Source organism: Schistocerca americana, chromosome 1 (genome assembly GCF_021461395.2).
Source record: "Schistocerca americana isolate TAMUIC-IGC-003095 chromosome 1, iqSchAmer2.1, whole genome shotgun sequence".
Lineage (NCBI taxonomy): Eukaryota > Metazoa > Arthropoda > Insecta > Orthoptera > Acrididae > Schistocerca > Schistocerca americana.
In genome coordinates this window covers 113,944,307-114,088,485 of record NC_060119.1, presented here as the reverse complement: position 1 = coordinate 114,088,485, position 144,179 = coordinate 113,944,307, and positions in this window count along the sequence as shown.

The following is a 144,179-nucleotide window of genomic DNA, read 5'->3' as shown; positions in this document are numbered from 1 at the left end:
GATCCTCTGCTGTCTTTACTATTTCATCTCTCAAAGCCACCCATTCTTCATCTAATGTATTTCCTTCCCACATTCTTATCAATCGTTCTTTAATGCTCTCCCTGAAACTCTCTACTAGTTCTTTCAGTTTATCCAGGTCCCATCTCCTTAAATTCCCACCTTTTTGCAGTCTCTTCATATTTAATCTACCGTTCATAACAAATAGATTGTGCTCAGAGTTCACATCTGCCCCTGGAAATGTCTTATAATTTCAAAGCTGGTTCCTGAACCCCTTCTTACCATTATATAATCTATCTGAACCTTCCAGTATCTCCAGGCCTCTTCCATGTATACGACCTTCTTTCTTGATTCTTGAACCAAGTGTTAGCTATGATTAAGTTATGCTCTGTGTAAAATTCTACCAGGCGGCTTCCTCTTTCATTCCTTACCCCCATTCCATAGTCAGATACTACGTTTCCTTCTCTTCCTTTTCCTACCATCGAAATCCAGTCCCCAATGACTTTTAAATTTTCGTCTCCCTTCATGATCTGAATAATTTCTTTTATCTCAGCATACATTTCATCAATCTCTTCGTCATGTGCAGAGCTAGTTGGCATAGAAATTTGTACTACGTTTGTAGGCGTGGGCTTCGTGTCTATCTTTGCCACAATAATGCATTCACTATGCTGTTTATAGTAGCTTACCCGTGGTCCTATTTTTTTATTCATTATTAAACCTACTCCTACATTACCCCTACTTGATTTTGTGTTTATAACTGTGTAGTCACCTGACCAGAAATCTTGTTCCTGCTGTCACCGAATTTCACTAATTCCCATCACATCTAACGAACCTATCCATTTCCGTTTTTAAATTTTCTAGCCTACCCGCCCGATTAAGGGATCTGACATTCCACGCTCCGATCCGTAGAACGCCAGTTTTCTTTCCCTGATAACGACATCCTCCTGAGTAGTCACTGCCCGGAGATCCGAATGGGGGACTATTTTACCTCCGGAATATTTTACCCAAGTGGATGTTATCATCATTTAACCATACAGTAAAGCTGAATGCCCTGGGAAAAATTACGGCTGTAGTTTCCCCTTGCTTTCAGCCGTTCGCGGCACCAGCACAAGGCCAGATCAGTCAGTCATCCAGACTGTTGCCCCTGAAACTACTGAAAAGGCTGCTGCCCCTCTTCAGGAACCACGCGTTTGTCTGGCCTCTCAACAGATACCGCTATACGGCTATCTGTATCGCTGAGGCACGCAATCCTCATCCTCCCCACCAACTGCAAGGTTCATGGTTCACGGAGGGGGGAGGGGGGAGGGGGGGAGGGGGGGAAAGGGGGGGGCAGGTCTCAAGTCTCGTGCACAAAGAATAGCAACACCTACAGTGTCAAATGAATAAGTTGATGTTTTGCAGAATTTAACTTATTTTCTTACCACTGCTTTTCTCTCCCTATCTTTACATCTGTCTTGGGTTTGAATCTGCATGCATGACAGGAATTTGTCCTAAAGTAGTTCAAGAACCCCAAGTGTATGAAAAGGCTTTTCATGTTGATCCTCATGTGAATTTTTTGTACACCTCCTTCTCACGGATACATAACGGACCAGAGCAAGTGAATGTTGTTTGTAAGGATGTTTCCCTCATGTATGACCTTGTGTTAAATTCTGTAATACACAACCAAATTTTAATACTAATTACCTATGATCACTCAGATCCCTTACTTAGAAAACACTCATGCTTTCCAGAATAAATTCCAGAAATATGCACTAAATGTAAATAAAATTTCGTCTGCACCATGTGATCGTAACGGATCGGATGCGTTGCCATCGCGTTTCAGTTTGTCAGACAGATTATGAAGATCAAGGCTCAGGTCTTCATTAACAAGTCACATTTCAGTATGACCCTTGCACTTGGGATGTGCGATATGCGGCGAACCACGGCGAGTAATAATTTATCCTGGTAGCTAAGATTAACCCCCCCCCCCCCCCAAAGAAACATTCATTATTAAGACGTAGGACAAGTGAGATAGCCCCGTATCAAGGGCCCATGCTGACATAGCCTTCCACTTATTTCCCAAGCACTTCACACTGCTGTGTGGCTGCTTTGGTTGGTTGGTTGATTTGGGAGGGGGAGGGGGGAGAGAGGTCATCAGTGCCATCGGGTTAGGGAAGGATGGGGAAGGAAGTCAGCCATACCCTTTCAAAGGAACCATCCCGGAATTTGCCTGACGCATTTTAGGGAAATCACGGGAAACCTAAATCAGGATGACCGGACGTGGATTTTAACCATCGTCCTCCCGAATGCAGTGTGTTTGCGTATTACTCTTTACACATAACTAGTTTGAAGAAATAAAGAATTTTTTCCAGCAGCGTTTCTCTCTACATTTTCCTAGTTTTATTTCGTGTTTGAGGAGGTAAGACAGGTGCAGAAACGGTCAACTTACGTGGAACTACGCTAGATACAGCTGTGCGGTTTGTTGCAGATGGTAAATCAACTCCCAAAGTTTTTTTTTTTAAGTATACATTTCCACATGTGTTCTCTTTGTTGTCCGTAGAACGTCTAGCCGATTCAGTTTCTCTCCGTGTCTCTGCCTACATCTCTTCCACTACCACCTCTACAACATCTCGTATTCGAGCCGTAGTAGTTTGTACGTCAACAACTGGAGAACTGAACACTTTAACTTTAACAAAACCCGACAAATAAAAGTCAAGATTGGTTATGTGTGGCGAACATTCTGGCGATGATGTTGACTCTCCCTGCCGATCCATCAGGACAGAAACGTTTCATCTAACACCTGGAAAATAAATATAGTGTGGCGGAGCACCATCTTGTTAAAACACTACTTGGCTGAACACTTGCTGAAACCAGATGTAAACAGTAATGAAATTATAAACTCAGATCGGAATGTATACCGCAGAGACAGGCTGGACAGTGAAGGGGGAGACGTCATTAACAGTTGTGAGACGGCGATCCGCTAAGGGCTGCTCGTACAAGTGGCTCGCCATCTCACAACTGTTTATGACGTCGTCTTTCCGGCTTAGGTCTTTTTTAATATGTGACTTGTAAGTACTGCATCTTTTCGAGTCAGTACATACTTTAATTTTATTAATGTACTATATACCTAATATGGTTTAGAACAGTTAGTCTAATTCTGAAGACAACGCTCATAGTAGCGTCGAAACCAGGTCAGTTTTGACTTAATATTTGTGACCGAGGGCTTATTTGTTCCAATATAATTCACTTTTTTACTTTCTTTACCAGCTGTACCACAAAATGTAGGTTTTTCCAACCCCTAGATCCTGATATTACGCCTGTTTACTTTCCCAGAGATCTCAAAAGCCGCTTCATCTGAAAAAGAAAGTTTATTAAAGCACTCATTGTCTGATTCGATTCGTACCAGTATGTTCGTGGCAAACTCAGGAACCTGGATCTATCATTTGGCTGTAGAGCTTTTCATATGAATGCATAGTAACGCAGCCGTTTGTGTAAAACAATGGTCGGCGAACGTTTTTGCTCAAAAGCCAATACTGAAAATGGGGGGCCGCACCTAGAGCCGCTAATATACCGTGCTGATTATTCACTGGTAACTTACACAAATTAGTAAGTTACTCTCAGGGGGCCGCGTCTAGGGCGCTGCAGTCATGGACTGTGCGGCTGGTCCCGGCCGAGGTTCGAGTCCTCCCTTGGGCATGGGTGTTGTGTTTGTCCTTAGGATAATTTAGGTTAAGTAGTGTGTAAGCTTAGGGTCTGATGACCTTAGCAGTTGGGTCCCATAAGATTTTCACACACATTTGAACATTTTTTTAAGATGGCCGCAGGGCCCCATGCATTCATCGTTAAAAGCCGGCAACATTCTGAACACTTGGTGTCGACTGTTCTGTTTCAGATTTAGCCACTCTCTGCGATCCCACTGTGTTTTGGCACTGGTATAATGTGCCACTGTTACTGTCTAAGAGCTGTTGTGTTGTCTGTGTGAGCGAATGATTAACTGCTAAGATTTTGCTTCCGTGGGGATTTACGGTATCTAAGTGTTCAATAAGAGAGCATATTGTCCGTTGTAGGCCGTACTGTGCTTAATTAAAATCGAGCCATTAGCTAATTTCGGCCGTGAGCCATTACTAAGCACATTTTCAATGTCATATGTTACATATTGTACTCATCACAATGTTTTATGTCACATACATAAAACTAGAAGTCGTGCTACATCGTATCCTATCCTAAGCGCCTATTAAGTATTTAATAACAGTAATTTTACTTGTATTAAATGCACTATGTAACTGAGACGCAAACACAAAATTTTATTAAATGTTTCGAATGTCACTTTTCTTCTGCTCACTGCATTGTATTACAACAGCCTTTATTTATTAATTAATTTCGTTACAGCCATCTATAGTCTACGTTTTCAGAACTTCCCTTACTTTCTAAAGTTCTCTTCCTTCCTCTTTCGCCAGTACTCCTTCATCCGATGACTCATTCGTGCACGTTCTTCTGCCGAGAATACTCTGTTCTTCCTCGTTTTCTCCTCGAAGAAATCCTTCACCTCCGCAACCTTTTTCCTAAAGATCTGCCTGTTCACGATTTCTTCTGCCGTGATCCCGTATTTTTCTAGATCCCGGTGCACTTCTTTCACCCATGGAATTTGTGTCTTCCTGTTCTCCTGGAGGAGAAGAATCTTGTTGGCGAGCCTATCTGATTCCATTCTTTTAATACGTCCATAGAAAGATAGTCTTCTTTTCTTCATTGAGGTGGTGATATTTTCAAATCGTTGATGAAGTTCTTGATTTGATCTGAACTTCATTCATTGGATGTTTTTCTGGGTCCAAGAATCTTTCTAAGGAATTTCCTTTGTTTCTGGCTATTGTCTCAGATGCATGTAAACATTCATGCTTGACGACTGTGCTATAGTGTTGGAATTTGACCTAGTATGAGAGTGATTTAGATTTGTATGTTTTCTGACACAATCTGAATGCAATTTCCGTTTTTCTGGGCCGTTCTTCGTATGCTGCCTTTTCATTGTCGTCTGGAGTCAAAATCTCTCCTAGGTTCTTCACCTGAACTCTCTTGATGTCGCCGTACTTGGTCGTCATTGTCAGACTGGATCAGCGGCATCTATGTTCACATATTGCGTCTTCTCAAAAGACATTTGCAATGCTGCTTTCGCTGCTGTTTCCTTGAGGACTTCAATCTGTTTAGCTGCAATTGTTAGATTCTCTACAAAAAAAACTCTATCATCTGCAAACGCGAGGCATTCAAATGTAAGCCCAGACTGTTCGCGGCCTAGCCTGATTCCATTTGGAAAGTTGAACCGACTCATTTCTTTTCGCTATTCCCTGGTAACATTTTTGTAAAACACAGTTGAACAAGATCGGAGGGAGACTGTCTCCTTGTCGAAACCTGATTTGAGTTCAAAGGGTTGTATTTTTTATTTATTTAATTACGTATATCTTACTACAGATAAGTACACTATTCGAAGATGACCGTCTCTGTAATGTGCATGCACGAATCCAACTCACTTCCTTGTCAAAATTTATATCAGTTGATCGACACGAGTCGTGACTCACGTGAGGTGTCAGCACTGGAAGACAAACGATGAAACATTCATCCTCTCACGCCCTCTAATACGCAGTGGTCACGCTACTCGCTTCTCTGCCGCTGAGGTAAGCGGCTAACTTTACTTGGCTCACAACCGAAGTCACCAAAGTCAACTAAAATACAGTACACGTTTTCTGTGGAAACACGACAGGATGATTTCCGCGCACTGCGCCGTAATTCCGTAAGCCAGTCTCAGCGGTGTCATCAGCCACGCAGGTCTTGCGTAGTTACCAACGCTGTCAGTCTTTTCATACCATGCTCTGATGCTCTGCACAGCTGGCGGATCTCGACCAAAGGCACTTGGGAACTGTCCTGAACGGCAATAGGCGACCGTGTTTCATGAAACCACAAAACACACTGGCCTTTCGCCTACTCAGCAATTTCGATAGCAGCACTCCTAAATTACGTTACCTGTAACAAGAGAGAGAGAGAGAGAGAGAGAGAGAGAGAGAGAGAGAGAGAAGAGGTTCGATGCTATCAGAGAGCATGTGAAAGTGTATTCATAAAACCTGCGTCTGTTCATACAGCCTTTTTTGTTTACCTATTTCTTACTACAGCATTCGCCGATGACCTTCTCTGTAATGTACATCCACGAATCCACCTTACTTCTTTGTCAAAATTTATACCGATTTAAGAAGAAGAACTCATAGACATGTAGTAGTGGATCCACAAAAAAACTTCATGAGTTCAGCCACTGTTTGCAACAAACCACATAGCTGTACTTGGCATAATTCCTTAGAAATAAACTTTTGTGTTAAGGAAAGTGTGGTACAACGATGCCACAACGTAGGTGCGCTCTGCTAGGTTGGCACTACGACAGACACCGACAACAGCGCCCTCTAGCAGGCGCTGTTGAGGCCTACGAGCGCCGTTGGAGATTCAACCCATTTCATCAAGAGCAGACGGCCGGGAGACTTCGCTTCAGCTTCCCTTCATATACTTTGCTCTACTTACGACGGGTTGAAGGCTTGTTCATCATTACAAAGTTATGTATTCAGTTAATATTGTGATACAGTAAAACCATTTCTAAGAGCAGTACAGAGAATCTTACCTCACCTGCTCCTACTAACTTCCTACATTCGGCCCACCCATTCAGGTTACAGGAGCCGACCCACGCGCCGTCTTCCAGGCGGGATACAAAAGAAAGGGTTTATGTTCATCCTGCATATCAAGATGAAATTTTCACGAAGTTATCGTCAAGCCCACAACTCGGACGTGGCGTAATTCCTTCCAGCCACATCGACGGGACGAGGACCTCCTTACTCGTCTTAGCATCAACGACAGCACTACGACGCATGGCTTTTTACTCCGGCGAGAGGACCCTCCGATGTGTGGCGCTTGTGGCGTGCAGATCACGGTGCACCACACTTTACTGGACTGCATTTTATTTGCTGACCAGCGGACTGCAGCGGATTTGCCGGCGGATCTGCGGTCTGTTTCATGCAATGATCAAACGAATATGGTTCGCGTTTTAAAGTTTTGTGGATTGTCCCACGTTTTTAACAAGATTTTGGGGAGATGTTTTAAATGTGTCAACAGGGTGCCTGGCTCACTGAAGTTTTTTGTGAGTGATCAGCCAGTCACATCTCCCTGTGCTGTTCTTTTAGCTCTTTCGGCTTTTGATTTCCCTCTGTTTTAATTTCTTGATTGGCTATCTTGCCTCCTCATCGGTTTTAATGCATATGGGAGTGCCTGTGCGATATTGTAATTGTGTCGTCATTTCGTGTGCATGGGTGTAAGACAGTTTTCGTTCTTATCCACATTCGTTTACTTTAATCATTGTTATGGCGCTGATAACATCGCCCTTGGGCGCCCATAAGATCCCCAAACCACACACACTCACATATAACAGACGATGGGGCGAATTTATTGACGTACGCAAGTAATTTATAACGTTTATAGCTGCAGAATTAGGCACTGCCTTTTTTTAAAAAATAGACCAATGTACGCTGCCCAAAGGAATTAGGAGAACATGACTTTCATCGTCTGCCATACTCCATTCCGCAATAACTGAGGACTGCGTATGTTACGAAACTATATTTTCTTCTTTTCACAACTGAAGTATACTCTATCGTTTGCATGAAAAAGACTGAAATGTTCGATAGGTGTGAAAAACAAAATGGAAACGATCATTAATCCCGTCATCCTGGGTGCTTTTCATTACGCTTGGAAAACTTCAGTAATGTGTGTGCCCTCCGTGAGCGTTTGTCACCGCCTGACACATACGTGGTATGTTTCGTATAAGTCTACGGAGATCAGTGTGTGGTATCCGTTCCCAAAATTCAATGAGAGCCCATGAGAGTTCTAAGAGAGTCACGGGCTGCATAGGACGACCACGAACATATCTGTCGAGCATATTCCACATATGCAAGATAGTGTTTAGGTTAGGACTCACCGCCGACAACTCTAGCAGGTCTATATCCTGGCTTCTCAAGACATCCCTGATGACGCCCGCCACTTCGGCACTGGCATTACAAGGAGTTCAGGGCCACCAGCGTATGCAGCAGCCACCACTTAGTCCAACAGGATCTGTTCGATGTGCTGCCTGGCGGTAGGGCGACCATGGACAACGACACGACCCGTATGACTGTCTGTACTGCAGCTTCCCCACAACCTGAGAGAGCCTTGCAAATCTGTTGATTTCCTGGACAACATTTGGCAGGTACCGCTCACCACGGGTCTCCGCTCACGATCACCTTGCGTCATAGGATATCTGTACTCGCCTATGAATAATACGTTTGGCCAGTGAAGAAATTGTCAGTTGACCTGAGAACGGCAGAAGTGAAGGTGAGCTGCAAGATGTTGTAGGGCCAAGCGGAGTACTCGAACAGGAAATCTGGGTCGTAAGGTCTTTTCTTGTAACCTATCCTTTACAGTCTGATCGGACACAGGGGTTCCAATACCCTTCTGAGATGGTCTTGCGGAATCCGTGCGATGGCTGAAATTAGAGAAAGCCAGATATCAGTCTGTACGTGAGGTTGTAAGGCGTCGGCGGTCTTGTCCAACTCACCATGTGTAATGACCTGTCTCCCTGTAGTGTAGCCACAACCTATCGATGACATATGGAGAGTTATTGGCTCCTACAACAACACGAGCGAAGGTCCGTCCTTTTTGGAACAAACAGACCGCGCTAGCAACTCGCACTGCATTAAGATGTCGCATTACATGTGCTTGGTTGAATAATACAACATCTACAAATGACTACTGCCATCTGTGTGGAATCGATAGCTACGATACCACAACATAGGTGCGCTCTACTAGGTTGGCACTACGACATCGACGTAGACGACAGCGCACTCTAGCCGGCACTGTGCAGCTTTACGAGCACCGCTCCAGATTCAGCCCATTCGATTCCAGGCCGGCGACCAAGCAAATTATTTTCTACTTCATAGGGGGCTAGCCATTACAGACTTTGTTACTTTAGTTTCTTCAGTGATAGTTTGTCCAACTACTAGTAGCTGTCAGCGTTGATGCCTGTGCGGCTTCGCACCTATGTGCTCATCTCAGCCAAAGTCAAGTAATATTATTTGTACATGTTCATACACCAGTAAAAGATCACCCTCGACCGTCGCCTCTCCTGGACTCCCCACCTCCGGACAATCCAAGCCAAAGCACGCTCCCGACTCAGTCCCCTCAAGCTCCTCTCTGGACGTACGTTGGGTCTGGACCCCTCCACAGTCCTCCACACCTATAAATCCCTCATCCGCCCTATCCTTTGTTATGCCCATCCGGCTTGGATCTCCGCCCCCCCTACCTTTTACAAATCCCTCCAAATCCTTGAACGCCATACTCTCCGCCTCGCCTATTGCATCCGTCTCCCCTCTCCCACGCGGATCCTGTACGCTCTCATCCCCTTCCCCCACCTTTCCCTTTTCCTTGAAAGGATACGGATCCTGTACACCTCCCGTAAACTCGATCCTCCTCACCCGCTAGTCTCCCCAATCCTCTCCCACCCCCGCCCACTGCCGCGCCTGTACTCCCACGTCCCACCCAGTCTCCATCTCTCCACCCTCCTTACCCTCTCCCAAGGTGGCTTCCACCAGCTCCCCCTCCCTGATGATGTCCTCCTCCTCTCCATCTACCACTCCTATCAACTCTGACCCTGCCCCACCCCCCACTTCTGGTGTCCTTTCCTTTAGGCACCCTCCCTCCCTTTTCTTCCCTTCTCTTTCCTTTTCCCCCATCCCCTCCCTCCGCCCCTCTTCCCCCGGTTCCCCTCCTCCTTCCTCCCTCCCCCTATCTCCCCTGCCCGTGGCATCTCTGCTCTCCCCTCTCGCTCTCTCACTCCCCTTCCTCCTCCTCCTCTCTTGCCAGGTCCCCGGACTCGCACAGTGAACATTCGCGCGCCGGAGGTCATTGCCATCAGTGTCTCGTGTGTGTGCCTTCGTTTGTGTTTAGTGTATGTTCGCCGTCACGCCGCCACTGTTCACGTGTACCGTCGCCGTCATCCATGTTTTGTGCGCCATGTCAACTAGTGTCAGTGATGTTTTCTCGTCCAGCGTGAACGGCTCCGTGTTTTTTGTTTTTTAGTGTCTACATTGTTTTGCCCGCCGTTTTGATTGTATTCTCTGTGCCCCCTCTATTTATTACTTATTGTAAACCTCAAGGCTGAAGAGCGGCGTACTCAGCTGCTGACAGCCCGCCTTGTGTAAGGTGATTAAAATCACAATAAAGAAAAAAAAACCAGTAAAAGAGTTTTAACTTACACACAGTACCGCAGTACTTCACCTTTTCCTGCTCCTATTCGTTTCCTACATTCGGCCTACCCCTCAGTTTATAGGAGCAGACCCACGCGCCTCCTACCAGGCGGGATACAAAAATCTGTGTACCTCACAAGAAAACGCTGGGACACTTGTACTCACTTCCTTCTAGGGGTCACCTGACGTTGTAGTGCATAACACATGATCTTACAGGGTGTTTCAAAAATGACCGGTATATTTGAAACGGCAATAAAAACTAAACGAGCAGTGATAGAAATACACCGTTTGTTGCAATATGCTTGGGACAACAGTACGTTTTCAGGCGGACAAACTTTCGAAATTACAGTAGTTACAATTTTCAACAACAGATGGCGCTGCAAGTGATGTGAAAGATATAGAAGACAACGCAGTCTGTGGGTGCGCCATTCTGTACGTCGTCTTTCTGCTGTAAGCGTGTGCTGTTCACAACGTGCAAGTGTGCTGTAGACAACATGGTTTATTCCTTAGAACAGAGGATTTTTCTGGTGTTGGAATTCCACCGCCTAGAACACAGTGTTGTTGCAACAAGACGAAGTTTTCAACGGAGGTTTAATGTAACCAAAGGACCGAAAAGCGATACAATAAAGGATCTGTTTGAAAAATTTCAACGGACTGGGAACGTGACGGATGAACGTGCTGGAAAGGTAGGGCGACCGCGTACGGCAACCACAGAGGGCAACGCGCAGCTAGTACAGCAGGTGATCCGACAGCGGCCTCGAGTTTCCGTTCGCCGTGTTGCAGCTGCGGTCCAAATGACGCCAACATCCACGTATCGTCTCATGCGACAGAGTTTACACCTCGATCCATACAAAATTCAAACGCGGCAACCCCTCAGCGCCGCTGCCATTGCTGCACGAGAGACATTCGCTAACGATATAGTGCACAGGATTGATGACGGCGATATGCATGTGGGCAGCATTTGGTTTACTGACGAAGCTTATTTTTACCTGGACGGCTTCGTCAATAAACAGAACTGGCGCATATGGGGAACCAAAAAGCCCCATGTTGCAGTCCCATCGTCCCTGCATCCTCAAAAAGTACTGGTCTGGGCCGCCATTTCTTCCAAAGGAATCATTGGCCCATTTTTCAGATCCGAAACGATTACTGCATCACGCTATTTGAACATTCTTCGTGAATTTGTGGCGGTACAAACTGCCTTAGACGACACTGCGAACACCTCGTGGTTTATGCAAGATGGTGCCCGGCCACATCGCACGGCCGACGTCTTTAATTTCCTGAATGAATATTTCGATGATCGTGTGATTGCTTTGGGCTATCCGAAGCATACAGGAGGCGGCGTGGATTGGCCTCCCTATTCGCCAGACATGAACCCCTGTGACTTCTTTCTGTGGGGACACTTGAAAGACCAGGTGTACCGCCAGAATCCAGAAACAATTGAACAGCTGAAGCAGTACATCTCATCTGCATGTGAAGCCATTCCGCCAGACACGTTGTCAAAGGTTTCGGGTAATTTCATTCTGAGACTACGCCATATTATTGCTACGCATGGTGGATATGTGGAAAATATCGTACTATAGAGTTTCCCAGACCGCAGCGCCATCTGTTGTTGAAAATTGTAACTACTGTAATTTCGAAAGTTTGTCTGCCTGAAAATGTACTGTTGTCCCAAGCATATTGCAACAAACGGTGTATTTCTATCGCTGCTCGTTTAGTTTTTATTGCCGTTTCAAATATACCGGTCATTTTTGAAACACCCTGTACCTGTTGCCTGCACTGAAACTAAGTACCTCAGGTCATACAATAAGTCCACAGCTACCCCATATTGGAAGAGATATAACATACCAGACGTTGACTCAGGTCTTCGCCCAATTTTTTTCAACAGTATACTTCTTTGTGTTCACCGCAAAAAACTTACGAATGTAACGTACCGTGCGTAGAACTTCGTCACATTGTAGAAACGGTACTGTAAACTGCCATACCCCTATGAGGAGAAGGACTCACACAACCGTCTCCCTGCTGCATTCAAGATAAGCTAATATGAACGTCACATAAAAATAATAATGAGGCAGTTTTTGGAACATGAAGATCGGAAACTATAAGAAATACTTACGGATCACATAAATTACTTTTTCTTTTAGCTCATCTAGACCGGTGTAAGTCATCGCTACAATACGCTGAAGTTCTAGAAAATGGAAACTGCAGACCCCGTCCAAAGTTTTTCAACGCATCAGGTTTCAAACGAGTGTAGGCATTACGTAAGACACGCTCGGCAAAATATATGACGTGGTCGCCTTCATAACTTGACAGGTTCTCCCGAGTAGTGCCAGCTATCAAATGTCGCTCTTTCCGAGGTCTTCTCCTGCCTCTGGCACCGCTCCTGTAATTAAAAGAGTTTCGTCATCAGTGAAAACATGAAATCACGGCTTGTTCGTCAGCACTGCGCTGGGCCAATCTCTTGTGCAACACACATACTGGCCAAAAGTCATGGGTAGTTGTTGGCTGTGATACCGTTCAGTGGTCGCTGAACGGGACCATATATTCCGTTAGCCAAGACTAGACGGCCGCCTGGGGAGCCAAAAAGTTTAGAGACGTCAAAAGGCGGAAGAAATTAATTTAAAATCAAGCAGCGAAAAAACTGAACAAATGAGAAAAAATGAAAATGGGAAAAAATTAAAATACCGAATGGTTTTCAAAAGCATACACAATAGTTAGCCTACTATCAATAACTATTCTGCATGCTTCCAGAATGAGAATTTCACTCTGCAGCGGAGTGTGCGCTGATATGAAACTTCCTGGCAGATTAAAACTGTGTGCCCGACCGAGACTCGAACTCGGGACCCGAGTTCGAGTCTCGGTCGGGCACACAGTTTTAATCTGCCAGGAAGTTTCATATTCTGCATGCTTTTGAAAACAATTCGGTGTTTTAATTTTTTCTCTTTCCGTATGCCCTTACTGACTTTAACTAAATCTAACACACTGCCTTTTCGAACCTCAAAACGAAAGCAGTCTCTACGGAGTACGCAACGGAAACAAACATGATCTTACCTAGCGAAGTGGTTAGCACACTGGACTCGCATTCGGGAAGTCGACGGTTCAAACCCGCGCCCAGCCGTCCAGATTTAGGCTTTTCCTGATTTCCCTAAATCGCTTCAGGCAAATGCCGGGTTGGTTCCTTTGAAAGGGCACGGGCAGCTTCCTTCCCCATCGTTCCCTTATCCGATGCGACCGCTGACCCCGAATCAACCAACCAAACATGACGTTGATTCATCTCCGTCGAGCGCTGGAGAGGGGCAGGTGCGCTGGCCAGCGATAATGTTGCGACTTGATACCATACCTCCCCTAGTCCTTCTTTTCGTTTTTATCTTTGCAGATCATTAGTCAAGCGTCAGTTGCATTGAATGATTCTGTTCGTGTTTTTATTTCTGAAATTATTTCCTGTGGATAATCGATGACGGATTCACGTGCTAGGTTTTGTACTTCTCTTTCAACATATCTAAATGGAGTACAAGGTATGTGCAGTTCATCATGCCCACACATAAAAAGGATCTGGTGTCCGTCTATAAGTGTATCTCTTAATGTCTGAGACTCACAGCTCGAGAAAGGAAGTACATCGTCTTTTCTCAGACAAATTAATTGTTTTCTTGAAATTTGACGTATACGTAAATAATAACCAGGGAGAGAGTGTAATGATGTGTTTATCGACGGGATACAATTATGGAAATTGTGTGTCTTGTGCCTGCAAGCTGTTATCTCATTATAATTTACACGATAGTTCATACTGCAATCTTTGTGTTACCTAGTGCACTTTGCTGACCGTTACGTTCACACAAGTACCCTGTGAAAGGACATTTTCTGCTAAAGCGTATAGGGACAAGGCTTCTAGCACTGTTGGTATAATAACTCGACAAACATTCGTAATCTTCAACACTGAAACAGATACTATTAATAAAACTGATGTGTTTCATAATAAAGTTTTAAACATGGTTGCTTGGTTCAGTGACCGTTTCTAAATTAAAACTGAAACAAATGAGCCCTCGGTCACTATTATTTTTAGTCTTATTGACCAGGTTTCAACACTTCTAAGACTGCCTTCATCAAAACTAAAACAAAATGGCGTATAATATAGTTAGAAATTTATGGGAAAAGACATTTTTTATATAAAATGTAAGTACTGTCTAACAATAAAAGACAGAAGCAGTACTTGCATGTGACATACAAAATAATTAACAGGCCACAAGACTTTTAGTCACAATATATATAAAAAGAAATGCGTGAAGGCGAGACACTACGGGCTGCTCGTCCCGGTACAGCCACAGGTCGGAGAGATCGACGGTAGTAAAATGAGGGGACGTCATTTTTCAATTCTCGCCTATGGCGGCAAAACATCTGACAATGGCACTGCCGCTAAAACCTATGCGGCGCATCTGGATCCGTACTGTCGCGGTATCAACGCGTTCCTGACACCAAGCATACAAATCGGCGTCGATCTCAGTCACAGTAGCTCTGTGGAGATGACGTCACGGCCGTTCATCAAACACCTCTGGTCGTTCTATGCGATAGTGAGTATCCACCGCCTAAACACTATCGACCTTGAAAACGAATTCTTGTGCAATCTTCGATAGGCTATGGCTCACACGTCTTACAACGTTAATCATTCCATGTTCAATGTCGGTTAACTCGCTATTTGCTACCATCATCGCTACACATCTGCCTGCTTCAGACTGCTCAGATGTCGTGCTTATACACTTCTGGAAATTGAAATAAGAACACAGTGAACTCATTGTCCCAGGAAGGGGAAACTTTATTGACACATTCCTGGGGTCAGATACATCACATGATCACACTGACAGAACCACAGGCACATAGACACAGGCAACAGAGCATGCACAATGTCGGCACTAGTACAGTGTATATCCACCTTTTGCAGCAATTCAGGCTGCTATTCTCCCATGGAGACGATCGTAGAGATGCTGGATGTAGTCCTGTGGAACGGCTTGCCATGCCATTTCCACCTGGCGCCTCAGTTGGACCAGCGTTCGTGCTGGACGTGCAGACCGCGTGAGACGACGCTTCATCCAGTCCCAAACATGCTCAATGGGGGACAGATCCGGAGATCTTGCTGGCCAGGGTAGTTGACTTACACCTTCTAGAGCACGTTGGGTGGCACGGGATACATGCGGACGTGCATTGTCCTGTTGGAACAGCAAGTTCCCTTGCCGGTCTAGGAATGGTAGAACGATGGGTTCGATGACGGTTTGGATGTACCGTGCACTATTCAGTGTCCCCTCGACGATCACCAGTGGTGTACGGCCAGTGTAGGAGATCGCTCCCCACACCATGATGCCGGGTGTTGGCCCTGTGTGCCTCGGTCGTATGCAGTCCTGATTGTGGCGCTCACCTGCACGGCGCCAAACACGCATACGACCATCATTGGCACCAAGGTAGAAGCGACTCTCATCGCTGAAGACGACACGTCTCCATTCGTCCCTCCATTCACGCCTGTCGCGACACCACTGGAGGCGGGCTGCACGATGTTGGGGCGTGAGCGGAAGACGGCCTAACGGTGTGCGGCACCGTAGCCCAGCTTCATGGAGACGGTTGCGAATGGTCCTCGCCGATACCCCAGGAGCAACAGTGTCCCTAATTTGCTGGGAAGTGGCGGTGCGGTCCCCTACGGCACTGCGTAGGATCCTACGGTCTTGGCGTGCATCCGTGCGTCGCTGCGGTCCGGTCCCAGGTCGACGGGCACGTGCACCTTCCGCCGACCACTGGCGACAACATCGATGTACTGTGGAGACCTCAAGCCCCACGTGTTGAGCAATTCGGCGGTACGTCCACCCGGCCTCCCGCATGCCCACTATACGCCCTCGCTCAAAGTCCGTCAACTGCACATACGGTTCACGTCCACGCTGTCGCGGCATGCTACCAGTGTTAAAGACTGCGATGGAGCTCCGTATGCCACGGAAAACTGGCAGACACTGACGGCGGCGGTGCACAAATGCTGCGCAGCTAGCGCCATTCGACGGCCAACACCGCGGTTCCTGGTGTGTCCGCTGTGCCGTGCGTGTGATCATTGCTTGTACAGCCCTCTCGCAGTGTCCGGAGCAAGTATGGTGGGTCTGACACACCTGTGTCAATGTGTTCTTTTTTCCATTTCCAGGAGTGTATTAGCGCATACGCCGCACCTAGCCTCATAATTGGGCGTCATAGACGGCACATCCTCAAAAGGGACGTAGTGACTTCCGGCCACTCAGTTTATTAACAAGAGACGTCTCGCATTCATTATTTAGGCTCTGCTAGTGACGGCTACGTTATTATTGCTATTTATAATCTGTATAATATCGACTGTCTTTGAATTAGAACTATTTTAGGTGAAAAATTCAAACTATTCAAGCGCAGAAAACTTGACACTGCAAGCGCATTCCACGTAATTGGTGCTGCTTTTCTCGGCGACAGATTTAGCTTCGTAAGAAAACTCATATTGAGTATTGGTTAATCTCGGATACTTCTGGAACTCTTTAACAGTTCATAATTCCATTTTCTTCCAGACGAACTGCAAGAGGCTTGGAAGTAAATGACCAGTAGACACTTGTCACGTCACAGTAATAACAGTTACACACACGAAACTTCCTGGCAGATTAAAACTGTGTGCAAGGCCGAGACTCGAACTCAGGACCTTTGCCTTTCGCGGGCAAGTACTCTACCATCTGAGCTACCCAAGCACGACTCACGCCCCAAAAGGCAAAGGTCCCGAGTTTTAGTCTCGGTCCGGCACACAGTTTTAATCTGCCAGGAAGTTTCATATCAGCGCACACTCCACTGTAGAGTGAAAATCTCATTCTGGAAACATCCCCCAGGCTGTAGCTAAGCCATGTCTCCGCAATATCCTGTCTTTCAGGAGTGCTAGTTCTGCAAGGCTCGCAGGAGAGCTTCTCTAAAGTTTGGAAGGTACGAGACTAAATACTGGCAGAAGTAAAGTTGTGATGGCGGGGCGTGAGTCGTGCTTGGGTAGTTCAGATGGTAGAGCACTTGCCCGTGAAAGGCGAAGTTCCAGAGTTCGATTCTCGGTCCGGCACACAGTTTCAATCTCCTAGGAAGTTTCATATCAGCGTCCACTCCGCTGTAGAGTTAAAATCCCATTCTAGTTACACACATGTCAGCGTCATCTTCTAGCAATTTGTTGTGCTAGTGTTGTGCATCTGAAGGAGGCCGGTTCAACAGAGTTACGCTTTCCGAAACTTAGTAAAATGTCTTGTACTAGTTACAGTATTTATAAATATTTTTAGCACATCAATCTCTCTTATGCGGATGTTTATGGATTCATATTTCTTCACGCAATTATCTTGCAGCGGTTAAAGATGAATTAGGAGACCGATCAGTACAAGAAGAATGGAGAGGAAAACAAAGGCTTGTATTGTGCCTGCTACTCCGAATATACAGGAGGTGGACAAAAAAAAATGGTAACACAAAAAACACCATTCCCAGTACGGTGTACGAAAACCTTTGGCATTCAAAACAGCTTCCAGTTCTCTCACAATGGATAAATGCAGGTTCAAATGGCTCTAAGCCACCTGAGCCATCTGAGGTCATCAGTTCCCTAGACTTAGAACTACTGAAACCTAACCAACCTAATGACATCACACACATTCACGCCCGAGGATTCGAACCTGCGAGCGTAGTAGCAGCGCGGTTCCGGACTGAAGCGCCTACAACCGCTCTGCGATAGCGGCCGGCTAAATGCAGGTCCTTTATGGCTTCCAAGGGAACCTTAAGCCATTCTTCCTGCAAAACAGAGCCAGGTTAACGGGATCATGATAGACGTAGATAGCGATCACACACCCTTCTCTCCAAAGTAGATCACAAAGGCTAAATAACATTGATATCTGGTGACCGTGGTACCCAGGGGAGATGCCACGCTTCGTTCTCGTCCTCACAAAGCCAGTCCTGGACACTGCGAGCTGTGTGAACAGTTGCCCTGTCGTCTTGGAATAGAGCATCGCCATCGTAGGATAAATATCGTACCACGGAATGGATCTTAGCAGTCAAAAGGGTCACATACACTATTGGCAGGCATGCGACCTTAAAGAGTACCCTAAGGCCCATGGAATGTCACTACATGACTGCCCAACTCATCACCGAACATCCATCATGCTTCGCACTCGGGACGTAATCTCGGCCGGAAGATTAGTCTGGAACAAGACTCATCCGACCGAATGACATTCATCCATTGCTCAACAGTCCAGGTTTATAAATTCGATACCACCACATTCTCCTGTTACGGGAACTTTCATCACTGAGGAGTGGTTTTGGAATTCCAGCTCGCTCATCGAATCGCTGATTACGGATCTCCATTCGTGTAGTTTTGATGTTGACGGGATTCGCGAATGCGTCCTTGAGTTCTGCAGTGACATTTGAAGCTGATTTCATCTTATTTTTCGACGATTCCAACAGACAGGAAACGTGTCCAGGTGCTACAGTACGGGACGTCCACAGTGTACAACACCACAACAAGACTGATAACTCACCATCACCGCAGGCGGCCACGGAGTACTGCAGGTAGCCTTGCTCAGGACTTTACTGCAGCCAATGGAACAGTTGTCTCCAGACGCACAGTCTACAGACGACTCAACAGACATGGTTTATTCGCCTGGAGACCTGCAAGGTGCATTCCACTGACCCCTGGTCACAGACGATCCTGTAAAGCCTGTTGTCAAGAACACAGTACATGGTCATTGGAACAGTGTTCCCAGTTTATGTTCACGGACGAGTCCAGGTATAGTCTGAACAGTGAGTCTCACCGAGTTTTGAACCAGAAACCAGACACCAGCCTCTTAACGTTCTTGAAAGGGACCTGCATGGAGGTCGTGGTTTGATGGTGTGGGGTGGGATTATGTTTGGTGCACGTACACCCCTGCATCTCTTTGACAGAGGAAATTAACAGGTCAGGTGTATCAGGACGTCATTTGCCACCAGTATGTCTGCCTTCTGAGGGGTGCAGTGGGTCCCACCTTCCTCCTAATGGATGATAATACACGGCCCCAACGAGCTGCTATCGTGGAGGAGTACCTTGAAACAGAAGATATCAGGCGAATGGAGTGGCCTGCCTGTTCTCCAGACCTAAACCCCATCGAGCACGTCTGGGATGATCTCGGTCGACGTATCGCCGCACATCTTTAAACCCGTACGACACTTCAGGACCTCCGACAGGCACTGGTGCAAGAATGGGAGGCTATACCCCAGCAGCTGCTCAACAACCGAATCTAGAGTGTGCCAACCCATTGGCGGCCTGTGTACGTGTGCATGGTGATCATATCCCATATTGATGTTGGGTTACATGCGCAGGAAACTGTGGCGTTTTGTACCATATGTGATTTCGGGATGGTTTTCTCAACTTATCACCAATACCATGGACTTAGAGATCTGTGTCGTGTGTGTTCCCTATGTGCCTATGCTATTAGCGCCAGTTTTGTGTAGTGCCACGTTGTGTGCCTTAATTTATGAGCATGAGTGTAGCTGACAGCTTTGACGTCGATGTAATTGACAACCTAGTCAATGAGTTTGCTTGTCTTATGAGCGTTTTTGCAGCGTCTGTTTCGTTGCTGACGAGATTTACAACACCATCGGTGTGATAAGCTTGTAATGGTAGTTCTTGTGCAGCTATTAAAAATAAAGATGCCACAGACTTGGGTTTTGTGAGTTGTGCTATATGCTTACATGTCAAAGCCACTTACACATATACTGGGGGATCAACGCTAGGAGGCCAGAATATTGGCGCCTATGGGCATCAGGGAGCGGCAGGGACATTTAACTTTGTTCCTGAGGTGGCTAGCCAAGAGTTAGAGCGAGATATTCTCCCAGAAAGATACAAAAGCGAAATAGTAATACACAAACAGTTAGAATAAAAATTTATAAGAGGGCTGCGTCAGGCTAATCTTTGGCCTGAAGACAACTTCAACAATGAGAGGGAACTAGGAGCATAAGACCCAGAAAATGCTGACGCAAGAAGAAAACAGGAATTTAGTGTAAGCAAATATCGAACACTAATATCAAAGGTAGTCATCGGAGGAAGATGGAGTCAGGGTTGGCTGGCGCTTCTCATGGGGTAGTTACTTGGCATTACGAGTCATCTACGCACGATTCGCTCTAGCGTCCACTAGAGATTTCATAAGATTCACTTCTTATGTAGGTTTGGTAGCTTTCACGTCCATTAGAAAGTAGGTAGGCTGCAGATGACACGAATAAGTGAAGTGGTGTGCCGTCTCTTGCCAACTGGTAGAATCATTGAACTTGTGAGATGTTTGTGGATATACTTGCTATGAGACTTATGTGTAGTTACAAGCAATGTTTTAGATGTGGTGTTGTTTTATTACTGTTCTAACGTTAATCAAAAGCGATGGCAACGTTCGATCAATAAAATTAAATGAAAAGTGTTCACATATTATTGAAGTGTTAACAGTTCTGGCAACCACCTCATAATATGTGAACACTAACGCAATTTTATTTTCAGCCAGCTGCCTCTTGTTGCGTGATGTATGTTGTGTATAGGAGTCAACCTGCATATATGCGTATATACTGAGACAGCAGGCATTTCTACAATAGCAGTGGCGTTTTATAACATATCAATTTTTCATCGTTTATTTCGTATGATGTTTATATCCCTCACTGTCCTACAGAAATCATCAGGTCGACAGAGTATGTGATGGTACACAATCTTTGGACGAGTTCTCCTCAGCCGTTTTGAAATAATATGGCTGCCGCTAGACAACTAACACACTATAATACTACTGCAGTGCCTGCTAAGCTCTAGTGATGGCGTCGTAGCAGACAAATTCTCATCAAGACCTTACGTACATACACTCCTGGAAATGGAAAAAAGAACACATTGACACCGGTGTGTCAGACCCACCATACTTGCTCCGGACACTGCGAGAGGGCTGTACAAGCAAAGATCACACGCACGGCACAGCGGACACACCAGGAACCGCGGTGTTGGCCGTCGAATGGCGCTAGCTGCGCAGCATTTGTGCACCGCCGCCGTCAGTGTCAGCCAGTTTGCCGTGGCATACGGAGCTCCATCGCAGTCTTTAACACTGGTAGCATGCCGCGACAGCGTGGACGTGAACCGTATGTGCAGTTGACGGACTTTGAGCGAGGGCGTATAGTGGGCATGCGGGAGGCCGGGTGGACGTACCGCCGAATTGCTCAACACGTGGGGCGTGAGGTCTCCACAGTAAATCGATGTTGTCGCCAGTGGTCGGCGGAATGTGCACGTGCCCGTCGACCTGGGACCGGACCGCAGCGACACACGGATGCACGCCAAGACCGTAGGATCCTACGCAGTGCCGTAGGGGACCGCACCGCCACTTCCCAGCAAATTAGGGACAAAGTTGCTCCTGGGGTATCGGCGAGGACCATTCGCAACCGTCTCCATGAAGCTGGGCTACGGTCCCGCACACCGTTAGGCCGTCTTCCACTCACGCCCCAACATCGTGCAGCCCGCCTCCAGTGGTGTCGCGACAGGCGTGAATGGAGGGACGAATGGAGACGTGTCGTCTTCAGCGATGAGAGTCGCTTCTGCCTTGGTGCCAATGATGGTCGTATGCGTGTTTGGCGCCGTGCAGGTGAGCGCCACAATCAGGACTGCATACGACCGAGGCACACAGGGCCAACACCCGGCATCATGGTGTGGGGAGCGATCTCCTACACTGGCCGTACACCACTGGTGATCGTCGAGGGGACACTGAATAGTGCACGGTACATCCAAACCGTCATCGAACCCATCGTTCTACCATTCCTAGACCGGCAAGGGAACTTGCTGTTCCAACAGGACAATGCACGTCCGCATGTATCCCGTGCCACCCAACGTGCTCTAGAAGGTGTAAGTCAATTACCCTGGCCAGCAAGATCTCCGGATCTGTCCCCCATTGAGCATGTTTGGGACTGGATGAAGCGTCGTCTCACGCGGTCTGCACGTCCAGCACGAACGCTGGTCCAGCTGAGGCGCCAGGTGGAAATGGCATGGCAAGCCGTTCCACAGGACTACATCCAGCATCTCTACGATCGTCTCCATGGGAGAATAGCAGCCTGCATTGCTGCGAAAGGTGGATATACACTGTACTAGTGCCGACATTGTGCATGCTCTGTTGCCTGTGTCTATGTGCCTGTGGTTCTGTCAGTGTGATCATGTGATGTATCTGACCCCAGGAATGTGTCAATAAAGTTTCCCCTTCCTGGGACAATGAATTCACGGCGTTCTTATTTCAATTTCCAGGAGTGTAGTTCTCCTTCCATTCTTCATTCCGATTATAAACTGAATTGTTCCGGATGTCTCGGCACATACCACGTCAGTTCCTCCCCCTTTCTTATAAATCATCTTTAATACTTCATGTCTTGCTCGGCTAATTCTAAAATCATGTTGTGCCAAGAATTTTAGTTTATTTCAAATACCTTTCCTTTATTTACACTACTCATGTTTCATTCCTGACTTTCGCACGGACAGAAGATTCGAGACCCTCATCGAATAAGAGTTCAACTTATTGACTACTTTAGGACTTCCATCGACGTTTGGCTTCTGCAGTGCAGGTCTAATATACACTACGTGGTCAAAAGTATCCCGACACCCCCAAAAACAAACGTTTTTCATATTAGGTGCATTGTGCTGCCACCTACTGTCAGGTACCTCCTATCAGCGACCTCAGTAGTCATCAGACATCGTGAGAGAGCAGAATGGGCCGATCCGCAGAACTCACGGACTTCGAACGTGGTCAGGTGATTGGGTGTCACTGTGTCATACGTCTGTATGCGAGATTTCCACACTTCTAAACATCCCTAGGTCCACTGTTTCCGATGTGATAGTGAAGTGGAAACGTGAAGGGACACGTACGGCACAAAAGCGTACAGGCCAACCTCGTCTGTTGACTGACAGAGACCGCCGACAGTTGAAGAGGGTCGTAATGTGTAATAGGCAGACATCTATCCAGACCTTGACACAAGGAATTCCAAACTGCATCAGGATCCACTGCAAGACAGTTAGGCCGGAAGTGAGAAAACTTGGATTTCATGGTCGAGCAGCTGCTCATGAGCCACACATCACTCCGGTAAATGCCAAACGACGCCTCGCTCTGTGTAACGAGCGTGAACATTTGACGATGGGAGAGTGGGAAAACGTTATGTGGAGTGACGAATCACGGTACACAATGTGGCGATCCGATGGCAGGTGTAGGTATGGCGGCCCGGTGAACGTCATCTGTGGTCCCAACAGCAAAATTCGGAGTCTGCGGTGTTATGGTCTGATCGTGTTTTTCATGGAGGGGGTTGCACCCATTGTCGTTTTCAATGACACTATCACAACACAGGTCTACATTGATGCTTTAAGCACCTTGTTGCTTCCCACTGCAAAAGAGCAATTCGGGGATGGCGATTGCATCTTTCAACACAATCGAGCTCCTGTTCGTAATGCACGGCCTGCGGCCTTGTGGTTACACGACAACAACATTCCTTAATGGACTTGCCTGCACAGAGTCCTGACCTGAATGCTATAGAACACTTTTGAGATGTTTTGGAACGCCGACTTTGTGCCAGGCCTTAACGACCGACATCGGTACCTCTCCACAGTTCAGCGCTCCGTGAAGAATGGGCTGCCATTCCCCAAGAAACCTTCCAGCACATGACTGAACGTATGCCTGTGACAGTGGAAGGTGTCATCAAGGCTAAGGGCGGGCGAACGCCGTACTGAATTCCAGAATTACCTATGGAGGGCGCCAATAACTTGTAAGTCATTTTCAGCCAGTAATACAGATACTCTTGATCACACAGTGTATACTTGAAATATTGTTTATTTTTTATTCATGTATTTATTATTTTTTTAATATGGGTACGTATCTTAAGTGACTACGGAAGTTTCATATAAAGTCTGATTACGGGAAGAATGTGTGACTCTGTTGAGTACTGGTGGAGCTGTCGAATTTCTTAATGTTTACTGATGTTTGAGAAGAAATGCAACAGTTGCTTTAGATTTCCATTTAGTGAATCTTGTGGAGGAGATGGAAATTAACTTTCACCAGAAAAATACATTATAATTTTTATAATGCATACTGTCTGGAGAGGGGCTTTTTTGATCGTACGACAAACTTGTGAATTACTTAGACGTTCGAAGACAACTGACAAATGAAAAGAGAAGACTGTCTATTATTTTTGACACGTACATACGACACTCAGTGGCGATTTGATAAATGCCATTGAAGACAGATAAATTAGAAGTCTGTCACAGTTGTCTTTTCCGTCCAACGTTGTTGAAAGTCGAACCTGCAAACGAATGTAAATTATTATTATCAGTCAACGAAGCAACAACACCCAATTGACTCATAGAAAATTTTATACGTATATCTCACTTCTCATTTTTCCATTCGCAGGCTTAAAATCAGATTTATCGGGAAAATACTAAAACATTTAATTTATTACTGTCCCAAGTGGTTTGTGAATCCGACGCTCAGAGCTGTTTATAACAGCTTTGAAATTTGTAGCTCTATTGTACGAAGAAGTTCCATAGTTAAGAAAACTATCAACTGCATGGAACAACAAAAAGAGTTTGTAGAAGACAAATATCACTGATAGTTCTGGCGATAATGTAATCGAAGAAATTAATAAGACAGACAGCACTGATAGTTCTGGTGATAATGTACCCGAGGAAGAACAACAAAAACCAATGGGCAAATACATATAATAATGCGCGCACCTATGCGGAAAGCTACTTAACATAAAAACACTAACTTCAGAGATAGCTGTAAGGTTTCAGTTACACGAGCGAGCGTTGCACGGATGTTTTTCGCTTCTCGACGCATCATCCTGATTTCTTGTACCGCCGAGTGCAATGCGAACGGCGCTGTTGTTCTACTAGACGTGAGTCATACCTTTAGAGCAAGCACCCTTTTAATTGCACTGCTGTTAGCCGTCCGCGGGCCTGTTGTGCCTTATTGGACGATTATTCATTCTGATCGAGTGGCTTGTTAACAGAATTCCTTCTTACGGCGCTCCGGTCATCTTCTGCGAGGAGCCTACGTAATTGCACAGTATGAGAATTGCTCTTCCAACAATAGCCCGTCCCCCCTTTTTTTATGCTTGATGGTACAGCGAGCCGTCGTGTACAAGCAAACGGCTGTTTGCTTATGCCCTCGTTGCTGCCTTTGTTCCCTTATATTGAATCTTTAATGACCAATACAAGCTCCTAATTGTAGCAGACACCGAGCTGGGGAACACAACCTGAGCCGTTAAGAGCGAGCAACCGGCGCTCCGCTATCACGGCTTAATTTATAAACGCGTGAAGACTTTGATTAATGTAGTTAATTATTAATCACCAGAACTGACACCAAACGCAGATTGTTCTAACGAAGTTGCGAAGGTCTCTAAATAAAGCTGAAGATGAAAATGCTTCTTAATTAACACCCTCTGAGCATTCTGTTGCTTTAGTAGGCAGATTGCTGTAGCATACACTTTAAATTAAATAATATTTACACCTTCTGTTAACACTTTCGCATCACATACAGTTTCGAATCGTCCTTGCAGGTTATCCTTTGGAGAATAATATTTAAAGTCGCAAATAATTGGTCCGAATATATGCATGTACACAGTCTGATCAAAAGTATACGGTAGCTGTTAGTGGACATTAAAGTGGGATGTGTTCACTCTGGCCGTTATGACGAATTTCAATGTGGCGTCTCAGTGTCTGTAGAGCTATAGTATACCATTCTTCTACAAGAGCCGAAACCGGAAAAAGTAGCGAGATTGAGCGCTAGGGTCTCGACGTCCCCACTCATCCCAAACTGATAGTCATCTAACACATTCTTTTCGCTTTAGGAAATGTAAAGGCACCAGAGAGGCAATTCTGACGTTGCGGTTAGACACGCTCATAGGATTCGTCGAACCTGGAGAAAGCGTTCGACAGTGTAAAATGAAATGTTCAAAATACTGAGAAAAATGGGATTAAGCTATAGGCAGAGACGTGTAGTATACAATATGTACAAGAGCCAAGAGGGAATGATGAGAGTTGCGACCAAGAACAGAAGGTGTACGACAGGGATGTAGTGTTTCGCCCCTAGTGTTCAATCTGTACATCGAAGAGCACTGATGGAAAAAAAAGAAAGGTTCAGGAGTGGAATTAAAAATCTAGTTGAAAGGATATCAATGATACAATTTGCTGATGACATTGCTACCCTGAGTGAAAGTAAAGAAGAATTACATGAAATGTTGAATAGAATGAACAGTGTAATGAGTACAGAGTACGGAATGAGAGTAAATCTAAGAAAGACGAAAGTAATGAGAAGTAGCAGAAATGAGAACAGCGAGAAACAACATCAGAATTCATGGTCACGAAGTTGATGAAGTTAAGGAATTCTGTTACTTAGGCAGCAAAATGACCAATGACGGACGGAGCAACGAGGACATCAAAAGCAGACTTGCACTGGCAAAAAGGGCATTCCAGGCCAAGAGAAGTCAACTTTTATCAAAGATAGGCCTTAATTTGAGGAAGAAATTTCTGAGAATGGAGCACGGCATTGTATGGATGTGAAACAAGGATTGTGGCATAACCGGGATCAGAAGAGAATCGAAGCATTTTAGATGTGGTGCTGCAGACGAATGTTGAGAATTTGGTGGACTGATAAGGTAAGGAATGAGGAGTTTCTGCGCAGAATCGGAGAGGATGAGTATGTGGAAAACACTGACAAGGCGAAGGGACAGGATGATAGGGCATCTGTTAAGACATTATTCAACGCCTTTCATGATACTAGGGGGAACTGTAGAAGGCAAAAACTGTAGAGAAAGACATAGATTAGAATACATCCAGCAAATAATTGAGGAAGTAGGTTGCAAGCGCTACTCTGAGGTGAAGAGGTTGGCACAGGAGAGGAATTCGTGGCGGGTCGCATCAAACCAATCAGAAGACTGATGACTCAAAAAAAAAAAAAAAGTACATCCCCAAGGTGTTCCATTGTGTTCAGCTGGACGCTCTTGGCAGGCCAGTCGATTCAGAAAGGCTATTCTCATAGAAGAACATAATTTTAATAAAACCGTATAACACGTTTATAGGCAAAGCTGGAATAGCGAATGCTTCTTTCATGACGTATTAAGTTATTTTTTCATGGTTCGTCCACACTCTTCCTGTATATTCCCCCAACCCCTCCCCACCACCACCACCACCACCACTTTCCAAGACCACCACAAGCACACACAGTCATTCAGATCGCAATTCTTAATGTTGCACTTCCGTTGCACACGTAATAATAGATTTATTTCCACAACATCGATAGTAATTTGAACTGATGCCTGCGGTAAACAAAGGCACTGCGATATTGTGAGGTCCCCTCTAAGTAAGCGACCACTGGCAGGTGATCTCAATGTGACTGGTGTCCCCCTGCTCTAGGCACTAAGTGTATGGCGAGGACACCCTCACTACTTGATACACATGTTGTTTAAATCGTTCGAAATTGAATTTTGTCCGAGACCGTGTAACTCAAATCTTCGTGAAACTCCTCGTTTTGCGTACCAGTGGATTCTAAGTATGTATAAGTGTTCATCACTATAACAGTATCAGTGTACAGAGCATGTGGGTAGAGCGTCTAGCACAATTCATATTAGGTTTAAGTGCTCTGAGATGGACAGAGGAACTGTGACAGTGGAAGCAATGTCAATAAGACGATGTCCATCATGGGCGGCACAAGTCAGTTACTATAGTAAACACTTGTCAGTATGCGAAGGCTACAGGCCTCTCCACTTGTAGACTAAGTCTCGCAGGTTGATCTCTACTACGAACTATAGCTACAAACACTGACCGTGGAACTCCATACTCGAAATGTCATATGCTAATCTGAACATGAACCGTCCGTTGCTGTCTGCGGCCGCTGCTTATCACATCGTGGAAGTCCATCTCATTGGCGGCAGCACGTAGGTTGCTGGTTGGGCAGCGCCTGTGGTTGGTGGCGAACTTCAAAGAGCCGCCCGTGGCCCCAGTCGGAAACTGTATCAGCGCACCAGCTCCAGTTGCGTCCATTGGCGAAGACTCAACGCAGTATCCTCTGGTAGCGGTATATCTCTCCTTATTCACACTTTCATCTGTTTTCTTCCTTGAATTTGATTGCGAAAAGTGAGCTCTAGATATTATCGTACTCCCAGCTGCCAAGAGGGTCGCTTCCTTCAGTAGCTTGTCAGTGAAAGTCGCAATGGGCTTTTACCCAAATGAAATTAAATGTTCTGTGTCTCTCCTGTAATTTTTATAATTGAAACAGGAACGAGCCACAAGAATGACTTGAAAAGGTTTATTTGAATCAAACAATGACAGGGCTTCGGATTTCCTACAAATACATTTGTAGACAGTTGTTACAAGTTCCATTGTTTTCCTGCTGGGCGGTCATTTTGTATTGCACTATGAGAGACAGAAACTACACTAAACTCTCGGTAATGCGACCCTCAGTTGTCCGGCCTCTGAACAATCCGGCACACTTCCAGCTTCCTAGTCGTTCAACCTGAAATGACGCCTACAGTAATGAAATTTCGTTTGCAACAATGTTGTTAGTTAATTATAACGTTCAGCGTTCCTGCACACTTGGAAACTGTCACTTTCCTTACGAATCATTGTCATGGCTTCTAAAGGGAAACGCGTTATGCTAGACTGCAAGCAGAAACTCGAAATTAGATACAAACTAAATAGAGGATCTTCGCGGAAAACCATTGTTGCTGGCAACTGTGTTGGACGAGCAATTATTTATGGCCACACTTCAGCAGGAAAGAGGTAATCATAACCTCACAGGAAAGTTACAATGAAACTGATACGAAGAGGACATAGGACAGAACATGCGGATATCTCAAACTGCTGGTGCTGAAGCTGGAGACGTCTTCCTGGGGTACACTATGCAACCACCAGAAACATGGCAGGACCTATGAAATGCTTGCAAGGCCGTCGTGTGATAAAGCATTCTACCGTCACGTATCATCGTGGATACAATTAAAACTTTGGGACATGTTTCATACTGAATTTCGAGTGATACTAAAATGCATGTACACACTCAAGAAATAAGTTATCTGTAAAAATGAATGTATCTTTTGATTTGATAAAGTACAGTCCCTATGTGTTTACATTAAATTTTAGACAATCTCAAAAATCCGGATCTTCCGCTAATCCGGCACCCATACGTACGAGGAATGGCCGGTTTACCAAGAGTAGTTTATTTTGTTCACTATTTGGTAAAATCTGCTAGCGATGTAATTCTTATGACATCGATCAAAACATTTACGAAAATGTCTTAAAACAATTAAAACCTGAAATGTTGTGAAAACTTACATTCTGTATGATTCTAGGTGACGAAATCATCCCGTGTTTTCGTTGTGAATTTTAAAATTAATACATTCATGGACGTGCACTCTATGAGTGCTTTTCAGTTCACTGAAAAACGCCTTACTCCACACCATTATCTTTTTAATTGCAGCGCACACGATAAGAATTTACTTTGCGTATCCCAGCTATGCATGAGTGACGTAAAAAATTTATTCTAAGATGTTATAGTTGTAAAGATGTTATGTCACAGATGCTATGAGGGTGTATGGGCGTTTCTGCTAACATCTGGATTTAATTTAAAAAATTTCTATCCATGCCGTCATAACGTAACCTCTCGTTGTGTGTTCTAAAATCGCTTGTAAATGTAGCGCAGTTACCAACACCTAACCCAAATGCACAGATCAGGAGGTGTAGTATAGTACTGTACGCGAGTATGTCCTGTCGCCTCCACATGTGGAGACGCTGGCGGACCAAACTTCGAACATAGAATACGTGTCCGGACATAACGTGTGGTTGGTCCACATGCGAACCCTATCGCAGATGTGAGGTGTGGTGGATGCGCCTCCGAACATTGGCCTGGATATAAAGTGCGCAGCAGATCCACACTCGAACGCTAACTCTGATGTGGTATATCGTGCATCTGCACGCCAACACTGATTCGTACATTGTGCACAGCAGATCCACATTCAAACCCTATCCCGTGCATGGCATATTATGGATCCGCAACCCTACCTCGCTCCAGATATAACGTGCGGTGGATCCACCTTCGAACACTAACTCGGGTCTACTACGGGTCCTGGTAGCTGCCCGCGACACATGCACATACACAGACATACAGAAAACAGAGCAAACGCTCTCCAAATGTGGAGGTGATGACAGGACACACCCACGTACAGTGTTGTACTACACATCCCGATCTGTGCATTTGGGCTAGGTGTTGGCTATATTTACAAGCAATATTAGGACACAGAACGAGAGGTTATGTCGTGATCGCGTTAATAGAACTGACATAGAAAAATCGATAGAATTGCGAAAAAATATGAGTGAATAGCTATAAATTGATCGAATACACACCGAAATGCGGGGAACTTGAGGAAGTACTTGCGTATCTTCTGGTTCGCGCAGAACAGTTTGTATGTGCGGACGAGTATGCGGCATCAAGAGGAATCCGAGAAAACGTCGACACAGAAGCGAAGGGAATCGGGGATGCAGTCGATTGTTTCTCCGTCGAGGCAGCATTATACTATATGTCTATTGAGGTAGCAGTGATTCGCACGAATTGACTACTGTATTTGACGCTTTTCAGAAAGACCAAGAACCATTCACCTCTAAACTTACATGCATCTGTGTTAAAGGATAACAAAGAGTGGATGGAGTGATCGATTGAGATGGAGCTGCAATGAAGTACGATTTAATGGTAGACTGATGATGCATTCTAGAGAGGTGTGAAGTTACTGCAGGTCAATTTTTCCACTGTTCTATCAGGATGCATCACTCGCGTAACGTAGCATGCATTCAACTCGTATGCAGCCACGTGTTCTGTATGTGGTTTAAAGCGCTGTCTACTTGCGCTCGTTAACGGTAAACCTGTCTGTCATCAGAGCACTTCAGTCTCGTGTGTGATGCAACGGGACACATTCCTCTAAATAAACTATGATTTATGTGATGTACTCCATCCCCCTGTCGCATCTTGAGTGTAAAATCAAGACTTCAACTTCATAACTAAATTAGCGATAGTGGTTGTGACTCGCTGCAATCCCCGTGTATAAATCTGCCTGACAGATGCGCTGTTTACAGAGTTAGTGACGGAATGACTTGTAATTTTCACATGTCAGACGAAGCTGCTATGCGTTTATCTGTTTCCCTGTAAGAGGTATTAGCCTTTAGTAACGATCATTTTATATAGGGCTGATGCAAGCATAGTATAATTTCCGAACCGTGATCGGATGTGAAGAGTGGGCGCTATACATCTCCGGAAAGCTATATTGTACTCGTATCACGCAGAGCCAATATTTTAAGGAAGTATTTTTTTCGTTTTACAGTTCGATAACATAGTTTATCGAAGAGAAGCCGGGAAGAAGGATATGTGTCATCCGTTTGAAAGATATTTCTTACATTGGAATATTAACAGCGCTACATTCCATGCGACTGATAGGTCAGAAATGCAAGCAATCTAGCATTATAACCCGTTGTAAGTGCGTAAACGTTGTAGAATTAGAAGTGCATGTGCTTATGTTCCCACTTACCAATAACTTCCAAGTATCGATCCTAGACTCTAGAACAATACTTTAGAGTTGACAGCTTGGTTGATTTACGTAAAAATGCGTCGAACCCCATCCGTCTGGATCTCCATCGCGCATAAAAATCATTCGTTTCTTGTTCTTCTCAACCGTCTGCTATTGCATCATGACACTTTGAAATCTGGTACTATACATCGATAAGCGGTGCTAAGTTCCTCGAAATGGGCGCATCTCCAGACATCTTGTGCACTTGGATGGGTGAGGACTCGAAAAGCTGCATTCATTCACGAGACGTCGAGTGCAGCAGTCTACATCTGATCGGTTGCAGATTAATTCGGTGACGGTGCTGCAGGGAGGGTCTTTCACTGTCTAATTTTACCCTAAGACAGCAAAAATGCTCTGTGAGTCTCATACGCAGAGAGATAGATCGTAAATTATGCACTGTGCACGAGGTGTTAGAAACGTGTAGAGTGCTGTCTGGTATACTTTGATGATTTATGTGTTCGAGAATTAACACTGAATGGACATACTGCGCAGCCATCTATCTAAATTCGCAATGATACTCGCAAAGTAGAGAAGGGGCGGTTTAGCTGTGATATTGAAATTGGGGAAACGTGCTGTCACAACATTGGCCAGTGTTGAAATTACTGTAAAATTGCTAAAATTGTTCACGTTATCAACTGTGATGCCTATTATTACAGTAAATCGGCGGTGTCTTTTCCATCCCATCCGTGCATTGGTATGCTGTTGGTTACTGTATAATGATTGACTGACAGCGCTTGTTTGAGTTGGGGAATGAGTTTTGTGGATGGGTGACACCTTCTGCGGGTTGCTAGCACAGGAAGAGTGATCACGTACATGAGCGAAATATGTGGAATCAGTCGAAAGGGAACACAAAGCCATCATTTATGCCATCACTGCGACAGATGAGTTTAAATGCAGTAGTCGTGAATCACTTTCGGACATCAGTTTGGAAGCTCCCCACAACGCAGCCAAACCCTTCTAGGTTCCTTATACTGTAACTGTCTTTTATTTAAAATCATGGTAACCGCAGCAATAAAATGATTTACACCGTGCGATGTCTAGTTTTCTGCGACAGGGCGTGGATCAGAGCGTCTCAATGTCAGCTTAGGACCTCTAAGTCCTGGCAGAAAAACAATATGTATGGCAGTGTACAATTCGTGTTAGAGAACAGTGTTTCAAACAACGACACAGGGGTGCAGGGAGCGTCTCTTGCGACTTACAGTATAGTCGATGGGATACGGTCATCATCCTACAGTACGGGTGATGAAACCTTAAACTGATGCGTCATCGCGCCTGCAACGGTGCCTAGGTGAGTTCTATACCGGATGAAGTTAGTGGAGCTTTTATAGTTCGTACTTTTTCTCTGTTGGATGGTACAAAATATCGATGATAGCACGTTGGACTGATAGATGTGAAGGGAATCGGATCTGCTTCGAACTGTAGTACCTGTATCTACACTCCTGGAAATGGAAAAAAGAACACATTGACACCGGTGTGTCAGACCCACCATACTTGCTCCGGACACTGCGAGAGGGCTGTACAAGCAATGATCACACGCACGGCACAGCGGACACACCAGGAACCGCGGTGTTGGCCGTCGAATGGCGCTAGCTGCGCAGCATTTGTGCACCGCCGCCGTCAGTGTCAGCCAGTTTGCCGTGGCATACGGAGCTCCATCGCAGTAACACTGGTAGCATGCCGCGACAGCGTGGACGTGAACCGTATGTGCAGTTGACGGACTTTGAGCAAGGGCGTATAGTGGGCATGCGGGAGGCCGGGTGGACGTACCGCCGAATTGCTCAACACGTGGGGCGTGAGGTCTCCACAGTACATCGATGTTGTCGCCAGTGGTCGGCGGAAGGTGCACGTGCCCGTCGACCTGGGACCGGACCGCAGCGACGCACGGATGCACGCCAAGACCGTAGGATCCTACGCAGTGCCGTAGGGGACCGCACCGCCACTTCCCAGCAAATTAGGGACACTGTTGCTCCTGGGGTATGGGCGAGGACCATTCGCAACCGTCTCCATGAAGCTGGGCTACGGTGCCGCACACCGTTAGGCCGTCTTCCGCTCACGCCCCAACATCGTGCAGCCCGCCTCCAGTGGTGTCGCGACAGGCGTGAATGGAGGGACGAATGGAGACGTGTCGTCTTCAGCGATGAGAGTCGCTTCTGCCTTGGTGCCAATGATGGTCGTATGCGTGTTTGGCGCCGTGCAGGTGAGCGCCACAATCAGGACTGCATACGACCGAGGCACACAGGGCCAACACCCGGCATCATGGTGTGGGGAGCGATCTCCTACACTGGCCGTACACCACTGGTGATCGTCGAGGGGACACTGAATAGTGCACGGTACATCCAAACCGTCATCGAACCCATCGTTCTACCATTCCTAGACCGGCAAGGGAACTTGCTGTTCCAACAGGACAATGCACGTCCGCATGTATCCCGTGCCACCCAACGTGCTCTAGAAGGTGTAAGTCAACTACCCTGGCCAGCAAGATCTCCGGATCTGTCCCCCATTGAGCATGTTTGGGACTGGATGAAGCGTCGTCTCACGCGGTCTGCACGTCCAGCACGAACGCTGGTCCAACTGAGGCGCCAGGTGGAAATGGTATGGCAAGCCGTTCCACAGGACTACATCCAGCATCTCTACGATCGTCTCCATGGGAGAATAGCAGCCTGCATTGCTGCGAAAGGTGGATATACACTGTACTAGTGCCGACATTGTGCATGCTCTGTTGCCTGTGTCTATGTGCCTGTGGTTCTGTCAGTGTGATCATGTGATGTATCTGACCCCAGGAATGTGTCAATAAAGTTTCCCCTTCCTGGGACAATGAATTCACGGTGTTCTTATTTCAATTTCCAGGAGTGTAATTTGGAGAGGTACCACCTTGCGCGCATTTCCACCGAATGGTCAAAACACGGTCCCGTTGCACTAACTCAGGTCGTTCTGTGTCTAAACGGGTTGCAGAAGGTTGTGGATATGTCTTTCTAAGACTTCTGCTCAGTTCCGACTTAAATTGAGACTATCACATGCCCAAAGCTCTAGAAATGGGATCAGTTGCAAGATGCGTAGGGGGTGACTAAAATCACTTTGGAATTTTACTGTAGCAGCCAGGTTCGAGAAAGGTGACTCGTTTCGACATATGAGAGTGCCAGGAATAAGATTGAGTAGTGGTTGTAATCATTAAAGGACTTGTCAATAGGATCCAACGCAGGGGTCAAAACAGTCCTGTTGCACTAACTCAGTTCGTTCTGTTTATACATGGGTTGCAGATAGTTGTGGATATGTCTTCCTCCGACTTCTGCTCAGTTCAGACTTAAATTTGAATGATCACATGCTCAAAGCTGTAAAAATGGGAGCCATTGCAAGATGTGCAGGGGCTGACTAAGACCAGGTTGGAATTTTACTGTAGCAGACAGGTTCGAGATAGGTGGTTCGTTTCGAGATATGGGAGTGTCAGAAATATGATTGAGTAGTAGTTGTAATCATTAAACGAATTGTCAATAGGATCCATCGCAGGTATGTGCTTGAATGGAAAGACCGGATTCCAAATCAGAGAGATCATTTTTAGCGAATAGCGTGACACTAGAGATCTGAAAAGCTAGTCTACATTTTCTTACGACCTCCATCAGCACACCATCTACTACTGTTTGTGATCCTTCTCAATCAACCATCGTCTATAGTTATGTGGATATCTCACCGAACCTCTGGCGTGGGATCGAGACATAATGCGCTACAAATATTGTAGAAATATCTAGCTGCTGTGGCGTAAGGGATTCGCAGATACCGGTTTCACACCAAGTTCCATAGCCGAATCACTTTCTAAATTGGGTAATTTTATTACGAGGTTGCACCGCTGGCGACGGGTAAGCGCGCTGTTGGTCTAATACTATGTATTCCTGCGATCGCTGGCACGGTATTTGTCTGGACAAAAAACCACCTCATTCAGAGGTAATGTCGTACCTCGATTTGTAAAGCGGGTATAGCTTTCAACATTGATACTTGTATGCACCTGCAGAACCAGAACCGCTTGTGACAGTAACATACAGTAGTTGTTGGGTGGGATCGGGTTTTTTAACATCTGGCCGATTATGACTTTCTTTCTAAAACAAAGTGATAACACTTGCAAGAAAAACTTATGACACATGTCCACCCATGGTTGATTTTATCTCGGTATTATTTTGTATCGTCTGGAATTATTTACTGGCCAAGTGATATACTTAGTAGTAGTAGGGAATGCGTGATAGGTTCACCTTGACGATCAGGCTTACAAAATATGTGTTTGTGTTCCGACACGTGCAATGGAGATGACTGTGGAATACTGTGATATCAGAGGAAAGAGTATGTAAAGTCATAAGAATGGTATAGGTATTTCTATTTCCAGAGCCGCAGCCGTCAACAGGGTGTATTTCTGATACTTTGCTCATTGTCAACTAAGGCCGCGATCGTAACATTTAGTTGTAAGTACAGGGATAAAATTTATATGTGACCGATTTCTTAGGATGATGATTCTGCCTATGTGTGCTCGGTACGCAACGCAGGTGACATGAGTGATTCACGTTTCCCGTTAACTGTAGGAGCTGTCAGAATGGAGAGGCTTGTTGGAGTGTAGAAATGAAGATGAATTAACTGTGTTGTCCTCTAGACGACCGAATAGCGAACTAATACTTAGTATATGTTGGATAACGTTCGTTATGGCGTGTAAATTTGAGACGATTGAATATGGAGGTGTGTTTGCGCTGGGTCAATATTCCCTCGCACGTAAATTGTTCGGTTGACTACTTCTGCACATTTCGCGCCTTTATTTAGTTGAGGGAACATCGATTTTGGTGTGTGCATCCAGCAGGTGAAAGAGACGTTTGCTTGTTCTCTAGACATGAGAAACACCTTAGTTGACGTTGTAGGTTATAGGGATGATTTGGAATGTGTTACATCACCAACATCGGTATTCGCGAGTGGAAATAACATTTTCCTCTATATGTTTCGAGTTCTGACGTAAAGGTCTTAGCAGAAGGGATAAGCGCTATAGTTTTGCGTTTGTAGAGAAATAATTTCCAGTCTACATCTTCGGAATTAAGTCGCGCGAGCGGTTGATCGGTAGGCTACTGTTGTGTGCAAACCATGCGAACACACATGTCTTCTTGTAATCCGAGAGTCTGTTGATGTGTGTAGAAAAATGCAAGCAATCAAAGAAACAGTAACGCGTTTGTGCCGAGGAGAACGAGCCCAAATTTGTAGAACTGTTCTGAGAGTGACTTCCGTCCGCTAAAGGCGTTCAGGTCACCCATCGGGCGTGGATGACTGCCTACCTCACAGGGGGAAATCTAATGCTGGGATGAGTATATACGGTGCTGTCTGTCTTCGCGGCATGTGTACAAATGATGTGAAGGGGGTGATTTTGTATGTTCACTACATCGACACGGTAAGCGGTGATATATTGATAGGTCAGAGATCAGCTCCACATTCTAACATTCAAGATCCTGTCCTTGGTGGGAAATAGTTGTAATTGAGTACAAGTCTTTCCGTATTTGATGATATGTAGGACACTTTGAAGGGTTTAGTTGTTGGTGCCATATGGCAACCAGTGTAAAATAATTTTTTACCGCTGAAAGTCTTGTCTGCAGAAAAGAAAGGTGGATAGTGCTTCGATACCAGAAGCATCAGTTATTCGGCGGGTAATTCGGTAAGAGCCAATCATATGCTCGATTCATTCAAAAGACATTCTTGTGTGGTGGGATACAGGAGTCTCTATATAGCGTTGGGGATGTTTGTGTATGTGTTGAAAGCAGGAAGAGTAAGATGTAATGGACGGGATACCACGTTAGGACCAATAGGAAGACTGAATTCGATGTTATTCTGCTCTACATAGCGTTGGGAACGTTTGTGTATGTGTTGAAAGCAGGAAGGGTAAGATGTAATGGACGGGATACCACGTTAGGACCACTAGGAAGACTGCATTCGATGTTATTCTGTGCTATTTTCGTAAACAGATTCTGTTAGAGCAAGAATTTCCATGCATACCAGCCGAGACATTAAGAAAGCGAGCATTAACTATTTCTGGGACACTATACAATTTCCGACAGGTCGACTCAGTTCTTATTTTGCGTAGCCATGTGACATCAGTATAAGATTTAGAGCCTTGTTTGAGGCGCTTGCGATGGTTGGTAGCTACCCGCGAGCACTTCGCAGTGTTTTATCAGTCACGCTGGGCAGTTAGGCACGGTTAGATGCGTCTCGCATGTCGCGCTAGGAACAATGCACCCTGTGCTACTCTGTCATCAATGGTAAATTCACGTACTGCCCACAGGCGTCTCGCATATGAGACCGGTGTGAGCGTGCCTTGGAGTTAAGTGACGTCAGTATAACACTGATGGTAAGTGCCTAAGTGAACACGTATTTCGATACGAATTTCTCAGGTACCAAATATGAAAGGGATGTCGCCGCTTCATGCTTGTGGGACCTGACCGGACACCTGTGCATGGTTTGACAGCTGACGGCCGCGTCACCTCGCGGGGGCTGCCGCTAGCCTCCTGTGTGGTCCAGTGGATAGTGGCCAGTGGATGGTGCTTGTGCGCGCTGATTGTGTGTCTGTTGCATTATTTTGTGAGCAGGTCTGTAGTCTGTGCTATGAGTTATTGGACAGTTTACAAGCTGATTTCGAGTCTGCACATCTGTATACTACATTATTTAGGAGGAGTTTGCATGTCTGTCCTGAAATTATTTGTGTAATTTAGGAGTTGTTTGCATCTCTGCAGAGCGTTTTTTAGGAGTAGTTTTTTAGGTCTGTGGGCTGTGTGGCGTGACCCCCAATATGCCAGAGTGTGTGTTTGGTATCAGTGTGATAAATATACTCCATCCCTAAATAATTGTTCCAAGTACGCTCCTTTCTTACTCTCTACAGCAGCCCAGGGCAGTCTGAGTCATTTTTGCGTCATTTTCCCCCTCCAGACCACCATCTTGGAGTATGTCACAGGAGGGATGACAGCACCCTATGGTGGTGGTACTGTGTACTAGGTCAGTTGGAGTCCCGACCCCTTGGTGACCACACTGGATGGTGGTAATGCCTCTAATTGTTTAAATAAAATAGAGCTTGCCCACCAATCCATAGGAGTAGGTGGCAGTCGGGTGACTTAGGTTAGTGGAGGTGACCTTTCTTTCCCACCATTTTCTTAGTTTGGTAGAGATAGCCCAATTGACCTTTCTTTACAGCCAAAATTCAAACTTCCCACCAATTTCTAGGAAGAGGTGGCAGTCGGGTGACAGGTTAGTCGAGGTAGCCCAAGTGACCTATCTTCCCGCCAAAATCCGCCATCTAGGATAACATCACGGCAGCCATCTTGGATGATGTCATTCGCTGTTGCCAAGTCTACACGCCGCCATTTTGGATGACGTCATCACAGCCCTCTTGGATACAACTCGTAACAATGGAGAGTGGGGCCACAACCCTGTCGCCCCAGTACTAATGAATCGGAAGCAATAGTGACTATCCTCAACTGTCATAAGCACTACGGAATGAAACTATTTATGATCAAAAAATTCACTTCCGCTCTTCCAGGGCTTCACCAACAGTACTTGCTTACCGTCAGTGGCATCTATGCAGTGAGGAAAATTTCTAGTTTTCTCAAAATTCAGAGCTGCTTCTTGTAAGTCCTTTTTCGTTTGCATTGGCATGTACTTTGGTTGGAAGCAGCTTCAAATTTCTCCATGTACCTTCAATTATAGATGCAATAGTTTAGAGTCCTAGTAAAAACTCATAGTGCAGAAACTTCATGGAGCATCCCGTTCCAAGATACCTGTTATAAATGATTACAAAATACAATATTTGGTTGATGGAAACAAATTAATTTCAATGACCAAGTGTAAGAATAATTATTTTTAATGTTCCTACAGGAAAAGAAGTACAAAAACGATGGAAAAATATGCGTGATGCATAGAGTCGCAGCCTGAAAGAATTACAAAGAAATAAAAAGTGTGATTACAAAATACAATATTTGGTTGATGGAAACAAATTAATTTCAATGACCAAGTGTAAGAATAATTATTTTTAATGTTCCTACAGGAAAAGAAGTACAAAAACGATGGAAAAATATGCGTCATGCATAGAGTCGCAGCCTGAAAGAATTACATAGAAATAAAAAGTGTGGCAGCCCAACGACTCCAAAAAAACCGTATGTCTACTATAGACAGATGTCTTTCCTGCAAGAAGTGATGGAATTGAGGCAGTAAGTAAAAACTTTCTTCTACAGTTTTGTAACATTTAAATGTATTTCCAATAGATATGGTAGTGAATTACCGACTCTATACCGACTTACTATATACTCGTACATATAACATCACACACATTTGCACAGTACAAAGAGGTATGTGGGTTTTTCGAGAAATGTTTCTTTTAATTTCAGGAGATCAGGAAATATGAATGATTCCTCTATTCTTGAGGATGATGTCGCCGAAAAGCATCATGAAGACAGTGCACCGCCCCTTAACACTGCTGCTAAGCCTTCCATTGCTAAAGCAAATAAAAGGATACTTCAGGACCCATTTGAAAGGGATTTGATAAGAGTTTTGACACAGGGTTCAACTTGTGCTGTACCACAAAAGGATCCTGATGAGTTGTTTTAGACTTCTTTCACCTTACTGAAAAGAATGACTACCGACAATAAACTAGAGTTTCAAATAAAAAATTAATAAAATCCTGCAGTCGAAAGACTGTAGAGAGGAGCACTACTACAGTCTGCTTCATAAATACTGCACCGTCAGGTACATCGACATCGATAAGCACACAAAGCCCTACACCTGAGAGTCCAATCACTTATTTTTCACCAGTTACTGGACTGCAGTATGAAGACTCGATCTTGTCACTTGAAGAATATTACAAGTGATAAGACAGATGACATCAACTTCTAACGTAAACTCTTTCATTGTAACATAGTTTATGTTTTTGTTATATTAAGTGTATTTTCATGTCTATAAATTACATATTCCATTTAATTAAAAACCGTACCTCAATTTTACTGCAAGTTTTTCTTCCGCACCAATACAGTTACGTAACGTGGTATCCTTCTTTTGTAAGTTAGTTTCTACTCCCATCAAAAAAATTTTGCATCACCTCAGTACCGAGAGATCCGGAACCTGTACAGAAAATTGGAATAGAGATTAACATAAACATCATTTCCGCCCTTTTTATTGCTCATGAAAATCACACATTGCACTTTGTATCGCCATACAGCGAGACCTTCAGAGGTGGTGGTCCAGATTGCTGTACACACCGGTAGCTCTTATACCCAGTAGCACGTCCTCTTGCATTGATGCATGCCCGTATTCATCGTGGCATACTATCCATAAGTTCATCAAGGCACTGTTGGTCCAGATTGTCCCACTCCTCAAAATGGTTCAAATGGCTCTGAGCACTATGGGACTTAACTATTGAGGTCATCAGTCCCCTAGAACTTAGAACTACTTAAACCTAACTAACCTAAGGACATCACACACATCCATGCCCGAGGCAGGATTCGAACTTGCGACCGTAGCGGTCGCGCGGTGCCAGACTGTAGCGCCTAGAACCGCTCGGCCACTCAGCCGGCTGTCCCACTCCTCAACGACGAAGATTGGGCGTATATACCTCAGAGTGGTTGGTTGGACGCGTCGTCCATTCTATCCTAGGCATGTTCGATAGGGTTCATGTCTGGAGAACATTTTGGCCACTCTAGTCGGTCGATGTCGTTATCCTGAAGGAAGTCATTCACAAGATGTGCATGATAGGGGCGCGAATGGTCGTCCATGAAGAATGCCTCACCAATATGCTGCCGATATGGTTGCACTGTTGGTCAGAGGATGGCATTCACGTATCGTGCAGCCGTTACGGCACCTTCCATGGCCACCAGCGGCGTACGTCAGCCCCACATAATGCCTTCGCAAAACAGCAGGGAACCTCCACCTTGCTGCACTCGCTGGACGGTGTGTCTAAGGGGTTCAGACTGAGCTGGTAGCCTCCAAACACATCTCCGACGATTGTCTGGCTGAAGTTATGTGAGACACTCATCGGTGAAGAGAACGTAATGCCAATCCTGAGAGGTCCAGTCCATTTGGCACGTTCTTGGGCTCACCTGTACCGAACTGCATGGTATCGTGGTTGCAAAGATGGACCTCGCCATGGAATTTGGGAGTGAAGTTGCGCATCATGCAGCCTATTGCGCACAGTATGAGTCGTGACACGACGTCCTGTGGCTGCACAAAAAGCATTATTCAACATGGTGACATTGCTGTCAGTATTCCTCCGAGCCATAATCAGTAGGTAGCGGTCATCCACTGCAGTAGTAGCCCTTGGGCGGCCTGAGCATGTCATCGACAGTTCATCTCTCTCTGTATATCCTCCATGTCCGAACAACATCGCTTTGGTTCACTCCGAGATGCCCGGAGACTTCCGTTGTTGAGAGCCCTTCCTGGCACAAAGTAACTATGCGAACGCGATCGAACCGCGGTATCGACCGTCTAGGGATGGTTGAACTACAGACAACACCAGCCGTGTACTTCCCTCCTGGTGGAATGGTTGCAACTGATCGGTTGCCGGGCTCCTTTCCTTCTAATAGGCGCTGCTCAAGCGTGGATGTATGCATCTTTGGGCGGGTTTAATGACATCTCTGATCTAACGGACTGTGTCTTTTGTATTCCGCCTGGAAGGTAAAACACGTCGGTATTGCTGTATGAATTTAAATCCCCTTTACTCAAGCAATAAGAATACATAACTTGCTAGGTGGTGCGAAATTGAAGCGAAGTTTCCTTGCTGGCTACACCTGATGAAATGAACAGAATCTGTAGCGCAGGTCGTAGAGATGCACAGCACCAGAAGAGGGCGCTGCCGTCTGTGTCTCGTGGTAGTGCCAACGTTTGAAACTATGTGGCACCGTTACTATCGATACCACAGTGTCTGCGATACAACATCCATCTGTCTTCAGGAGTTCTGGGAACTAGGGTGATGCAAAACTATTTTGATGCCTTTATATTCGAGACCAGTAAGTCTAAAGATGCTACGGACATGCGGTAATAATCAAAGAATTTCTCCGCTTAAGTCCTAAGTTTCTTGTGTAATAACACAAACTTTCCTTCAGTTGGACGATTCATAATAACTGGATGAATCCACCATTTTCGTTGCCAGTTACGCCTTCTGCGACGTCGAACTCGTATAATGCTACTGCAGCTAAATATTTCAGTTTTGAATAACTAATCATCATGCATGGTGTCTATCTTGGCTGGCTGCAACACAACTGCAGAAGCCACCGATTTTTGTCGCTATTGGGGCACCCAGTTTTGTCGTCGCGACTTCATCCGTTAATCGTTTGAAGTATGGCATCCTAGGCGAGTATTTCGGCCGCGATTATTATCGAGGGGAGAAAATCGCCTAGTGTGGCATTAGCCTAATGCGTCGGGCGGATTCGTGCCGGGGCGGGCACGCCGTCCCGCTCGGGATGCAGCGCGTTAGACCGCGCGGCTAGCCCGGTGGGCAAATTCTAGGTACTCTACAATAATAGAATTTTTCTGATCAAAGCAGCCGCTGGAAGAGAAATTACATCGTGATCTTAGTTTTATGTTGTTAGTAATAGCCAACAAATGAAATAAAACAAAGTTTTCAATTATTATTTTCGTATGATTTACAATAAACAAAGAAAGTACATAAGCCCATTTGTCTCGTTTTGTATACCGCCTGGGAGGCGGCGTGTGGGTAAGGAACAGGAGCAGGAAAAAGTACTAATCTCTCGGTACTGCAGATACAGTTGAGGCACCTTTATTAGCGGATAACATATGCAAACATATTACATAACTTGCAAGGTGGTGCGAAGTTGAAACGAAGTGTCCTGGCTGTCTGCACCTGTTGAAATGGGCTGAAACTGGAGCGGAGCCCGTAGAGATCTCCCCCTCCGGCTAGAGTGCGCTGTCGCCGGTGACTCGTAGTGCCAACTTGAGAGACTAATCCGCGGCATCGTTGCTATCGATACCACATATCGAAAATCGTAACATGGTGGCTAGGTTGTTTTTTTTATGCAGACGTCCATATTACCTTGCCCAACCCAGGAAGATTCAGAAAAGAGGGAACAGAAATTACAACGAAGAAAGGGAGCAAGATACGGGAGACAGAGAAGGAGGCGAGCAACTGCTGGAGGCAAGGACGGTAACAGAAGACCAGCTCGGCCGTCGTCTGGACAGACGCTCTTACTGCTGTCAGAGAGCTCTGTCGCTGCGCACGCGTTAACGACGACGCCTAGGGCAGCTGACAGGTGTCACCGGACCACACAGCTAGCCGACCACACAGCGAGACGCGAGCAGGGCCTGCCTTCCCCGGGGTAACCACGCGCCGCCTCTTTCTCTTAACGCTGGCTACTCGCGTCTCCGTCCGTCGTAAACCGCTGCCAGATGAGCTGTAAAGGCACCGCCAACAAAGGAGCGCGGAGAGAGTACGGCCGCGCCACTACTGTACCCTACATTCAGGGGTTAGTGAAGAGCGCCACTTTTTCATTCTCTCTTACCCAGGCTGTGGTTACGTGTTGCGCAGTCGAGTGAGTACTGAATACCACACAGACTCACATAAAAGTGTAAACAATTTGCGACAGCACCAGAGTTTCAAAGCACGTAATTACAATTGCTTGTAAAATAAATTAGAGCAAACATTGATTCAGGTATTAAAAAACAGTTTCAAAATAGAAAGACGATACAGCTGGCATATGTCATAAAAATGCCGTAAACAAAAAAAAATATCGCTCTAAACTTTGTCAAATCACAATTACATCACCAGCTTCTAGATCAGAGGTTCCCAACCTGGGGATAATTACGAAAATTAAGTATTTTCAAATGATCATTACTATTACCCCAATTATATAAGACTGTAGTAATAATTATATATGTTATATAATTACTTTTTCTCGAGGCTACACATTCCACACATAGTCCATCCGCTACAGACGTATGTTGTGCTTCTTCCCGTGCATCGGTGGTAACGAAAGAGAGACGCGTACGTAACAAACGTGTGTACCTCAAGAAAATGTCTTCTCCACGTTGTAGAGAGTACCTGTAGTAGTTCAGAAATTGCTCCATTATTATCTTCGAAACAGAAAAATGAATTAATTGACAGTACGACACAACAGTAAGTACACAAGGGCTTCTCTACTGTACTGTACACAGAATTATTATTATTATTATTATTATTATTATTATTATTATTACCAGTGTCCGCAGCTCGTGGTCTTGCGGTAGCGTTCTCGCTTCCCGCGTACGGGATGCCGGGTTCGATTCCCGACGGGGCCAGGGATTTTCCCTGCCTCGAGATGACTGCGTGTTGGTCGTCTTCACCATCATCATTCATCCCCATTACGGTCGGAGGAAGGCAATGGCAAACCACCTCCACTAGGACCTTGCCTAGTCGGCGGTGCGGATCTCCCGCATCGTTCCCTACGCTCCTCGGCGTGTGAGACCTCATAATCATCATCATTACTATTAGTGACGGTAGTCAGACACAAATCATTAACAGCCTGAAGTTCAAATGGCTCTAAGCACTATGAGACTTATCAGCTGAGGACATCAGTCCCCTAGACTTAGAACTACGTAAACCTAACTAACCTAAGGACATCATACGTATCCATGCCCGAGGCAGGATTCCAACTTGCGACCGCAGCCAGCCTGAAGTCTTCCCATTTCTGCCGGCTCATCAAGTGATTTACGAAAAATAAGTATAGTGCACACATTTTAACTTGGTTGATTCTAAATGGGGTTGCAGTGTGCAGGTCAAGCAAGTGCCGTAATGGAGAGGACTAATGCACGGAAAGTATGTTCTGTAAAGGCTGCCCTCTGTGTGCATAGTTGGCTTCCTTATGTGAGGATGAGGTGTGGGTAACACTTGCAACGCACCTAGAATTCCTTTCTCATTCATTCTAAAACTGACACACACACGCATTAATATCATTCATCTTTAATCACGTTAAAAAATAAAAATATTAGAAGAAAAGTCTCTCACACTACAGTTTAGTAAGGTGAAAGTGCTGATAATGTGGAGGGGGGAGGGAAAAACAGACGGCAGGGTGAGAAGGGGGGGGGGGGAGAGGGCGGGGGTACTGGACTGGCTAATGTCTACCTGTAATTGCAGTCAGGGATAATGGTCTAAAAAAAGTTGTGAACCACTGTTCTAGATGTTGTATAGCATGAAGGTAATGAATTCTCTTGCGCGATGTGTGCTCGCTAATCAGGAAAACAGGATGAGGCATCTGCAACGGACAACGTGGTGAATTTTCTTACGTACGAAGCAATTTTTAACATTTATACCTACCGAAATAACTAGATTTTCTTAGTGTGGTCACGCACTTTCTTCTCTGGCGCTGGAAACAATTATCGAAGATGACTCCAGCGACGTAAAATGTGTAGACCTTGCCGGCCGCGGTGGTCGTGCGGTTCTAGGCGCTCCAGTCCGGAGCCGCGCTGCTGCTACGGTCGCAGGTTCGAATCCTGCCTCGGGCATGGATGTGTGTGATGTCCTTAGGTTAGTTAGGTTTAAGTATTTCTAAGTTCTAGGGGACTGATGACCACAGCAGTTGAGTCCCATAGTGCTCAGAGCCATTTTGAACCATTTTGTGTAGACCTTGGTCAGTAGTAACAAGATAAAAGCACCGCAAACGACTGCCGCGCTATACGTCCCATAAACGTCCACCCTACTATACCAAATGTCAGTACAGTAGGCACTTAACTTAGATACGGTTCTGTGTTTAGCTACGCACTAGAAGCCAGTTATCTATGTGCATTCAGCTAAACTCAGAGACAATAATAATGATAAAAAATCGACATACCGCACAGGAATTATCTCAGTGGTGCGGACGTCGGGAGATGTGATGTACATGTACAGTAAAACAATTTCAGGAAAATTTAATTATTTATTTTATGGAAGTCAACGACGCATTGGTTTACCTCTGGCCGTTATGCAAGCAGTTATTAGGCTTGGCACTGATTCATACATTTGTTGGACGTCTACCTGAGGGACCTCGTGTCAAATTGTACTCAAATGGCGCATTAGATCGCCAAAATCACGAGATGGGAAATTTGTGGTAAGGTTCTATGGGACCAAACAGCTAAGGTTAGCGGTCCCTAGGCTTACACAGTCCCTAGACTTACACACTAATCAATGTAACTTACTTACGCTAAGGAAAACACACACAGCCGGCTGGGTGGCCTAGCGGTTCTAGCCGCTACAGTCTGGAACCGCACGACCCCTACGGTCGCAGGTTCGAATCCTGCCTTGAGCATGGATGTGTGTGATGTCGTTAGGTTAGTTACTTTCTAGGGGACTGATGACCTCAGAAGTTAAGTCCTATAGTGCTCAGAGCCACAACACACACCCATGCCCGAGGTAGGACTCGAACCTCCGACGGAGGGAGCCGCTCGAACCCTGACAAGGCACCTGAGACCTCTCAGCTACTCCGCGCGGCACGATATGGGTGGAGAGCCCTGCCCGTAATGCTCCAAAAGGTCTCAATTGGAGAGGGATACGACTATCTTACTGCCATGGTCCGGTTTGGTGAGAACGAAGGCAAGCAATAGAAACTCTCGCCGTGCGCGGGCGGGCGTTACCTTGCTGAAATGTACGCCTACATGACTTCCCAAGAAGGGCAAATATCGAGGCTCAGAGTATCGACGATGTACCGCTATACTTTTAGGGTACCGCGGATAATAGCCAGAGGGGTCATGGCATGAAAAGAAATGGCGCCCCAGTCCATCACTCCCAGCTGTCAGGCTGTATGGCGGGCAACACTCAGGTTGGCAGCCCAAAGCTGTCTCGAACGTTTCCAGACACGTCTTTGCTGATCATAGTGGTTTATGTCGAAGCAGGACCCATCACTGAAGGCAGTACTACTTCAGTCAATGAGATTCCAGACCGAAGACCCGATAGTGCAGTGTCTTACTTTTTTTAGGTCATAGAACCTCATTTACTTCATTTCCTGAACACCCATTAATTTCTTAAACCTGCTTCCGATGATTTCATTCGGCATTTGCGTATCCCGAGATGCAAATTCTTTTGGCTCCGTCAACAATACATTTGATGACATACCTCTTTCAATGTGAATGTTGGTTTGAATTCTTATGTTAATTGGTATTCATGCGACAGCATGGGACCTAATATGTTCAAAACGCCGTATACAAAACGGGGTTTCTCCGGTGCTCCTACATCGGATTCGATTGGAGATAAAAAGGTGGGGTCAAGTCTTTTGGATAGCTCTTGGAGTAAGGACGGTTTATATACCCAACAGACGGATCGTCTTATTGCCGCTATCCTACAGTATAGGGACGAAGTATGAGTGTTACACAGTTCCTCCTGCTTAGACAAATGGTGGAAATCTGTTGTCTCTTTCTTTATAATTAGTGTGATCTAAGGAGGAGATGATAGGAATTATGGAGACACCATTACTTCGTGGTTCGTTCCTCGGAAAACCCCGCAAAGAGGTTGTTTTGCTGTATTTTTGCTGTCACCAGTGGACCAAAACCCAGCCGACGATTCCAAGACGGCTATGCACAGCAAATGGCTGAAATTATTGCAGTGTATTGCTCAGATCCCGATCTCATAAAACCATGATAATTTCATTGATATCTTTATCTATTTTCAAGAGACAGTGGTTCAAGCTTACACTCGTGAAACCCGGCATGAGGAGAAATTTGAATAATAAATAACCGCAAAAAGTTGCTCCAATTTACCTAGAAGACCCATGTTCCTGTTATCGAGAAATACTCCAAAAGCTTGTTTTCTTGCGCACTAAAACCTAGCCGCGGATTCCGAGACGGCTGAGCACAGATAATTGCTGTAATTTTTACGATGTTATCCTAAGATCTGGATCTTAGGAACAGCCTTGAAAATGTTCTTCATATCTTTACCCATTTCCGTGATATTGGTGGTCAAAATTACCCTACTTGTTTAGGCACAATACGCAGGTGAAACTCATTGTGAAACGAAAACGTAGTTTATAAAGCGACGTACCACGTATACATATGCTTTAAAGTGTTTGGGAACCCTGTGTTGTAGTACTGATGCACATGCAAAATTTTTTTGCATGTCAGGTCTCAGGTACAAAATTAGTTTTCCGATATTTCAGTTTCACATCTAAATTCTACTAACTAATACATTGCTTTTGATATGAGTTACATGCCCTCGTGTAACAGTGAAATGAACAGAACCAGGGGGAAAACGCTCCCATAGCAGCATAAACAATGCGAATATATTCCCGTTTATTTAGAACACTATGACTGAAAAGTGGGGTACCAGCTACTTCGTTCTACCTTCATCAGCTCCTTTAAAAATCCCTCAGAAATTTTGGTATTCGAACATATTCGCGATTTATTTTGCTGATAGAAAAGAAGACAGTGGCATTGGCAAAGAAAAGAAAAGTAATAAATACTGGAAGATAGTAGACAGTGACCGTGTTGTATAAAGAACGAACGAGACAATGGCATTGTGAGAGAAAGAGAGGGACGCAGTGGAAGTGGAAGACAGTTGACTGTGACAGAGCAGTGCTAGGAGAAGAGTGAAGGAAACAGTGATGGAGTGGGAGGGAGGATAAAGTGCAAGTGGGTGAGAGCCAGTGACAATAAGAGTCAAAGTACATGGCAATGATGACGAGCAAATGAGAGACAGTGACACTGTGTAGAGACATTGCAGTAGAAAGAAAGGAATGAGATATTAGCACTAGGAGAGAGCAGGGGGGAGACAATGACAATGAGAGGAGAGAGTAGTACTGTGACAGACCGTGGAGTGGGAGGGGGAGGGTCCGTGGCTGTGAGACAGAAGACAATGACTGAGCTGGGCTCTATGAGTGAGTGGAAAAGGGCAACAGGGACTGGATGGGGATTAGCAACTTATAACGATGGACAAGTGGGTGTAAGGGAGTTACCGTTAGGGGATATTGTGGGAGTTACACGTTAAAGAAAAAGCGGGAATATGTTTGCATGCCAAAATTTTTGGTAGGAAGGTGGAATGAGGCAGATGGTACCCCACTTTTCAGTTAAAATATTTTAAATAAGCATGAACGTATTCACGTTTTTCCTGTCTCTGCCCATTTGCTTGACATCCCGAAAACCTTTATGCTTCAGACTTCCATCGGTCTGTCTCGTAACAAAAACATCCAGGAAGGGTATTCTGTTGTCATTTGTCATGTCTGTGGTAAACTGGATTTTTTGGATGTGGTTATTCATATAGCAAATCACAAATGTATCGTCCACAAAACGACACCATTGAGATGGTTCCCTAATTGCTTCTTCGAGAGCTGATTGTTCGAAATTTTCTTTTTACAATTAGAGATCACAAGGTGCAATGGATCCCGTATTGCGACACCGTCAGCATCCACGTAAACTTCATCATTCCACTGGAACTAAAAATAGCAGTCCGAAAGCCTGGAAGTAACATCCACTGCATAAATCTTAACTTTGTTAACTGCAATCGAAGTGAAAAAAGGCACTATGTCGAATCTCACAAGAATATCTTCAGAAACCAAAGTTAGTCCAAGTTACTTGCAAAAATGGTGCGAGTCTCTTAAACGTGAGTAAGTTTTCACAATATATGGTTGTAAACTTGTTGTCACATATCCTATATGGAACGTGGGACAGCATTAACAATGGGACTGAGATGAATTTTACGAAATTTTGATGGGTCATAACGTCTTGGACACATAGCTTGAGTCTTCATTAAGGCTATTCATCTCGATTTTGAATTGTAGAGGATGACTTTATTGCAGTATTTGTTTTCTCCGGTCTACCATGTCTAGGGTCAATGTTAAGTTTCTAGCACTATCCTGATGTTAAAAAATTCCAATTTCTGCTTCCATAATCGTCTTTATTCATACCATTAGTGGTGTTCCTTTTGTCAGCAGAAAAACCATCTGTGAGCACCTTCCTCTCACCTTTCCCTAAATTACTTTTCAAAGGTTTACTGCGCGCAATGTATTCGTGGTTTCGATTCGAATTATATTTGCAGACTCTTTGTAATGAGTTTGTATTCCTGCTTCTACATTCGCCGTAATGTCCTCACGTGGTGCTTTCACGGGTGTTATAGCATATTTTCCTCTTTTTACAAGGATAGAAATGTCTTCTTGAGATAATTCTCTCTGACTTCTTAAAAGCAGTACCAGACGTCAATACATCGCATGTGATTTCTATTAGTTTGTAACTTTCCGTTGTCTCCTTATGCTAGTAGATGTTTCATTTGTATATATAAACGTAACACTACAGATCCATTTCTAACTCACTATCAATGATTAAATGTAGCTGCAGCAACTTACAGTTAACAGAATCCGTAACTGGTCTTGTATAAGGCATCCTTCCTCACAATAGAGGGGCTCCTGTACAATCAAAAATGCTTAGAACTCGGGCACTCTGAGAGATACACATCAGTTTTAGAAAGTTCAGGAAGAAGAGTCTCTTCAATGGAATGAGCAAGTTAAAATACAATTTAAGTGCATTCTCTTCTCACATAAAACTTGCAAATGTCTGACTGTTTTTGAGAGTTCTTCCCATAGAACCGTCTGATCATACATGGATAGCTTCCACGACCAGGTGTCATTGCTGCTGGTAAATCTTCTGTGTTGTAGGGGAATCGTCCATGAAATCAATTCGTTTCCTACGTTTCGTCAAGAACTGCGCTAGACATCTTCGGAGAGCTCCTGGTACCGCTAAGCCTTTCCAATTGTCACGTCGGTTATCGGTGACCCGAAAAATACTGTGGAAAAGGGACGTGATCGAAATGTACATGTCACTGGCAGAGATAATCCTTGACAGAGATAAAACTTAACCGTCGATTGTCATATGTCAGAGATAAAAATTAAATATCGTTCGTGTAGAATCACTGTCGGTGTATCACGATATTTCATGGATTCTTCTTTTCTGTTAAGGTTATCCCCATTGAACTACCAAGAGAAGAGTGAATACATGGTTAAAATAACATAAAAGTTCTTGCCGACTCGGTAAAACCGAAAAATAAGCTGTAGCAGAGCATTCAGGAAATCATGAAATGAAGTTCTTCAATGACCAACTGTTATCCACAGCAATATAGAGAAGCCATCGAAGTACAAGGCGATTCAGCCCTCTCTGCCTATGAGTTTTATGCAACCCGTAACGCCTTCAAAAACCATGTGCTAGATTTTCATGTTCTCTGGCTAGTTGCACGCAGACTATTAGTCCTACGGAAAAAATGAATGAAAATTTTTGTCGGAAACTTAATGTAGTTAGATTTTGCACTGGGAAACGTTTTCGGTGGAGTCACGGTTTTGGAGTTACTGAAGAAAAACGCCTTTGGAAGTCACGTTTGTACGATTTTCTTGAATAATTCGAAAACTGTGGCCTCCAGCGAAAATGTATCCCAGTACAAAATTTAACAGCGTTAAATTTCCTACGAAAAGGTCTTGTTCATTGTTGCTGCAGGACTAACAGTTTGTGTGTAGCTAGTGACAGAATAAGAAAATGTCGAGCATCGTTTTTGAAGCCGTTACGGGTTGCATAAAAATCCACAGGTAGGGACAACTGAATAACGCTGTAAATAAACGCGGGGGTAATATTCGCAGAGCCTGCTGAATGAGGCTACGGAGGGTCTAAGACTCTCGGAGGAGAGAGATCATTTCAGTTCTCTGCGTTTAACTTATGTGGCGCTGGGATTGCGTGGGAGTGGAGTTTGACTCTGGCTTGTCCTAGCTTTTGATTTTTTAAGTAACATTTTACGAAGCCAGAGTGCACACACAAATAAACAAAGCGAACACTGGCACTAAAACTCTTGGCGTATAAAATTAGATAACAAGTAACATAAGAAACTAAAATAATTACTCATCCCGAAATTTTTAGTTGATAAAATATGATCTCCAAAGGCGACAGTAAGAAGATGCAATAAAAACGTATCCTAAGATGCATGTACACATACTATATGTACAACGTCGCATCTGTCCACGAATGATTTCACATAGAGGCACTCAAAATAGAACAGCAACTGGCAGAATTGCTCAGTGCAGTAACCTATAGCCTACTACCGCCAACACCTAAACCATTTCCCGGAGAGACAGGAGAAAGGATAAACAGTCTATACGGATTACTCACAATAAAGTGCTTGACAGGGGGTACAATGAACCACCTTCAGGCTGTCTCTCTACCGTTCCATTCTCAAACAGCCCGCAGGAAAAACGAGCACTTAAACTTTTCTGTTTGAGCCCTGATTTCTCTTATTTTATAGTGATGATCATTTCTCCCTATGTACGTTGGTGTCAACAGAATGTTTTCGCAATCGGAGGAGAAAACTGGTGATTGAAATTTCATCAGAAGATCCCGTCGCAGCGAAAAACGCCTTTGTTTTAATGATAGCCACTCCAATTCACGTATCATGTCTGTGACACTATCTCCCATATTTCGCGATAATACAAAACGAGCTGCCCTTCTTTGTGCTTTTTTGATGTCATCCGTCAGTCCCACCTGATGCGGATCCCACACCGCACAACAATACTCCAGTACAGGGCGGACAAGCGTGGTGTAAGCAGTCTCTTTAGTAGACCTGTTGCACCTTCTAAGTGTTCTGCCAATGAATCGCAGTCTTTGGTTTGCTCTACCCACAATATTATCTATGTGATCGTTACAATTTACGTTATTTGTAATTGTAATCTCTAAGTATTTAGCTGCATTTACAGCCTTCAGATTTATGTGACTTATCGCGTAATCGAAATTTAGCTGATTTCTTTTAGTACTCCTCTGAATAACTTCACAATTTTCTTTATTCGCGGTCAATTGCCACTTTTCACACCTAAGAGATATCTTATCTACTAGAGAATCCGCAAAGAAGATGCATAAACAAGCACTAAAGTTTAAATGAACTTGTTACTAAAACGCAGTTTCCTCCCAGTGGTGGGCTCTGAGCACTATGCGACTTAACTTCTGAGGTCATCAGTCGCCTAGAACTTAGAACTAATTAAACCTAATTAACCTACGGACATCACGCAAATCCATGCCCGAGGCAGGATTCGAACCTGCGACCGTAGCGGTCACGCGGTTCCAGACTGAAGCGCCTAGAATCGCACGGCCACACCGGCCGGCTCCTCACAGTAGTCTCGCCTTATTTGCTAATTGAAGAACAACAGTGATACACTCACATTGCTCCTTGGGCTCTCCGTCTAAATACACTCCAATACACCTATGAAACAATCGAAACTCCTCACGGCCTCGACGTGCTTCTTCGCTCCAAACAAGTCAAGACATCACTGACCGGGTGCACCACCACCACATTTTAATTTGACTTATGACATCACTGATGAATACCAGTGCTACCCAGTGCAATTATGGCACATTCAAAGCACATATAACTCTTAAGCTCCGCATCGTATGGCCAAAATCAGAAGTGTCCTCTCTCTTTCGTCCCTCTTTGTCAGCTGCCGTCTTTCTGGACGACAGAAGGAACACACTATCTACTACCACTACGTGTTACAGCCGGCGACACTCAGCTGCAGTGCAACAGCCTGCAGCCTCCATGCTGCTCACGGCTCCACCGCTTACTGCTTCTCCAGTGTCTGTGTCCTTCGCATCCACGCTACGCCAACCACTCTGACACGTCTCCCGTCCTCTGTCGCCAACGCCTTGACCAGCCACGCTGGGCGGCCGTTGTGGCCGAGCGGTTCTAGGCGCTTCAGTGTGGAACCGCGCGATCGCTACGGTCGCAGGTTCGAACCCTGCCTCGGGCATGGATGTGTCTGATGTGCTTAGGTTATTTAGGTTTAAGTAACTCTAAGTTCTAGGGGACTGATGGCCTAAGATGTTAAGTCCCATAGTGCTCAAAGCCACTGCAACCATTTGAACCAGCCACCCTGGTAACGAAGACAAGCACGGCTGGTGGGCCATCCTACCCTGGAGTCGATACCAACGCTTGTCCGCTGCTGCCCATAGCGGGCCCCGGCTATTGCTGAAGCCGATGTCGTCACTTCCACTCCATACTGCTGACTGCTACGTCACGCCGCCCCATGAAGGTTCAGTGCGATGCTACCTCTGCCCTCTCGCCATCAACCGCACCCTCTGGCGACACTTGAGCGCCTAAGCTGGGCTGTCGCGACATGCTGGATGGGTAGGAACACAATCGTGCCGAAAAATTTTAATTTCACAGAATACCTAAGTCACTTATGACGAAAGCCGGAATAATTTCCTTTTCGCATCCTTTTCCAGTCCGAGGTTACGCTCCGTCTCTAATGATAGCGTCGTCTAAATCTGCGTTTACATTCATACTTCGCAAGCCACCATAGGTACCACATTTCCTTTTCTATTGCACTCGCAAATAGAGCGAGGAAAAAAGACTATCTACACTGACCGAAAAAATCAAGTTTGTAACGGTATAAAACTTTGTTAAATTTGAGATTGAACTTGGTTAGTTGATGTTAGTCAGCACTGCCTTAAAGGTGGCAAAGACGCCATTATCAATACCTCTTAGAGTTCGAATGAGATCGTGTAATAGGGTTACGCCAAGCTGGATGATCTTCTGTGCTATTGCACAAAGATTCGACAGGAATGCAGCCACTGAGTATGACTGCTGGCAGCAGTGGTCACGAGAATGTACGCTCGCAAGAATACCGAGCTCTGCATGACCACTTGGCGCTACCGAGAGGGAACACCATCGTGTTCAGCGCATGGCCCAGGCGTATCGTGCTGCAGCAATTGCAACAGCAGTTAGCACCACAACGACACAACTAACTATTACAGATCGGTTACATCGGGTACAACTCCGAGCCAGACGCCCTGTAGCCATACATTCTACTGGCCCCAAACCAACGCCGTTTGCGACTTCAGTGGTGTCAAGCCAGAACGTATTGGAGGGAAGCTGGTGACCCGTTGTGTTTTCTAATGTAAGCTGGTTCTGCTCGGTGCCAACGATGGCGTGTTGAGGACCTGCAGCCAACCTATTGGCCAGATGTAAGTTGTACATCAATTTCGTGATTCCACCTGTTGTGCTGCCATTCATGAACAGCATTGCAGGGGGTATTTTTCAACAGGATAATGCTCGCCCACATAACACTGTTGTCACCCTACATGCTATGCAGGGTGTCGACATGTTGCCTTGGCCTGCTGTATCAACAGCTCTGTCTCAATAGAGTTTGTATGGGACATCATCGGACCACAACTCACAAGGGAACCTCCCCATCGCACCCCCCTAAGATTTAGTTATAAGCTGGCACAGTGGATAGGCCTTGAAAAACTGAACACAGATCAGTCGAGAAAACAGGAAGAAGTTGTGTGGAACTATGAAAAAAATAAGCAAAATATACAAACTGAGTGGTCCATGCGCAATATATGCAACATCAAGGAGAATGCGAGCTCAGGAGCGCCGTGGTCGCGTGGTTAGCGTGAGCAGCTGCAAAACCAGAGGTCCTTGGTTCAAGTCTTCCCTCGAGTGAAAAGTTTTATTTTTTATGTTTTCATCGCTTTTTTGGAAGTGATTATCACATCCACAAGAAAACCGAAATCGGGCAAGTTAGAAGAATCTTTTTACCCATTCGCCAAGTGTACAAGTTAGGTGGGTCGACAACATATTCCTTTCACGTGATGGACATGTCGTCACCAGTGTCATATAGAATATATCAGACGTGTTTCCCTGTGGAGGAATCAGTTGACCTATGACCTTGCGATCAAATGTTTTCGGTTCCCATTGTAGAGGCACGTCCTTTCGTCTACTAATCGCACGGTTTTGCGGTGCGGTCGCAAAATACAGACACTAAACTTATTACAGTGAACAGAGACGTCAATGAACGAACGGACAGTTCATAACTTTGCGAAAATAAAAATTTCACTCGAGGGAAGGCTTCAACCAAGGACCTCTCGTTCCGCAGCTGCTCACGCTAACCACGGGACCACGGCGCTCCTGAGCTCGCACTCTCCTTGATGTTGCATATGTTGCGCATGGACTACTCAGTTTGTATATTTTGCTTATTTTTTTCATAGTTCCACACGACTTCTTCCTGTTTTGTCGATTGATCTGTGTTCAGTTTTTCAAGGCCTATCCACTGTGCCAACTTATAACTAAATCTGAGGGGGGTGCGATGGGGAGGTTCCCTTGTCAGTGTCATCCACAAACACCAATAACCGTCCCTGTATTGACCGACCAAGTGCAACAGGCATGGAACTACATCCCACAAAGTGATTTCTGGCACCTGCACTACATAGTGGATGCACGTTTGCATGCTTGCATTCAACGTTCTGGCGGTTACGCCGGTTGTTAATGTACCTGCATTTCGCATTTGCAATGGTTTATCTGTCGTTTACATTGACCTCGAACCTTGCAACATTAATCACCTAACTATATTACCTAGACAAGTATACCCGCAATTTCATTGCTCTACATTGCCTCGTCATTTTTTTGATATTGCGATTTTTTCCCGTCAGCGTTTGAACCTCCATACGATACATTTCTCTTATCATATATTCCCGGTCCTTACGTGAAATGTACGTCAGTTGCGGCAGTAGAGCCCATCCGCGGTCAGCCTCAAATGCCGGGGGTCTAAATTTTCGCAGCGGCGCTTTGAGGAAAGAGTGTCGTCTTCTTTCCACGGATTTCCATTTGAGTTCACGAAGCACTTCCGTAATAAAGTACGAGAAGCAAATGTAACAGCCCGCCTGTGAATTGCTTCGATGTTTTCCTTTAATCCGACGTGGCGGAGATCGCAAACTCTCGCACTAGCGTGCTATGTACCGTCTCCTATAGAGATGAACTACACTTCCCGACTGCCAACCTGACGTGCTAATGCCATTTCATATAGCCTTGCAACGTGAGGCCTATATACTTAATCGAAGTGACTATGTAGAGCAGCTTAATGCTAATGCTGTACTCGAACATTACAGGATTGTTTCTGCTACTCAGTGCAGTAACTTACATTTTTCTACACTTAGGGCTAGTTGCCATTCGTCACACCGGTTATAAATTTTAAGCCATCTTGTACCTGAGTCGCTCAACGAAGACACATTCCCATACAGCCCAGCGTCGTCCAGAAACAGCCGTATACTGCTGCTCACGCTGTCCGCCGGACTCGCCAAGTACATAGAAAGCAACAGCAATCACACTTCTCTGGGACATTCTTGGCGATACCCTTGTCTCTGATGAGCACTCGCCATCGAGGTTTCTATTACTTACAAAATCTCTGAGTCCCTCACGAATCTGGGAAGCTACTCCGTGTGCTCGGACCTTCGCCAACGGTCTGTAGTGGGAAACTGTGTCAAATACTTTCCGGAAATTTAGAAATATGGAATCTGGCTGTTGACCTCCATCGATTATTTTGTAAGATATCATGCGAGAAATGGGCAAGCTCAGTTTCGCACGAGCGTTGCTTTCAAAATACGTTCTGATTCGTGGACAAAAGCTTTTATATGTCCAGGAATTCTATTAGATTCGAACTCAGAATATGTTAAAGATTTCTGCGCCAAACCATTGATAAGGATATTGGTCTGTAATTATGCGAGTCCTTTCAACCAGAAGATTAACTCCAATCTTCCATCGCTCCTTCCTGCCTTCTGATCTGCAGTACGTCTCTCCTAGTTTCCATACAATATCTGACCAAAAGCAGCTCTACATCTGTTAGTGGACAACAGTATGTGGATAATTTCAATGAGGGGTCTGAATGTGTGAGCAGAATATCAGCCGAAACCAAAGGAGGCAGTGGTACTGGACACTGGTGTGTGAACTTGACGTCCTAACATACCAAAGGTGTTCCATTAGGTTCTATCCAGTCCGATTCAGGAATTTTATTGCCCAGGGAGCATTGTCATGTTGATACAGTCATAGAATCCAAACTGTTCCTCTACTGTAAGCAGTACACAGTGCAGCAAAAAGAATTTATATCATTCGGTGTTTAGCGTTTCCTTGAGTGCAATGAGAGGACCACACCCTAACCACGAAAAATATCCCTGTACTGTAGCACAACCTCCTCCGCACTTCATTGATGGCACTCTGCATGATGGCAGGTAACGTTCTTCTGGCATTCGCGAAACCCAAACCCTTCCATGAGACACCATACATTACAGAGTGGTTCACCACCCCAAATCACTTGTTTCTGGTCACCCACTGTCCAGTGGTGCTGCGATCGCTTAGCATTGACTACAGCAGAGCCTCCAAATTACTGGATCATGAAGGCCACATATAAAAAGCTTTGAACCTCAGCAGGATAAGATATTTTCTCCGAAATTAGAGAAGAAAATTATAATGAAATGTACTGCTGTTTGACAAAAAATCAATCTTCTATGAAAACCTCAAGCGCACTCTACTAATATTCAGCACACTTAGTGAGAGGTATTGAATATTTCTTTTGAATCGAAAATTATTATTCGAAATTCCGACTCTAGCCTTTCTGTATGAGAAAAGAGCCTCGTAAATGTTAGTCACTCAGATTACTTCCATATTAACGTTTCATAAATTTCATCAAAGATAATTTTTGTGCATAGTGGTAGGTAGTGCAAAATACAATTAACAAACACCATGAAAAATATTTGATCTTTGAATACTTTTTTCCTGAATGAAACATGCAAAACTGAACAAAGGCTTCTTTTTTTAATCTTGTCCTTCATGGTATCAGTAGCTTTTAAATCAATTATTTCCATTTACAGTCCTGTCTGAGTACTTTCCACTTCACAAGAAAAGAAGTTCCAGAAAGCATAGATCTGGTTGGAATAATCATCTAAATATGAGAACCTGGAAGTGAACTCTTTGTTCAGGCCACAAAGAAACTCCATTGCAAACAAGAGTGGAAAACTTGAACCATGTTCTCCCTTCAACCACTGGCAGTCGGTGAAGTGTGACAAGATTTTCTGTCTGACGTTATGTCCGAAAAGTATCAGTTTCTGTCGGAAAGATTCAGCGTGGTGCAAAGGTCATAAATGCTTTCGTCCTCCCTATGAAGATTTTTATTCAATGGATTCAGATGAAGAGCAACATCAACCAACAAGTCTAGTTTCCACAGCCATGCATTGTCTAACAGGATTTCCATACTTTTGTTTATCTCACGCAGAAATCTCCAAGGAAAGTATATTGAAAAATTTTCCCACCAGTTAATCGCCTTATAGCCATATTGTTTGGGAGATCACTTGGCAAAGATTCTAGCTCTTCTAGGAAAGGTTTTCCTTTCCGGTGTTTGAGACCATGACTTCGAATGTAATTGACAAAAGAATGTTACACAAGACACATCCACTGACTTTGTATGTGCTACCTGGTAAAGAATGCAGTATATTGCCAGGTGTTAGGTAACACAACTGATTTCACGTTCTAAGTTTAGTCTTCCAACGAAACGTGTTTATTTGGTGCACGTATTTTCGCCCATCTGTTATAATGCATTTCAGCAAGAAAAATAAATACTGTAATTTTAACTTAAAGTTAACTGTATAACATGAAAGATATCCTCACCCGATGTTGTGCCAAGCAAGGTAGTCAGAAGTGCTATTTCTTCAGCAACTTTGAAGTAACTAGACTTGAGCGGTATCAGACACTTCTGTAGTATCATCTCGAATTATTGAGAACCAAGAAAACTTACATGACTTTTCTTGTAACTGACTTAATAAATTACAGGCAATATCTTTAACTCGACAGTATGCTATCTGAATGAGTAATTGCTTTATATCGCTCGTATTTCTCAGGAGACAGTTCTTCAACTATAATCGAATTGGTAGTTTGAAGAAGAGAATGAACACCAAAAACATTATTTTTAATTAATTTTTTTCACCAAACGAGTGTTCTACATCCACATCCATACTCCGCAAGCCACCTGACGGTGTGTGGCGGAGGGTACCCTGAGTACATCTATCGGTTCTCCCTTCTATTCCAGTCTCATATTGTTCGTGGAAAGAAGGATTGTCGGTATGCTTCTGTGTGCGCTCTAATCTCTCTGATTTTATCCTCAAGGTCTCTTCGCGAGATATACGTAGGAGGGAGCAATATACTGCTTGACTCTTCGGTGAAGGTATGTTCTCGAAACTTTAACAAAAGCCCGTACCAAGTTACTGAGCGTCTCCTGCAGAGACAGCAAAGGACTTGGAAGAGCAGTTGAACGGAATGGACAGTGTCTTAAAAGGAGGGTATAAACGAGGATAATGGAATGTAGTCGAATTAAGTCGGGTGATGCTGAGGGAATTAGATTAGGAAATGAGACACTTAAAGTAGTAAAGGGGTTTTGCTATTTGCGGAGTAACATAACTGTTGATGGTCGAAGTGGAGAGGGTATAAAATGTAGACTGGCAATGGCAAGGAAAGAGTTTCTGAAGAAGAAAAACTTGTTAAAATCGAGTATAGTTTTAAATGCCAGGAAGTCGTTTCTGAAAGTATTTGTATTGAGTTTAGCCATGTATGGAAGTGAAACGTGGACGATAAATAGTTTAGACAAGAAGAGAATAGAAGTTTTCGAAATGTGGTGCTACAGCAGAATGCTGAAGATTAAATGGGTAGATCACATAACTAATGAGGTATTGAATAGAATTGGGGAGAAGAGGAGTTTGTGGCACAACTTGAGTAGAAGAAGGGATCGGTTGGTAGGACATGTTCTGATACATTGAGGGATCACCAATTTAGTATTGGAGGGCAGCGTGGAGAGTAAAAATCTTAGAGGGAGACCAAGAGATGAATACACTAAGCAGATTCAGAAGGATGTAGGCTGCAGTAGGTACTGGGAGATGAAGAAGCTTGCACAGGATAGAGTAGCATGGAGAGCTGCATCAAACCAGTCTCAGGACTGAAGACCACAACAACATTATACTATCAACAAACGGTGAAAATACAACAAAAACTCTTGATATTATAAACTTCTAACTCTGCGGAAAGCACACACGCACCGAGTGAGGTGGCGCAGTGGTTCGACACTGGACTCGTATTCGGGAGGACGACGGTTCAATCCCGCGTCCGGCCATCCTGATTTAGGTTTTCCGTGATTTCCCTAAATCGCTCCAGGCAAATGCCGGGATGGTTCCTTTCAAAGGGCACGGCCGCCTTCCTTCCCCGTCCTTCCCTAATCCGATGAGACCGATGACCTCGCTGTCTGGTCTCCTTCCCCAAAAACAACCTACAAGCACACACGCACAGCAAGTCCCGATAACACGTGGCAATCCTGGTTTAATGTTGACAAAATGCGCAGAACGCAATGCTCACTCCAGAGATATTTACTCTACGGTCGGTCCCCGGGATCTCAGGCTTTTCAGCGCCTCCAAGCGCTATGGCGCACTGCGCCTGCTAGCGTGACCAGCCGTCAGCGAGCGACAGACAGGTGTCTGCTGTCCTGCGACAGCTGGCCGCCGCCGGCGCGGCTTCGTTCCCACAGCTTCCGCAAGTCCAGCTATTCCTGCAGGCCTCGCGGCTGCTCCCGGCTGCTGCCGCCCCGCCTGTATCGGCGTTCCCGCTACACACGCGGACTTCCCACGGTCGCGGACCCGGGACGTTGATCCCGGTCTAGGGGCTGACCTGTCCTCACCGGACGGTGACTCACCGCGCCACGGCACACCGCACCGCAAGAAAGCCTGCGGCAGGTCACCGCACATACGCGCCCCGCGCGGCTCGGACGCAGGAAACACACGCGAGAAACAAGGACGTTGCCACGAAACCACCGCCAGCCAACACGATTTCGAAATTGAGGGCGGGAAGCAAGTAGCACGCAGCACGCAAGCCGGCTCCAGCGCGTCACGAAAAGATTGTATGCAATTTTGCCGAAGGATGTTATTTGCAAAGACGGCGCTGTCACTAAAGAACCGTAATAACATCCTGGCCCAATCGTTCTCATCACTCATGAATACACGCTCTGCAGCACTGGGTTAAAGGGGAATTGAAAAATGTTGCAGCTTCTACGCTGAATACAGATAACACTGTGAATGGCTTAACGCGAGACAGCTGGCTAAACCCGTGACAGTAATACATTGAACGCCCAAACAAACTGGTACACCTCCATAATATCGTGTAGTTCGTCGCGAACATGCAGAAGCGCCGCAGTAGGACGTGACATGGACTCGACTAATGTCTGAAGTAGTAGTGGACAGAACTGGCACTATGAATCCTGCAGGTCTGTTCATAAATCTGAGATCTCTTCTGATCATCACGTTGCAAGGCATTCCAGATTGGCTCAATAATGTTCATGTTTGGGGAATTTGGTAGTCATCCGAATTGTTTAAACTCAGAAGAGTGTCCTGGAGTCACTCTGTAAGAATTCTAGACGTGTGGGATGTCACATTGTTCTGCTGGAATCGTCCAAGTCCGTCGGAATGCACAATGGACGTCAATGGATGCAGTTGATCAGACACGATGCTTACGTACGTGTCACCTCTCAGAGTCGTATCTAGACGTATGAAGGTTCCCACATGAACTGCACAAGCCCCACACCGTTTCAGAGCGTCCACTAGTTTGAACAGTCCCCTTCTGACATACAGTGTCCATGAATTCATGAGGTTGTCTCCATACCTTCCCACCTCCATCCGCTCGATACTATTTGAAACGAGACTCGTCCGCCCAGGCAACGTGTTACCGGTCATCAACAGTCCGTCCGCCTCCGATAGCTGAGTGGTTAGCGTGACAGACTGTCAGTCCTAAGGGCCCGGGTTCAATTCCCGCCGGTCGAAGTGGCCGTGCGGTTAAAGGCGCTGCAGTCTGGAACCGCAAGACCGCTACGGTCGCAGGTTCGAATCCTGCCTCGGGCATGGATATTTGTGATGTCCTTAGGTTAGTTAGGTTTAACTAGTTCTAAGTTCTAGGGGACTAATGACCTCAGCAGTTGAGTCCCATAGTGCTCAGAGCCATTTCAATTCCCGGCTGGGTCGGAGATTTTCTCCGCTCAGGCACTGGGGGTTGTGTTGTCCTAATCATCACCATTTCAGCCTCATCGACGCGCAGGTCGCTCAAGTGGCGTCAACTCGAAAGACTTGTACCAGGCGAACGGTCTACCCGACGGGAGGCCCTAGCCACACGACATTTCATTTTTCATCAACAGTCCCATGTCAATGTAGACGACCCCAGGTCACGTGTAAAGCTCTGTGTCGTACACGAGCGGGCTTTCCGCTCCAAAAGGCTATGTCGATGATGTTTCGTTGAACTTTTTGCACGCTGACACTTGTTGATGGCCCAGCATTGAAATCTGCAACAATTTGTGGAAAGGTTGCACTTCTTTCAAATTGGACGATTCTCTTCAGTCGTCGTTGGTCCCGTTCTTGCAGGACCTTTTTCCGGCCGCGGCGATGTTGGAGATTTGATGTTTTACCGGATTCCTGGTATTCACAGTACACTCGTGAAATGGTCGTACTGGGAAGTATCCGCTTCATCGCTACCTCTGAGATGTTGTGCCCCATCTCTCGTGCGACGATTATAACACCGCGTTTAAACTCACTGAAATCTTGATAAGCTGCTGTTGTAGTAGCGATAACCGATCTAACAACTACGCTAGACACCTGTTGCCTTATATACGCGTTACCGAACGTAGAACCGTATTCTGCCTGTTTACATGTCTCTGTATTTCAATACACGTGCCTATCCCAATTTCTTTGGCGCTTGAGTGCAGAAACGCCTAGTCACAACTGTCACTGTGTTATTCTACAATCTCTGTATATGAAAACTGAGGTCACTTGCTTGTGTCTGTCCGCACATGCAAGCAACTGTCGGGAATTACATAACTGTTTTTATCCGGTTTTTGCTAATAGATAACCTGACTCAGGAGGAGGGTATTCACATGATATTTATAAATATTTATGATAAACTGCCTGAATTTTGACGAACTTAATTTCTGAAAACGTTGAAACGATGCCTTTGTCACCTATCGAACAGGCGCCATAGCTCGAAATATCAGAACTGTCCAGAGAATCCGGAGAGCAGAATCTAATTAGCGTGTGGTGTGGTGGTCTTCGGCAGAGCGTGTTCCTGGAAATCGAAGGGTTGTGGGATCAAATCCCGGGTTGGTCACTTTCTTCACTCTGCTTTTTAACGTAGCATTAACCCATCAGTGATGTGGAGATGAGCATTTCTAAATATGACAGCAGTTTCACACTTCCAATTTATGCTTTCTTCAGTTTAGCATTTGAAATTTGCATTATTAATTCACTGCAAATTCTCCGAATCATGGACAGTGAATTACTCAACTTTGAAGTATCGTAATAAATATGACGAATAACGCAATTATAACCAACGCATTACAACGCTGTGCTGTAAGGACTTACAGTTTTAAATAATCAAATACTTTCAACCAAGTTTTAATGCAATCGTTTGAAAACAATTGCACAACGGTACAATATGTGAATTGGAAATATGCGGCGTTTTGTTTTGTATGTTACTAGTAAAACGCTTCCCGGATGACTCAGTTTTCAGCTTTCCGCCTCCTTTGAATCAAACCTAGGTGTGGACAGGATTCTTGGCGTCGCACTACGAAGTATTCTGTCATGAAGAGTCCACTACAAACAGCTGTGACAGTGAGTCTCAACTACACATCACAATGCATACTAAGCTTCAAAAAACATGTGCTGCACCGTATCATCGTATCATTGATATCCTTTCACCTTGAATTTTAATTCCACTCCTGAACCTTTCTTTTATTTGTGTCATTGCTTCTTCAACGTACAGATTGAAGAGCAGGGGCGAAAGACTACATTCCTGTCTTCCACCGTTTTTAATCCGAGCACTTCGTTCTTAGTCGTCCACCCTTATTATTCCCTTTTGGCTATTGTATATATTATATATTACTCATCTTTCCCTACACCTCACCCCTATTTTTTTCAGTATTTCGAACATCCAGCTCTACTTAAGCCACACCCTTTTGTAGTTCAGGGGTCTCCAAAATATGGCCTGCGGACCACATCCGCCCAGCGAAAGGATTTAATGCAGTCTTCGCTTGAGTGGATTTATTTTTTAAAAAAAAAAAAAAAAGGGGTCGCGCGATTCTCCCCACTCGTTAGGCGGCTAGGAGCATTTTTGCATCTCCAACATGCTGGGTTAATGACAGCAGCTTATGATAAACACATTGATGTGCGAGGAAACAACCAAAGTTGCGAAATTCGGTTCTTTTTATTTAATTTGTGATCCGTTTCGGGTATCATTTTTTTCCTACTTGGATCATTTGAGAATGGGCTCTGACATCCGAACCCGGTTATCAGTTAAATAAAAATAACTGAATTTCGCTATTTTAGCTGTTTGCTACATCAAACCGCTTGGAGCATTGCCTCCATTTGTTCACAGCAGAGATGCTACCAGGTGCGATCTGCCTGCAGCCGACTGCGCCTTCCTCGTCTTGTTTACTGTACTGTTTCAAATTTTCTTCGAATGAAATACGAAGTTTACTGTTACCAGTTCCTGTTTATTTATCTCCACGACGCATTTCAAAGGTTTGAACCACTATCAGATGGATTTATATTTGTTAGTGGGACATGCGTTACGATTTTTGGAGGAACGTATGGCACTGTCCAGTGGAGAAACAAAACACTATTTCACAATATGGTTTTGGTTTTTTTTTTGACAAAAAGCTAAACATGTATCTAACGGTAAATATAAAACAAGTAAAACAGAATACCTTCAATGGTCACAGGTTCCATTCACTGTCGTAACACATCACATGTATACTGTCATATTTTGTAAACAATGATGGTGTCTGGAAACTATTAGGTGCAAGAATCATATAGCAGAAGTCAATCATTATCGCATCTGGAAACTATTAGGTTAAAGAATCATATAGCAAAAGTCAATCATTACAGCAAAGTACAAAGAATACACATCATAAGAACATTATTACAAAATAGGTTTAAAAGGATGTTGGAGATCTTTGTTTCGAGATGTTGAATACTGGTACATGCATTGAAATATTTCAGGTGGTATATAAACCCGATTTTGTCAAGTTTATATAGCTTAATCTTCATTCAAGTTTATATAAACAGGTGACATGTTGCAAACTTTAAGTACAATAATTATGTTGGCTACAGTGGTAAAATTATACATAAATAACACTTTGGCCTGGGATTCACAGATAGGAATGAAAGGCTGGAGGCAGAGGGAGAGGAAGAGAAAGAGAAAGAGAGAGGGAAAGAGAGAGAATACACCAAACAAAACAACCTGAAACCATCTTAAATGAAAGTGATAGTATTAACAATAGAACCTTCTCTGTTATCAGCAACTACCATATTAAATTTTCGATCCACAAAAACACACACACACACACACACACACACACACACACACACACACACACACACACACACGCCTTAGTGTTTACCATAAATATTTGGTTATGTTACACCATGACATCCCAAAATGTACAATGGATTTACCTCCTTTACAAATATACCATTACATCGACAGCCTGTATCCCCTGACAGCTAGACAGTATATGTACATCAACTAATGGCACAAATTGTGCATCTATCTGCATATTTTAAAGCATTAAACAGTGTATTACCCCAACCTTCAGTCAGTTATTACACGTAACAGATATGATCTTCAGAACACCTTGCTTTGGAAAGTTTGTTCTCATTCAGTAGCTCCTTCCACCCTCTTTCCCTGTCTTTCTCTGTCTCTTCCTCTCCCTCTGTCTCCAGCCTTTCATTTCTATCTGTGAAGCCTAACCAAAATTGTTATTTATGTCTAATTTTATCAGTGTAGCCAATATAATTATTGTACTTAAAGTTTGCAACATTTCACCTGATTATATAAACGAAAAAGAAGTTTAAGCTATATAAACTTGACAAAATCGGATTTATATACCACATGAAATATTTCAGCGCACTCATTCATCACCTCAAAACAAATAAATCCAAAATCCTTTAAAATATATTTTGTAATAATGTTGTTATGATGTGTATTCTTTGTGCTTTGTGATAATGTTTGACTTCTGCTGTATGATTCTTCCACCTAATAGTTTCAAGACGCCATCTTTGTTTACAAAATCTGACAATATATATGTGATGTTTTACGACAGTGAAAGAAACCTGTGACCACTCAAGGTATTCTGTTTTACTTATTTTATATTTCCCGTTAGATATATGTTTAGTTTTTTGTCAAAAAAAACCCAAAACCATGTTCTCAAATAGTGGTTTGTTTCTCCACTAGAGAGTGCCAAAAGTTCCTTCAAAAATCGTAACACATCAGACACAGATGTCACACAAATAAATGTAAATCCACCTGATGATGGAGGTTTAAACCTTTGAAACGTGCCGTGGCGATAAATAAACAGTGAGTGGTAACAGTAAACTTGTTGTTTGATTTGTTGTCAATAACAGTTACGTTAAAGCCTAAACTTAAATGCTTGCATTTAAAGTTAAGTTTTCTTTTTTTCAAATAAGTATGCTGTATAACCGTTGAAACTAAAATGAGAAAAGTTGATATCGAGTGTGGTATGTTTGATAGAACATGGGCCGTGAAGTATTTCGGCGAAGAGACAACCAATATATGCGTATTATCTGAAAGGCAGTTATTGCTGTTGTTAAGGAATACTATATTCGTTGCCACTGCGAAAAAAAGCATGGATAAATTCAAGGACAAGATGTGTGCACGTAAATACAAAGGACTGAAACGTGGCCTTTGTTTTGAACAAAATATTTTTAGGAAACGTGTTCAGGTAAGATAAGCTACTACGAAAATATACTTACAAATTGGCAGTGAAATCAGTAAACAAGGAAATCAATTTGCTGGCAGAACATTTTAATGGAATCGGTGATTTGAAGAAGGGAACGTATCTTAAATGCCTTTTGTGGAAAAAAACAAAAAATTTCCTCCTGCTCTTACTTTTTAGTCTTAAGCAAACATTTATATGAGATTCTTTGTATTAAACTCCTTTCTCAGTACTTTGGTAAGTTGAACTGAATTGTATTGAAAGACGTATCACAGTATTAAAAACCGAGGATTTATTCCCTTCTTCTAACCGATTATGAATTAGGAATTAAAGTTTCTTATTAAAAGATTGAGAATAGTTCTATCTTCACAAAACATTCATAATACAAAATATGCAGGGAGTGCCTATACCATTCGCGGGTTCTGAAATCATTATCTACAAAATTTACTCTACAAATTATTACTGTCTCTCATTTTTATCATATTCTGCAGTAACTGTAGCTGGTCTCAACAGCATCTCCTCATAAATTGGTTCGTCTTGTGTACATCTTTTATCTTCTTCTCTTTTACTGGAATTTTTCCATTGAGCCCTTTTATGTTAGAAAGTGACGCACTCTTATTCTTTTGTACCAAGAAAGTGTTCTTCACCACACTATCAGTGAAAGGAGCGGTTAAATAACCATTAGGTAAGAAGCTTTCTAACTGCCTGTACTTGCAAATCGAAAATTAGGACATATCCAGGGACTTTGTTGCTGTCGTTGTTGCCAAATTACGACGCTATTAAACCACCTGGAACAGCGACTATATGAATAACTATTATTCATTTATCTTTAATGGAGAATATCTGAACTGAGACATTAAGCACAAAACATTACTATGATGCACTGCAAACAGGATGTCTTAAGTAACTGAACATCAAGTACGAACACTAGCGCTTAGAGCAACCACAACGTTGAGGGTGGAGTAACTTGAAGCGTTACGGAGATGATAGATAAACTCCAGTGTTTTTGTTGTATTTTCACCGTTTGTTGAGAGTATAATAGCGATGGTGAATTACTGTTGTTGCTACGGATGAAAAGAAAAATATGTGAAAGGAGGGAGAGTAACTTTTCATGGGTACTATGTTTAAAAATTTCGAGACGCATTATAATTAAGGCTTGATTCTGTAGACCTATTTTTCTACGGTTTTATGACTATATAATAGATATTACAGCTCGTACAAAAGGTTACAAACAATCGCTTCCTCTCGTAAATTTGCTAGTCGAACAGGAAAGGGAATGGTTAGTTGTTTCAGCAAATACTATCCTCCATGCATTTATCAGTGACTTGTCGACTATGTATATACAGGGTGTTAGAAAAAGGTACGGCCAAACTTTCAGGAAACATTCCTCACACACAAAGAAAAAATATGTTATGTGGACATGTGTCCGGAAACGCTTACTTTCCATGTTAGAGCTCATTTTATCACTTCTCTTCAAATCACATTAATCATGGAATGGAAACACACAGCAACAGAGCGTACCAGCGTGACGTCAAACACTTTGTTACAGAAAATGTTCAAAATGTCCTCCGTTAGCGAGGATACATGCATCCACCCTCCGTCGCATGGAATCCCTGATTCGCTGATGCAGCCCTCGAGGATGGCGTATTGTATCACAGCCGTCCACAATACGAGCACGAAGAGTCTCTACATTTGGTACCGCGGTTGCGGAGACAAGAGCTTTCAAATGCCCCCATAAATGAAAGTCAAGAGGGTTGAGGTCAGGAGAGCGTGGAGGCCATGGAATTGGTCCGCCTCTACCAATCCATCGATCACCGAATCTGTTGTTGAGAAGCGTACGAGCACTTCGACTGAAATGTGCAGGAGCTCCACCGTGCATGAACCACATGTTGTGTCGTACTTGTAACGGCACATGTTCTAGCAGCACAGGTAGAGTATCCCGTATGAAATCATGATAACGTGCTCCATTGAGCGTAGTTGGAAGAACATGGGGCCCAATCAAGACATCACCAACAATGCCTGCCAAAATGTTCACAGAAAATCTGTGTTGATGACGTGATTGCACAATTGCGTGCGGATTCTCGTCAGCCCACACATGTTTATTGTGAAAATTTACAGTTTGATCACGTTGGAATGAAGCCTCATCCGTAAAGAGAACATTTGCACTGAGATAGGGATTGACACATTGTTGTATGAACCATTCGCAGAAGTGTACCCGTGGAGGCCAATCAGCTGCTGATAGTGCCTGCACACGCTATACATGGTACGGAAACAACTGGTTCTCCCGTAGCTCTCTTCCATAAACTGACTGGAAAACTACGTTCGTGATGAACACTAACCTGTTGATGCTACGTATTGATGTGCTTGATACTAGTACTGTAGAGCAATGAGTCGCATGTCAACACAAGCACCGAAGTCAACATTACCTTCCTTCAAGTGGGCCAACTGGCGGTGAATCGAGGAAGTACAGTACATACTGACGAAACTAAAATGAGCTCTAACATGGAAATTAAGCGTTTCCCGACACATGTCCACATAACATCTTTTCTTTATTTGTGTGAGGAATGTTTCCTGAAAGTTTGGCCGTACCTTTTCGTAACACCCTGTATAATAGATATTACGGTTCGTACAAAAGGTTACAAACAATCGCTTCCTCTCGTAAATTTGCTAGTGGAACAGGAAAGGGAAGGTTTAGTTGTTTCAGCAAATACTATCCTCCAAGCATTTATCAGTGACTTGTCGATTATGTATATAGATTTTAAAGACGGGAGACAGATAAATTCAATTGAGTAGGAGTCTGTAATTATCTTCGTGTAATATGTGCGTCCAAACCTTTTTGTTTACTATAAAGTTACAGCAGGAGACCATGTTAAGAGTGTCTAGGACACGGAGAATGATTATGTGTGATTTATATTTTAGTTTCCCGAATGATGAACAACGAGTAAAGATGTGGCTCCAGAAAATAAGGAGGAGTAATTTTGTCCCCACAAAATATTCCAACGTATGTTCAAAACACTTTAAAGAGGAATGTTTAGACAGAGAAAAATTTGGACGTGTGTGGCTGAAGGTAGATGCTACACCAACTATTTTTAATTTTCCAATTTTTGCGTTCAGCTTAAATACATTTTCTGCACAAATCAAATAAAAAACACAATAGTGTAGCTAATCAAAGTACACATTCATCTTCTTTGGTGTATTTTGCCTTCAAATTATTTTCTTCACCATTTCATTAATAAGCGTAAAATATTAGTGAACATGTCCCACAACTCTTTCATTTGTGTCACTTTGCACTTCCCTTAATGGTGTTATATGGGTTGACTGTTACATGACCAACTGTATTTGCTTTACAGTAAATTTATTCTCCGATCGCCTTTTTTCCCTCTTCTTACTCAGTCTGCTATTTATTTAATAAAGTGGGAGCAAGTACGTAAAATGTATTAAATAAACACTTCAGAGTGTCACCAGTAATAAAAATTGTGTTTTAGGTCGCAAAAACGAGAAAATAAATACTCAGAAATAGCAGAAAAAAGGACGAATTAGCAGGGATATAATCGCTAATGTGTGGCAAATTCGGCGTTTTTCGGACACTTGCAAAAGTACTAGCGTACTGTCAAGACGTTTTACAAGACTATCACTGAAAAAATGTACGTCTGGCTCTGCAATACTATAAAGTGCCGTATCATACCGAAAAACTAGCAAAAATCGAGTGCATCTGAACTGTAACACCTATCGCAAAGAAGCAGAATGCAATATCACTTGCCCTTAAAGGTTACGTAGCTGCTTTATTCCGGGTATCAAATGAATAGTGTTAAAATGTCTGCGCAACAAATAATCCACGACACGTACGAAAAGAATTCGTCTGTACTAGGGATGTATTGACATTCGAAATACTACAGGACACTATACGGACAAACACACGACGTCCCGAGAATACGTGACCAGGCCGGCAATGTATGTTGACAACACAAAATCTGTTCTGCGCATGTGAATGCTCACTCCAGAGATATTAACTCTATGGGACCGACACTGTGGCTGACTTTGAGGCGGCAACGACATATCAAAAATGTTTGCTGTATATTTGGCAGGAAACTTATCAATACTCAGAAATCGATTGTACACCACCAACAGATATGTCAGTCCATTTCCTGGATCTGTTTTTAAGTTTCCGTATCTCAGTCGCTGAAAACGGAACACAGGATGTCACTGTTGTCCATCTGTCTGTATGTCTGGCTATTAAAACACTTTTTTTTCAGGAACGGGTAAAGGTTTCAAGTTTAAATTCGTGTCACATGCTAAGATCTACATTAAAATTGCTACACCACGAAGATGACATGCTACAGACGTGAAATTTAACCGACAGGAAGAAGGTGCTGTGGTATACAAATGATTAGCTTTTCAGAGCATTGACACAATGTTGGCGCCGGTAGCGCACCCATAACGTACTGACATGAGGAAAGTTTCCAACCGATTTGTCATACACTGTGGTATCACCGCCAGACACCACACTTGCTAGGTGGTAGCTTAAATCGGCCGCGGTCCATTTAGTACATGTCGGACCCGCTTGTCGCCACTGTGTGATCGCAGACCGAGCGCCACCACAAGGCAGGTCTCGAGATACGGAATAGCACTCACCCCAGTTGTACGACGACTTTGCTAGCGACTACACTTACGAAGCCTTTCTCTCATTTGCCGAGAGACTGTTAGAATAGCCTTCAGCTAAGTCCATGGCTACGACCTAGCAAGGCGCCATTAACCGTATCTGAAGAGAGTCTTATTTGTATTATCAACAGCGATGTACCACAACATGGAATAAAGTTAAGTATTTGAGGAGCTGCATACTTTTCTTATTAGAATTCAATACTTATCCTGTTCCAGACTAGACGCCAGTCGGCGTGTGTGTACGCGTGCCTTTCGGCTCCCTTCTCAGAGTGGCGTAGCTAGCTTGTTACGCCACAACATACACAAACAGCGCTTGACCGGCGTTGCTTGGTGAAACGTTGTTGTGATGCCTCGTCTAAGGAGGAGAAAAGCGTACCATCACGTTTCCGATTTTGATAAAGGTCAGATTGTAGCCTATCGCGATTGCGGTTTATCCTATCGCGGCATTACTGCTCGCGTTGGTCGAGATCCAATGACTGTTAGCAGAATATGGAATCGGTGGGTTCAGGAGGGTAATATGGAACGCCGTGCTGGATCCTAATGGCCTCGTATCACTAGCAGTCGAGATGAGAGACATCTTATCCGCATGGCTGTAACGGATCGTGCAGCCACGTCGCGATCCGTGAGTCAACAGATGGGAACTTTTGCAAGACAACAGTCATCTGCACGAACAGTTCGACGACGTTTGCAGCAGCATGGACTATCAGCTCGGAGATCATGGCTGCGGTTACCCTTGACGCTGCATCACAGACAGTTGCGCCTGCGATGCTGTACTCAACGACGAACCTGGGTGCACGAATGGCAAAACGTCATTTTTTCGGATGAATCCAGGTTCTGTTTACAGCATCATGATGGTATTTGGCGACATCGCGGTGAACGCACATTGGAGGCGTGTATTCGTCATCGCCATACTGGCGTATCGCCCGCCGTGATGGTATGGGGTGCCATTGGTTACACGTGTCGGTCACTCTTGTTCGCATTGACGGCACTTTGAACAGTGGACGTTACACTTCAGATCGACCCGTGGCTCTAACCTTCATTCAATACCTGCGAAACCCTACACTTCAGCAGGATAATGCACGACCGCATGTTGCAGGTCCTGTACGGGCCTTTCTGGATACAGAATATGTTCGACTGCTGCCCTGGCCAGCACATTCTCCAGATCTCTTGCATGGGGGCTTAATTAAATAAAATGCAAATATTTTTCGTAGCTGTATGTCCGATTACGCTGTGTCTCGTAAACGGTTGGCCCTGACTAGTATTATTACGCAATCTGACTGCATAGAACAACAACAAAGAATGAAATGAAAATTTTCGTTAACACAATTAATTAATTAAGTCCCCAGCAACTATAAAACCTACGAAACCAAAGCACAAGTGTAATTGTTCTGTGTGTGGGAGTGTGACTCAACGTACACATCTGGCACGGTTCTTCTTGAACAAGACAAGAAATTTTAAATACCATTTATACTGACGTGATAAAAAAATTAGAAATACTATAATTGCGCAAGAAAACCAGAATTGCACTCTAATACAAGAACACACGCCAGATGCTTTGTTGACTGAACCTGTAATGACGCATTATTCAGGACACTGAAATAATGAGAGAGAAAAGAAAATTTTTTTTTTTACCTTCATTTATATTGATGAAAAGCACTCTAATCATTACAATGTATCACCATACCGAGTCGCTACTACCACATCTCAACAAGAACTGAGTACTGCCACATCTCGACAAGCACTTACTACCACGAGTTTTCAACAAGCACTGACTACTACGAGTCCTCGACAGGCACTGACTACTACGAGCTCTCCCCAAGCACTGTGGAGGCGGCTGAATAATACTCTTTGGCACAATCTCTGGCGCAGTGGCTCAGTGTAGCCACCTTTCATGTGCCCCTCCTCCACGGGCCAGAATTTGATGGTATTTTTGCCAGCATTGGTGGTGAAAATACCACCAAATTCGTCCACAAAAATACAGACAAAAATAAAAGATAATATTAATACCTAAATATCACATAATTAGATAAAATTTTTGGCTTTGCACTGACCTTTCAATAACCTAATATATGAAATACAGTAAGCAATACAACTTCCTTTCATACATGTGACTTTACATAAGAGTTCACACAATACACAAAAAATCAGTTTATACAAATGTTCACATAAAATACTTATAACAAATAGTTGATAATTCCAGCCCAGCAATGGTCAACAGGTGCAAATACCAACAAGTGACATCATTTTAGTAAAAGCAGTTCCATCTGTGGCACCCAGTAATGTTGAACAGGTGCAGACAGCAAGAAGAAACATCATTTCAGTAGAAGCAGTCCATCAGTGGCACCCAGCAATGTTGAACAGGTGCAGACACCAACAAGTGACATTATTTCAGTAGAAGCAGTTCATCAGTGGCACCAAGCAATGTTGAGTAGGTGCAGACACCAACAAGTGACATTATTTCAGTATAAGCAGTTCCATTAGTGGCACCCAGTAATGTTGAACAGGTGCAGACACCAACAAGTGACATCACTCAGCAGAAACAGTTCCATTAGTGGCACTCAGCAATGTTGAGCAAGTACAGACACCAACAGGTGACATCTTTTCAGTAGAAGCAGTCCATCTGTGGCACGCAGCATTGTTGAACAGGTGCAGACACCAACAAGTGACATTATTTCAGTAGAAGCAGTTCATTAGTGGCACCCAGCAATGTTGAATAGGTGCAGACACCAACAAGTGACATTATTTCAGTAGAAGCAATCCATCAGTGGCACCCAGCAATGTTGAGTAGGTGCAGACAGCAAGAAGTAACATCATTTCAGTAGAAACAGTTCTAACAGTGGCACCCAGCAATGTTGAGTAGGTGCAGACACCGACAAGTGACATGTCAGTAGAAGCAGTTAGATCTGTGGCATCCAGCGATGTTGAACAGATGCAGACACCAATAAGTGACATTATGTCAGTAGAAGGAGTCCCATTTGTGGCACCCAGTAATGTTGAGCAGGTGCAGACACCAACAAGTGACATCACTCAGCAGAAACAGTTCCATTAGTGGCACTCAGCAATGTTGAGCAAGTACAGACACCAACAGGTGACATCTTTTCAGTAGAAGCAGTCCATCTGTGGCACCCAGTAATGTTGAACAGGTGCAGACACCAACAAGTGACATTATTTCAGTAGAAGCAGTTCATTAGTGGCACCCAGCAATGTTGAGTAGGTGCAGACACCAACAAGTGACATTATTTCAGTAGAAGCAGTTCCATCTTTGGCACCCAACAAAGTTGAGTAGGTCCAGAGAGCAGTCCATAATATTCACTATCACTGATCACACTGTTCATCAGAGTTTATAAGCAGAATTTAAACATGTCCTAGTGGCACCAATCATGTAGAAAAAGTACAAGTAACAGTCCATAATATTCACTATCCTAATCACACAGTTCATCGGCAGAAATTAATCATATCTACATGGCACCCATTATGTTGAAAAAGTGCAGGTAACAGTCCATAATATTCACTATCCTAATCACACAGTTCATCAGCAGAAATCAAACATTTCTAAGTGTCACCCATTATGTTGAAAAAGTGCAGGTAACAGTCCATAATATTCACTATCCAAATCACACAGTTCATCAGCAGAAATTAAACATTTCTAAGTGTCACCCATTGTGTTGAAAAAGTGCAGGTAACAGTCCATAATATTCACCATCACTAATCAGACAGTTCAGGCATGAACAATAGTTTGAATCCACATACAAATGCTTTTACACTAAACATACAAATCATAACAAACACACAAATGATATCAGATAATTGTCATATTAACTATTACAAATACTCAAATATCAGTAAACCTATAATATTTATGGGTGTCAGTGCAAGCCACAACAAACAAGTAAGATAATATTTAGGAGATAGGTGGGTAGGATTAGGAAAGGAAAACACACAAAACACACTCACTCATCTTTCATCCACATTAAGTACTACTGTGTAACTGAATAGTGTTAACAGTGTAAATGCAATTCTGTCAAAATTTGATGTTCATCATGTGTATCAAGTAGTAGTGGCAGCAATGTATAACAGTCAATAATAGTTAAGTCAATGTCATAGTCATCATGTCAAGACCAATGTTTGCCAAGCCAAATCAAAATGTACGGTTGCTGAACAACTGTCAGTGACCCAAGATATGCAATTACTTCCTCTTTCCAAAAAAAAAAAAAAAAAAAATATGTACTGCTTATTGACTTAACAAAGTGTGCGTAGACAATCTTCCTTCTGCTTTAGTGTTCTAGTCTGCTATCTTCATTCTCCTTGTTCCATATAGACCAACAAAAAAAAAGAAAAAATATGCTCCTCACTTACTTTACCTCTTATACACCAAAACTCCAATAATCATCAGCATCACATAATCTCAATACTTCAATAATACCTCTTACGTCGATACGTATAAACCTTATCATTAATAGCATTTACCTTACCTCTTGTCCACCAAAACTCCTATAATCATCAACTTCACATAATCTCAATAATACCTCAATAATACCTCTTCAATACGTCGATACATATAAACCTTATCGCCAATATCATTTCACTTCCATAACAACTCTTTCCTCTAGTCAGTCTCCTCGAACAAGTACAGATAAAATCCTAATGCAAACCTCATCATCCCATACAATCCGAAGACACACTGTCAACACACACCCTCTGTGTAATCCATCTGACCCAAATCTTCTACTCATTATGAATTATAAACAAAAGAAATGCATACATGACCTCTAACAGACTTAGTTCGAATAACTCTCAGTAATTAAGTACGATTACGGAGTGAGAATGATCATAATATTTCACAGTGTGTACACCACTTCAAGAATTATGGCAAACAGAAGCAAACATGTGGAGTATTTCTTGTGTCAAGTGTCACTTCCTATTTCAATTGCTCACGAAAAATGCAGTGTAATAACTGTCAATGGTCTAAACCTAGTTTTGGTATGTCACGTCGTTAGCTTCCTTCCTATTAGCATAAATTAATACAGCTTTCATAAAACCTCCAGCTCATGTGACGTCTATGAAGTTTCTTGTACTAATGTCGTTCGTCGGATTATAGCAGTTCATTTTCTTATCTTAAAAATATAAGGCACTGAGCGTAAGCAAAACAAGCAATAGCGAGTAAATATACCAGTAGAGAACAGAATGTCAACAAGTGTATGCAGCACAATTCTTACAACGAGGCTCTGCCAAGCGAACAATCTAATACAATAATGTGACCTAAACTCTATGTTCATACACAGTATATCAGCATTTCTATATACCAAATTAAAGAGTAGTTATGACAACAAAACAGAAATGTGTAAATGTGCAATCCATACGCATAGCAGTAAACATATATCTTACGTACTAAACAGGTCATTAGTATCATATCAGCATAAGCAAATAAATGTTCATATGTAATCTTAATAAGTAAACATGAAGGCGCAAGCAAATAAATGACAAAGTGTAACTTACATACCTAACCACATCAGCACAATTAATCAGGTGACAATTATAATTTAAATATATAAGCACAGCAGACACATAATAAAAAAATATGACATCAGTGAAAAAGCAGTGCAGCCAAGCGATGCATAATATATACAAATAACAACCCTGTTCATTAATAAAACATTGACAAAAACCAGCAAATGTACGCAAGCACGTCGTTTCACAAGTAAATTCATAGAACATGAAATTAGCACAAAATATGAATCACGTAATCGCGAGCAGCAAATTACGTCTAAAGTACGTACCTAAGTGGAAATATGTTACCTGAAAAATAAACTCAGTTAATAGTTACCTTTTTAGTTTATTAGTTTCTTCTTGGAAATTACATTCTTTCTGAAATTTTCTCGATAGCAAGTCCTCTTAACGTCGGAGTCACACAGAATTTACCTTAAGTTCTTAAATATTTTATAGAACCGTATCCTGAAAAATACTGAATGTTAATAACATAATTCATCAAGTCACTATAGCTTTATACTGAATTTAGTCGGAGAACTTAGACTGTGTATTTGTTTACGGCTGTCAGCGCATTCGCACTGAGCGCTCGATCAGCTGTAGGCGCGTGACGTAGGAAGTAATTGTTTGCGGTCAACGACTGCCTTGTGCGGCGCGCAGACTTGACTGTTGCTTTGGGTATGTGCCGCCGCCAAAACACAGCGCGGTATCCTTGTACTCTCTGCGTGTTTACATGTAGCTGTTAGTTTCTCACAAGTACGTCATTCCACAAAAATTTTTCAGAAGTATATCATTCCACAAAAATTTTAACGTTAGATATATGATGTATTCCCTTAGAGCGTCGTGATTTAAGAGTTTCTACTTCAACAGTGTTATCATGTATAATTTTACGAATTCTATATGGACCGTTATAAAGCAGAAAAAATTTGCGACACAAGCCCTTTCCTTTGTGAGACAAACGGTGAGACTTAATTAACACTTTCTGACCAACTGACAAGATTTTTTGAACGACCAGGACGCTTAGCTGATTTCTCTCTTCTAGCAGCCGCAGATGCAATATTTTGCAGAGCCAGGTTGACAACTTCAGAATGCCGCAGTTTCCGTGAAGGCGGAAAAGGAACGATTTCAGAAATGCGATTTGTCGGTGCTTTGTTTTTTAATATCAGAATAGGCGGTAAAGAAGTTGAGTCATTAGGAAGTTCATTCAGAATGTTTTGAAAAATATGAAGATACTGATCCCAAGTTCAGTGATTCTGATGACAATAAAGACGACACAATTTATTGATTTCCTTAATCCACCCCCCTGAAGCGTTAGATTGAGGGTGAAAAAGTGAAATGAAAATTGGTTTAATTTTACGATGCCGTAGAGTACGAAGCCAAATTTTAGAACGAAACTGTGATCCATTATCTGATATAACCTTATCAACATGACCCACTTCTTTAACAAAATGTTTGATGAAAGCGTTAGATACTGAACGAGCTGTTGCTTTGCGTAAAGGTGTAAAACACACATATTTTGATGTCAACTCCACTGCTACGAAAATGTACGCAAAACCATTAGTAGAACGAACCACTGGACCGAACAAATCAACTGCAGCCATGTCCTTTAATTTCGCTGGAATGATAGGAAACAACGGTGCTCTGTGAGAAATTGTTGGCGGCTTAGCCTTTTGACATAATTTGCATTTGGCCAGAACAGATCGAATACGTTTTTCCATATTACTGAAGTAGCAATTTTCCCGTAATTTATGAAAGCATTTTCTAGGTCCAAAGCGTGCATAGCTGAAATGTGTGTACCAAATCAATTTATCGACCCACTCATCAGGAATACAAACTAACCAAACAGAGTTGTCGACCGATTTTCATTTAAAAAGAACTTTCCAGATAGATCGCAAAAACGAGGCGTGGCCAAATTGTCCAATCCAACAAAGCGTCTAAGAAAATTACAGACACCAAGGAAACTACGAACATCACGCCTTGTGGTAGGAACAAAAATGTTCAAATGTGTGTGAAATCTTATGGGACTTAACTGCTAAGGTCATCAGTCCCTAAGCTTACACACTACTTAACCTAAATTATCCTAAGGACAAACACACACACCCATGCCCGAGGGAGGACTCGAACCTCCGCCGGGATCAGCCGCACAGTCCATGACTGCAGCGCCTTAGATCGCTCGGCTAATCCTGCGCGTGGTAGGAACAGCACAATTACGAACAGCGTCCAATTTCTCTGGATCAGGAAGAATACCTTCTGTAGAAATAATGTGACCGAGAAATTTCACCTGAGAACGACCAAATTCAGATTTTTCCAAGTTCACTGTAATGCCAACTCTTGCAAAAATACGTAATAATGAATCCAAAATTTTGTTGTGCTCACTCCAAGAACGCTTAGCAATAAGAATATCGTCAACATATGAAGTAATATTGTCACGAAGATAAACAGGTAAAATTTCGTTTAAACTACAAATGAATGCTGCAGAAAATATAGTAAGTCCAAACGGTAAATTCCAAAGTCACTTTTGGGTAAAACAGTCATATCTGGTTATTGTTTATCTACTGTCTAGATAGATGGATAGTCGAAGAGTTGTTTTTGACAGATGCAAAGAATAGTAAAAGAGTAGGCAGCGGTGCAGAAAACTAAAAGAGAAATAGCACCACTACAGCTCGGGGCCCTATGCTCGCTACGGCACATATTCACTTAGTGTAGTGAATCCCCTGAGGACTTTAATAGCCGCACATAATTTCCAGTTTGTGACTTAGTGGCAAATTTGGCGGAAGTGCGTACGTAAATTGATCTAACCATGCACATGGATGTATGTCATTCTTAGAATTGCGAAATATCTTAAATTTCCGAACAGTCACAAAGTGTTTATAGTCAAAGTTTTCTCCTCGTGGCGACAAAGACCTACCGCGTCTATCCCAGTCCGAAAGTCGATTATTGTCAAGTTCGCGCGCCTGGCGCTCTCTTGTTGCATCTCGTAAATGAAACAAATTATTTTCTTCAAACCCCTCTGCTATCTGTGATTCTAAATTTTTTCTGCTGTCTTTTCCTACGATTTCGCCTTCAATTTGTTTGACTTGCTTTCGTAATGCCTCAACTTCCCTTTTAAAGCGTTCATTAAATTTTCCCTGATTTTCAACATGTTTATTTATGTTCTGGTACTCTTGGATTTCTACGAATGGTAATGGAGCTGTATCATCCGAATCTCTGTCCCCATGTAAACTAAGATTTGTCAATTTATCTGATATCTCCTCAACTCTTTCCGCTAAATCACCTATTTTTTCTTTCTGTTTATTTACGTCTTCTGTAAGTGTCGCTACTCGGGTTTCAGTATTGACACATTTAGTAGTTAACTGTTCTTACTGTTGTGTTAGGTTATTTAATCTGTCATTTGGTACGGATTCCTCGATTCTCTCAAATATTTCTTTCTTATCGTGTGCACGTTGTAAATTTAACTCTGAAAATTTTTGTACTATCACGCCATCTCTTTCTTCCTGTTCTCTATCCTGTTCCCTTTGTCTAATCTCTACTGCAATTACTCTATTATTGTGAGAATTCAAAATCGGTTGTACTTCTTCTCTGATTTCTTTCTTTAACTCATCTTTCATATTTTTGAAACATGTCCCTATTCGTGAGTCTAACCGTGTTTCCAGTGTTCCCATCTCAGTTCTGATTGTTACTATTTGTGAGTCCAACCGTGTTTCCATTGTTCCCATATCAGTTTTTAATTCAGATCCCAAAGTTCCCATCTCGGTTTTAATTGTTCCTATCTCTGTTTTAATTGTTCCTATTTGTGATCCCAGTGAGTCTAACCGTGTTTCCATTATTCCCCTATCTGTTTTTAATTCAGATCGTAACTGTGATCCCAAATTTAATATTGCACTCATCAACTGCTCCGTACTAACTTGTTCGAAATTCTTTTCGCCCCTAACATTTCCCGCAAAACCAGTTTCCTTCGTCATAGCTGTAAAGCTATCTGTGTTCGATACTATTCCAGAATCTTCTATCGTTAATCTCGTATTCTGTGAATTTTCTGATTGAGAAAAATTTTGAAATGGTTCCGGACTATTTTCTCGACTGATTAAATTGTTTTCCACTTCATTATTCATGACACTGTTTTCCTCTGTTGGCGAGTTCGCCATGTTAACAATTGCGTCATTCTCACTATCCATCATTTTTGCCTTTTTCATTGATTGCGTAATCATTTACAAAATATACAAAACTCGTCACTATATGAAAATTACACACAATGACACTTTATCATCAACAATATCATTCACACGAAATGTTTCCCTCAAACACGATTAACGAACAATTGAAATAATTGCACTAAATTGTCAAACGCGTATACAAGACAACAAATCAAATTCTGGGAAAAAATACCATTAGAAGAATGACAATTACCAAATCTCCATATGCAAAATAGACTACAATTACTAAACTACAGATTACTACAACAATACTACTGTCTACTATTTTTACAATCAGAAGAATTCCAAGGGACGATCCGAAGCAGCGGTCGCCACGTGCATGGGGGCTTAATTAAATAAAATGCAAATATTTTTCGTAGCTGTATGTCCGATTACGCTGTGTCTCGTAAACGGTTGGCCCTGACTAGTATTATTACGCAATCTGACTGCATAGAACAACAACAAAGAATGAAATGAAAATTTTCGTTAACACAATTAATTAATTAAGTCCCCAGCAACTATAAAACCTACGAAACCAAAGCACAAGTGTAATTGTTCTGTGTGTGGGAGTGTGACTCAACGTACACATCTGGCACGGTTCTTCTTGAACAAGACAAGAAATTTTAAATACCATTTATACTGACATGATAAAAAAATTAGAAATACTATAATTGCGCAAGAAAACCAAAATTGCACTCTAATACAAGAACACACGCCAGATGCTTTGTTAACTGAACCTGTAATGACGCATTATTCAGGACACTGAAATAATGAGAGAGAAAAGAAAATTTTTTTTTTTTACCTTCATTTATATTGATGAAAAGCACTCTAATCATTACAATGTATCACCATACCGAGTCGCTACTACCACATCTCAACAAGAACTGAGTACTGCCACATCTCGACAAGCACTTACTACCACGAGTTTTCAACAAGCACTGACTACTACGAGTCCTCGACAGGCACTGACTACTACGAGCTCTCCCCAAGCACTGTGGAGGCGGCTGAATAATACTCTTTGGCGCTATCTCTGGCGCAGTGGCTCAGTGTACCCACCTTTCACTCTCACCAATTGAAAACGTCTAATCAATGGTGGCCGAGAAACTGGCTCGTCACAATACGCCAGTCACTACTCTTGATGAACTGTGGTATCGTGTTGAAGATGCATGGGCAGTTGTACCTGTACACTCCATCCAAGCTCTGTTTGACTCAATGCCCAGGCGTATCAAGGCCGTTATTAAGGCCAGAGGTGGTTGTTCTGGCTACTGATTTCTCAGGATCTATGCACCCAAATTGCATGAAAGTGTAATTACATGTCAGTTCTAGTATAACAAACTTGTCCAATGAATACCCGTTTATCATCTGCACTTCTTCTTGGTGTACCAGTTTTAATGGCCAGTAGTGTATGATCCCTTGGTTGTGTAAAAAATTTAAGCTTTTAAGGCAATGCAGTTCAAAGAAAGGGCCATTTATGTCAGAAATTTTTAGATTCGCGAACTCACTCATCAGAAACTGTAGGGTACTTCCCGTTGACCCAGAATCATCAAATTTGGCAAGGAGCAAGGTTTAACACTAAAACTAACGGATAAAACGAAAAGTGTTGATTTGCAGATACATCACAAGGAAAGGTATTTGTTATTTTTTTTATCTGGCTGTGAGGCTGTCCGTTCGCCTGTTAGTACCTCTTTTCGTCAGGAACAGTGAAACGTACCACGCTGAAATTTATGCGACATACTATGGTCTATGATCAGTTATCAGTGTAAAAACCATAAGCTTCTAAGTCAACCCAATGAGAAGATTCGTCCACTTACGTCATATATTTTCAGACTCGCTAACTCAAAATCTATAGGGTACTTCCAGTAGACCAAGAATCATCAAATTTGGCAAGAAGCGAGGTTTAGCGGTAAAAGTAAACGAAAAAAAATCGAAAAGTATTAATTTGTTGTTACATCATACGAAAAAATTGTCATTTCTGGAATAGTTAGACGGATCACTCTGAAATTTAACTGAAACGGTAGGGTCTATTATCCCTTAGCGGTGTAAAAATCGTAAGTTTCTACGTCAATGCAATCAAATAATACGGCCATTTATGTCACATATTTTGAGACTCACAAACTCACTCATCAAAACCTATACGGTACAGCTAGGATTAACAGTACAACTGAAGGAAAAAATCCGAAAAGCAAGCATTTGTAATTACATCACACGAAGAAAAGTTTTTTTGGTCCTTCTTTTAGCTGGTAACTGGCTGTCCTTCGGTCTGTTACGTCCCCACCCTTCTCAGTAACAGTTATACGTATCCTGTTGAAATTTATGGTCTTTCGCCCGTGTAACATATTGAAGGTTGTAAGTCGATGCAATCAAAAGATACCGTGTTTTATATCACATTGGAAAACTCACTCGCCAAAACGTAAATAGTATTTACTATTGGCCTAGAATCATGAAATTTGGCAAGAAGCAGAGTCTCGCAGTACAAGTAAAGTGAAAAATGCGAAAATCGTAAATCTGTCATTTAAAAAAAAGTTGTCATTTGTCATCCGACAGTCTGTCTACGCGTCCCTTTTTCTCAGGAACGGGTAGACGTATCATATTCAAATTTACGTCACATACTATGATTTATGCTCCCTAGCTAAGTCAACGCAGTCAAACGATACGATCATTTGTTTGTTCCATCATCTTTCGGGCGTGCACTCGGGATAGCGACAATTCTTCTTGCGATATTTCGGCTAGAAACCTCCCAGCCATCTTCAAGGCGAGTCAGAGACTGAGTTCACAGCGTTTGCGCGTGCCTATTTATACGGAGAGTCACGTGAAACAAAGCTGCTGAGGATTGAAAGCGCATGCGTCAAAGATATCAAAGTCGCCACTACTGCGCTAGTCATAGATAAGATGTATATAGCAAAGATAAACATATAAGCGCAGAGTGCAAACAAAATAGTGCTGCTGCGAATCCACCGTGCTTGTAAATAAAATAATTAATCTTTAAAAGTGGTAACATCTGTCGGAAGTGAAGATGCAGAAATTCTTTCCGAACGAAGGTGTGAAATAAGCGGTTTCCAAGCATTGTCAAGATGAAATCCTTCGTCACGGTTTAGCGGGTTGTCAGCTAGTTGTATTTCTACAGCTTTCTTAACAACCGAGTCCCAGAAAGGTGAAGCAGTAGTTAAAATCTTAACATCTTTATAATCCATCACATGGCCAGTAGAAATTCAGTGTTCGGCAACTGCTGATTTGTTGGACTGAAGAAGACGTGTGTACCGCTGGTGTTCGACGCATCGTTCCTGTACAGTGCGCGTGGTTTGCCCTATGTAACGTTTGCCACACTCACAAGGGATTTCATAAACTCCCGCCTTTCACAAGAGCAGATCATCCTTAACGGATCCCAACAAGGCTGTTACCACTTTTCTTCAGTTCTCCAGTAACTGTCGTAAGCTTCTGGCGAATAAACTTCTTTGTGCAATTTCTCATGAGCGCAGGGAGACCAATGTTTGGCAAGAAAAGCTCTTTCAAACTGCTCGTTTCACATCGATCTATTTTATTTCCGACGCCGAGAGGGTCTCATCACCATGAATATGTGAAACAACAAATCTTCTGAGTGTCTGTCCATGTCTGGACGGCATCCTTCGAAAACTCTTTACGAAAATTGCTGGATGTGGTTCTCCTTTCTTATCCGGTATATGCACTAGAAACTGGTTATGGTTTAGAAGACATTTTTGCATCAGTGTTATGGATAAATTATTCGCCACCATTGTCGCGATCACTAAAAGCAATAACAGCATCACTGACGCCCACTTTAGTGTCTTCATTCCAACAAAAAAATTTTTGGTAAGCGAGTCCATATAAGATTATTGAACGACTTTTTGGGATTTTGGGTCTGACCATGCAGACACTTATTCAGTAATTTAGGACTTACCAAGTCTCTGTAAATAGGTTTTATGATATCCAATATCCATGACTGGTGCTGGGATGGGATGTTTATGGCTGTATGAACTGTTCGAGTACTGGGCGTTGCGGTAATTGCACCATGAATCAGGTCCAGGAAGGCAAAGATGGTGTACTGGTTTCTCATCAGTTGATAGTCTATGGAAGAAGGCAGCTCATATTGCCTGCTTCATTTTCGGCAAATTCTCAGTGTTATTCCTAATGGCCATCTCATAATACTGCTGTAGTTCATTAATCATCCTTTTCTCTGATTTTACCATCTGAAAGTTTCTTGTCTCTGAAACTTTATTAGACCTTGAAGAAATACAAGTAAAAATTTTACGTTTTCATCTGGTGTAGATTATATTTAATAAAATAAAATACCTCCCATGTGAGTTTATAAGTAATTTTATTTGGAAAATTGCAAATTTTATAATGAGATCAAAATTCGGAAATGTGGAAAAGAATTTTTTCCGTTCGTACTCCCCTTAACAGAGTATCACCAGTGATTTCATTGTACTCATGATTCATGAACAGTTATTTGTTCAAATATTTGTAATTTAACACGATGAACTCTTCTGTTCCGGATCTGGATTGAAACCCAGCATCTGCAGCCATGTCATTGCCAACTAGGCATAAAGAGACACGAACTACTATCAGTTTGAAAATCTGAACTTGAAAACAAATGAAAATTTTGTACTGCATTGGGAATCTTATGAAGATTCTCACCTCCATGTCAACTAACAAACGAAGTGTGAAGTATTTAAAACTGAAATGTTACAATTTAAAGTTAAGTACGGGGATTCGTACCCATCACGTAATCGGATTGTCAACAACATAAAATCAAATTTTACATTTCTACTTTTTTCACCAGCAGCGAGATTTTTTATCTTAAACTAGGACACAGTTATTTTTCCTTGACCAGGAATCGAAGCTGGCATCCACTGCCGTTATTTTCTGTCCGCGAATAGACGTCAAGTATCGGTTGTTTACTCACGAGTAGCGAGATGTAGAAATAATGGCAACTATCGCATTTGAAACGCCTGGTTAAATCCACAGGCCAGAACAAGTAGTTGGAACTGTGGAAAGGGGCCAAAAATGATCAGTTGTCAGATACACTCGAAGACATATAACTTTATTTAGTTGCCCAAACATACAGCACAAATTTCCGAGCTCAACTATGGACTGAATATGTCACACAATCATGGCTTAATGGCACAACCTCTAATTTTTAAAACGTCTGAAGGCCCATGATTTGAAACACAACTACAACAAATTTGCAAATAGCAGAAAGCGCAAGGTTTTATCCTTAACTAATATTTCAAATGAGGCTGAAGGCCCAAACAATCTAAGACTTAACAAGCAAGAAATTTTAATTTTAAAACGGCTGAAGGCCCATTATTTAAAAACACAACTACAGTAAATTTTCAAAGGCAGAAGGGCCAAAGCTTTATGCAGAAAAAAAAAATTAAATGAGGCTGTAGGTCCAAACAATGCAAGACTTAATAAGTAAGAAATTTTCAATTAAAACGGCTCAAGGCTCATTATTTAAAACCCAACTAAAAGCATAAAATTTCAAACCATCGGCTATAAGCCATAAAAATACACAAACACCAATAAGAAAAGGCTGTACAGCCAGCGGTGCTCAGAAGCTTCTGGGGGTCGGTCTGAACTTGAAATGTTAACGTTCGCTTAGGAGAGATTGGTAGTCGGCCTAACTACATCCGATACGCCGGCAGCCCAACCGAGAGACTGTCAACAGACCCACCGACAAGACGACTTGCTTTCCACCCGACCAGCACACAAGGAATTCCGGAGCCGAAACGTAAAAGGTGTAGCCGCCCACAACCAAATATACATAAGCTGTCAAAACTATACACACGTGTTGGACAGCGACAACACGGTGAGGAAAGGACACTACCTGAATTTTACATCAGCAGCCAGAGCAGGTAGCCGGAACGCTAACGGCCACAAGGCAGAAACTTCCGCTGATGCACTTCAAATAACCAAAACACAGTTAAACTCCACCAGATGGTGGCCAAACTTCCGCCAACTCGAACACTTGCTGTTCAAAAATGGTTCAAATGGCTCTGAGCACTATAGGACTTAACATCTATGGTCATCAGTCCCCTAGAACTTAGAACTACTTAAACCTAACTAAACTAAGGACAGCACACAACACCCAGCCATCACGAGGCAGAGAAAATCCCCGACCCCGCCGGGAATCGAACCCGGGAACCCGGGCGCGGTAAGCGAGAACGCTACCGCACGACCACGAGATGCGGGCACACTTGCTGTTACTCACAGGAATAAACCCCAAAGGCGAACCATGAAAACCAATGGCACTATGTCAACAGACTGGCTTCGGTAATTAAATCACCACTCAACTTTGATGTCCTGGGCCGGTGAACATTGTAACAATCGGAACAGCTCCCACACAGTCCGACACTGCATAGAGACTACCAGCGGGCCCGGCCCACTGCGCCGTGCGGAGATTTCCTGGCTGATCCACACCGACTGCTACACATCAGCACGGAAACAGCACTAAAATAAATGGGCAGTCGACATGACAAGCTACACACTATATCACAAACACTTGGACGCAGAACGCGACCAATGGTAAAAACAGTGACTATGCAGTGACGAAGACGAACCACGAGTTGAGACACACACGTCTCCAGCCCATAAACGAGCAATCACGTCGTCCTGTAAGATGAGCAACCGACGATCAACCAAGACCGTCCCTATTGAAACCATGTGCGCCGGCAACGGTCGGGCGAGTCGTGACTATCCGAACCTCACTGCCGCTCTAACCTGACCGACTGCCGCGTCCCAACTGTCCGAGTGCCAGGTGCGAACTCCACTGCTGGCGCGTTGCAGCTCACTGCCAAATACGAACTAACTTCTCAACACCGACAACCGGGAAGAAATAGCATTCGAGCAGAGATAATACGGCGAGGCATATATCGATAAGCGCTGCTGCTGCCCCTGACGGGCAGGCAAGGCAGCAACTCAAGAACACCAGTAATTGAATTAACAAAACGAGGTGGCAATGCAGTAAAAGTAGAATGAAAATAAACAGAGAGATGGCAAGAACACGAGCCACACACAGCTCAGCATTGTTGACGACACATTGAGATACATTAAAAACGAAAATTAGTTTTCAGTAGTAATCTGTGTGCATATGTTAGGGCTTGAAACGAAATTACGAACATTTTTGCGCTGTGCCAGGATTTCAACCTAGAGGAGTTTGCAATCCTGTGGAAAACAACGAAATGATCGAACTATATCGTTCCAAGAGTGTAAAATATTAGGAAACAGGATGTCTGAATTCGAATCCCAGTACAGCAACAAAATTTTCAGCGTCTCAAGTTTAAATAAAATAAGAACCCTGTGACCTTAAATGACTAATTTTTCATGAAATAAAACAGCATTTCTAATGTAAGAAAGCTTACAGGAGAGGGAGTTTCTTCTTTTCGTGACTTTTGCCTCTGTTATGGCCCAAACTAAACCGGTCCTACCTCAGTCGGTAGCGAAGGGATATGATGTTTAATAGTGTTTTGAGTTCGCAAGTGTGCAAACAGCTTGCAATAAATGATGCCGAATGCCTGTCGACTCACGCACCACCTCAAACAATACGCTGTAAAACAGAAAAATACAAAGTATTCGTCTAGTACACAAATTTCGAATTATGATTAATCGGTCAACACGCAATGGTCTCCCATCCTTCTTGCACCTCTAATTCATCCACTGTAATGCATAGTTTCCTCTGTTTTCAAAGCTTTCGAGTGATAATAAAGCAATACTGGTCGTAAGCGTCGCGGAACTACAACAGGAAAGAGAGGAGAGAGAGAGAAAACAGTATCGAACTGCTTCAAAAAAGATAATCTTTTCACTGACATTGTATTCTTTAATCCTCCACGTGGAATACAGGCGCGTAAATAAGCAAGTAATTTATATGGTTCAAAGACCCATTACGACTGCGAGAGATAAAAAAACTCGTGATAAAAAACTTCTGTGGATGTAATATGGAACAATACGTGTACAAGGAACTTTCTTCTGATTGAGAACTGCGGAGAGTAGGATCGCAGCGGAATTGTAATTAGCGCCATTGTTGTAAGCTGCCGTATTGAATACGGAATAACATCTGATTAACTGCGATAACATTTCATCTCATACAACAGGATGATGTATACTGAAATGTAGCTAGGAAGATCACTTATGGAAAAATATAATTTCATGAATGCAAATGTTAACGTCCAATTTCTTGGTTATTTTAACTCCTCCGCTGTCTAAGGCTCGGAACAATATTTGGTGTGTCGTAACTCGTAGGGAACTTTGTGTCCTGGGAAATAAGTAGAGCCTGCACCAAGCTCGTTTACGCTCTATTTTAAGAGATTAAATTCTGTATTTGATCGAAATTCATACACAACTTGGACACTAAATCCCAGGCTGCAGAGTGAGTACGTCATAGCACCAAAGACGGCTTCCCCGGAGCGTACGATTGTGCCTCTGATTATTTTAAGAATTTTCAAAGTCGACGATCGCCGGAATTATGAAGAGCCACAGAGATTTTGTTCCAGGTGCTGGCTTCGACAACGAGGATCAGACGTAGTATGATTATGAACTACAACTTGTAATAATCTTGTTTTATAGACTTGAGAATTCAATATAGTAACAAAATTTCTACCTGGAAGTGTGGGAGACGATTGTATAAAAGTATTGGGGAAGCGACTTCTCTCGCCGAAAGGTTTCCATTTAAGTAACTAGATATTACTCAGTTATAATAATGTAACTCAAATTTCAGGGGGTGAGAAGTTAAAAGTGCAGCGAAATGTGGCGTTAATGGGCTATAACAGAAGACGACCGACGCGAGTGCCTTTGCTAACAGCACAACATCGTCTGCAGCGCCTCTCATGGGCTCACGACCATATCGATAGGGCCCTAGACACCTGGAAAACGTTGCCTGGTGATTTCATTTGGTACGAGTTGATGGTAAGATTCGAGTGTGGCACAGAGCCTACGAAGCCATGGACCCACAGTTCTAAAAAAGGCGGTGTGCAAGCTGATGTGCTGTGGGCTGTGTTTTCATGGAGTGGACTGGATCCTCTGGACTAACTCAACCGCCGGCCGGAGTGGCGGTGCGGTTCTAGGCGCTACAGTCTGGAACCGAGCGCCCGCGACGGTCGCAGGTTCGAATCCTGCCTCGGGCATGGATGTGTGTGATGTCCTTAGGTTAGTTAGGTTTAAGTAGTTCTAAGTTCTAGGCGACTGATGACCTCAGAAGTTAAGTCCCATAGTGCTCAGAGCCATTTTTTTTCTAGGCGCTACAGTCTGGAACCGAGCAGGTTCGAATCCTGCCTCGGGTATGGATGTGTGTAATGTCCTTAGGTTAGTTAGGTTTAATTAGTTCTAAGTTCTAGGCGACTGATGACCTCAGAAGTTAACTCGCATAGTGCTCAGAGCCATTTGAACCATTTTGAACCAACTGAACCGATCACAGAGTGCAAATGATTATATTCGGCTACTTGGAGACAATCTGCAGCCATTCATTGACTTCATTTTCCCAAACAACGATTGAACTTTTATGGACGACAGTACGCCCCGACATCGGGCCACAATTATTCGAAATGGTTTGAAGAACATTCTGGACGGTTCGAGATAATGATTTAGCCACCCAGGTTGCCCGACATGAATCGAATTCAACATTTATGGGTTACAATCGCGAGGTCAGTTCGTGCACAAACTCCTGCACGGGCAGTAGTTCCGCAATTATGGACGGCTACAGAGACAGTACGCCTCATTATTTCTGCAGGGGACCTCCAGGGAGTTTCTGAGTCCATGCCGTGTCGAATTGCTGCAGTATGCCGGACAAAAAGAGGTCCAACACAATGTTAGTAAGATATATCATTTTCTTTTAATGCCACGCAGAAAGCACGATACACAAAGAGAAATAATGGTAAAAGACCTGCGGTGTAGTCACCACTTCCAGCGTTTGAGTCCACTACGTCCTCTGCTGTGTGATTATACATACCTCAGACGCTAGTCCTCCTAAACTACTGTCTTATCATGAATTAAAATTTATATAAGTGACAGGATTCCTTCTCAGACATTAACCGACTGATCCACAACGGTATTCTACCAATCGTCTACAATTACATTACCATATAGTGTGATATGGTTGATGGTGTCACACCTATGCATAAACACGTACAATAGTAGGAGAAACGTTAGCTGAATTCCTACGTGAATCTAAATTTCAGTTCTGAAGTATAATACTTTGAAAGCATTCGAAACAGTACAGTCCTTAACAACAACACCCGGTCACCGGCAGCCTCCGCGGTGGTTGAAACAGAACTGATTCGTTAGGCGGCCAGACACCACACTTGCTAGGTGGTAGCCTTTAAATCGGCCGCGGTCCGTTAGTATACGTCGGACACGCCTGTCGCCACTGTCAGTGATTGCAGACCGAGCGCCGCCACACGGCAGGTCTAGAGAGACGTCCTAGCACTCGCCAGTTGTACAGCCGACTTTGCTAGAGATGGTTCACTGACAAATTACGCTCTCATTTGCCGAGACGATAGTTAGCATAGCCTTCAGCTACGTCATTTGCTACGACCTAGCAAGGCGCCATTATCATTTGCTATTTATATTGTGATGCATGTACCGTCAGATCGATGTTCACCAATTATGGATTAAAGTTAAGTATTCCAGCAGCTACGTACTTTTCTTGATAGTATAATTACTTTACCTGTTCCAGATCTCACGCCAGCCTGCGTGAGTTAAACGCGTGCCTTTCGGCTTCCTCCAAACCCCGTGAATTGGCTCCTGCCAATTCACAACAGGCAGTAAAAATGACCACGAATCTGCACAAACTGGGCACACTGTAGGTTGCGAAAGTTGGCGGAGGAAATACACACATCTACACTTCTGCCATTTATGGTCCTCAATTAAAAAATATTAGAAGCGATGACGGTTTTAACAGGCATTTAACTCTTTATTTACCCATCCGTCCTGGATGCGGATACGGATATATCTATTCAGGTCCGCATGGCCTGAACTTCTTTCTTGATTTTCCTGCGTCAGCTAATACCTGCAGTCTTGGCCGAAATACCGACGCCCCAGAAACTTGCACCTGTCAGTTATGCCTTCGATCATCCTGCCACAGAGTTTTGCGAGCTGCGTTGAAAGCGCTGTACTTCGAAGAAGAATGTTCACAGTGGTCTCAGCACAGAGGTCGGTGCTTATGAATCCCAGAACCTGGAATGCAATTTGGATATAACTTACCTGCCAGGAGAGCATTCTAATCTGCTGTCAATATAATCATTTAGCAGTTTGGATATAACTTACCTGCCAGGAGAGCATTCTAATCTGCTGTCAATATCGTCATTTAGCAGTCATCGAGGCTTGGTGTCACCTGTAAAACATCTTGCAGAATCTGAAAAGAATGTGACATACCACGATGTCTGCAATGAGGGTCTCTTAGTGTGGTGTCACCGCCAGACACCACACTTGCTAGGTGGTAGCCTTTAAATCTGCCGCGGTCCGGTAGTATACGTCGGACCCGCGTGTCGCCACTATCAGTGATTGCAGACCGAGCGCCGCCACACGGCAGGTCTAGAGAGACTTCCTAGCACTCGTCCCAGTTGTACAGCCGACTTTGCTAGCGATGGTTCACTGACAAATTACGCTCTCATTTGCCGAGACGATAGTTAGCATAGCCTTCAGCTACGTCATTTGCTACGACCTAGGAAGGCGCCATTATCATTTGCTATTTATCTTGTGATGCATGTAGCGTCAGACCGATGTTCACCAATTATGGATTAAAGTTAAGTATTCCAGAAGCTACGTACCTTTTTTGCTAGTCTCAATTCCTTGTCATTTTCCAGACCTCACGCCAGCCTGCGTGAGTTTAAACGCGTGCCTTTCGGCTTCCTGTCATAGTGGATTGGCTGTCTTGCCAGTCCACAAAACTTAGAAAACGATCCCCAGACGTTATTGTCTTATGGATACTAACAGCTGTACATCTGTACTGTAACCGAGATACACTCCTGGAAATGGAAAAAAGAACACATTGACACCGGTGTGTCAGACCCACCATACTTGCTCCGGACACTGCGAGAGAGCTGTACAAGCAATGATCACACGCACGGCACAGCGGACACGCCAGGAACCGCGGTGTTGGCCGTCGAATGGCGCTAGCTGCGCAGCATTTGTGCACCGCCGCCGTCAGTGTCAGCCAGTTTGCCGTGACATACGGAGCTCCATCGCAGTCTATAACACTGGTAGCATGCCGCGACAGCGTGGACGTGAACCGTATGTGCAGTTGACGGACTTTGAGCGAGAGCGTATAGTGGGCATGCGGGAGGCCGGGTGGACGTACCGCCGAATTGCTCAACACGTGGGGCGTGAGGTCTCCACAGTACATCGATGTTGTCGCCAGTGGTCGGCGGAAGGTGCACGTGCCCGTCGACCTGTGACCGGACCGCTGCGACGCACGGGTGCACGCCAAGACCGTAGGATCCTACGCAGTGCCGTAGGGGACCGCACCGCCACTTCCCAGCAAATTAGGGACACTGTTGCTCCTGGGGTATCGGCGAGGACCATTCGCAACCGTCTCCATGAAGCTGGGCTACGGTCCCGCACACCGTTAGGCCGCTTCCGCTCACGCCCCAACATCGTGCAGCCCGCCTCCAGTGGTGTCGCGACAGGCGTGAATGGAGGGACGAATGGAGACGTGTCGTCTTCAGCGATGAGAGTCGCTTCTGCCTTGGTGCCAATGATGGTCGTATGCGTGTTTGGCGCCGTGCAGGTGAGCGCCACAATCAGGACTGCATACGACCGAGGCACACAGGGCCAACACCCGGCATCATGGTGTGGGGAGCGATCTCCTACACTGGCCGTACACCACTGGTGATCGTCGAGGGGACACTGAATAGTGCACGGTACATCGAAACCGTCATCGAACCCATCGTTCTACCATTCCTAGACCGGAAAGGGAACTTGCTGTTCCAACAGGACAATGCACGTCTGCATGTATCCCGTGCCACCCAACGTGCTCTAGAAGGTGTAAGTCAACTACCCTGGCCAGCAAGATCTCCGGATCTGTCACCCATTGAGCATGTTTGGGACTGGATGAAGCGTCGTCTCACGCGGTCTGCACGTCCAGCACGAATGCTGGTCCAACTGAGGCGCCAGGTGGAAATGGCATGGCAAGCCGTTCCACAGGACTACATCCAGCATCTCTACGATCGTCTCCATGGGAGAATAGCAGCCTGCATTGCTGCGAAAGGTGGATATACACTGTACTAGTGCCGACATTGTGCATGCTCTGTTGCCTGTGTCTATGTGCCTGTGGTCCTGTCAGTGTGATCATGTGATGTATCTGACCCCAGGAATGTGTCAATAAAGTTTCCCCTTCCTAGGACAATGAATTCACGGTGTTCTTATTTCAATTTCCAGGAGTGTATTTCGCCACAGTTCTTGACAATTAGGACAGTGTACTTTGAAACGCGTGTGGTTTTGTCTCGAGTCTCTTCATTGATATGTTAACATGATGCTATCCTTCCTTATCCGAAGAGGGAGTCATTTTGACATGTGAGTATCGATACTTTTCTGCCCATTTTAGCTCTTTGGACTGACCGGATGCGTAACGTGCCTCAAGGGAAGCTTTTGTGTTTATGGTAGCAATCAAACGCCTTGCCGTGAGGACTCATTCTGAACTGTGTGGTGCCCGGATTGCGTGTGAGTTACACTTCTTTTATTCTGGTCTTGGTTCTACTCGGTCAAACGGTGGCAGATTGGCTTAAGCAACACACTGAAAATGTAATCTGCTGCGTTAGTGCAGGACGATCATGTTTTTCCGATGTCGCGGTTAATTGGCCTTCAGATTGGAAGTGGAACCCAGTTCTTTGAGGAAGGGTTCGAGTTGTGTCCCCACGTGAATCAGAATATTCATGCACGCTGTTAGCTTCTACGATAACGCCTCCTTTCATTTAGTAAAGATTCACGTCCATTCATTCATCTCATTATTGTGGTGTCACCGCCAGACACCACACTTGCTAGGTGGTAGCCTTTAAATCGGCCGCGGTCCGGTAGTATACGCCGGACCCGCGTTTCGCCACTGTCAGTGATTGCAGACCGAGCGCCACCACACGGCAGGTCTAGAGAGACGTACTAGCACTCGCCCCAGTTGTACAGCCGACTTAGCCAGAGATGGATCACTGACAACTACGCTCTCATTTGCCGAGACGATAGTTAGCATAGCCTTCAGCTGCGTCATTTGCTACGACCTAGCAAGGCGCCATAGCATTTGATATTATTTTATATTGTGGTTTTAACATGTACCGTCAAGAGAGATGCTCTACAATTGTGGATTAAAGTTAAGTATTACATCAACTACGTACTTTATTTGCTACTATTAATTCTTTTAACTGTCCCAGTCTCACGCCAATCTGCGTGAGCTTAACGTGTGCCTTTCGGGTTCCTCTCATTGTGACTTGGCTGTCTTGCCAAGTCACAACAATTATTTTGTGCAACCTGCGACGGTTCTACTCAGTCACCACACTGCGGCGTTTTGAACACCCGCCGAATGACTCTGGCGCCTCTTGCAAGCACCGCCTGAGAAATATACAGTACAGTATACGTACGGCTGGGGTTCCTACAGGCATGGCTTCGGCTGCGCGGAGATCAGGATGTTCTCTTTCCCGTCGTGCTTACACGAACTCAGAGTCTGCGACAGGCCGCACGAAGACTGCACCTCTGTTCAATTGCACAGGCACTCGTAAATATCTGGTATATATCTCAACACTACCGTACATGTACGTAGTACTCCGCAAGCCACTTAACGTTGTGTGGCAGAGGGTACTTCTGGTACTGCTAACTGACCCTCCTTCCCTGTTCCACTCGCGAATAGTGCGTGGGAAGAAAGATTGTCGGCAAGCCTCTGTATTAGCTCTAATTCCTCGAATTCTCTCATCTTGGGCATTTCAAAAGATATATGTGGGAGGAAGTAACATGTTGTTCGAATCTGACTGGTAAGTGCTCTCTCGAAACCTGTCTGTGATGCACAACGACTGTATTGTAACGTCTGCCACTGGAATTTACTGAACATCTCTGCAACGGTCTCGCGCCAACTAAATCATCCCGTGACGAAACGCGCTGATCATCGTCGGATCTTCGCCATCTCATCTATCAGTTCTACCTGGTAAATATCCCATACTGATGAACAGTACTCAAGAGTTGGTCAAACAAGTACCTTGTCAGCCACTTCCTTTGTTGATGAGTTATATTTCCTTAAGACTCACAGGGCGAAGTGGCGCTGTGGTTAGTACACTGGACTCGCATTCGGGAGGACGACGGACAGGCATCTTATCCGCATGGCTGTAACGGGTCGTGCAGCCATGTCTCGATCCCTGAGTCAACAGATGGGGACGTTTGCAAGACAACAACCATCCGGACGAACAGATCGACGACGTTTGCAGCAGCATGGACTATCAGCTCGGAGACCATGGCTGCGGTTACCCTTGACGCTGCACCACAGACGGGAGCGCCAGCGATGGTGTGCTCAGCGACGAACCTGGGTGCACGAATGGCAAAACGTCATTTTTCCGGTTGAATCCAGTTTCTGTTTACAACATCATGATGGTCGCATCCGTGTTTGGCGACATCACGGTGAACACACGTTGGAAGCATGTATTCGTCATCGCCATACTGGTGTATCACGCGGCGTGATGGTAAGGGGTGCCATTGGTTACACGTCTCGGTCACCTCTTGCTCGCATTGACGGCAATTTGAACACTGGACGTTACATTTCAGATGTGTTACGATCCGTGGCTCTACCCTTCATTCGATCCCTGTGAAACATTTCAGCAGGATAATGCACGATCGCATGTTGCAATTCCTGTACGGACCTTTCTGGATACAGAAAATATTCGACTGCTGCCCTCGCCAGCACATTCTCCAGATCTCTCGCCAATTGAAAATGGCTGCTCAATGGTGGTCGAGCAACTGGCTCGTCACAATACGCCTGTCACTTCTCTTGATGAACTGTGGTATCGTGTTGAAGCTGCATGGGTAGCTGTACCTGTACACGCCATCCAAGCTCTGTTTGACTGAATGCCCAGGCGTATCAAGGTCGTTATTACGGCCAGAGGTGGTTGTTCTGGTTACTGATTTCTCAGGATCTACGCACTCAAATTGCGTGAAAATATAATCACATGTCAGTTCTAGTATAATATATTTGTCCAATGAATACCCGTTTAACATCCGTATTTCTTCTTGGTGTATCAATTTTAATGGCCAGTAGTGTACCTTGCTTCTGCCATACTTATCCAAGTGTCTCCAACCTTCCTTTGTGTAACTGGCGGTGTAGTCACACAGATTCTCGATATCTCTATAAGTTTATTCCGTTTGTTGTTGTTGTGGTCTTTAGTCCTGAGACTGGTTTGATGCAGCTCCCCATGCTACTCTATCCTGTGCAAGCTTCTTCATCTCCCAGTACTTACTGCAACCTACGTCCTTCTGAATCTGCTTAGAGTATTCATCTCTTGGCCTCCCTCTATGATTTTTACCCTCCACAGTGTCCTCCAAAGCTAAATTTGTGATCCCTTGATGCCTCAGAACATGTGCTACCAACCGGTCCGTTCTTCTTGTCAAGTTGTGCCACAAATTCCTCTTCTCCCCAATTCTTCCTACTTTTTAATTCAGTTTATAGCGCTTAATCTTTTGTAATTGGTTCAGAAATGTTGTCTCATAAAGTTTATAATAAGACAGTAACTGTTCTCGAAAGAACAGATACCATTGATGACCGTGCAGCTTCTCTAGGATAAATGATAATTAATTGAAACCCTCAGCTGCCAAAGGGTGTCGTTGATATACCTCGATGGGGACAGCTGAAAATGTGTTTTCCGACCGGGACTCGAACCCAGGATCTCCTGCTTACCTTGCAGCGCGAAAAGGATAAGTCTTGCAGTCGCGCTCTTAGAGCGTCTGCCATGTAAGCAGGAAATCTCGGGTTCGAATCGCGGTCGGGGTATACAATTTCAGCTGTCCTCATCAAGATATATCAACATCACCTGTCGGCAGCTGAGGGTTTCAGTTAATTATCATTTATTCTAGAGAAGCTGCACGTTCATCAATGGTGTCTGTTCTTTCGAGAACAGTTACGGTCTTCGTATATAGTTAAATGGCTACCCGGCAGTTGACCTTCGACTGTGCGAATGCGCACAGGTTGCCCTAACTCTTATGGGAATCGTCACCTTAGTGTGCGGGAGTAATGAGTATATGGGCAAATATCTATTACGAACATTAGGTATGTAGATTGTGGACAGTTCGAATTATGGGTCTCACGGGAAGCATGCAAGGGATAAGTCCCTGCAGTCGCGTTGTTCATCTTTGTCCTCGGTGGCTCAGATGGATAGACCGTCTGCCATGTAAGCAGGAAATCCCGGGTTCGAGTCCCGGTCGGAACACACATTTTCAGCTGTCCCCATCGAGGTATATCAGCAACATCTGTCGGCAGCTGAGGGTTCCAATTTATTATCATAAAATGTGATTCACCATTGGAAAGAACGAAATTAACAGGAGACATCAAAATGGGAAAGATTAACACATGTTTTGTTGTATTAATGTGCTGAAGTAGTTTCATAAATTACTTATTCTGCGACTTTTTGTTAATGTGCTTCACAGCTACAGAGCGAAAAGCCCACGAACATTGTTCTGTCATGTGGGGTTGGATAAAACGAAATCGGCAGGGGCAGCTTAATCACCCCGTATTCTATGTTAAATATTGTTTCTAGCAATTTGTCAGAAATGGTGTATCCTTACAGTAGTGAATTTCTTTTCGTAGGTACTACGTGATTTTTCAGCATTTCAGGGTAAGTACTTGTACAACAGTTGGAAAATATGGCAGCTTAACCAACATAACCCTGCAGATCAACTCTCACCAAAAGCTAAGAAGAAGATTTTTTGTGTTCAGAGTCCAGAGTTATTGTATTTAATGGATTTTCACTGTTGTATTAGTTAATAAAAACTGCATTAAGAAGTGCGTTGTACAGGAGATTGTCTACAAAGCAAAATACATTACACAAGGAGTCCATTATTTGTGTGTTGCTGGTAGATAAATTGTAGCCACCTACGTCTTCACGAGGGCTTGCTGGATAAACGGCTGTAATCAGTCACATTTAGTCCATATCTTCGTTGGTTCTGTAATTAATTTGAAGGGCTTCTGCAACCGGTGATATGAAGACTATTGTAGCTCCTTTCAGTTTAGACAGGAATAATCTTCTAGCTCCCAAAACTCCGACTAGATACATCTCAGTCACAACTGATGTCATGTCTGATAACTGACGCTTTCAGTTTCTTCTTCTTTACCTATTACGTTAGTATACAGTCTTTCTCGTCACAGAGAATAACAAGACTTTCTTGCTATATACTGATGGTACTTCAGCAGAAATCTATTTGTTCCCATTTTCAGGTCTTAAATCAACTACTTACATTACACAAGGAGTCCATTATTTGTGTGTTGCTGGTAGATAAATTGTAGCCACCTACGTCTTCACGAGGGCTTGCTGGATAAACGGCTGTAATCAGTCACATTTAGTCCATATCTTCGTTGGTTCTGTAATTAATTTGAAGGGCTTCTGCAACCGGTGATATGAAGACTATTGTAGCTCCTTTCAGTTTAGACAGGAATAATCTTCTAGCTCCCAAAACTCCGACTAGATACATCTCAGTCACAACTGATGTCATGTCTGATAACTGACGCTTTCAGTTTCTTCTTCTTTACCTATTACGTTAGTATACAGTCTTTCTCGTCACAGAGAATAACAAGACTTTCTTGCTATATACTGATGGTACTTCAGCAGAAATCTATTTGTTCCCATTTTCAGGTCTTAAATCAAGAAATTTGTGTCACTTTTGAAAGTGTACGCACACATAACATAATCAGTATCCATTACATTTACCAACCACTGCGTGTATCCCTTTATGGAACTCCATGTTAATTGCTTTTATATTTGCTATATTTGCCATATACTGCCAGATCTTATTCATGTCTTGTGTATTCATTTATTTTCATTTTTTTTTCATTTGTCCTAAGCTTATACTGAATTATCCACAGAGACTTGCTTTGAGCAGTAATTTTCTAATTTCTCTGAATCAGAAACATTATAGCAACATTCTGTACAACTAGTTGTGGCTCATTAAGTAATACTGTGTGCAGGAGATAGTTCCGGGACAAGAGATATGAAAGACACATTCACGTGGACGTTGAGACATAACTGAAGCGAGGTGGTCGTTAGGGAATCCAGATTGGCATGACCTGCCCTTCAAAGGCGTAATTAGGGCTCCGCCAGATATCCGCATTTTGTAGAAGCGAGGAAGCGAATGTTTCTGAGAGTAAAATAAATTTGATATAACTGAATCAACAGCGTTTATGTTGCAACATAAAACGGAACGAATTACGGGAGAGCGTTTTCGCTCTTTAGTGCGCAGTAAAGAAGAGATTTTATAGGTAGGGACGTGCGTAGCAATAGTTATACAAGAAACTGTTGTTTTGTACATAATCCGTGCAGTGTCATCAGCTGCTGCGCAGTGGGTCGTAAGCACGAGGCATCACCATTGCGCTTGGAGTCTACATAAGCCGACGTATTTGACAAAAACTTCCAGCAAACTTTCTGAGGTTGCTCAGTTATGTTCCTATTCGACGAAAAACCTAGATTTGAGACGGCAATAGAATTGTATAATCAGCTTAACACTTTGAGCACGCTTTCTTCCCAGTCGTTACTTCACCGTGAACTGATATGGTTCTACATTACCTTTAAGAAGGGAAAATACAGAAACGTGACAGAAACGTTTTTACGCACCGTTTAAAAGGGAAGGTTTGTTTTGGTGCATACGCTTCAATTGGACCTCATAACTGGCTAACAAATACAAGAAAATCATGAAGACAAAAAGTGTTTTCTCCCTCTCTCAGGTGGTGCATTTCATATTTTATTCACATTCACAGAAACAGTACCGGAATGTTTTCAACTAAGTAACTGAACGTGAGAATATTTTATGTGGTTTAACTACAATTAGATTTCGTCTAGTAAGATGAGAATATTTTATGTAGTCGAAGTACAGATTTCATATGGTAATCTTACAAGCACTATGTGATGCTAAGTTCATCACTGTAGTCCTAACACCACCATTTACACTCTTTGAAAAGTTTACCAGTCTTTTCATGCCCTCCGTCTCAACAAACTGTGCAGCAGCCAAACGTATTGGTATTATTTGCAGTAACGATAACCCACACATCTATGGTGATAATGAATTTGTAAAAGCATTGTTTCTGTCTGTTTTCATGAGGTTTTCGCAGGTAGCTCGAGTGTAGCTTTGGACACTGTATAGATTTTATTTCATCAGAATCGGAACACAAAGAAAAGATGTCCACAGACTTTATAAAAAGTATATGAATATATATGTTCCACATCCTCTCCGAAACCACTCGACCGATTTCAACCAAACTTTGTACACATACTACCTACAGTCTCGGAAGAAACGCTGTGGGGGTAAGAACCGCCTATCAAACAGGAGGGGGTGGTGGTGGAAAAGAAGTGTTGGTCACGACTCGCGAATACCCAGATTTTATTCATCCAGTATTTGAAAACACAGCACTTAGTGATTTGTTGCAAACTTTACACAAAACTTCAAATATTTATGAAACTTTTTCTCGCTGACACCCACCACTAAATGATGAAAGGGGAAAGGTTTACCGTTTACTATCTTTTCGCTGTTTATTTTCGCATCATGAATGACGTTAGAATTTATTGTTTCATTACTACTAACTACATTCGCGACACTTCTTGTGCACAGTACCTGCAAAATTATATTATTTTACGAGACCTAGTTCAGGATTATGACGTCGTAAACAGTGAGATGCGTGACAAACTCCCGTATCGTGCACGACGTTTAATTGTTTTAATTACTAACCCGCTAAACCAATTTCGATGAAATTTGGTAAGGAAATAGTCTGAATCCTGAAGAAGAACATAGTGCAAGATACTTATTGAGCTGAGGAATATTACGCGAATTACGAAAAATATTTATTCTTTGACAGACTCTTTGCTCTTTGATATTTGAACTTTATCACATTTGCGAAAATAGCTTTATCGGTTGATATGTGCTACTTAATATAACTCAAAGCAATGAATATAACGCATTTATAATTTTCATCCATGCTCGGAAGAAACGCTGTGGGGGTAAGAACCGCCTATCAAACAGGTAGGGGTGGTGGTGAAAAAGACTAACGAATACCCAAATTTTATTAATCCAGTATTTGAAAACACAGCACTTAGTGACTTACCACTTCAATAGCAAGCTGTATAGAACCGCGCTCCTGCCTTGCCCTCTGCACGTGGGAGGAGAGGGTGGTGTGGTGAGACCGGCAGGGAGGGGGGTACATATCACGAGCTATGCTTACCCAAATACGCTGTAAGCTGATATCGCACCCGCGGTAGACTACGTCACTCGCCATAAGAAAACAACGGATACACGAGCGCACACGTTGGCAACTGATAAAGGCACTATAATAATGAAAAACAGTAGACTTCATCTAACTTTATTGCAGCCCATTTATGCTATGTAGAGCTCTTCTTTAGATCGCTCCTACCTTGCAGTGTCGCAGTCGTATTACCAGTATAAAGACTGAAACTAAATCGTTGGAATGAACTAGTCGCTTTACATACAAGTAGTGATACACAGATCAACGTGAAGCCGTAATTTGGTCTGGACAGCTGAAAGTACAAATCTTCTCTGCCTGTGTCTCCTACTTCCGATTCTGAATCTCCGTGTAAGATTTCCAAGGTCTTAGAATCGTTCAGCTTGCCACACGCCATTTCCACCTTTGCACAAATCCAACGAATAAGCTACAGAAGATTCTCATTGCCCTCATCTGTCCATACCGAATTTGTTGATGCCTTTGTGCCTCGAAGTTGGGATGATCTGATATCGGTCACTAAAAATAAATTAAAGTAAAATAAAAGTGTGTCATAGTACCCCTTATACCCCACAAGTACACTGTCCCTGAAAATCAGTGATGATGAACTAACAGTATGGGCAGCTATTTTAGCTCATGTATGAAGAGGGTATTATGTGGCAATGGACCTATTACACTATCCTACTTGAGAAACTAATTTATATGTGTTACCGCTTAATGTGCAGCGCCGAAGACAAGCGCCGGCACGCCAATCGGGAACGAGAGAGCAGTGAGATGACGCCGGCCAATTGCAGGCTGACTGATCCGTCTCCAGGACGACAACGCGACAGCAGCAGCCTCTATGCGAAGAGGGCACATGTGCTGCACTTGACTGGTCGCGGCCCAGTTCTACAATAGCTTCAGGACCAGTCATTTCGCGTGTACTGTGTAGCATTGTCTATACTGAAGAAGTTTGTTTGTTTCGGATGTCGCCCTTTGCTTGCGACACATCTATGTAATTCCCTAACCTAAGTATTTTCAATTACTTTTCGTAATGAAACTCATTAATACCGTTTGTTTGAATGCTGTCTAGCGATCCGTGGAAACAGGTTTCCTAGACATCCCATATTCGACGACTAGGCAGGATTCAACGAAATGAAATACATTTATTATTAAAAAAGCTTGTACTTCAGTGCGTCATGTAGAATCAACACCAAATAAATGGATTAAGTGCTCCAGCTACAGAAATGATTTTAACTCCATGAAATAGACTGTCTGACAAAAATAGTGAAGGACCCAGAAGAGGGAGGAGAAAACGAACTGAATTTTTATGTGAGGGGGATATGTGATGCTTTTCCAGTGATTTACAACTTCGAGTCAGATTTTCGAAGAACTTAGCATTAGGAGCTCACTTATAAGTACGACGTTGCACATCCTCCGGCATTGCTGCATGCAGTGATTCGGTTGGGAATGGTGTCATAAAGCCGTTGTATCTTCCCCTGAGGCAAGCTGGCTCACGACTGATGTAACTGGTGTCTGATGTCCTGGATACTGCCTGACGCTGAGACGCAGATGACGTCCGACTGATCTGTTGGGGACAGATCTGCGAATTTTACTGGCCATGGGAATACCTCGACGAAGAAACATGTGAACGAGCACTGGCCTAATGGAAAGTAACACCGTGGCATTGTCCCATGGGAGGTAAAGCATTAGGACGCAGGATGCCCGTGACGTACCGTTGTGCCGTTAAGAATTCCGTCATTCACTATCTGCCGTAGCATTGAGTCATACCTGGTGATTCCCCATACCACAACACCAGGAGTAACAATGCAGTGCTTCTCCAAAACGCTGGAAGAAAGGCACCTCTCCATAGATCACAGCCTTATTCGCCGATTATGACCACGATAAAGCATAATCGTAAAATATTGTAAGAGAGTATTTCAGAACAGTATAGACATGTCAAAAATTACTTAATAACTGTCAAAAATGTTTTAATAGGCATATACGCACAGCGTCGCCACACATATTGTGGCCCAACCCAATGCTGGAAAATCAGATGGCGTATGTTGAAATATAAAATAGATTGTGTCGTAAGATCTGGTCGCAAATGAAGAGTCAGCAATGCATTTCATAAAAGTTCTTGGCATAAATTGTCCGCGACTGACGTTACATCGATGTTGGTTCAGTTTCAAAACGTAACATGCGGCAGCTTCGTCAACGATACCTTTAGATGTTGCCGACAAGTCACTGAAGTTCTCCTGGCACGGCACTGCGTCATTTGTTACGCAGCCACTCTTACGTTGAACTGCAGTTATTGGCTGGGCGACAACAGAACGTGACATGTTGAAGATGGTCGGAAAATAATAAACACATTACACGTCCCATGTATATAATAAGAAATGAAGGTCCTATCTAGAACAAACCCTGTATTTCAAAAACCACACGCCCCGAGTCATATGTTACCACTTTTATTGACTTCGAAAAAAGCATAAGACTCAGCAGAACCGGAATTCCTTATGTCTGTGCTAAAATAAATAAATCTAGACAACAAAACCACAAAGTTCAACAGAGAAGTCCATTCCAACACATACTCCAAAGTTATAACAAAACTCTCCAACGCTTTTGAAAGAAAAAGTGGTGTACGGCAAGACCACGTACACTCCCCACTGTTATTTAACTGCGCTCTAAGAAGAATAAACAAACAAATGCAACAACGTCAGTTGCCCAGCTTTTGAAGATGATATGGCCCTAGTAGGCGGGACCTGGGAAGAGGTCAAAGAGCGGAACCTCGAACTACAAAAGCAAGCAGATAAACAGATCTCAAAATCTCCTTCGAAAAGACGAAAATAATATAAAAATCACACTGAAATCAAACACGCCGCGGCGGCTCCCTTATACACCGCCCTTAGGTTCACCGCGCGTCCGCGAACGTAACTGCACTCTATCGCAAGCAACAACAGCAAACCGGTGGTGAAAATTCGCGAAAACGATAAATCGATATAAAACACTATTGCCGGTTTTTGGTGATTTAAACGAAGACCGTTGCTTTTTAATGCCAAAGAAAACAGGGTTCCAGCTCTTCCTTGAAGGATACCTCCTATCTCTGTTTATAATATTGTCAGATAGGCGGACTACAACGGCTTCTTTCAATATACAGTACCAATAACGCGACACAGGGACAACCACTCGTGTCCCATCGTACAATATTTCCTGTTACTGCGTGTCGGAAGGAACATTGCACCATAATTCGGAATAACACAATCTGCCGACACTGGGCAAGTGACTTTAAAGTAAAATGTCTCGCATGTACGGGAATATACCTAATGGATGTACGAGCGCAGGTTTTAGACAAATGGTTGACATGTAGAAATTAGTGTATTGCAGTGAGTCATGCTGGGATAGCCTAATGATTTTGTGACCATTCGTGATTAGCCGGAAATCCGCTCGAGTCCCAGTCCGGCACAAATTTTCATTGCCACCGTTTCATTATACAGCTGATGTTTGTCCATATTCGCAAATTCGAACACATTTCGTGTATTTCATAATGGCTGTAGTTGCCGCCGTGCCTGTTCCTTCGGACATTGTGCGTGTTTATTTCTGAGTATGTACGCTTTGTGCTTTCCACTGCTGAACTTAGTGTATTATCGCGAGATAGTTTTAAGATAGCGCAATACGCAAAGACTATTAGTAGTGCCAAAGTTAGTGTCCAGACACTCGTGGACGACAAAAGAACTGGAGTAGCGAGGAGCAAGTCAAAAGCAGAAAAAATGAACTTCGATTTCAAGCGTTCCTTTACAAAGGAGAGTCCATGAATACTGCTAAAATAATTATCGCATCATTGTTAAGATGAGTGATATAGATGTGAATATTAGCGGCACTGAGAAATAGTTGAAACTGCTAAAATGGGACACAGCTCCAGGGCCCAGTGGAGTCCCTATCAGATTCTGTATCGAATTTTCGGCAGAGTTAGCCAGTCTTTTAATCACAATTTACAGTAGATCTCTTGAAGAGAGATCCGTGCCCAGCTGTTGAAACGAACCACGAAGTGTAGTAGAAGAGATCGGTACACATCGATCATGAGATTTTTTCCGCATGACATCCTGAAAGCTCAAGGCAGTCATTTTGTTGCAATACTCATTAGCACACCTACATTTAATATCTAAAATATGATCGTATGGTGTACCAAAGAAATTTCATTATTGTAATCAGGATTTCTTGATGGGAAGGACTCTGCACGTTATCTCTGATGCAGAGTCATCGACAGATGTAGAAGTAAATTCAAATGCGATCCAGGGAAGCGTTTTGGGACCCCTGATGTTCGCGTTGTATACTAATGACTTTGCGGGCAAGATCAATAACAACCTCTGAATTTGCACACGTGATGCAGCCATCTATATGAAGTACCGTTTGAACAAATCTGCAGAAATAATATTTAAAGTGGTGCAAAGATGGGAAGCTTGCTTTATATTTTCGGAAATGTGAAACTGCATTTCATAAAACGAAAAACGTCGAATACTATGAGTACAATATCAATACGTCACAACTGGAATCGATCAATTCACACAAGTTACTGGACGTAGCAGTTTGTAGGTATAAGGAATGGAAAGATCACTTAGACTCAATCGTAGGTCACCTACCGTGTGTTCTAATTATAGTGCAGCTATTAACAGAGGTCCAGTGTGGGCTTCAGTTTTCGTATGGCAGAGAAACTTAGTAGACAGGGTGATTCACGAAGATATGTAAACATTTTAGTATGTTATTCTACAAGTAAAACTAAAGAAAAAAGTTAATATAAACATAGTTCCGAAAATATTTAGTTACAGATTTACGGCTAATAAAAGATTTTGCCTGAAATTTAACAACTCCGCTAATATGAAGCCATTGCAAAACTGTACCAGGTTAAAGTAAAGCACGTTTTCCGTTTGTTTTCTTGTTATTGATGTGTTGAATCTAATAAAACATATCCCAGATGTGTATCTGCAGTAGTTTTCCAGAACATCCAGAGAAGCAAAGACGTAATTTCGTAAAATTTTTATAATTTACTAACTACCTGGCCCAATTTTTTTTTTCTTTTAATTCCAGACAACTGCACAAAGTTTTCAGCAGAAGTTGTAGAGAATTTAATTATGGAAGAATGGCGGTAATAACATTAACTGAAACTGTATGAATGTGTCAGATAATCAGCTTTTATTAATACCAAACCACATGTGAATTCATCTTAAGCCGGAAGTGTTAAGGAAGTTGTACAGTGTACATACAATTTCATAATACATTCACAATAAATGTTCAAAAATGTCTCCACCTAGTTCAATGTATTCAGCTGCACGTGTATGAACAGATTTTATTGCTCGTTTCAGTTTCACAGAGTTGTTCTCAATTTCGTCTATTGTATTCATAATGGGAGCAATTAATGCCTCACTTGTATTGACTTTGTCCTCGCAAATCATGTCTTTCACCCACACAAATATCCATTGGTGTTAAATCGGGCGATGTGGGTGGCCGCAGACGTGTGGCATCACGACCAACCCATTTATGGGGAAAATGTTCATTTAAATGGGTAGTAACGGCGTTGGTGAAATATGGAGGTGCGCCGTCATGTTGAAAATACATTTGCAATCGCGTAGCAAGCGGGGCATTTCTTCTTGAAGGAATCGTAAGTGCGTCTCACCAGTTAGACGTCCTGGGAAAATGAATCGTCCAGTAAAGTGTGTGTTGATTATACCAGACCATATATTTATGCTAAATCGCTGCTGGCAATTGCGCTGCACTGTTGCATATGGGTTTGCTTCAGACCATACGTGCTCGTTACGTAAATTTTTTATACCATCTCGAGTAAACTATGCCTCATCAGTAAATAAAATATATTTGTGTAACTGCCGATTAATAATCAACCAGTTGGACAACTCCAAAGCGAAGGGCAGGGTCTCCCGGATGTAAATGATGCACTTTTTGTTTATGGTAAGGATACAGATTATTGTACTTCAGTGTACGCCATACCTTAGACTGTGATATGTCTAATCGTTGAGAGATAGACTGTGATATGTCTAATCGTTGAGAGATACGTCGTGTAATGGTCCCTGGGCTAGGTTGAACAGCATCCATAATATCCTCATCGTCATTTTTATGTATCGAGCGCTCGTACTGATTATGAACATTCGAAATACTCAGTTAATTGTTTGTGCATTCGGAATCCTCCGAGTTGGATAACATACGCGATATTCATTAACTGCAGCCGTAGCATTACCATCACATTTGTCATAAATAAACACCATATCGGCGTATTCCTCTGTAGTAAATTTGAAAGGCATCCCTATTTCATAAGAAATCTACAAACTACGACTGTTACTATGTGGTTTCACTTAAATACGCTGTTGTTATTATGTTCTTTGACTGAAAAATACAGAAAACTAACTCAAGGTTAGGAAGCGACTGAAACAACTCACTAACGGTTGCCAAAGATGACATAAACGTTTCTACATCCTTAATGGCAAGTAAACCAATTTACTTCTATAATAATCTTTATTTCTCTGGATGATCTGGAAAACTACTGCACATACACGTCTGGGACATGTTTTATTAGACTGACCAGATCAATAACAACAACATAAATGAAAATCGTGCTTTAGTTTAACCTCGTACAGTTTTGCAGTGGCTTCATGTTAGCGAGGTTGCTAAATTTCAGGCAAGACCTTTTATTAGCCGTAGCTCTGTAACTAAACATTTTCGGACCTATGTTTATATGAGCTTTTTTTTAGTTTTACACGTAGAATAACATATTGAAATATTTGCATATCTTCGTGAATCACCCTGTATATTCTGCTGCGATAATGCGGAACCGATTTACGCTGAAAAAATTATTTCCAATTTTGACCACCAGGTGCAAATCTGGCGGTGTAAATGCATGAAAGACGTATGGAAATGTTCCTATATGTAATGGATTAGTAACGGTGTGTTTGAGGAAAAGATCAAACAAGTGAGAAAAGCATAATTTTGATTTTATTATTAACTGACTCTTACACAATTTGTTCAGTATGAGTACCAAAGACGTCGAAGAGACGCTGCATCTGTAAAACGGCATGATTAGCACTTGCTCAGAGCAGTTCGGGTGAAATATGAGCCTTCAGATCGGGCAGAGACTGAACGTGTTCCAGGTAAAGGCGTTCTTATCGCTATCCTCACAGCCGAAAGTCTCTTAGGTTGAGATCAGGTGATCTTGTAGGCCAGCCATCTGGAAATCCTCTTGACATAAAACGTTCGTGGGAGGTTGCATTTAAGCAAGTCTTCCACTGGGCTAGTAACATGAGGTGTTGCCCCATCTCGCATGAAAACAAAGGTTTCCACATAGTTGCGCTATTCCATTGCAAGAATAACTTGCTCTCTTAAAAGCAGGACAGATCGAGAATAAAGGTGCTTGCAAATCCACATCACACAGTCACATATGCCGAGTGCAATGGCTCTTCCACCACAATACGCAGTTTAAAGGTACCCAAAATTCGGCAGTTCCGTGTGCTCTGTGCACCCTATAGTGTAAAATGCGCCTCGTCACGCCACAGAAAACTGCCCGGTCACATGTCATCAACTTCGATCCCTACCAAGAACCCAAGAGCAAATTCAGAACTTTTCTGAGGATCATGAGGTTTCTGTTAGTGCATCCCCCTGGATCTTGTACGGGTGCCTGAGTAAAATAGCCCGCTAAACACTTGAGTACTGTCACTGGCACTTAGCGGGTCAAGTGCTACATGGTCAGTTACTGCAGCAGCAACCTCGTCATCACCTTGCACTGGCTTAGGACGCCTTGGTATGGTGCCTTTTTTAGGTGCCATAACCATGCTCACCCGCGTTTTCGAAATCATTTTTATCTTTTTTAAATCATTTAATGACATCTTATCAGTCCTTCCAATTGGCGATACTCTCTCAATACAGCACTATAATTGTTGGTGTGCACATAAAGCAATTTCAGTTGCAGCGCACAGTCTCTCCTCTCGTTAGCCATACTGTTTACTCAGGTTATGACTTCCCAAATAGTGCGAATACCATACAGTAATGCAAAGAGTGTACAGCGTCAGATTTGCACGTGTTAGCCACGATTGGAACTAATTAGTTTTCCAGCGTAAATAGGTTCCACATTAACGCATTAGCATATGTACCAAGTTTTGCTGCAGTAGGATAATTACAGTCCACACTGGACTTCAGTGAGTAACTGCACTTTAATTACGATCACCCGTTACATCACAGAGTTAGGTTCATTGGCATAATGCTAAGGAAATGCAATGAATACAAAAGAGATAGCTTGAAACACACTCGTCGGACCCACCCAAGAATACTGGTCAAGTGTGTGGGATACACACCAAGCAGGACTTCCTGGGAATATTAAACGAATACAGAAATGGACAGCAGGAATGGTCACAGATTTGTCGACCCGCGGGAAGGAGTCATGGAAATGCAGAAGAATCTGAAATTGCAGATACTTGAAGATAGCTGTAAACAATTCCGAAAAAGCCTTCAAGAACCAGCTTTAAATGATGAATTTAGGAGTATATTGCAATCTTCCATGAATCACTCTTGTAGGGAGATCACGAGTACAAAATTATATTAATTATAGGGCGCAGATAAATGCTTAAATTGTCCTTCTTCGCGCGCTCCGTACGTAAGTGGAACTGGAAGAGGTCCTCATAACTGATACAAAGAAAGTACCCTCTGCCATGCACTTTACAACGGTTTGCAGAGCATGGCTCTAGATTTGGACTATGTCACCAAGGTGAGCCTTGCTGTGCAAATGCAACTCATCACAAGCTGCAACTATATTGAACACTTTTTTAACAGAAAGGTCTTCTCATTCATTTGGCACTTAATGCTACTTTTGTTCATTAATTTGGAAGTCCAGTGTCAATATTCTTGTGCAGGATGAAAAAAATCTAGAAATAACCATGAAATACTGTCGTACTTGTGTAAATACAATGAAAAAATCTTCATGACTCGTAGCGAGATCGATTGGGACTGTGAAAAGGCAAAAGACAAATCTCTGAATTAGAAACTCTTGACAAGTTACAGTGAAGTTATGACATGTTGAAAACAGGACCGTAAAGTGTGTGTGACTGAAGCAGAGAACCTGTGAAAGGCACAAAGTGTCAGTGAAATCTTTTGTCAAATTGTTCAAATGGCTCTAAGCACTATGGGACTTAACTTCTGGGGTCATCAGTCCCCTAAACTTAGAACTACTTAAACCTAACTAACCTAAGGACATCACACACATCCATGCCCGAGGCAGGATTCGAACCTGCGACCGTAGCAGTAGCGCGGTTACGGACTGAAGCGCCTAGAACCGCTCGGTTACAGCGGCCGGCTGAATCCTTTGTCAGCAAGCGTTACTAGACACATCAAAAAAAGTTTTGCATCACTCTGTTTCGCAGAATTCCTGAAGATAGACGTTGAATGTGGATATTGTATCACAGACACACTCCCTGTGACTCTTCAGAGATGTCACTAAACACGCACAAACATGTAAACAACCATGCATCAGCAGCGACTATTAGACGGAGGGGGTCTGACAGCCCATCAGTTCCAATCCTTCCACCAGAAAGGAGGCAAACGGCTCGTGTTGCCTGTAGTTCAACCATGCCTAGACAGTTAATACCGCCGTTCGATCGCGTCCGTATTGTTACTTTGTACCAGGAAGGACTCTCAACAAGTGAAGTGTCCAGGCGTCTCGGAGTGAGCCAAAGAGGTTGTTCGGAGGATATACAGAGAAACGGGAACTGTTGATGACATGCGTCGCTCAGGCCACCCAAGGGCTACTAGTGTAGTGAATGACAGCTATCTACGAAATATGGCTCGGAGGAACCCTGACAGCATCGCCACCATGTTGAATAATGCTTTTCGTGCAGCCACAGGACGTCGTGTTAGGACTCAAATCGTGGTCAATAGGCTGCATGATGCCCAACTTCACTCCCGTAGTCCATGGCGAGGTCCATCTTTGCAACCACCACACCATGCAGCGTGGTACAGATGGGCCCAACAACCTGCCGAATGGACCACTCAGGACTGACATCACGTTCTCTTCACCGATGAGTGTCGGATATGCCTTCAACCAGACAAGCGCCGGAGTAGTGTTTGGAGACAACCCGGTCAGGCTGAACGCCTTAGACACACTGTAAAGAGAGCGCAGCAACGTGGAGGTTCCCTGCTGTTTTGAGATGGCATTATGTGAGGTCGACGTACGTCGCTGGTGGTCACGGAAGACGCCGTAACGGCTGTGCGATACGTGAATGCCATCCTCCGACCTACAGTGCAACCGTATCGGCAGCATACTGGCGAGGCATTCGTCTTCGTGGACGACAATTTGTGCTCCCATCGTGCACATCTTGTGAATGACTTCCTTCAGGATAACATCACTCGGCAAGAGTGGTCAGCATGTTCTCCAGGCATGAACCCTACCGAACATGCCTGGGATAGCTTGAAAAGTGCTTTTAATGGACGACGTTACCCACCAACCACTCTGAAGGATCTACGCCAATTCGCTGTTGAAGAGTGGGACAATCTGGACCAACAGTGCCTTGATGAACTTGTGGATAGTATGCCACGACGAATACAGGCATGCATCAAAGCAAGAGGACGTGCTACTGGGTATTAGAGGTACTAGTATATACAGATCTCTGTCTAATGAACTTATGTCCGTAAATGCATGGTTTCCATTCTAGTGAGCATTTATTCAATCATACATTGCTCCAGTGGTCTAATAGGCCCTGTACCATGCAGCCGCAGTCACATTGTGTGATGGAAATGGTTTCCATGTACATCTGGAGCGGGCTCTGCATGCACAACACTTTTGAGATGGGCCCATAACCAGAAATCTCACGGACTGAGATCCGGTGAACGAGCAATCTATGAAATTGGACCTCCACGTCCGATCCATCGACCAGGCAAGACACGATTGAGATGCTTCCGGACGTTCACGGCGGAGTGGGCTTTAGGACCATCATGTAGTAGCCACACAATTATCCTTCCGAATCATCGATGGTACGTCTTCCAGCAGGGGAGCCAAAGCCACCCGCAAGAAACGCCGATTGCTCCGGCCTGTTAGGCGACGTGGAAGGAAGACTGGTCCCAAAATACGGTCGCCAGTTATCCCGGCCCACACATTTCGGCTGCACCGATGGTGATGATTCGCCGTCACCGTACCATGGGGATTCTGCTTACTATCGCACAGATGACTGTTACAAAAGTTGAAGATAACAGCCCGGTTGATGTTGTTGGTGGGGATAGCTCTCCCGATACAACCTTGCTTCCCTCTGCCTTTCCGTAACTAAACACTATGGTGGCCTCATCTGTGAACTGGGTGGATGACACGAATCCCGGAATCATGGTTTCCTGGTGAAGGAACCAGCGACAAAGCTGCTCCAGATGTGGAAAGTCTGTCGCTGGTAAGCCCTGCACATGCTGTATGTGCTAAGGGTAGTAGCAGTTCTCATGTAGAATGTTCCACACGGTCGTCCTGCTTGCCCTGTAGTGGCAGACCAACTGTCTGGTACTGACACAGCTGTCGCATTAAACGGTGTTAACCATATTTTCCTCCAAGTCTGGTCCACAAACATATCAGGTATGTCCTTCATGACTTCCTGCTTTCTGAAACGACCCTGCTTCAGACAAACGGCGAAACACTGTTTCAAACATTGAATGCCGTTGCTGTTGTTGGTGGGGATAGCTCTCCCGATACAACCTTGCTTCCTTCTGCCTTTCCGTAACTAAACACTATGGTGGCGAACTCTCGATTCGAATACGGAATCACTGTGTACAACGCTGTATCACATACAGCAAAGGGAAGTGAATCTGACACAATATTACCAACTACTACGGCAGGAAAGGGCGCTAGAACATGACGTATGAGGAACAGTACGACCTTCTAGGAGGAAACCTTGCAAATTGCATGGTACAGTGTGCATTAGACTGCAGATTCTGTAACAAAGTATGATTGAATAAATGGTCTCTAGCATGGAAAACATGCATTTTCAGACTTAAGTTACCCTTGACGCTGCACCACAGACAGGAGCGCCTGCGATGGAGTACACAACGACGAACCTGGGTGCACGAATGGCAAAACGTCATTTTTTCGGATGAATCCAGGTTCTGTTTACAGGATCATGATGGTCGCATCCGTGTTTGGCGACATCGCGGTGAACGCACATTGGAAGCGTGTATTCGTCATCACCAATACTGGCGTATCGCCCGGCGTGATGGTATGGGGTGCCATTGGTCACACGTCTCGGTCACCTCTTCTTCGCATTGAACAGTGGACGTTACATTTCGGATGTGTTACGACCTGTAGCTCTACCCTTCATTCGATCCCTGCGAAACCCTACATTTCAGCAGGACAATGCACGACCGCATGTTGCAGGTCCTGTTCGGCCCTGGCCAGCACTTTCTCCAGATCTCTCACCAATTGAAAACGTCTGGTCAATTGCGGCCGAGCAACTGGCTCGTCACAATACGCCAGTCACTACTCTTGATGAACTGTGGTATCGTGTTGAAGCTGTATGGGCAGCCATACATGAACACGCCATCCAAGCTCTGTTTGCCCAGGCGAATCAAGGCCGTTATTACGGCCGGAGGTGGTTGTTCTGGGTACTGATTTCTCAGGATCTATGCACCCAAACTGCCTGAAAATGTAATCACATGTCAGTTCTAGTATAACATATTTGTCCAACGAATACCCGTTTATCATCTGCATTTCTCCTTGGTGCAGCAATTTTTATGGCCAGTAGTGTAAATAAAGTTTTTAGTCATCAAGACGGTTCCATGGAATTACTGCACGCCAAGTGTGGATAGTCGCACACCTTACAAATGGAAGACTTCATCCTGAAATGAATGAAATGAGTGTAATTTTTGGTTTATGTGTGGGAAAAAATAAACTAAGTATTAAATTAGCTCAGGAACAAAAGAAATGAAATGACATTAATAACGATGAATAGTGATTGACATTAGTTAGGTTAGGTTAGTGTTGTTTTAACGTCCCGTCGACAACGAGGTCATTAGAGACGGAGCGCAAGCTCGGGTTAGGGAAGGATGGGGAAGGAAATCGGCCGTGCCCTTTCAAAGGAACCATCCCGGCATTTGCCTGAAACGATTTAGGGAAATCACGGAAAACCTAAATCAGGATGGCTGGAGACGGGATTGAACCGTCGTCCTCCCGAATGCGAGTCCAGTGTGCTAACCACTGCGCCACCTCGCTCGGTGATTGACATTAGTAATTATGAATAATGAACGTAACGGAATGAATAAATATTATATAGTAACTTGATGAATGGCGTTGTCAAATTGGTGGCGAAAAATTATGTCAATGGTTTTCAAAGGACCTGCGTAATCCCACAATTTATTATCATCGTCACAGCTGCCCGATCTCAGAGTTAATTTAATCTTGTATACATGTCCTAATACTTTTTCTTGCTCTGAATTTGTTTTTAGGACAAATGCTAGTGTCTTTGAACTGCTTTGTACTCTGTTCTGATAAGGCCGTCCAAGTGATGCCTTATGATGTTCGTTTAACTAAGTTGAATTACATTATCCTGAACATTTACTTTATCAGTTTGTATTGTTGTTTTTCAGCAATTATTCGTTGTCGGTCGTTTTAATATAATAATGCAGTGGATCGGCAGCCATTATCGCAGCTTTAAGTGCTCATTGCATGTTCCAGAAAACAAATCATTTCCTTTCAGTTGCATGACAACGAAGTCCGATTAATAATCATCGATTTCTTGCAAAGTTAATTCTGACGCACAAATCTTTTTAATAATCTTTCCAGTCAGAAATGCCCGTGTTACAAAGATTTTCGTCGTTCATCTCATCGTTATAATCGTCCTTTGTCTCTTTTGCCTGTTATATTCACTGCGACCAGTATTAGCAACTTACTAAACGGAAAGACCCATTGTACTCTACTTCGATGAAGTTGAACATTTTTGGCTCTGTTACACTCGAGGTCCATGAATACTTTCAAGGTATTACGGCTTTCCCAACCTCTTTCGTACGTTACTGAGTAATTATGAATATTGATTCTAAGGCAGTTTTATGTTTTCAAAAAGCGGATTATAATATGTACACTGGTGTCCAAAATAAGCAACAAACAACTATTTCCCAATCCTGTGTCAGATTCACGATTAAATTATACAAACTGTGAACAGATGTCCGTACGATGATGTTCTACACGAAAGATGGCATTTCGGTCAACGGACAACCAAGCCAACGATGACGTCAAGGCACCTAGCAAACGGGTTACGCCTGCTGGGTAGTCCCCCATCCATAATCGCTGTGTACACAGTCACAGACGGTGCAGTATGGCACAGAGAAGACACCCACCAGACTTTCTGCGGTGGTGGGCCACAGGAAGAATAGAAGCAGGATAGTCCCAAGCTGATGTGGCCCGAAGGCTTAATCAGAACCGTTCTGTTGTTTCTCGGCTGTGGCGACAGTTTATAGTGACCGAAACTGTACCCCCGAGACCAGAGCAGGGCCGACCATGTGTGACAACGTTACAACAGAGAGAGAGGGCCGTCATTTGGCTGTAAGGGCACGGCGGTACCGCCTTACTACTGCACGGCAACTGGCATCTGACGTCGGAGCATAGACTGGACGTGTTGTGTGGAGTCAAACTGTGTACAAAAGACTTCGGTAGAGTGGCCTTTATTCTCCGAGACTGGTGTACGTGTATCTCTAACACGTCTTCACAGAAGAGAACGTCTAGAGCGGAGGCGTCATCATGCAACCTGGACGGTGGAACAGTGGACAGAGATGAGTCGCGATGTGTTCTGGAGAGGATTCTCGTCGGATTCGCATCTGGAGGTAACCTGGCACACCACTTCGTACACGAACATTGTGAAAACAGACCGATATTGATGAGTATCCTTAATGGTGTACTCACTCCGTCTTCAGGCCACGAGTGGCCTACCGGGACCATCCAACCTCCGTGTCATCCTCCGTGGAGGATGCGGATAGGAGGGGCGTGGGGTCAGCACACCTCTCTCCCGGTCGTTATGATGGTATTCTTGACCGAAGCCGCTACTATTCGGTCGAGTACACCTCAATTGGCATCACGAGGCTGAGTGCACCCCGAAAAATGGCAACAGCGCATGGCGAACTGGATGGTCACCCATCCAAGTGCCGACCACGCCCGACAGTTCTTAACTTTGGTGATCTCACGGGAACCGATGTAACCACGGCGGCAAGGCCGTTCCCATCCTTAATGGTGTAGGCAACGATTTGGTTCATCTCTCGAACAGCTCTTAGTGAAATTGTATGGGTGAATCACCAAGGTTTACCTGGTGTGAGGCATCGTGACGAGATCTTGACACTTCATGTGGCGTTGTTGCGAGACGCTACGGGCCCAGACTTCATAGTGATGGACGATAATGCCCGACCTCATAGAGCATGGGTTGTTGATTTTTCCTTGGAAACGGCGTAGCGTGCTCTCTCTCCCGATTTGGATGCCGTAGAGCATGCCTGCAATGCACTAGGGAGACGGGTTGCATCACATCAGAATCCACCAACCATTGTCGAAGAGTTGCGAGCAGCTCTGCGGGAAGAATGGGCTTATTGCGTCAGTGTCAGACTGGCGAAGTCATTCACAGCATGCCCCGACATTGTCAGACCTTGTATTGCTGCCAGAGGCGGTCATACTCCAAACTGAGTACATTACCTGGTTGCTGAAATGTGTGTGCAAATCCGTTATGTTGGAAGAAACGAAGGACATTTTTGTCTACCGCTTTGCATGTTGCAGTTGTTTACGTTCCGTATTCTTTACATTCTTTCTGCTATATTATACCTTGTTTGTACTGTTTTGTGGCAAATTAAAGACAACCTTGCAAAATTTCTATTTGTAGCTTTAATTTTGGACACCAGTGTATATGTGACTTGGCAGATCGCTCAGTAACTTAACACTTTGTTTACTTTTCTGTTTAGTTGGAACTCTACGTCTATGAATACTTCCAGGATTGATAAGAGAGACAAGCTACAGACGAAATCTTAAGGTACTGTATTTTCTCAGGGTCTCTCATGATTTCACTTCGCTTCTCCGCAGCGTCTTTTGAGATATACTATTCGATGTCAGTTCACTTCTGGAATCTAAATCCATGACGGACTTGGAATCCCACACACCTGCAAGCAGCCGGCTTAAAGCCTTCAGTCGCAGCACCGTGCAAAAAGCTTTTCGGTGTGTTCAAAGTGTGCTCTCTCCCCCCCCCCCCCCCCCCCCCCCCCCTCCTGCGCTAATGAGATGTAGGATTTGCCTTGGGAACATCTGCAGACGGCGACAGGAGATTCACGCTAATGGCTGGGACTGGCCATGTTGTGCGCAGTTTCCATGCGCAGGAGGTGCCGTTATCTGCTTGCAGCGTGGGCAGCTCTGTTACACGGCTCCCGGCGCAAGGCTTGTTCGTGTCAAGCGAAGCTGCAGCCGATACGGGCGGCGGGCTCTGTCCCTCCGCACGCTACTCGCATGCTAACAGCATCCCGTGCCGCGTCGGAGCTTTGCTTCTGAGCGCGCGGCCGTAAGATCCTGCTGACAGCCGGCTGCCGTCTCAGCCGCGGCGACACCAATTGTTATTACGCACAAGAGCCAAGGGCGAAAGTCGCAAGCTTCTCCTCATGCTACAATCTCATCTTGCCATTTCTTTTCACAGGCTTGTTCAAAAAGTGTCCGACCCTATCTTTTATTCTTTGTATATCCATATTCGAAACGGATGACTTGTGACGTCAGCTAGTATAATATATGATAAAAGGCGAAATTCCTCCATCTGTATTAAGATGTTGGCTTTATTGGCAACTAGTTTCGATGTAGTTACAACATCATCTTCAGGCTCATACTTGTTGACAGCAACCGTATGTGTCGAACACTAGTAGTCAGTGGTGTTCCATGCGGAAGGCAGGTACTACCAGGCAGGCAGGTCAGTTACTACCTGCCTTCCGCACGGAACACGCCTAACTCACCACTGACTACTAGTGTTAGACACATGCGGTTGCTGTCAACAAGTATGAGCCTGAAGATTATGTTGTAACAACATCGAAACTAGTTGCCAATAAAACCAACACCTTAATACAGCTGGAGGAATTTCGTCTTTTTTAACGTCTATCTTTTATTGTTCAAACCAACTATAGAACCGGGACCAAGCGCACTGCCTAACGGGGTAGCCGCGCCTTGTCACGGCTCGCGCTACTCCCCCCCCCCCCTTCCCACCCGTCGGAAGTTTTAGTGTAAGTTAGGACCGATGACCTCAGCAGTTCCAGAAATTTAGCCAAGCGCACCCTCTGTTTTTCTAGTTATACATAGTGTTCATGGTTGATTTTTTTCACGACCGCGAAAATCACAGACCATATACCTAATACAGACCGCACATGTCCCTGTCTCTGACGTATTAAGGCTTGCAACCAACATCTAAGTCACGTGACTCGGGGCAGAAAGCCGATTTCCTGTCTTCATACGCTGTGTGAAGCGGAGCTGACAGTTACAGTTTTTTCCCAAATTATAGCTGAAATGAAGCGTTGATTTTCACATTCAACGACCTGTAGTACTTCTGTTACACATGTAGTAGTGCAGTTAACGTAGTTTCTCCGATATTCCTGACACTAAAGTAACGGTTATCGTTTTTACATTCGGTTAATCAGCCGTGGCGGGACTGGCCCCAGTAGTATCTCTGACATGAATACGATTGGGTTTGTGTTTGGGCTTGGGCCAGCTCGAGATATAAGAAATGCCGACCGCGAGTAGGGAGAGATGACACAACGCCGTGAGAAGGTTACGCGGCGGTGCGCGAGTCGGCGATTGGTTGGCGAACAGAACCGAAGACGGCGTGCCTGAGGCCGGGCGGCGGATGTCACGTGGTTGTACTGGAGTCGGCGGAAGTTGGCCGGCGCTGTGCATTCTCCGGCAACCTCGTGAGCTGTGGATGAGCCCGCTTCCTTGGAGGGACACGCTGTTGTGGTCTTGCGAAGTGATGGTCTGGCATCTTCGCAAAATCGCCCCAGCATAAAGACATCCGGTTAAGTACGCTAATTACTAAGAGCGCTTAGTTAACTGTGACTGTGATCGCTCTTGGTACAGTAAGATGTTGCACAACATGTGATGTGATGCTTGTTATATTTCCTTTGAGGCCTCCTACTAAGCTTGTAAGTAGGCTATTTAGGTTTTATTATTGGCAACGCCACCTTTGTATAAAAATCACTTGCTGTGCTGTGTGCAGTCTGTGTCTAGTTTGCATTGTTGTCTGCCATTGTAGTGTTGGGCAGCGGCAGCTGGATGTGAACAGCGCGTAGCGTTGCGCAGTTGGAGGTGAGCCGCCAGCAGTGGTGGATGTGGGGAGAGAGATGGCGGAGTTTTGTAATTTGTGATGAACTGCTATATATATTATGACTTTTGATGATATTAAGGTAAATACATTGTTTGTTCTCTATTAATATCTTTCATTTGCTAACTATCCTTATCAGTAGTTAGTGCCTTCAGTAGTTTGAATCTTTTATTTAGCTGGCAGTAGTGGCGCTCGCTGTATTGCAGTAGCTTGAGTAGCGAAGATTTTTGTGAGGTAAGTGATTTGTGAAACTTATAGGTTAATGTTAGTCAGGGCCATTCTTTTGTAGGGATTTTTGAAAGTCAGATTGCGTTGCGCTAAAAAAATATTGTGTATCAGTTTAAGGACAGTCATGTATAATTCTTCAAAGGGGGACGTTTCAAGCTTCCGCATAATATTGATGTATTTGGAGATGTGTGTTGTGGTGTCACTGCCAGACACCACACTTGCTAGGTGGTAGCCTTTAAATCGGCCGCGGTCCATTAGTACATGTCGGACCCGCGTGTCGCCACTGTCAGTGATTGCAGACCGAGCGCCACCACACGGCAGCTCTCGAGAGACTGACTAGCACTCGCCCCAGTTGTACGGACGACTTAGCTAGCGATGCAACACTGACGAAGCCTCGTTTATTTGCAGAGAAGATAGTTAGAATAGCCTTCAGCTAAGTCAATGGCTACGACCTAGCAAGGCGCCATAGCAATTGATAGTTATCGCATGAAGCATGTCTCATCAAGAACGATGTATACAACAAGGATGGATTAAAGTTAAGTATTCCAGCAGCTACGTACTTTTCTTTATAGCATTAATTCCGTATCCTGTTTCAGACCTCACGCCATCCTGCGTGAGCTTATAGCGTGCATTTCGGCCTTCTCTAGCAATATAACATGTGTCATTAAGTTCTAGTGAGTGCCAGTTCTCGTGAGCCAGATCATTTCCCACTCTTAGTGTTTGTTTTTCAAGTACTCCTTCACTTAAAGTAAGCACTTCCTAATGAAATTAGCTGTTGTTTAGCTTTGATTTTATAGAGTTAAATTACTGATCAATCTTAAATGTTACGATTAAGAAAGGTTTTCCTGCCTTCTGTTGTCGGGTGTAGTCTGTGTTTCAATGAGCTGAGGCAACCGGCAACTGTAGCGCAGGGATTACAAGTTTGGCTTACGGGCGGAGGACTTCCCCTGAGCTTGAGTGTTCCTCTTCGCTAGCGTTTGCTTGGTTCACATTTTGGTGGTCTACTGGACGTGGGGTTGTAAACGGAGCCACGTCTTGGTTCGAAGTTAAGTATTTCTTCTCTCAGTCGGTTCCACCGTTGATCATTGAACTTCGGCCTTACAAGCTTGGACCTTGTTTCTGTTATTACACGTTTATCATTGTGCACGGTTGTAATTTCTATGCCCTAAAAGTCCACCTTAGTTAAGTTTAATAAGTACGTCAAGTTTAATAAATACTTTTTAAGCGTTCGTATTAAAGTTGAGGCTAGGTGTCAAATGTTATTTTACACGCAATGTTAACTGAAAAGGTCTTAAACAGTGTTTCTTAACTAGAGTTGTCTCTGAAAGTCATGGTTAGATTCAGCCTCAGTGGCTTCTGTCAGTGTTGGTGGGAGATCGCGGGCTACTTGTAATGTTAATTAAAAGAGTCTTAAATAATGTATCTTAAATAAAGTTGTTTATTAAAGTTATTTATTAACTTGCTCATGATTTATGTAATGAATACCTCTTAAATAATCTAGACCGAGTGGCGCTTGTCAAATGTTAAGTGAGATTGTTTTGGTTGATTAATAAACCCATTGGAATTAAAATGTTCACTTTATTTGTTCAGCCCTTCCACCCCATTTAGATTTAAAGGTTAAACAAAACAGCTGTTAAGTAAAAACATACCAGTCAAGTTGAAACGCATTGACAGTTCTTTTTAACAAGCGTCAGATTATTTCTTGTTTAGTGAATATTCTCTTTTGGCACTGTGAATTCTTGTAGTTCACCACTTCCACAGGAGCGGAGACAATATAATAATTCCGCACGCAGCATTAGTTTTCTAACGATTCCACAAGAATGTGTGTGAAATCTTATATGCTTTTGCAAGAAAGAAAAATTGCTTATGTGCATACTGTCAGATATTTACACAAAATAAGTGCTTATTATTTCTGTCTCTTTCTCAATCCAGTACAGATACCGAAACGATATCAAGATAGGAATTGTAATACACTACAAAACGTTGAATACAGTTGTGTAGTGAGCAAGATGTTAACAATATGTCTTATTAAAATCTTAGTAATTCATCAAATTTTGCATCCAAGGACCAACATCCATCGTAACTTTCAACTCATGGAAATACCTCTGCAAGCATTTTGAAACTGTTCCCTTTCACAGTTGAGATTTTCATCCGTTTGTGAAATATGCAGGGTCTTCTCACAGTAGAGCAAAAGCGAATCCAGGACATATCAACACAATGTGTGGAGATGTTTAATCGCCAATCCCCGAGACTTTTGGTACCGATTTGCGACGTTTATAAATACTGGCTACATCATTACGCAACAGACGGCAAATGCAACAATGGACAAATGTTGGTGAAAGTGCACTGAAGGCAAAGCCCATTTTGTCAGCTGGTAAAGAGATGGCCACTGTTTTTTGAGCTTCTCAAGGAATAATCCTCATAGATTACTCGGAAAAAGCCCGAACCATAACTGAGCTTTATTATGCTCGGTTGCTGGATCGTTTGAAACTTGTGTTGGCTGAAATAAGACCAAGGCTGCCACGTAAAGAAAATGTTGTTTCAGCAGGATAATGCACCATCCCACACATCAGCAATAACAATTATGTAAATGCATGAATTGAGCTTTTAATGGTTCCTCATCCACCCTATTCACCAAACTTGGCCCCTAGTGACTTCTTCCAGTTCCCTAACTTGAAACTTTGACTTGCTGGGAAGAGATTTTCATCAAATGAAGAAGTGACGGTTGCAGTCAACGAGTAGTTTGTAGAATACGACGAAATCTATTTTTTCGACGGGATGAAAAAGCTGGAGAGTGTCGCTGGACCAAGTACATCTCCCTCACACGGTACTATGTCTGGTAGTAAGGTGCTTTCTTACCGGATTTATCAAACCACTCTTGTAAGTCATCGGTGAATTCAGGAAAACAAACGAAACCGTCACATCGTCATTCATCATAACAATGCCAGCTGTCGCACAGTGGTCATGCAGTTTGTTATTTGACGGACAAATACGCGGCCCTGTTCTCTTGATTTATCATCTGCTAACATCTTTTTCACTTCATTTATCATCTTACGACTTGTTTTCTTATCCCTTCTATAGAGAAAGAGTTTGGGCAGTACACTTCGTGTTGATCAGTAGTACTAGCGCTCAGTACCTTCCTTGTCCCGTATGTAGTCCATTCCACAACTGTTACAACGTTTTTGTCATGATACATAATTTTGAATTGCAGTAGAGAACATTAGGCCTATATACATTTAATACTCTTGACAAAAGTATGAAAAAATTTATTGTTTGGCATTAAGACTTGTAAAAAATCGCAGCTTGTCACAGTGTAACTATGAAACACTATTTAATTAGAAATTCGTTCTAATTGTTCCTGTGAACTGGTAAGTCAGTGTACTCGAAAGCGTTGCAGTAAGGAATGTGTAGAATATGATAATAGCGATTTGAGCACCTCTCTCGATTGATAATGCATGAACCAGTATTAAATAGCAATTCTGATAATAGGCAGGTAATTGATTGTAGTGCAGGTGCTTGCTTTTCACGACCTTTGTGTAACCATGAAATAACAAAACAAGTGAGTTGTTTTCTAATGTGACCTAAGCTGTTCTGTATGTGGTTTGAAAGGAGCGTGACTAATAGGCTGCCTTCTCTCAAAAATCTATTTAAACTGCCTATCTGGATCTATACGTGTTAAAACTAGTATCTGCACTATTCACATTGATTCACGCCATCATTCGGCCCCACTACATGTTTTACATTGTAAGTATTATTTTGAAGCCATAAAATTTTGAGCAAGCGACTTACACAACTCTTTAAAAAGTACATAGAACGAAGCTGCAGTATGGTGACATTTTCGACGCAAGTTACGGCAGTATTTTCCATTGCTGCATAGAGAATGACGAAAGTGGTCATTTCACTTAATTTTTTTTGTTTCCTGTGTTACGCGAGCAGAAAATGCTACACTTGCTGCTTTTCTTGATTGTAGTCTAAAGTTACTGCAGGCCGCACAAAGAAAACATTTGGTATCAGAAATGAGAGGCTTGTAATTAAATACCAGTAACAACATTTTACGTAGATGATGCTTTATTACGACTAATGCTAACTTGGAGTCTCTTTCATATAACCAAATCATCTGTTATTAAATCTGAATCTTGTACTTTAAGAACTGGTTTTATTCAGTATACCTTTTTCAGCCGTAACATAACGACTACCTTACCTGCCTTGAGTGTAATGTATCATCAGTTTTTGTAATAATAAAGGAACGTATCTCAGAATAAAAGAAGACGCATGTGTCTTGTTTCACTTGAAATACAGTACAACTAGCAGCTTCGTAATACTTTTGGTTCAGAAATAAGGAAAAAAATTATTAACTTAAAGGAATATTGTCAAAGATACATTAGCTATGAAGTTTTCGATTCAGAAAACTCCATAATTTGCAAGATTTGGAACACAATATGATGAATACGGCAACAGAACTTTAGACTCAGTTCTTTCTGCACTAGTATAGCTTGCTAAAATCTTTCTCATGTTCCTTGTATCGGGCACAGTACACGGCAAAACATTCGACAGAATAATTGTGGTATATCTAGAATATTTGGCAATACTAATATTATGCCCAAGGACAATATCTAACTCACAACATACTCTCTAATCACGTACGTTAGTTTCGCTTGAAGAGTATCTCTGTGCAATCTAGCAGTTTAAGCAGATGCTATCTACACTATTCTCATTAATGCAGTTCTTTGGTTCTTGTTGTTTTGATGTAGTTTATAGAGTTCCACTTTCAAAATTGTATCTGCAACACGTCAACAGACAGTGATATTTTGGCTGTTGTAATCATACAAGTTATTTTACTATCGGACCTGTAGAATTTAGTAATAATGGAGGGCAGGAGCAGGTTCAAAAAGGTGTCCAGGATAACTGTCTACAAAGTATATGAAAGCTGAAGTACTGAGCAATGATACTGCGCTTTTTGAAGTCCATTAAGCTTCCGTCAGAGCAATAATGAATACCATAACGATGTCTCTAAAGAAGGTAATATCAGGAGCTGCAGAGACAGAGGAAAGAGCATATAGATGGAATGAGTACACAGAGGCACTGTACGTGAAGGAGGTACTGTCCGCTCACATGATATAAGAATCGGTGTCGAAGGTCGTAAGTGATTCAGTACTAGAGTCTGACAAAGTTGCTGACAACTTGCGATCAAACAAAGCAGAAGAAATAGAAAACAGGTCTGTAAAATGTTAAAAATCACTGGGAAAAGTGGAAACCAAACGATAATTCGAGTTAATTGACTCCACGGGGATGGAAACACGCTGCCGGAGTGTCAGAAGAATAGAATTTTCAAAAGTCTCGTAAAAATTTGAAAACTGTGCGGAATTTGGGGTATAGAATGCGAGCCGGAGGGAATAGGATACAGAATGCGCAATACAGAATGTAATGAATCATATCCTTTTTTCGTTCTTTTCTTTTCTTACATATAAGCTATATGTAAACTGAATGAGTTATAGACATCGCCAAATGTAAATTAATGAGTTGTCTTGTGGCAATGATAATGTTTTTATACATCGTTAAATTAAGAAATGCGCTCTTCAGTTTATTAATTCATGTATCTTCACAGTTTTGTTTCGAGAAGTGGTAGCATACGGACGTACGCTTGGATCCGTCGTACCAGCATTGTTAAAAATGTGTGTTTAAACCGCTCATTAAGAGAGTTGTAGAAGGTAATTGGAAAAGCAATATTTCATCACGAAGTTAAGAGCTCAACACGTATTGGTTCATCAATTCAATCGCCGGCGAGATCCTGCATCAAGACATCCGGTGCAGACAACAAGAATTTCCGTGGTATCCGGAGGAGCGTTCCGCCATCGACATTGTTGCAATCTAGGCTAAACTCAAGGGAATTAATTTGAAGCAGTACTTAAGGCAAATTATGTTTATTAACCTCGAATATATTAATAGTGAAGGTCTGTTGATACTGGTATCAGCTAAAGTTCTCCCAAGATTGTCCACAGATTCATAAATTACCTTCATATTTATTTCAACTATTTTTTCAAATCAATTTTTCCAATTATTGAAGCAATTATTAATCAATTTCCATTCCCACATCCATATTCCTTGGCGACGGTTTAAAGCACGGCGCCGAGCGAGAAATGAACAGACCTTTCAATAGTTGAGATGAAAATTTTTGAGATAAATGATTCACATTATTGGCACAAGAAACTAATGAAACCTTCATTGTATTTGTTACATGTCCACGAGACTGGAAGTGATAAAAACATAGAAGGAGCAAATTAAAATTAAATTCCGCTTGCAAACGAGACGTGCTGTGAATGCTGATTTCAGCGGTAAAGGTAGGAAGCTGCAACGCTGTATGGTTATATGGCCGCGCTTGGCGCCGTCTCTCTGGCAATAGATAATCTCTTTTTCTTCTAATTAATATTCTTTATGGAAAGTGCATTTCTACAGAAAAGACGAAAATTTGCACAAAATCATCATTAAAGTGCAAGATATGTCATTCAAATTCTATAAGACTGTGTCAGATAATAATCAGCTTCATTAGTGAATACGCAGCTAAACCTACTGTAAGTGAAAAGTACCGACACATACAAAATTTCAATTTTCAAATATTTTATTCATAATTTTGTTAATAACTATTTAAGTTGAGTCAAAGGAAATGGCCATTGTTGAAAATTCATTAAAAAATGCAATATGCCAAGGTGTCGGAAATCCGAGCTTGGTAACAGTTGAAGATAACGCGCCGACTCGTGATCTGGACGATGACAACCAAAACAACGAGGATGGCGTCCCACTATCAATAAATGATAACACTGCTAACATAACTAATCATGATGTCACTTTTTGACTCTCGATACAATTTCTCAGTTCTCACCAGCAAACATTACTTCAAATAGTGAAACTGAAGGGTGTGACAGTGAAAACTCCTTTGATTACTTGCTCACGACATCGCGAACGCAAGAAAAGGAAACAGTTCGTAAAAGCAATGTAAATACTACTGCGACACACAATTTGATACAACTCATGTAACAAATAACACAACAGTTTACAAAACAACAGGAATTTCAGGAAAATATAACACAACAATTTAAGAGTATAGAACAACAGTTTACACAGGAAAATCCGTCATTTAACGATTTCAAAAATAATATTAGTCAACAGTTTAGTTAGGTGAACAAAACTATACGCACTGAATTATCTGACAAACTGCTCCGGAAGTTGACAGAGCTATGCAAACAATTAAAACAAGAAACAATTACCGACATATCCCGCAATATAAATACGTCAGCGGAAAGAGAATCATCCACAGACGATGAACAGGAACCACTTGCAAGTGAATTACACAACCGTAGTGAAGCATAATTCTAAAATTCAGGAGGCGCAATCCCAAGTGGATGCGTCGGTAAAAGAATGACGAACGCAGTCAGTGAGCTGCAAGACGTGTGCAAAAACTTACCTACAGAAGTACAAAAGTTAAGTCTAAGAGTGGAACAATTAAGTGTAGAGTCAAAATTTGTCAAAAAACGGATAGATAAGATATGGGCAGATATAAAGGAAATAACTGAAAAAGTTGAAACCGGGATGCTGGATAAGGGCAGCACCCTTGCTGAAAAGGTAGTGTCAGATGGAAAAAATTATGTACATACAGTGGAAGAAGCTCTAAAAGAGGAAAAAAGTCTATTTCTAGCTAAAATAGTTGAGGTTTAAAGAAATCAGGGTATATGTTACGAGGCAGTATTGCTAAACCTATTAACATTCCAAAAAAAAATTAGAAAAAAATGGTTCATATGGCTCTGAGCACTATGGGACTGAACTTCTAAGGTCATCAGACCAATAGAACTTAGAACTACTTAAACCTAACTAACCTAAAGACATCACACACACCCATGCCCGAGGCAGGATTCGAACCTGCGGCCGTAGCAGTCGCGCGGTTCCAGACTGTAGCACCTAGAACCGCTCGGCCTCCCCGGCTGGCCATGCTTTTAGAGAAGTTAGACACTTTCACTGGGTACCCACAGTATGTGGGTAGCCCGTAGAAGGAAAATAGCGAAGGTTGCAGAATGCAGCAACATTTGCTGGCAGCTCTACCTGTCGGGCAAGCGCAATTGCATGCTCTACGCCACAAGCGAACATAAATACGCCTGTCACTGACAGCACGGCGCGTTTGTCAACTTTACTTGCACATGGGTTATTTAGGCATCGACAGTTTGCGGTATTTACCGCTGAAGGGAAAAGAACAAACTCCGTGGTCTTAACCTTTTACCTCGTACCTGGACCGAAGCCCGGAAAATCAGATTTGTTGTTGGATAAACACAGGGTGATGTTCTACTACGGGCTACGGACATGGCGGAACGTTGTCCCTACTATGAACAGTTTGAGAGAGCCTTTCTGGATGAATGTTGGTCTGAGGCCGTACAAGAGAGGCTCAGACGTGAAATATTCAACCCAGCTCCATTCAATAGCAAACATGGAAGCTTAAGGGTGTAAGTAGGCTGTCTAGGTTCTTGGTAACGCCACCGCCACGTAGCGCTCTGTATGAAAATCACTGGCTGTGCTGTGTGCAGTCTGCAGTGTTGCCAACTCTAAAAAACCCGAGTCGCTAGATTCAATATCAAAAGTCGCTAGAAAGTCTCTAAGACTGATTTTACTAGGGGTGTACTGAAAATTTCTTGCTGTGAATGGTGCAATAAGCCAGTGAGAGGGGGGGGGGGGGTAATAAAATATTAATAAAAATTGTCTCATACCTAATTGCTATATTGTCTTAATGAAATGACGCATCGCTTGCGACAATACACATATAAAATACGCTAACGTTTAATTAAACATGTTATCATAATTGATGCAACACATAAATTGTTGTTTCAATCACGGTAGTCAAATACACTCCTGGAAATGGAAAAAAGAACACATTGACACCGGTGTGTCAGACCCACCATACTTGCTCCGGACACTGCGAGAGGGCTGTACAAGCAATGATCACACGCACGGCACAGCGGACACACCAGGAACCGCGGTGTTGGCCGTCGAATGGCGCTAGCTGCGCAGCATTTGTGCACCGCCGCCGTCAGTGTCAGCCAGTTTGCCGTGGCATACGGAGCTCCATCGCAGTCTGTAACACTGGTAGCATGCCGCGACAGCGTGGACGTGAACCGTATGTGCAGTTGACGGACTTTGAGCGAGGGCGTATAGTGGGCATGCGGGAGGCCGGGTGGACGTACCGCCGAATTGCTCAACACGTGGGGCGTGAGGTCTCCACAGTACATCGATGTTGTCGCCAGTGGTCGGCTGAAGGTGCACGTGCCCGTCGACCTGGGACCGGACCGCAGCGACGCACGGATGCACGCCAAGACCGTAGGATCCTACGCAGTGCCGTAGGGGACCGCACCGCCACTTCCCAGCAAATTAGGGACACTGTTGCTCCTGGGGTATCGGCGAGGACCATTCGCAACCGTCTCCATGAAGCTGGGCTACGGTCCCGCACACCGTTAGGCCGTCTTCCGCTCACGCCCCAACATCGTGCAGCCCGACTCCAGTGGTGTCGCGACAGGCGTGAATGGAGGGACGAATGGAGACGTGTCGTCTTCAGCGATGAGAGTCGCTTCTGCTTTGGTGCCAATGATGGTCGTATGCGTGTTTGGCGCCGTGCAGGTGAGCGCCACAATCAGGACTGCATACGACCGAGGCACACAGGGCCAACCCCCGGCATCATGGTGTGGGGAGCGATCTCCTACACTGGCCGTACACCACTGATGATCGTCGAGGGGACACTGAATAGTGCACGGTACATCCAAACCGTCATCGAACCCATCGTTCTACCATTCCTAGACCGGCAAGGGAACTTGCTGTTCCAACAGGACAATGCACGTCCGCATGTATCCCGTGCCACCCAACGTGCTCTAGAAGGTGTAAGTCAACTACCCTGGCCAGCAAGATCTCCGGATCTGTCCCCCATTGGGCATGTTTGGGACTGGATGAAGCGTCGTCTCACGCGGTCTGCACGTCCAGCACGAACGCTGGTCCATCTGAGGCGCCAGGTGGAAATGGCATGGCAAGCCGTTCCACAGGACTACATCCAGCATCTCTACGATCGTCTCCATGGGAGAATAGCAGCCTGCATTGCTGCGAAGGGTGGATATACACTGTACTAGTGCCGACATTGTGCATGCTTTGTTGCCTGTGTCTATGTGCCTGTGGTTCTGTCAGTGTGATCATGTGATGTATCTGACCCCAGGAATGTGTCAATAAAGTTTCCCCTTCCTGGGACAATGAATTCACGGTGTTCTTATTTCAATTTCCAGGAGTGTATAATAGAAATATGCAACTATATTTGTAACAAAAGAAAGCAAGAACTCAAATTAGGTTACAAAATATATGCATACCGGTATGTGAGCTAATCATCGCCGTCACTCAGAAGATCGAATAACTCTTCTGTTTCATGCTCTGACAGAACTGTAGTTGGTATTCACTGAGGCGTGCGGAACTGCAAGCTGAAGAGAGTGACAAATGCAACGGATCACTACCAAATGCTTCAAACCATATTCTCTCTTGAGTTGTTCGAAAAGCCCATTGTTTATTCCAACTATTGCAGAAGCATTATCTGTGCCAATTCTTACCATATTAGCGATTGGAAGTTTGAGATCTTTTAAAGAATTCACAAGAACAGCAGTTTCTCCTACAGCGAGTTTGAGAAATGCTGATCTAATGGTTTGGTTCTTTACACTATAGTACCGTATAACGATACCTAGCATTTTAGATATTGATACATCTGCGGTTTCATCTATTAATACACTGTATTTTTGGTCACCTATATCTTCAACCAATTATTGTGTAAAATATGGAGCCAAAACTTCAGTTATAATGTTAGTGCACTTTGTACGATGAAATTGCATGTTTTTAGCGCCCTCATCACCGAAAAACGCCTTCTTGCACAGTATTCCTAAATGATCTACAGCTAAAATAGAACAATGTTCAGCAATAAATAAAGAAAGGGAGCCTTCCTCCCTGCTTGCTATTTTAACTGTAGTTTTCGGAATTTTTTTTGTTTATACTTAATAGTTTTCGAATGCTTTCTAATATCACAAAATATAGCATAAAACTCTGTTGCACATCTTGCCTTGGATAAGTCTCCAACGACTGGGTTCAGCCACCCATTGAATTCAGGTTCTGCTTCCCACGTGTCCCGATATTTTTGAGCGTACTGCTTCTTCTTCTGCAGTAAATCCATTATGTAGGCCACCACAACATATGTTTCACCAATTTATAATCACTGAAAATACATTAAAACTCAGGCGAACTAGAGGTCATGAAAAAATCTACTCACTCGGTAACTCGATATCAGTCCTATTGTTCATTGTTTATAACGTAATAATGTCTGAGATACCCCCACCGAATTGTTCTTGTGTTACCACTGTGCATGTGTTGAATTTGACTGCGAGTTAACATTTCGAAAAATTAGAGGCTGCTGGGCAGAAATGTATTTTATTATACTTAATATTACGTATGTTTTTTGTTAACTCGAAAAATAAAGGGAGTTCAAAAGTTGAAGAATTATAGATCGATACGCTATCGACGATAACAGGCTAGTGGGTAATGAATAATGAATTGTTCTATAGTCAAGGTTTTCTTACTGTGTAGGCAGTTCCCACATTCAGGTTTACTAAATGCTGAACAATGCTACATGATCTGTTAAGAACTTAATTTAACTTAGTAAATCTAGAACAAAGTCAGTGTAGTACCCATTCTATAGTTAAAATCTTACTGTTGTTAATGAAAATACTGGCCCAAAATAGTTTTGATTTGTACTTCAAAAGTCTTCAGTACTCCAAAAGTCGCCAGATAAGTCGCTAAATAATTTTTGTCGCTAAAAAGTTTTTTTTGCCGCTAAGACGAAGGCCAAAGTCGCCATTTCTAGCGACAAAGTCGCTAAATTGGCAACACTGGCAGTCTGTGGCTGGGTGGCATTGTTGGAATTTGCTATTGTAGTGTTGGGCAGTTGGCTGTTAACAGCGCGTAGCGTTGCGCAGTTGGAGGTGAGCCGCCAGCAGTGGTGGATGTGGGGGGAGAGATGGCGGAATTTTGAGAGCGGATGATCTGGACGTGTGTCCATCAGAGACAGTACATTTGTAAGACTGGATGTCATGAACCGCTATATATATTATGACTTTTGAACACTATTAAGGTAAATACATTGTTTGTTCTCTATCAAAATCTTTCATTTGCTAACTGTGCCTATCAGTAGTTAGTGCCTTCAGTAGTTTGAGTCTTTTATTTAGCTGGCAGTAGTGGCGCTCGCTGAATTGTAGTAGTTCGAGTAACGAAGATTTTGTGAGGTAAGTGATTTGTGAAAGGTATAGGTTATTGTTAGTCAGGGCCATTGTAGGGATTTTCGAAAGTCAGATTGCGTTGCGCTAAAAATGTTGTGTGTTAGTTTAAGCACAGTTATGTATAATTTTTCTAAGGGGACGTTTCATAAGGGGCTATTCTGAAAAATATTTGAATAAAACCAGATACTGGACGAACCCGGCATCTCAAGTAGACGTGCTGAAAATTTTAAAAAGCCGTCTTTCTGCCCACATTAGGGGAAAACTCATTAACATTCTGCAACACGGCCCGAATACTCTCTGTCTGTAATGGACTCAACATATCTGACATACGAAGAGACCAGTACAACCCAAGCCTGTTAATACGCAGGTAGTGCCACAGAGATTTACGCACCAAGTGAACAACGGGTTCGTAGTACAACACGGATGGCAACTTCATCCCACACAGACCTATCGTAACGGTAACGGTAATCACACTGGCAATGAAAAAGCCGTAAATTCAAGGACGTGTGTAAGAGAAATGGGCAAAAATTCAACAAAACCAACTGCAACGGGGAAGTAGACTATGGCCGGTAGCTATAATCAGCCTATAGCTTGGCAAATCCAAATCAATACCAGACAGTCGAATAATCCACAGACAGTGGAATTCGACCAGCAAAGTAACGCACATATGCCGAATAACACGCAAAGGCAAAGAGAATTTCAGTCGAGAACCTCACAGGATACTAACTGACGTAATCAGACAGCAACAGTCCATATAGTTGCGCCTAACGAGAAACGTCTTGCTGGAGGTAAACAAGTGAGTACAGTATAAGTGGCAAACTGAGTAAGAGGGCCGGCCGTGGTGGCCGTGCGGTTCTAGGCGCTGCAGTCCGTAACCGTGGGACTGCTACGGTCGCAGGTTTGAATCCTGTCTCGGGCATGGATGTGTGTGATGTCCTTATGTTAGTTAGGTTTAAGCAGTTCTACGCTCTAGGGGACTGATGACCTTAGAAGTTAAGTCCCATAGTGCTCAGAGCCATTTGAAGCATTTTTGAGTAAGAGGTCGCACCACGCCGCCGAGATCCTGCATCAAGAGATTCGGTGCAAACAAGAAGAATTTACGCGGTATCCGGAGGAGCGTTCCTGCATCAACATTCTCACTATCGAGACTAAATACAAGGGAATTAATGTGAAGCAGTACATAATGCAAATTATGTTTATTGACGTTGAACGTATTGATACTGAAGGCCTGTTGATATTGATATTAGTAACAATCTCACCCGAGATTCATAAATTACCTTCAAATTTCTATCAAAGATTCTTTCCAATCAATTTTTCCAGTTATTCAAGCAATTATTAATCAATTTCCATTCCCACACCCTTATTCAAGTACTTCTAATGGGTGGTAAAATTTTGTGCGTACTGATTTCCAAGGTACGCTGGAGAATGTAAAGATGAGTGAGATAAGGATTTTGTAGGTATGAAGGATGGTGGTAGGATGTAATGCCCTTGCACACCATATTAGTATACTCCAACACAAAAACAAAGAACGCACCATGACGCATTTATCTGAGTGGAACGGAAATCGGTAGATGTGTACGTACCGGGTGATCAAAAAGTCAGTATAAATTTGAAAACTTAATAAACCACGAAATCATGTAGATAGAGAGGTAAAAATTGACACACATGCTTGGAATGACATGGGGTTTTATCAGAACAAAAAAAAAAACGCCCCATATTGCTAGACGCGTCAAATATCTCTTGCGCGTGTCGTTTGGTGATGATCGTGTGCTCAGCCGCCACTTTCGTCATGCTAGGCCTCCCAGATCCCCAGACCTCAGTCAGTGCGATTATGATTTACAGAGCTGCTCACAACATTATTCGTCGACCACAGCTATTATTGAGGAATTACGGTGGACATATTGAGCATTTCCTGTAAAGAACATCATATTTGATTTGTCTTACTTTGTTATAGTAACTATTGCTATTCTGATCAGATGAAGCGCCGTCTGTCGGACATTTTTTGAACGTTTGTATTTTTTTGGTTCTAATAAAACATTCCAAGCATGTGTGTCAATTTGTTCCTCTCTATCTACATTATTCCGAGATTTATTCAGTTTTCAAATATATACTAACTTTTTGATCACCCGATACATAAAATCAAATAATGACAATTTCATTAAAATTGGATGATTTATTCTAGAGAAAGAGCTTCATAAATTGAGTAAACCAATAACACATTGGTCCATCCCTGTCCCTTAGGAAGCAGTTATTCGGTCTGGTATTGATTGATAGAGTTGTTGATGTCGTCCTGAGGGATATCGTGTCAACTGTTTTCCAATTGGCGAGTTAGAGCGTCAAAACTCGAACTGCTTATAGGGTCCTGCCTATAATGCTCTGTTTTCTCCCCTTGAGAAAGTACCGACGACCTTGGTGGCCAAGGTAGGTTTCGCAACGCGACGACAATCATCTGAAACTCTCACCGTGCGCAGGCTAGCATTACCTTTTTGAAATGTATGTCCAGGGCGGCTTCCATGAAGTGTAAGAAACCGGGCGTGGGATACTGTCGATGTACTTGGCGGCATGGCGGGCGATAGTCAAGTTGATACCCCACCAATGTCCGGGGCGTCTTCAGGCATGTTTCCGGTCTGAAATCGTATTGGGTAGAACTGTCGGCAGTGATGAAGTCCTGCATCTAACTGAGCCCCAATGACCAGCAAACAAGTGTCTGGAGACACCTCAGACAGCGGACGGTTACCAACTCGACTATCCATCGTCATACAGCCCGACATACTATAGGTAATATGTTAAGTTATTACGTGAACAGCCATCTACCCTACGTATCAGTTGCGTGCAGTTCTAAAGTACACGACAGCGTTGGGCTTTCACCATTCAAGATGGTATATGACAAAATGGTCCCGTCACCTATTGGAATGATTAAATCTAAAGTTGGAAAGTTGGAAAAATTGGGGAGGCAGTGAAGAAGTTTGCAAACATGGTACAAGATCTGTGAAAAAGAGTGGAAACATTTAATAGAAAGGCAGTCCAGCACCAAGGACAAGCAGGGTGACGTTTTGATAAACTACCATAATATACAAAAGCTCAATAGGTTACACTGGCTGATCACAGCACCCCGAAGGATAAAATAAAAATTCATTTCTCAGTATCAAGGGGCATATCACGCCTTATAAAACGATATCACCCACGGATGTGAAATTACGGTTACCAACAAGAACTTCCATTTTCTATATAGAATCTGTTGTGAGGGTACTTTAGACACTTTGCTGCGAGTGCCTGTGTTAGTACCAGCAAGAATAGCTGACTCTAACGAGGGAAGAAAGGAAACGAAAACTATCGGGCAAAAGATATGTGGAGTACCATATACACTCAGGTCAGTAGATACCAGTGTGGTGGGATATATGAAGTAGTTCTATGAATACTAGATATGATAATTCTGTCACTATCTTATTTTAGTGGAGTTATATTGCGGTTTTGTTAATTTTTGGGATTGTGTTTCATACTGTTATATTCTTGTAATAGTTTTTAAATGAACACAGGAATGTGGTACTGTAACGTAATGTAAAGTGGTAATGAGTGATGTAGACCCACCTTTTCGAGAGGGGTAGGAAGAATGACACGACTTTCCTTCCTCAGATGGCGTTACCACCGAGAACGTCCAGAATTATTATGATAATTCTGGTGATACTGTACCTCTTCGGAGGAGAAGTAATGGTCGCACAACAGAACGAACCAAGTGGAAGTCGGAGCGTTCTTTTGCAGCCAGGAGGACATAGTGCCAGCTGATCATCAGTTGGCATTAAGGATAACGTGCAATACATAGGAATTAAAGAAATGAAATACAAAGATTAGAAGAAGCATTAGCGGAGTTCCAACTCGAAGGTGGGAGGGCATAAATATTAAGGGAAATACGAGGAAGAATATGAGGGAATGCTCTTCCATACGTGCGGTTAAGGAATAATTTAAATCAGGCGATGAATTTAGTGTCGCGTACATTGTTGTGACGTAAGAGATGATGATTTGATGCTGGAGGGAAGTTACTAAAGGCGGTGCTTTCTACAGCAGATAGCTACGACATCAAGGAATTAAATAGCACGCTGTTATGAGTCTTGGGAGTAGTGAATACTAGCAGAGCAATTGTGGAGTAGCATAGATGCAATTGCGGATCTGGAGCAAGATGTGTTGTATAACACAAGAGTGATACGGAAATTAACTACAGAGTCAGCTGAATACATGATGAAGATTATGATTATGGGAACAATTAAGGGAAATTTGGACAAAGCGCAAACTCAACTGAACTGACTAGATGAGAGAATGGCTATAACAAGGCTGCTGCGATGCCTAGCAGAAGCCTTCAAGGTATGACGTTACAGGTGACAGCATTGCAGGAGGCAGTACATCGTGTTGCACGTGACAGCTAAGTCCTACATTGACACCCCCAGGACGGTACCTGACTGGCCAGCAGGAACGACAGAAATTACTATTGTTAGAGTTTGGCTTCAGGTATTGGTTAGATTCCCCATGGCAATTGTGGATGTGTAATACCAGTGCTTAACGATCCATCGCTACCAAGTGAACAGGAAAGACATGGACAAATATGTGCAGCTGAAAACGCAGCAGATGAGCTACGCTGTTGCCAGGGACAGAGAATTACGATATGTCCAACTACGAAGGTCTGTATCGGCACATGAGCGAGCGAAAACAGTTACTCATAGGTAAAATGGAAGAGGTAGAGTGTCAGAGAAATTGCTGGCGCCACACCCACACTTTTAAATGGCTGGTGTACATTGTGTTTACTCTGGGTTTCATTCCAGAGGTCGGCATGGTAAACTGATACAAACAGGGACCACTAAACGGAATGACAATGTTAGTTACAAAATGTAGAATATTAGTCAATGGTATGACCTGTGACACCGCAGGTACGACATTCCGTCTCCCAGCCACCGTCACAGGAGTAACCATAATAAACGTATACTAAAATGAAGACTTTCACGGCCGGATATATCATGTTCATTATACTCGTAATTATCCGGGCTGTTATGCCGTGGTCGGTTGATGAATTTTGTCTCAAATCCCAACGTTTCGTCTCCGACTGCGGGAGACGTCTTCAAGGGGGTCCGTAGGTCGATGGAAGGTCCAACACACCCACTGGCTCGCTACTGACTGCTGTTGAATTCCGCGTCCGCGCGCTCCCGCGCCGCGGTGTGACGTCACGTGTTTTGAAAACGTTAGTGCAATTGGCCACTGTCCGTCGCCGTCGATCGCCGTTGCCATCACCCAGTAGTGGACGGGTGGTACACATCTTCTTTAACACCGGCATCCATATGCCGTTTAATTTCACACCCTCCTCCTTTCGGTTGAAATTATTTGGGTGTTTAGCGATTTCGATTGCCTCCCTGTAGAGCCTTTCGTAGTATCCGCTTATGGCCGCTAGTACTTGCGTCTCCTCGAAACGAATATTGTGGTTCCCTGGCTGGAAAGCATGCTCCGCAACAGCTGATCGTTCCGTTTCTCCTCTTCTACAAATTCCCTTGTGCTCTTCCAAACGTTTAGAAACAGTTCTTTTAGTTGTACCCACATAAACATCACCACAGCTGTGGTGTCACCGCCAGACACCACACTTGCTAGGCGGTAGCCTTTAAATCGGCCGCGGTCCGCTAGTATACGTCGGACCCGCGTGTCGCCACTATCAGTGATTGCAGACCGAGCGCCGCCACACGGCAGGTCTAGAGAGACTTCCTAGCACTCGCCCCAGTTGGACAGCCGACTTTGCTAGCGATGGTTCACTGACAAGTTACGCTCTCATTTGCCGAGACGATAGTTAGCATAGCCTTCAGCTACGTCATTTGCTACGACCTAGCAAGGCGCCATTATCAACTGCTATTTATCTTGTGATGCATGTACCGTCAGACCGATGTTCACCAATTATGGATTAAAGTTAAGTATTCCAACAGATACGTACTATTTTTGCTAGTCTCATATCCCTGACCTGTTCCAGACCTCACGCCATCCTGCGTGAGCTTAAACGCGTGCCTTCTGGCTACCCGTCACTGTGGATTGGCTGTCTTGCCAGTCCACAACAACATCTGCATGTGATCCTATACACTCCAGCTTTTTCCAAAGGTTTGCGAGCGTCCTTGGCAGGCTTAAGGTATTTCTGTATCTTCCTGGTGGGCTTGTAAATTACGGCAATATTCCGCTTCGTCAAGATCCTCCCTATTCTATCGTTACATTTTTAACAAACGGCAGGAAAACCTTAGATTTTGCAGTAGCCTGTACGTCAGTATGATTTCTGCGTGGCTGCCTCAACGCACGTTTTATTTGCGCGGACGAATATCCGTTCTTCATTAGTGCATTGTGGAGATGTTCCATCTCAGCGTCGAGCAACTCAGGTTCACAAATATTTCTAGCTCTGTCGCTAACGTCTTGATAACACCCCGCTTCTGTTCTACATCTACATCTACATTTATACTCCGCAAGCCACCCAACGGTGTGTGGCGGAGGGCACTTTACGTGCCACTGTCATTACTTCCCTTTCCCGTTCCAGTCGCGCATGGTTCGCGGGAAAAACGTCTGTCTGAAAGCCTCCGTGCGCGCTCTAATCTCTCTAATTTTACATTCGTGATCTCCTCGGGAGGTATAAGTAGGGGGAAGCAACATATTCGATACCTCATCCAGAAATGCTCCCTCTCGAAACCTGGACAGCAAGCTACACCACGATGAAGTGCGCCTCTCATGCAGACTTTGCCACTTGAGTTTGCTAAACATCTCCCTAACGCTTTCACGCTTACTAAATAACCCTGTGACGAAACGCGCCGCTCTTCTTTGAATCTTCTCTATATCCTCTGTCAACCCGACCTGGTACGGATCCCACATTCAGGAGCAATACAAGTATAGGTCGAACGAGTGTTTTGTAAGCCACCTCCTTTGTTGATGGACTACATTTTCTGAGGACTCTCCCAATGAATCTCAACCTGGTACCCGCCTTACCAACAATTAATTTTATATGATCATTCCACTTCAAATCGTTCCGCACTCATACTCCCAGATATTTTACAGAAGTAACTGCTACCAGTGTTTGTTCCGCTATCATATAATCATACAATAAAGGATCCTTATTTCTATGTATTCGCAATACATTACATTTGTCTATGTTAAGGGACAGTTGCCACTCCCTGCACCAAGTGCCTATCCGCTGCAGATCTTCCTGCATTTCGCTACAATTTTCTAATGCTGCAACTTCTCTGTATACTACAGCATCATCCGCGAAAAGCCGCATGGAACTTCCGACACTATCTACTAGGTCATTTATATATATTGTGAAAAGCAATGGTCCCATAACACTCCCCTGTGGCACGGCAGAGGTTATTTTAACGTCTGTAGACATTTCTCCATTGATAACAACATGCTGTGTTCTGTTTGCTAAAGACTCTTCAATCCAGCCACACAGCTGGTCTGATATTCCGTAGGCTCTTACTTTGTTTATCAGGCGACAGTGCGGAACTGTATCGAACGCCTTCCGGAAGTCAAGGAAAATACCATCTACGTGGGAGCCTGTATCTAACATTTTCTCATGAACAAATAAAGCGAGTTGGGTCTCACACGATCGCTGTTTCCGGAATCCATGTTGATTCCTACATAGTAGATTCTGGGTTTCCAAAAACGACATGATACTCGAGCAAAAAACATGTTTTAAAATTCTACAACAGATCGACGTCAGAGATATAGGTCTATAGTTTTGCGCATCTGCTCGACGACCCTACTTGAAGACTGGGACTACCTGTGCTCTTTTCCAATCATTTGGAACCTTCCGTTCCTCTAGAGACTTGCGGTACACGGCTGTTAGAAGGGGGGAAGTTCTTTCGCGTACTCGGTGTAGAATCGAATTGGTATCCCGTCAGGTCCAGTGGACTTTCCTCTGTTGAGTGATTCCAGTTGCTTTTCTATTCCTTGGACACTTATTTCGATGTCAGCCATTTTTTCGTTTGTGCGAGGATTTAGAGAAGGAACTGCAGTGCGGTCTTCCTCTGTGAAACAGCTTTGGAAAAAGGTGTTTAGTATTTCAGCTTTACGCGTGTAATCCTCTGTTTCAATGCCATCATCATCCCGGAGTGTCTGGATATGCTGTTTCGAGCCAATTACTGATTTATTGTAAGACCAGAACTTCCTAGGATTTTCTGTCAAGTCGGTACATAGAATTTTACTTTCGAATTCACTGAACGCTTCACGCATAGCCCTCCTTATGCTAACTTTGACATCGTTTAGCTTCTGTTTGTCTGAGAGGTTTTGGCTGCGTTTAAACTTGGAGTGAAGCTCTCTTTGCTTTCGCAGTAGTTTCCTTTGTTGTTGAACCACGGTGGGTTTTTCCCGTCCTCACAGTTTTACTCTGCACGTACCTGACTAAAACGCATTTTACGATTGCCTTGAACTTTTTCCATAAACAATCAACATTGTCAGTGTCGGAACAGTAATTTTCGTTTTGATCTGTTAGGTAGTCTGAAATCTGCCTTCTATTACTCTTGATAAACAGATAACCCTTCCTCCCTTTTTTTATATTCCTATTAACTTCCATATTCAGGGATGCTGCAACGGCCTTATGATCACTGATTCCCTGTTCTGCACATACAGAGTCGAAAAGTTCTGGTCTGTTTGTTATCAGTAGGTCCAAGATGTTATCTCCACGAGTCGGTTCTCTGTTTAATTGCTCGAGGTAATTTTCGGATAGTGCACTCAGTATAATGTCAATCGATGCTCTGTCCCTACCACCCGTCCTAAACATCTGAGTGTCCCAGTCTATATCTGGTAAATTGAAATCTCCACCTAAGACTATAACATGCTGAGAAAATTTATGTGAAATGTATTCCAAATTTTCTCTCAGTTGTTCTGCCACTAATGCTGCTGAGTCGGGAGGTCGGTAAAAGGAGCCAATTATTAACCTAGATCGGTTGTTGAGTGTAACCTCCACCCATAACAATTCACAGGAACTATCCACTTCTACTTCACTACAGGATAAACTACTGCTAACAGCGACGAACATTCCACCACCGGTTGCATGCAATCTATCCTTTCTAAACACCGTCTGTTGTGGGTGGTGGTTCGAATCCCGGTGCAAATAACGGACCGTGTGCGTGGGTTTGCGGTATACTGAGTGGCCCAAACTACCATTTTCGTTTC